The sequence below is a fragment of the Malania oleifera genome, chromosome 1 (genome assembly GCF_029873635.1).
Source record: "Malania oleifera isolate guangnan ecotype guangnan chromosome 1, ASM2987363v1, whole genome shotgun sequence".
NCBI lineage: Eukaryota > Viridiplantae > Streptophyta > Magnoliopsida > Santalales > Ximeniaceae > Malania > Malania oleifera.
This window is the reverse complement of record NC_080417.1, coordinates 53,679,490-53,823,668: the sequence shown is the minus strand read 5'-3', so window position 1 is coordinate 53,823,668 and position 144,179 is coordinate 53,679,490. Positions and strand designations below refer to the sequence as shown.

The 144,179-nt window shown below is 35.3% G+C and overlaps 4 protein-coding genes across 7 annotated transcripts; 3 read left to right on the top strand and 1 right to left on the bottom strand.

Moving 5' to 3' along the window:
* Positions 1–89,079: 89,079 nt before the first annotated feature.
* On the top strand, positions 89,080–97,935 carry LOC131154347 (uncharacterized). The gene is made up of 7 exons (XM_058107053.1): positions 89,080–89,335; positions 89,449–89,581; positions 95,122–95,225; positions 95,327–95,498; positions 95,660–95,800; positions 96,846–96,937; positions 97,055–97,935. The coding sequence occupies exons 1-7, from the start codon at positions 89,241–89,243 to the stop codon at positions 97,683–97,685; spliced, it is 1,368 nt and encodes a 455-aa protein (XP_057963036.1). The 5' UTR covers positions 89,080–89,240; the 3' UTR covers positions 97,686–97,935.
* A 9,666-nt stretch (positions 97,936–107,601) lies between these two features.
* LOC131154319 (lysine histidine transporter-like 8) lies at positions 107,602–112,260 on the top strand. The gene is made up of 5 exons (XM_058107019.1): positions 107,602–108,290; positions 108,889–109,025; positions 109,231–109,658; positions 110,425–110,556; positions 111,488–112,260. The coding sequence occupies exons 1-5, from the start codon at positions 107,854–107,856 to the stop codon at positions 111,971–111,973; spliced, it is 1,620 nt and encodes a 539-aa protein (XP_057963002.1). The 5' UTR covers positions 107,602–107,853; the 3' UTR covers positions 111,974–112,260.
* Positions 112,261–112,318: 58 nt separating this feature from the next.
* On the bottom strand, positions 112,319–130,785 carry LOC131154328 (protein S-acyltransferase 10). 3 transcript variants are annotated; one of them, XM_058107033.1, is made up of 12 exons: positions 130,637–130,785; positions 123,732–123,928; positions 123,398–123,512; positions 121,849–121,923; positions 121,679–121,750; positions 121,328–121,465; positions 120,943–120,976; positions 116,565–116,674; positions 115,871–115,957; positions 114,132–114,215; positions 112,882–112,947; positions 112,319–112,673 (listed from the first exon to the last, which is right to left on the bottom strand). In XM_058107033.1, exons 2-12 carry the CDS (start codon positions 123,796–123,798, stop codon positions 112,499–112,501), a joined length of 1,023 nt encoding a protein of 340 aa, XP_057963016.1. In that variant the 5' UTR covers positions 123,799–123,928; positions 130,637–130,785; the 3' UTR covers positions 112,319–112,498. The 3 variants fall into 3 exon arrangements, with proteins under 3 accessions (XP_057963016.1, XP_057963009.1, XP_057963025.1); XM_058107026.1 differs by lacking the exon at positions 130,637–130,785 and having other exon boundaries at positions 123,732–124,151; XM_058107042.1 differs by lacking the exons at positions 114,132–114,215; positions 130,637–130,785 and having other exon boundaries at positions 123,732–124,097.
* A 502-nt stretch (positions 130,786–131,287) lies between these two features.
* On the top strand, positions 131,288–134,435 carry LOC131154307 (UPF0548 protein At2g17695). Of its 2 annotated transcripts, none has more exons than XM_058106997.1 (6): positions 131,288–131,455; positions 131,533–131,616; positions 131,903–131,994; positions 132,120–132,296; positions 132,385–132,583; positions 134,093–134,435. In XM_058106997.1, exons 3-6 carry the CDS (start codon positions 131,936–131,938, stop codon positions 134,270–134,272), a joined length of 615 nt encoding a protein of 204 aa, XP_057962980.1. In that variant the 5' UTR covers positions 131,288–131,455; positions 131,533–131,616; positions 131,903–131,935; the 3' UTR covers positions 134,273–134,435. The 2 variants fall into 2 exon arrangements, with proteins under 2 accessions (XP_057962980.1, XP_057962988.1); XM_058107005.1 differs by having other exon boundaries at positions 131,295–131,455; positions 131,566–131,616.
* Positions 134,436–144,179: the final 9,744 nt, after the last annotated feature.

Below are 144,179 nucleotides of genomic sequence, written 5' to 3'. Positions count from 1 at the left end.
TGGTATTGGGTTGGCTTACGGCCCGTATTTTAGAGCCCCTAATTGATAAATTGAGGAAAAAGATAGCGGGTTGGGAATTTAAGCTTTTATCTCAAGGGGGCCGCCTAATTTTAATTAAGCATGTATTATCATCAATGGCCATTCATCAATTGGTGGTATTGGACATTCCTACTACTGTCTTCAAAAAGAGAAATTCTATGTTATCGAAATTTTTTTGGAGTGGAGTAAATGACAAAAGGAAAAGGAATTGGTGTTCCTAGTCTAATATATGTAAGCCTGTTTGTGAAGGTGGTTTGGGTGTTAGGGATTTGGAGGAGCTAAAAAAATCATTGCATATGAAGTTTGTGTGGAGATTGTTAACTAAGGATAATATGTGGACTCAATTCTTTAAAGCTAAATATTTGTATAAGAAACACCACTTGAGAGGAATGAAACTAGAGAAAGGAACCAGATTTTGGAGATCGATTGTTCATGTGATTCCTGAAGTTTTAGAGCATGTCCATGTTCGAATTAAAGAAGGGTTGGCTTCTTTCTGGTTTGATCGTTGGTTAGCCTCCGGCCCCCTTTGTGCTAAGGTTCAGGAAATCAGTAACCATAACCCTCAAACTCGAGATTGTTGGGATAGAAATGGGTGGAATGTTGATTTATTAGTGGATCTATTGGGTGAAGACCAGGCTGAGGAAGTAATGGACTATGCTATTTCTTGTAAGGAGGGTCTAGATACAGTAATTTGGGAACCTTCAACAGATGGGAAAGTCACCACGACAAGTGCTTGGGAATTATAAGGGAGCATAAAGAGAAATTCTCAATTGCAAAATGGATCTGGCATCCTATGTTGCCAAAAAGGGTGTCAATTTGTATATGGAAGTCTTGGTTTGCTTGTCTTCCAGTTGATACTCGTATTAAAGAAGTAGGTGTCCAGATGGCCTCTCGATGTGATTGTTGTTCAAATGCCAAGATTGAATCTCTAGACCATGTGTTTTGCACCGGATCTTTTGCTAAAGAGGTATGGAAAAAAGCAATAGTGGCGTTGGGTGTTAGTTGTATGGCAACGAGTACTTGGAAAGACAGAGTTAATGTCTGGTTTAGTTGTGTAAGACGGGCCTCATAGTTAGGCATTTTGGTAGGTCTTATACCTAGTCTCATCATTTGGAGACTCTAGACTCGTCGATGTAGAGTCAGGATGGAATCAATTCATGATTTGGTGACAACTGTGTGGCTTGATATTAAATATTTGCTGATATCCATTTCAGACAAGTTAAATAAATGTGCACCTGCTTCTTGCATGGATATTGCAGTCCTTTGTGCTTTGGATATTCAAGTAAAAAATGTGGGGGTTCGTCTTCCTCGTGTAGTCAGATGGTGTAAACCTGGGATAGGTTGGCTTAAGTTGAATGTGGATGGGAGCTGTAGAGGTAACCCAAGGAATTATGGTGGTGGAGGCGTGATAAGAGATGAAAAAGGTTTATTTAAAGCAATTTTTTCCTCATTATTGGGTTATGGAACAAATAACATGGCTGAATTGAAGACAATTATTTTAGGGATTAATCTGTGCAAAGATCTCGGATTTGATCAAGTGGAGATTGCATGTGACTCTGCTTTGTTGGTTCAGTGGATAAATTCTGGGAAGTGCTCGGTTTGGAACTTATGGGAATTGTGAGAAGAACTTATGCTAGCATTAAGAGGCATACAGTTCAAAGCGGAACATGTTTATAGGGAGGCGAATAAAAGTGCAGATTTCTTTGCCAAACAGGGTGAATCTGGTATTTCTCGATCATATAATTGCCAATATGATCTTCCTCAGCAAGTCAGGGGAATGATTCAATTGGACTTATTGGGTTTTCCTTCTTTGCACTCATGATGTTTTGTGTTATTACACTTTTATTGGTTTAGTTTCTTAGTTTTTTGGTTGCTGGTGTTTGGTTTTTGGTTTGGTTTATGTTGGTTAAGTTAGTTTTAGGGTCTTGGAGTTTGCTTTTGTTGTCCTAAAGTCTCGAAATTGTAACCACGATTTTCCTTCGCCATAAGTGAGGGGTTTTCTAATAAAGTTACGAGGTGCCGCCCTCTTTTACCAAAAAAAAAAGAATAAAGAAAAGAAAATAGCATGAGGCAGTGGATCGACCACTTTTTGCGGTTGATCAACCTATTTTCCCACCATTATTATTTGGCACCCCAAATAAACAATCGACTAGTTTATTTAGGTAGTTGATTGACTCCAAGAAATTTTTAATATTTGTATTGTGTTCTTGAGATTGGCTAGAGAATTTGAGCATATTATGTATCCCAATGCTGTTTCATGTCAAACAACAACATTAGTAGTTGGTGATTGATAGTTAATGATAGTTAATTTTGAATTTGAATTTTCAAAATTCAAATTCTAAGAGACATTTCCCTCCATTTCTCATTTGAGGTCTATAAAAGGATCTCTGGTGAGAAAAATGTAAGCATGTTCACTTAGAGGTAAGGATAGAATTTCTTAATTGTTTTTTGAGGTCAAATTCAAAGTTTGGTTGAAAGAAATAAAGAGAGACAACTACATCTCACTTTTGTTTTGGAGGCATTTGGGTAGTGAGTTTAAAAGAGAGCGTCCTCCATTTAATCTATATAAATATTTTCTTCAACAAGGTCACAGCCTAGTGATTGAGCCATAATATTACAATCTTTTTGCACATTAATTTACATCAATCATAGTTTTGCTCACTAATAATTGATGAAATTAGGTTGTGAAAAGAAAAAATATTTTTAAATTTGGGTCTTGAGAAACAACTATGTTTTCCCTTTATTGTCTATTTTCTTGGAGCTTGAACTGGTTATAAATATTTAGTACTTTTTCTTTTTAAGAAGGGCAACACCTCCATTTATTTATTGATAACCCCTCACTTTTGGCGGAGGAATACCATGGTTACAAGGCAATCAAAGGGAGATAACAAAAGACAACACGTTAAAAACGTCCCAAAGAACAACACCAACATCCATACAAAAACCAGGTTACAAGTCCAAACAAAACAAAACAAAATAGGACCTACAAAACAAATCTCACACAACAAAACAAAACAAAAGATAAACAACATAAAGCATAAGCTAAAACCAAAAGGAAGTCAGCTAAACATACCTCATATAAGCCGTACCCATCTTCTCCAATTTATACAAACCATTACTAACTCCAGGGAGTTGACTGCTATTTGTAAACAAACTATTCCTCCCCATAGCAGCTTGTCGAGCCAAGGCATCTGCCACTTTGTTTCCTTCTCTATACCAATGATTTATCGAAAAATCTACTCCCTCCAATAAACCAATAAGCTACTCCCAAAAATCCCACAAATACCACAAGGAGCACTTCCTAGCTCTTATCCAATTAACTACAATATTCGAATCACATTCAATATCGATATAGGTATGGCCCAACTGTTTGCAAATCTTTATTCCCTCCAACACAGCTCTCAATTAAGCTTCATTATTTGAACAAGAACCAAAATATTTTGAAAAACCAATCACCAAAGAACCTGTATGGTCTCTAAGGATGCGACCACCACTCGCCAGTCCTAGGTTCCCCAGGCTGCTCGCATCCAAATTTAGTTTCAACCTCCCTTGCCTCAATTTTAGCCATCTCATAGTTTGCATAGTTTTAATTCTTTTATTCACAATTTGCACTTCTAGATTTTGCAATACCCAAAAATCAGCATCCTTTAATTGAACCATTTCTATCATGTTCCTACTCAAAACCCCCACCCAATACTTAATGGAGAGCCACACATGATTACTACTCTCTAATTTTTCTCCCATTCTAGCCACACATCTCCTTCTCCATAGCCTCCAAACTACTAAACAAGGAATCAAACCCATCAATGAACCCAGTTGAGAGAACCTGGAAGCCCTATTAAACCACATTTGGACTCTTTCTTTCCGATTTTGTTGCCTAAGGAAAGGAACACCTACCTCCACCAAAACCTTCCTATAAACCTCAGAAGCAAGGTCTCCCTTATTTAACACATGCTCCAAATCTTCTGATTGCCTCATCGCACAACAATTACACGCCGAAACAAGTGAAACCCCCACTCTTCTCACCTTTTCATCAACACTTAGGCACTCAAAAGCAGTCTTCCACATACAGATAGAAATTTTCTTTGGTAACCATTTTTTCCAAACCCACTTAGCCCAATCAAATTTTGGAGCTCTAACTCTGATAACATCCCATGCGGATTTTGTATTAAAACAACCATCCTTTTCCAGGAGCTATAACAGAATGTCCGAAGAATTTCTAAGATTTCCTACCTTTTCCATCACTTCATCCGCTTTACTAAACCCCAGAATCCTCTGTAAATTTTCCACATCCCACGCATTATTGATAACCAAATCTTTTAATTTGATATGAGATTGTGCACCATTTGGACAAAAGGTCTCGAATCTAGAAACTTATCATACCACAATTTTACATCTCCTTCTCTAACCTTCCACTTAGATTTACTTAACAGTTCAGGCATACCCTGTAGAACTTTCCTCCAAAAGGAAGAATCTGATCCATGCGATCTGCAAAGAGCAATATTTCCTCCTTTCACATATTTAGCTTTAAAAACTCTAACCCATAAAGAATTTTGCGTTAATAAAAATTCAAGGAAATTTTGCGTTAAAAAATCTAGTTATATTTTATTTTATTTTCCACAAATTCAGTTTTCCATTTCATTTTTCTCTTCACATTAAAATGACAACAAAATTTACTTCAAGTCCCCAAAAGGTAGTCGTCCAAGTCCAATAGTAGTAGCCCCTTTGCAAGAATTCAGTGAAATTGGAGATCAACTGCCCATGTGCCCCAGACGGTTGGAGGGAATCTCAACTATGGGGAATCGGAGAAACATGTGCCCAGGTCGTTGGGGAGAATCATGGTTAGGAAGAGAAAAGGAAATGGCATAAACAATTTTGGGGACCCTTTTGCTTGTTTGCAAACTGCTCCTAGCCAAACAACAGTGCCCTTCCTCTTGCAGCATCTCTTTCCTTCCATTTCTAAGTTTGCTTTAGATTTGGATTCAAGTTTTAGCAACACCCGAGTCCCTCTTCTATTTGAAGATAGCAACTGCCCTTTTTTATCACAACACACAACTCCACTTCTTGTTCACAGCTTCCCTGGTTCGCAAACAGCAGCTTCCCTAGTTTGCAGATTGCTCCCAAGAGACAGTAGTTTCCCAAGCTTTTTCTATTCGCAGACAGAAGCTTCTATCCTTGTTCGCATACTGCTCCCAGCCAAACAGCAGCACCTGAGGCCCCTTCTTGCATCTTCATCTTTCCATTTTTTGTTTTGTTTTGGTTATGATTTTCCAATATCACTTGAATAGCTTAGATTTCTGTAATTTCATTGTGTTATCTTTAGATTTATGATTGTGGATTCGATTGAGAATTCCACTAGTGAGTTTGTCCCACATCGAAAAAATTGAGTGGATAATGGGTGCTTATATAAATGGTTGGGCTCAAGACCCAATAAGCTTAAGTTTTTGGGTAAAGTTGGTGTTCACTATCAAGCCCATCCATGGGTTCCTCCGGTCCTAACAAGTGGTATCAAAGCCGACGGTTTGTAACTCTGGGTGAGCGACATCGTAAAAAGTCGAGACATGAAGCTAATTCTCTTGACCTGCTAACAGTTCGAGGACCAAGTCTGTGGTCGAGGCCAATAATATAAGGATCATCTAGGCTGCAGATGAATCCAAATAGGCTCAAGACGTGGGAGGTAGGATTGGCTCAGGGGCACGTGGAATGCAATCCAAGGCACGTAAGACACTAGTGGTAAGTCCCACTTGAACAACTATTGGAGATTTGGGCTTACTCCTAAAAGAGAGACGATTTCTGTTCAAGGGGAAGCAGTTGGAACTCACAAGTGAGGGAGAGATTGTTAAGAATTTTACTTGTGAGTTTGCCCCACATTGAAAAAATTGAATGGATGATGGGTGCTTATATATATAGTTGGATCAAAGACTCAATAGGCTTAAACTTTTGGGTCAAGTTGATGTTCACCCATGTGTATCAAGCCACTCATGGGTTCCTTTGGTCCTAATAGATTCTACTAAAATTTGTTTCAAGAACCATTGCTTCATTCTTTTGCATTTGTTCTTTGTTTCAATTTCTGATTTGAGTAATGCTAGGCTCTTTTGAGTCTCAGGAGAATGAAAATTTGCTTGAATCAAGTTGTGCACAACGTGTTTGAAAAAATGCCGCCCCCTTAGAGCATAATCATTATAACTTTCTATTAATTGTTGGCCATAGTTGGATTAGATGATGTTGATGATTTAGATTTAACTCCTTAAGCAAAGATAACCATAATTTATTCAACACACGTCCGTAAATTCCTTCAGCTTATGGAAAAGAGTAATGTTAGTGTCAAGGTGCATTGGAACATAAATTCTAATTTGTTACATAGTTTTTTTCCCATTTGATTTGAGTTCAATAGCACACTGCATTTAAATTTTCTTTGGCTTATTTAGAATTCATTTTGCCACTTCATACAAAAGAAAAAACAAACCAATTTCAGTTATATCCAAGAGCCCATTCTCATTTTGAATAGTATTGTAAGTATTAGTAGGACATAACTCTCCTTTATTTTTTATTGTAGTTAAATTTGGGATTTAAGCAAATTGTTCCTCGAGGAAATGACTTAGGGGCTCCCCTAATACTACTTGATGAAATTCTTATACTTGAAAGTCAGTCTTTAAATGTTTTTTAGAGTGAATCAAGTTTTTAGCGCCGTTGTTGAGTAATGGTTAGCTTAATTCAAAATTTTCTATTATATTTTCTTTTGATTCATTTCTTTAGTTTTCTTTGTTTACTTTTGTAGAGACCCAAAAAATTTTAATTATGAAATTAATGAAGGAAAAAAGTAAAAGAAAGAAAAGAAAGGAGAAAACAAGGAAAATAAATTTTAAAAAGGGAAACTACAAGAGTTCGTTGACGAGTGCCCTGAGCTCATCGACGAACTGCCTTCTTTAATCAGTAGATGAGGACACGTGTCTTGTCGATAAAGAGATACGGAGAGGAGGGTTTTAGAACTTTTAGGCTTGGTGACGAGGTTCATGGGTTCTTTGATGAACTCCTTCCTTTAGTTCATCGACGAGTCCATATGTCTTGTCGACGAAGCCACGTGGCCATCCGTCTTTAAATACGCAAAAATCACATTTTAAGCGAGCAATTTCGTTCCTGTTCTATTTCTCTCTAGAAATTCGATTTTCCTCACTTCTCTCTATGATTTCGGCTCCATTTCTCCACGTTTAAACGATTAGAAGTTACCACAATGATCTTGGGGAGATTCTCTACAACTTAGTCAAAGCAGAATGTTGATTTGAGTATCTTGGGCACCATCCCAAAATCAGGGTAAGTAAGTAATTTTAGGATTTATGTACTTAATTGGAATTTCGGAACCCAAAAAATGTGTTAGATGTTAATATACTGGGGTTTGAGTTGAGTGAACTGGGGTGAATATGGTTTCAGGGTTTGGAGTTTGGAATATCGTAGGCATGATTTAGGGCTTTTAACAGGCTTTGCAGGGAATAGGTAAGGAAATAGATTAAGTCAGGTATTTTCCAAAATTTATTTATGAATTAATGTGTTTTTGGGAATATTGATGTTGAACCGAGAAAATAGATTTTATAGCATGTTATAGTATTATACATAGTAGAACTGACTCGTGTGGCATGAGTATATATTTTAAAACAATAATAGCATGTCAGAATATTTACAGTATTCCACAAAAAAAGCATGATATGACAATAGTCTCTTTTTATAAAATTATAAATCATACATAAATTATATGTTCAGAATATTATGATAATGCAACTAGCGCAGATGCCGTGATATGATAGCCGACTCAGATGCCGTGATATGATAAGCTAGCACAGATGCTGAGATCAGATTCTATATGGCAGTTTATTCAGAAATTATGAACAACCAGCTTTTATTTCAGAAATATGAAAATGTCGTTTATGAACAGAAGTATATTATATGAAATGTATTATATAGTAATAGAACCTGAATGATTACATATATTAGGAGCACAGTACCGTAGCTAGCTAAACAGATCGGTGTAGTAGGATACACACTGAGTGCCGACTCTAGAGGTTGTCGGTGTAGTAGGCTGGGTGGACCAGATTGGGTATAGCCGACAGTGCAACCACACGATTCAGGAAGTGTGGGTCGGTGGCCAATTAGCCCGAAAGTGTAGGCGGTGTAGTAAATACCCACTGTGTTATCGACCTTAGAGGTTGTTGGTGTAGTAGGCTAGATAGGCCAGGTTGGGTGGATGATCGTGCGTAGTTATGTTATGTTTGACTTAACCTGGTAGGCCAGCCAGCGTTAAGTCCAGCCTTTGGGCCACACAACCTGGATCATGAGGGCTGGAGTCATGATACACAGATTTACATCCAGGGTATAAATTTCATTAATACAGATTTAACAGATGATTTTTAAGATATGAAAATTCATTATGATATAGTATGTTTAAAAGTACAAATTTTCATGTGTTATGAGTTACACCTTGAAGATATATTACAATTATATTCTTTGCAGTATATGTTTATAATATAATAAAACTCACATTGCCACACACTGATATTAGTTTATTTCCCTTACTGAGAGGTGCCTCACCCCACCAATCAATACAAATATTTTAGGAAATCCCAACAGACGAGTGGAGCGAGCTCCATGATAGAGGGGTTCGTAGGTACTACCTAGTGCAGGGAAAGCAGTCGGGTTAGTCTTATTATGAATTTTTGGGATATGTATGCGTATATGTAGGAAAAGTGAAACTCTAGTATTGTATATATGTAAAGTGTATTTTGGTTCTGCTGCTTAGGTAATATATATGCATAAACAACTAAATCCCCGGTACTTATAGGTTCAGGTTGACTTTGACTATGTATTATGGTATTAGAGTATTATTAGAGTAATAATATTTTATGTAAAAAAAAAAATGGTTCTAAAGTCAAGGCATTACATTTTGGTATCAAAGCCAAGTTGCCAGGTTATGTAGACTTTAGTGTGCAACGGAAACTATACCAAAGTATAGGAATAGATTAGGAATTTAGAGAGTCAATGCTAGGAAATTAAGATGAGTATTTAGGGTTTTGTTCAGTAATCGAGAAGCAGGATTTTGGTAGTGGTTTCTGTGTTTTTCCTAGGGTCACAATTTCAGGTTAGTTATAGTAAACTATTTTTGGGTCGTGTTTCTTAGTTACTAGACTGAATCTTAAATTGATAATAAGGACGTTAGGTTAATTAAGGATATAAGATGTCAGTTAGATAACTATGTTTGTTATGTTATGCAGATAGGGTCCTCAGACTATGTTTATTTTCTTTTCAAGATGGACCTTGGAGGTAGCAGCACTCACACCAATGGTGAGGATGGTGCAGGCCCATCTGGTGTGGGTGATTATGATTCAAATGCGGTTCTATGTAGTGTAGCTTAGTAGGTTATGGCTGTGATTGTACAGAGCTCTAGGGAGTAGGGAGGACTAGCAATAGACCAAGGCTACACCATAGAATAGTTTGCCAAAATGAATCCTCCAGTGTTTTCAGGAGGAGCTGATCCTGCAATGGCTGAAAACTGGATGCAGGAGATTGAGAAAATACTGACAGTGCTTCATTGCACCAATGAATAGAGAGTTCTATATGCTATATATAAGTTGATAGAAGTGGCTGAGAGATGGTGGACAGTCGTGAAGTTTTTGGAGGAATAGAGACCCGTACCAGTGGCCATGTTATGGAACCAATTCAAGGAGATTTTCTTTGATCGTTATTTTCCTCCCACTATTAAAGAAGCCAAGAAAACGAAATTTTTGAATCTGAGATAAGGGAAATTAACGGTTCAAAAATATGCTGCAAAGTTTATCGAGCTGTCATACTTTGCACCCTACATTGTCCTAGATGAGGTGAAAAATGCGAGAATGTTTGAGAGCGGTTTGAGGCATGACATCCATAGATAGGTGGCAGTCCTAAAGGTGCAGGATGTCTCTGAATTAGTGGATGGGGCCACAGTGGCAGAGGAAAGCAGTCAAATGGATGTAGGGACGTCGAGCCAGAGGAAGAGGCCCACGCCTCCGAGATTTCAAGAAGGGTCTAGCTGAGGTCCTTGGAGAGGAGATAGACATGACAGAGTTCAGAGACATAAGACTGGGAGATGGGAGTTTCAGGGTGAGCATGCATATCTAGCTTGTCCTACATGTGGGAAGAGACACAGAGGAGAATGCTGAGTAGGGAGGAATGTCTACTACCGATGTGGTGGACCGGGTCATGTAGCACGGGACTGTCATATGTAGTATAGTACTAATCCTGCTCCCAAACCATATGGAAGGAATATCCAAGTGCCTAGGGGTGGCGGCCAGTAGAGGAATACAGCTCTGGAGAGAGTTTACGCGTTGACGCCGGGAGATGCTGAGACTGTAGGCAATGTCGTGACATGTATGATTATTGCTTTATCATATAAAACTATTATTTTATTTGACTCGGGTGCCACCCATTCGTTCATATCATTGTGATATTTCAAATCGACTAGAGTTTAGACACAGTTATTAGGTACTAATTTGTCAGTAGCCACACCAACTGGATCCATAGTGAGATGTGGAATGGTACTTAGAAACTATCCAGTGGCCATTCAGGAGAAAATCTTACCAGCCGATCTTGTAGTGTTGGACATGCAAGGATTCGATATGATATTGGGTATGGACTGGCTGACAGCTAACTACACCAGCATTGATTGCTATAAAAAAGAGGTGATTTTCATACCCCTGGGAGAACAAGATTTCAGGTTTGTGGAATAGCGAGTGTGCACCTCGCCACAAATAGTGTCAGCTATTCAGGCTAGGAGGCTACTTCAGAGTGGTTGCCAGGGGTATGTTTCTTATATAAAGGAAATGTTAAAGGAAGAATTGAAACAAGTTGATATTCCAGTAGTCAAAGAATTTCAAGATGTTTTTCCAGAGGAATTACCTAACTTACCACCAGATTAGGAGATTGAATTTGCTGTGGATTTACTTCTAGGAACCACACCGCTATCTAAAGCACCTTATAGACTTGCTCCAATTGAACTGAAAGAATTGAAAGATCAGTTGCAAGAGTTGTTGGATAAAGGATTTATTAAGTCTAGCGTGTTGCCTTGGGGAGCACCAGTCCTATTTGTAAAGAAGAAATATGGGACTATGAGGATGTGCATTGATTATAGAGAGATAAATAAGGTGACGATCAAGAATAAGTACCCTCTTACTAGAATTGATTATTTATTTGATCAATTACGAGGAACCCAGGTCTACTCCAAGATTGATCTTCAGTCGGGATATCACTAAGTGAAAGTTAAAGCAGAGGATATTCTGAAGAGGACATTCAGGACCAGATATGACCAATATGAACTTTTAGTTATGCCATTTGGTATGATTAATGCACCCTCAATGTTTATGGATTTGATGAATCAGGTGTTTCACTAGTACTTGGACCAGTTTGTTGTGGTATTTATTAATGATATATTGGTCTACCCGAAGAGTTCTGAAAAGTATGAAGATCATCTAAGACGAGTATTGCAGGTACTAAGAGAAAATAAGTTATATGCTAAGTTCAAGAAATGTGAATTCTAGCTTAGGCAGGTGACTTTCCTTGGGCATATGATCTCCGGGGATGACACATCAGTAGATCCAAGAAAAATAGAAGCGGTAGTGAATTGGGCAAGACCGATAAATGTTCAGGAGGTCAAGAGTTTGCTTGTTCTAGCAGGATACTACCGGAGTTTTGTGGATAGTTTCTCCTAAATATCTAGTCCATTAATACGGCTCACTAGGAAAAATGTGAAGTTTGAATGGACCGATGAGTGTGAACAAAGTTTCCAAGAGTTGAAACAATGGCTTGTTTTTGCATCGGTGTTATCCATTCCATCAGGAGAGGATGGATTTATTGTATATAGTGATGCATCTCTGAAGGGACTTGGATGTGTGTCGATGTAGCATGAGAAGGTTATTTCTTACACTTCTTGGCAACTTAAGGAGTATGAAAAGAACTACCCTACCCATGATTTAGAGTTCAATGCAGTGGTGTATGCTCTAAAGATTTGGAGGCAATATCTTTATGGTGGGAAATGTGAGATTTTCACTGACCATAAAAGTTTGAAATATTTCTTTACCCGTAAAGAATTCAATATGAGGCAGAGAAGATAGTTGGAGCTCATTAAAGATTACGATTATACTATCAGCACCTACCCGGGGAAAGCAAATGTGGTGGCTAATGCTTTAAGCTGGAAATCAGTGGGCACTATTAGCAAGGGCGATTCAGCATCTGATTCAGATGGATTTGGAGAGGCTCAGTGTGGAGTTCGTAGAAGGTGATTAAGAGGCATTTATTATTAATTTAGTACTACAACCTACACTACATGAAAGGATTAAAGCTGCTCAATGGAATGATTAAGAATTAGAAGAACTGATGGGTAAAGTGTACGACGGATAAGGGGAGGAGTTTAACATTTCAGATGATGGAGCTCTAAGGTTCCGTACCAGGCGATGCATACTTGCAGATGCTAGAATTAAGAGGACTATTATAGAGGAGGCGTACAGATCTCTTTACACAGCACATCCCAAGAGCACTAAGATGTATCGGGACCTCCAGAAATTTTTCTAGTGGAGCGGTATGAAGAGGGAGATAGCTGAGTTTTTGGAACAGTTTTGATGTGCCAATAGGTAAAGGATAAGCACCAAAGACCGGCGGGACAGTTGCAGCCACTCCACATTCCTGAGTGGAAGTGGAATCATATCTCTATGGATTTTGTTACAGGGTTACCGCTGGCGTTGCATGAGGAGAATTCCATTTGGGTGATCGTAGACCGGCTGATGAAAACTGCTCATTTTCTTCCTATTAAAATCAACTATTCCAAGAGTAGGCTAGCGAAATTATATATTCAAGAAATAGTTCGACCTCATGGTGTGTTGGTATCTATAGTATTAGATCGAGACCCACAATTCACCTTTAGATTTTAGAAAAATTTTCAAGAAGCTTTGGGATCTCAGTTATCATTTAGCACAACATTTCATCCTCAAAGGGATGAACAGACAAAGGGGACAATCCAAATACTTAAGGATATGCTACGAGCTTGTGTACTAGATTTTGGGGGTAGTTAGACCCAGTATATGCTGCTGGTTGAATTTGTGTATAACAAAAGCTACCAAGAGAGCATCAGGATGGCACCATACAAGGCATTATATAGTAGGAGGTGGCATTCTACACTATATTGGGATGAAATGGTTGAAAGGCGAGTTTTGGGACCATAATTGGTACAACAAGTGTATGATAAAGTCCAACTTATTAAAGACCAAATCAATGCAGCTTGAAGTTAGTAGAAAAGCTACGCAGATACTCGCCGTCAGAAATTGGAGTTTGATGTGGAAGATCGGGTATTTTTTAAAGTAGCACCGCTAAGAGAAGCTATGAGGTTTGGGAAAAAGGGTAAGCTGAGCCCTAAGTTTGTTGGCCCATTCGAAATACTTGAGAGAGTGGGTTCAGTCGCCTACAGGCTAGCTTTACCTCCAGCTTTATCCAGGATTCATGATGTATTCCTTATTTCCATGCTGAGGAAATATGTCCCTGATCCCCCTCACGTAATTAGTTATAAGGAGTTGGAGCTTAAAGATTCCTTAACATATGAAGAGATATCAGTGCAGATACTGGATAGAAAGGAACAAGAGTATCGCACCAAGAAAATTCCCCTAATGAAAGTATTGTGGAGGAATCATGCAGTGGAGGAGGCCTCATGGGAGTTAGAGGAGGAAATACGACAGAGGTACCCTCATCTATTTGGTGGGGATCAGCGTTAGTTAGAGAAAGGAGGAGAAATGGCTCAGGTAAAGTAAGTAATGTATTGATTTGATTTTATGTAGTGCAGAGTAATGAATGTATAAATTATGTTTTGGTTTATAGAATATAGTGGATTTTGAGAGAATTTTGGTTGGTTATTGTAATCTCTCATAACCATAATTGTAACCACGGTATTCCTCCACCATAAGTGAGGGTAACTAATGAAATAAGTAGCAAATTTTTCCTCAGAGAATCGTGTATAGCATAGATAGTAAATTTCGAGGACGAAATTTTTATAAGAAGGGGAGAATGAAGAGACCCGAAAATTTTAAATCAAGAAATTAACAAAGGAAAAGAGTAAAGAAAAGAAAAGAAAGGATAAAATAAGGAAAAGAAATTTTAAAAAGGGAAACTATAGGGTTTCGTCGATGAGCGCCCTGAGCTTGTTGATGAACTGCCTTCTTTGATCAGTCGATAAGGACACGTGTCTCGTTGACGAAGAGATACAGAGTAGGGTTTCAGAACTTTTAGCTTCAGTAATGAGGTTCATGATTTTGTCGAAAAACTCCCTTCTTTGGTTCGTTGATGAGTCCAAGTGTCTCATCGATGAAGCCACGTGGCCATCCGTTTATAAATATGAAAAAATCACATTTTTGACAAGAAATTTTGTTCCTTTTCTATTTCTCTCTATAGAAATTCAGTTTCCCTCACTTCTCTCTATGATTTTGGCTCTCTTTCTCCCCGTTTTGACGATCAGAAGTTACCACGATGATCCTGGGGAGATTCTTTACAACTTAGCTGGAGCAGAATGTTGATTTGAGTATCTTAGGCACTATCCCAAAATTAAGGTAAGTAATTTTAGGGTTTATGTGCTTATTTGGAATTTTCAAACCTAGAAAATGTGTTTGATATTAATATACTAGGGTTAGAGTTGAGTGAATTAGGGTGAATGTGGTTTCAAGGTTTGGAGTTTGGAACACCGTAGGCATGATTCAAGGCTTTTAACAGGCTTTGTAGGGAACAGGTAAGGAAATAGATTAAGTCAAGTATTTTTGAAAATTTATTTATGAATTAATGTATTTCTTGGAATATTGATGTTAAACAGAGAAAATAGATTTTATAGCATGTTATAGTACTATACAAAGTAGAACTCACTCATGTGGCATGAGTATATATTTTACAGCAATAATAGCATGTCAGAATATTTAAAGTATTCCACAGAACAAGCATGATATGACAATAGTCTATTTTTAGAAAATTATAAATCGTACAGAAATTATATATTCAGAATATTATGATAATATTGCCAGAGCAGATGTCATGATATGATAGTCAGCGCAGATGTCGTGATATGATAGTTGGTGCCGATGCCATGATATGATAAGCCGGCGTAGATGCCGAGATCAAATTCTATATGGAATTTTATTCATAAATTATGAAAAACCACATTTTATTTCAGAAATATGAAAATGCTACTTATGAACAGAAGTATATTATGTGAAATGTACTATATAGTAATAGAACTTGGATGGTTACGTATATTAAGAGCACGGTACTGTAACTAACTAAACAGATCGGTGTAGTAGGATACCCACTGAGTGTCGACCCTAGAGGTTGTCCATGTAGTAGGCTAGGCAGACCAGATTGGGTATAGCTAACAGTGCAACCACACGATTCAGGAAGTGTGGGTCAGAAGGGCGATTAGCCCAAAAGTGTAGGCGGTGTAGTAGGATACCCACTGTGTTACTGACCTTAGTGATTGTCTGTGTAGTAGGCTAGGCAGACCAGGTTGGGTGGGCAATTGTGCATAGTTATGTTATGTTTGACTTAACCTGGTAGGCTAGCGAGTGTTTGAGTCCAGCCTTCAGGCCGCACAACCCGAATCATGAGGGGTGGAGTCATGATACACAAATTTACATCCAAGGTATAAATTCAGTAAATACAGATTTAACAGATAATTTTTAAGATATGGAAATTCATTATGATATATTATGTTTAAAAGTACAGATTTTCATGTGTTATTAGTTACACCTTGAAGATATATTATAATTATATACTAGGGTTTAAGTTAAGTGAATTGGGGTGAATGTGGTTTCAGGGTTTGGAGTTTGGAATGTCGTAGGCATGATTCAAGGCTTTTAATAGACTTTGCAGGGAACATGTAAGGAAATAGATTAAGTTAGGTATTTTTGAAAATTTATTGATGAATTAATGTATTTTTGGGAATATTGATGTTAAACAGAAAAAAATAGATTTTATAGCATGTTATAGTATTATACAGAGTAGAACTCACTCGTGTGGCATAAGTATATATTTTACAGCAATAATAGCATGTTAGAATATTTAAAGTATTCCACAAAACAAGCATGATATGACAATAGTCTATTTTTAGAAAATTATAAATCGTACAAAAATTATATGCTCAGAATATTACGATAATATTGCTGGCGCAGATGTCGTGATATGATAGCCGGCGTAGATGCCATGATATGATAGCTGGCATAGATGTCGTGATATGATAAGTTGGCGTAGATGCCGAGATCAATTCTATATGGCAGTTTATTCATAAATTATGAAAAGCTAAATTTGATTTCAGAATTATGAAAATGCTATTTATGAACAAAAGTATATTATGTGAAATGTCCTATATTGTAACAAAACCCGGATGGTTACGTATATTAAGAGCACGGTACTGTAGCTCGGTATAGTAGGATACCCACTGAGTGCTAACCCTAGAGGTTATCAGTGTAGTAGGCTAGGCGGACCTGATTAGGTATAGCCGACAATGCAACCATAAGATTCAGGAAGTGTGGGTCGGTGGCCGATTAGCCCAGAAGTGTAGGCATGTAGTAGGATATCCACTGTGTTACTGACTTTAGAGGTTGTCGGTGTAGTAGGCTGGGCAAGCCAAGTTGGGTGGGCAATCGTGCATAATTACGTTATGTTTGACTTAACCTGGTAGGCCAGCCAGCGTTAAGTCCAGCATTCAGGCCGCACAATTTGGAGCATGAGGGGTGGAGTCATGATACACAAAATTACATCCAAGGTATAAATTCAGTAAATACAGATTTAAGAGATGGATTTTAAGATATGAAAATTCATTATGATATAGTATGTTTAAAAGTACAGATTTTCATGTGTTACCAGTTACAACTTGAAGATATATTACAATTATATAATTTGCAGTATATGTTTATAATACGATAAAACTCACATTGCCACACACTGATACTAATCTATTTCCCTTATTGAGAGTTGTCTCACCCCAGCATTGCAAATATTTCCAGAAATCCCGACAAACAAGTGGACCGAGCTCCGTGATAAAGGGGTTCGTAAGTACTACCAAGTGCAAGGTAAGTAGTCGGGTCAGTCTTATGATGGATGTTTAGGATATTTATGTGTATATGTAGGAATAGTGAAACTCTGGTATTGTATATATGTAAAGTGTATTTTGGTTTCGCTACTTAGGTAATATGTATGTATAAACAGGTAAATCTCCAATACTTATGGGTCCGAGTTGACTTTGACTATGTATCATGGTATCATAGTATTATTAGACTAATAATATTTTATGTAAAAAAAATGGGTCTAAAATCAGGGTGTTACAACTTTCGTGTCGCACTCATTATGGGTATGATATTCTTGCCTTGTGACTCTTCTTTGTATTTTTCACTTGCTTGTTTTTATTATTATTATTATTATTATTATTATTATTATTATTATTATTATTATTATTATTATTATTATTATTTTCTTTTTTTTCTATTATTGCAATTTTTTTACTTTATATGTTTGGAATCATTTTATATTTTTGGCACTCATGTTTGATATTGTGGGTTAGGGATGACACAAACAGGCTATATCATGTGAATCATAATCCAAGTAGTAGTGTGTCAAGTGTTGAATTGGATTCTAACCTTAATTTTGGTTCTACGACTGATTTAGAAAATCCTTTTTTTGTTAACGTCATGGTTGAACAAGCTCCTACGACACTTAAGGATTGAGGGGAATGGTGTGATCCCAAGAAGAGGGGGGTGATTTGGAATTTAAAAATTTGCGGAATAAAACAAGTTGATTCACCACATCAATATTGCAATTAAAATTTAAAACGTGTATGTAAAATCATTATAACCATGAATGCAAACATACACTTACGGAAGTTAAAGTGCGGAAATTAAATGTGAGAGAGAGAAAGAGAGAGAGAGAGAGGGGACCAATATTTTTATCGAGGTTCGGCGAATCCTGCCTACATCCCCGCCTTAGGCAAACTCCTCAAGGATTTCACTAACCCTGCTCACTTAATCGGGTGGAGTAGAAACCGTTTATATATTCCTTATAGGGTGGAGTCCCCCTATGGTGAAGTGGTGTTTTGAAGCTTACTATGGGAAACATGGGACTTGAGCTGAATTTGTTCAGTGCTTGCAAAATGCTGAGCCATTTTGATGACACAAGTGATCTGAATGTTGTAAAAGTCTTGACACCAACAGAAATTAATTATTCAACTCTTCCTTTCTCCGATGATGAGTTTATTTTTTAGACATCTAAATTTTCACTTAATGAGAAAACTAACCATGCTGATGAAAATTTCCTTGAAGCTTTAAACGGTTGTGCTGATTTTTCTTCACCACTTAAGGTACAAGTTACAAGAAATAAATGGCAGCCCCAGTTTGAGACTCTACCACCATCAGACATACTTAAATCTTTAAAGGAAGAAGTTCCCTAGCTGGAACAGAAACCACTCCCTAAAGATTTAAAATATGTCTTTCTTGGTCTTGAAGAAGGCACTTTCCCTATGGTAATTTCTTTGAAATTAAATCAAATATATGAAGCCCAGTTGTTGGAAGTCTTAAGAAAGCATCGAGGCGCAATTGGATGGACACTGCCAACATCAAGGGTATTGATGCTACTGTTTGTACCCAAAAAATTCATCTCGAGTATGATGCTAAACCAGTTCAAGATGCCTAATGTAGGCTCAGCCCTACTATGAAGTAAGTTGTCAAAAAAGAAGTGCTCAAGCTGCTCGCAGTGGGTGTCATTTACCCCATCTCATACAATAAGTGGGTAAGTCAAACTCAAGTGGTACCAAAAAAGGTTCGACGGTTACCAAAAATGAGAAAAATGAATTAATTCCATCTAGGCTGGTCACTGACTGGAGGATGTGTATTGATTATAGAAAACTTAATTCATCTAATACGAAAGATCATTTTCCTTTACCATTTTTGGAACAAATTTTAGAACGTGTGGCTGGTAATGCATTTTACTGTTTCTTAGATGGATTTTATGGTTATTACCAAATGTCTATAGCACCTGAGGACTAGGAGAAGACCACCATCACCTGTCCTTTTGGCACTTTTGCTTTCACCAAAATGCGTTTTGGTTTATGTAATGCCCTAGTTACTTTCCAAAAATGCATGATGAGTATTTTTTTCTAATATGATTGAGGATATTTGTGAAGTATTTATGGATGATTTCTCTATTTTTTGGAAAATATTTTTAGTGTTATTTACATAATTTGACTTATATTCTATTGAGATGCAAAGAAAAAAATATTTTTCTTAATCGAGAGAAATACCAATTTATGGTCACTCATGGCACTGTTTTAGGTCATATAGTTTCTCCTGAAGGTATAAAGGTCGACAAGGCCAAAATTAAACTAATATCTAAACTCCCTATCCCTAGGATAGTTAAACATATTCATTCTTTTCTTGGCCATGCTGGTTTTTATAAACGATTTATTAAAGGGTTTAGTTCTATTGCAAAACCTATGTACACTCTTTTAAAAAATAATGTTGAATTTGTTTGGTCCAATGAGTGCCAAAAATCTTTTGATACCCTTAAGGAATCGCTTATCGTTGCCCCCATTTTGAGACCCCCATGGTGGGACCTTCCCTTCGAAATCATGGATCTCATTGTGATTAGACTTCATAGGTTCTTTAGCTTACTTAGTATTCATTTCACCACTTCATACAAAATTTAAAAAAAAAAAAAAACCAATTTCGGTTATGCCCAATAGCTCATTCTCATTGTGAATAGTATTGTAAATAGTAGTAGGGTATAACTCTCCGTTATTTTTTATAGTAGTTAAATTTGGGATTTAAGCATACCGTTCCTTGAGGAAATGACTTAAGGGCTCCCCTAATACTATGTGGTGAAACTCTTATACTTGGGAGTTGAAAGTCAAGGTGTAGTCCCAAGAGGGGGGGCTGAATTGGGTTTATAAAATTCTTTTAAGTCTTTTTAACAAATTCACAATCTCCCTTTTTTACTTAGTAACCACACAAGAAAGGTTTTTTATTTTAAGTACTCAAACAAATCACTCACAATCACAAACACAACACCAATCACAAACCAAGTGGCAACCAATCAATCAATCACAATACTTAACCAACTTGTAAGAGCTGCAACACTTTCTTATTTCAACATTTGCCAAATTTTAGTTTATAGCCATGTATGAATGAATTTTTATGTGCTTCTTTTAATTAAGATTTCCGCAAGCGATTAATCAACGTACTTCCTTTAACCAACGTACTTTCTTAAATTAAAAGGTCTTCTCAATCTCAATTTTCAGCAATTGTGCACTTTAAAACACAAATTGTATATGTTGAAATTTAAATAGAACATGGTAGAGAGTAAGACCGAGATTTTTACGAGGTTCGGCTTATCCTCAACCTACATCCTTGCCTTAGGCAAGACCACCTAAGGATTCCTTTAACACATTCCTTTGCAAGTAGAACAAACCATTTACAACCCTTCTTTAGGGTAGAGCCCCCTTCCAAGCAATACCCCATGCTCAGTTACAACAATTCAATGACCTAAACCATCAAAGAAATAAGCAACGAGAAACGATTTTCTTTTGTACAAAGAATGCTTTTAGATAAAGCTGGTTAATACAATTGAAGGCACTAATATACTTCAATAACAAATACCGAAAGAAATTGAATTGAAGCATAATAAAAAATTCACCGGATTTCTTCTCTAGATAAGGATCAACAACTCAGAAGTTTTAGCTTCGAGAATATTGATTAGAGACTCAAAGAAACTCAGCGATTCTCAGCTTGAAAAACTGAGCAAGAGAGCTTTTTGGCTTGAGAACATATTGTCAATGCTTGATGTGATTTTGATTAGTGAAAACATGTATTTATAGGCTCAAAAAGGTTTCATTGTAATTTGTGTGATCCCAAGAGGGGGGTGAATTGGACATTTAAAACTTTTTGGCTAGTTTAAAATATTTCGCCAATTCACCACAGCTCACATCCCATTCAACATATATACGTGCATGTAAAATGAGTTTAACAATAAAAGTGAACATACAAGTGTGCAGTATCTTACTTAAATCAAATGTGTGCTTGCAAATAAATTTGACATTAAATAAACATTCATACATATACTGAAATTAAGGTGCAGGAATTTAAATAAGGTAGAGAGAGTGACACCATATTTATCGAGGTTCGGCTAAACCAGCTTACATCCCTGCCTTGGGCATACCCCCCAAGGATTCCACTATACCTGCTCACTTAACCGGACAAAGCAAAAGCCTTTTACATCCTCTCCTTACGGAGCGAGGAAAACCCCAGCTCAAATACTAGGCGGAGTCGAACTAGTCTCACTTACAGAGCTGAGACTCCCCAGTTCAATTCACAGGTTGAACCCAACCGTTACAATAAAATCATTTCTGTACATGAAAATGCTTCTAAAAATACAAGTAGAGATGTACACAATAAGCTCAATAAAAGTATAAACACCATTTATATGAAATAATGCTCAGGGAAGTAAGGGTGCTTAACTATATTTAAACCTTAATAAAAAGTTTTCTCCAAAAAGGTATTTCAATAAAGATATAGGAGAACATAGGGTTTTTCTTTTTCAATAAATTTTGCACAAATAGAATGTATATGAAAAATGAGTATTATGTTCTCCAACAAAGATTTATGCAAGTTAGAAATACTTGGAGAGTCTAGGAGTTAAGCTCAATAAAATATTTGTGCAATGAATAACTTCTCCCAAAATATATTTATCAAGGAAATAATCCAGGAGAAAACCAAAGCTATACTCTCAAAACGATTTTAAAATAATAAAGAATAAGTGAGAGTAAGCGTGTAAAAATAAATGCCCAACTATAAATATGCTCTCTTCAAGAGTAATTTTGAAATGAAAGAGTGGAAGAGAGTTGGAGAGTTTTGTATAAAAATTTGGCCCCAAAATAATGATTTAAAACAATAAAAACATTTTGGGGGAACTTTGATTAACAATGGATTAGAGAGAAAATTTGAGTTAATCAAAGTTGCTAATCTAAAGTTATGAGGGGGTATTTATAGATTTTCAACAAAACTGACTGTTGAGGGACACGCTCAGTATTTTGGAAAAGCTTAATTAAGTTTTAATGACATTTTAAAGCTTAAAAAAAATTCCAACCAGAGGGCACCGGTCAACTAGGACAAGTTTGGTCGATCGAAGTTCTTAAGGCTCGGTCAACCAGATAGAAATTGAACTGGAAGCTCAGTCAACCGAGCAAGGATCCCAAAGGCGTTTTTTTTTAAATAGCGCTGTTCGGTCGACCAGGAAGATTTGAACTATTAAGTTTGGTCAACCAGGGCATTGGGGCATCTCCTGAGGACCCTCGGTCAACCAGAGCGTTGGATTACGTTTTGGGCTTGGTCGACCAGGTGGTCAAAAAGTTGACTCCAAGGTAGTTCGATCGATCGAGTATAAATGAACTAAGTGAGTTCAGTCGACCGGGTTATGGGCAATATGTTGACTTGGTACGGGTTCATTCGACCAAGAACTTTTGAACGTGAATGGTCGGTCGACCGAGTGTGCACACTTTGTGCATTTCGGTCTTGTTTTAGACAACAAATACCATATTCAAATGACTAACATATATAAGTGTATGGGTGAGTGTCCTAAAGTCATTTCTAGGTCCTTTTGAAGACACCAAAAAAATCTGGTGTCGGTCGACCGTAAACTTCATTTTAGCCCTGATTTTGACCCTAAAGCTATTCCAAAAACTTTGTATGATTTTTGCCTTTTTCAAAAAAGGTTTTTTGTGAGATGTGTTGGTCCCTAGGGTCTATCTATGGTCGTTCTGAGCATTCAAACACATCATGCAGATGCATGCATTATTATAGACCAGATATAAAATTAAATGCATATACAAATTAAAATTAACGTATTCATCTTTTGCTCTTCACTCATCATGGAATACTCCAGAAAAATATGATTTTGTGTTCCTCTAGGTTTCCATGTCCTGTATCTCATATGTGTGCTGAATTATGAACCTATTCAAAAACATTAAATGCACGCATGAGATACTTGTGCTTTGTCAGCATCAAAACAGGGATCGGACTCAAAAAGTCAACAATTTTCCCTTTTTTGATGATGACAAACGCACTAGAGCAAAATGGGTACAGCCTGAAAAGGCTCTCCCTAAGAATATGCATAAAGTAAAATATAAACATTAAAGCTCAAATATATTCACGAAAGCAGACATTTCAAAAGATTATGTATTCAGTTTTAACTTTAAAGCACATGCTCAGACATTTACCCCTATGTTTTCACCCCTCAAGGTATTTGCCCCTATGGTCATAAAAATTTTGCTCAAAAATATTCTCCCCCTTTTGGCATCAGCAAAAAGGGTTAAGTTGAGTAGAAAATAACTTTTCATTTAATACAGACTCAGCAAAGAGAACTCGCCCCATTTAAAATAATTATTATTTTTCTTATAAAAACTCTCTCGCTTTTTGGCATGAGATATGGGCAGAGAGAATCATTCTTATAGTCAAAAATATATATATGGTTGTTAAGCACAGAACAATTTTCATAACTGGTTATTAAGAAATTAAAAAGCATATAATAGACAAGGTCAGACCAGGATTATCCACAAACCATGGCAATTTAAAAATATCATAAGACTCATGAAAGATTTGAGTTCAACACGAACAACATATGATAGAAAGTGTAGGTTTGAGCATAAAAGTGGTCTAACTAGTTCATATGCATTTCATGAACAATCAATGAACCAGTTATGTAGCACCCCTTTAAAAAATTTCATGACACAAGATTTTAACACAGAAAGGCACAAGTAATGAAAGCATTTAAGCACACAAGCAAGAGATAAGATGTATTCCATATAAGTTCAAATCTTGCTTTTGAAAATGTGTATATATATATATATATATATATATATGTATGTATAAAATATATTCAATTAAAATTTTCAATAAACACTGGGGGCTTATGCTTGTTGAAAAAGAAACTTTAATTTAAAACTTAAGCAGGCATTATTTTTCTAGTTTATCATTTAATCACAAATCACAAAGTACCAAAAAAATGCAACCATATAAATCCAAGTATATTAAATAAATTTAAGAATGAGGATCATATGTAAAAACCTAAAACACTGTGGCAAACAAAATATTTTCATTTATTATATTCAATGAAGACATTACAATTAAGCACAAGCCACAATGAACTCAAAAACCAAATCTAAGCTAGAAATGTTGTGAGCACAACAAGATAGAAAAATAATTTCTAGGTGCTCCCCCTATCAATTTGAATGCATGCTTAGATTCTTTTAACTACTTATACTGATATAATTTGTGAAAATTCATTAAAATTCCAAACAGTATAAGTATTAATTTCAGATTTTACTGGATATGTATTAGACGAATAAATTTCACCAATAAAATGTCCCTAAACACACTTGCGCTAAATATCAAGTACTAAGTCATGCATGGTGTTCATGTGTACCCGGAACAATCCATATCAAAAATGTTTAGTAAAGACAGGATATGATGTTCAAGGTATTTAGAAAGGCTTCAGACTCAAAAAGTAGAAACAATAGAAATAATGTGAGTCCATGGGTCAGGTGATTTTTATCCTTTTTCAAGAATGGGGCTTAACCTCCCTCATTAACGTTCAAGAATGGATTTCATTTAAGCACACTCAACACATGTACATCCTTCTAAATATTACTTAGCATGTAGGAAATTATAGGCATTAAGTTCATTTTTCTTAAAAGTGGGCTTAAACTCCCCTTGTATATTTGCATGCATACATACTTGCATTAAGTTCAGGATGATAGTCATTAAAGAGCATTCCTCAAAGATTCATCCTTTCAAAATATTTTCAGCATGCAGCAAATATAGGCATTTAGCAAATACTAACATGACATATTGCATTTTATTTTAACAACATGATAGTCAATCAAGACTATACTCAAAGGTAATGCAATAGGGGATTAAAAGAATGACACAACTCAAAATTCACAATGAGTGTGTGTGAAATGAAAAACTCCCCCTAGGCCATACAATTTTTCATAATTTATTGACCATCATCAAAACATTTGATGATTGATTACAAGGATGATGTTTTACCATTTGGGTCTAGAATGAAAGTGCATAACCCATGAATTGGGCCAAATCGTGTCCATGAACTAATCTCTCCTAGGAAAACATAATGTGTACATGTCTTTAATTTATATAAAGGTTTGGATTTATACATGTACAACTTATTTATCCTAGGAAACAAGTATGAAGATTGTGCATGGTTTTCAGTTTAGCATATATCATTTAAAAAATTCAACATGCACCAGCAGACGGTTCAACATGCACCTATAACGAAGGATGGAAAATAAAATTATTTTATGATTCACTCATCCTTTCAAAAATATTATAGCATGCATTGAATTATTTATCCTAATACATGGTTTCATTTGTGGGAAAAATTCTACCAAAATTTCGGTAGCATTTCGTCTATAAATTGAACATTTCCCATTTTTCTATGTACCTAAAACCTCATAGATTCACACAATTAACAAATAATAATCCATTTTAAGTATGCAAAAACCTATTTCCACTACCAGCATGCAATTCTCATTAACTGCATCTACCATGCAAGAGGCATTCTAGACTAAGCATGCAATCAGGTAGTTCAATTAATATATCAAATAAAATATAAACTATCCATATGATGATATAATCATTAGGCAATCGATGGATAGTGGCATTCAATACAAATAAGTTATCCATCAAATATAATTGAACTTAAATCAAAAGATGGATATAAGAATTTATTTAAAACAAATTATCCATTCATGAGAAACTATTGTCATTTAAATAAGAATGGACATAGGCGTTTAGCTCTTATCAAATCAAATTTAAACAATATCCATCCATCATAGAGTGTATTCATTTAGCACAAATGGATATTTGCATTTAGCTCAACAAAAGTCATCCAATTAGTACAAGCACTAATTTAAGATGTTTATTGGAATTTTAAATTTCCTGCTCCCCCTCACTTATGCAACTAAAGAGTTTTATATTCAATTAAGTATCTAGCATAACTGATATTTTCAAATGGGAGGATGAGCTTATGAATGTGTTTGAATATGATTAAGCATTTAAGCTCCATGATGAGTTTAGGGTAGCATCATATATAATCCTATAATAGATTACCTAAACCTCAATCTGTGTGATGGACAAAACATGCTACATTTAAGATTTTTGAAATTTTAGCAGATATATATAGCATTGCGAATATAATGACATTTTAAAATCAATTTGCCCATTTGAATGGGGTTTTATTTAAACATGCTTTTGACATTTGAATGAAGAATTGATAGTTCTATATAAGCATGCTATAGCCAATATTATCAAGTAACATCAAATCATAATGATGCATATACCTAAGGCCAAATGGATTGGATATTTCACTAAAGTTATCATACTGGCTTGATCTTCCTAAGGTTCATAGTATGATGATAGTGTACATTAAAATTTAGAGTTTAAACAAAAAACACTATTTAAACTTTCAAAACAATATAACCTCTTAAATATTTTATCCTAAAATCTTATGAGTATAAAAAGAGTTCTCTAAAAGTACACCTCATAAGATGGTATGCAATCATCGCAAGATTCACATAGTAATAATAAGCATAAAACAAACAACATGTGAATCAATCATCAAATAAAGTAGAAGGAGAAATATATATACCTTTTCACTTACTCCTTCTTAGATATTTAAGCTCAGATTGTTGTTCATCTCTCTTTTGGTTTCTTATACCTCTTCTGTTTCCCAAAGGGCCTTAGCACTCAAGTGAATAAACTTACAAAAGCATTAGTGACTAAGGCACAGAAAAAAGTATGCATGGCACACACATGATATGCATTAAAACACATGTCATGCAAATTCAATTCATTTTCAAATTTTGGGAAATTTGCAATTTGAAAACATTTTCAATGGGATATAATAAGCACGAAAAACACTTTCCAAATCCTCCAATCATTTGATTTTGCAAAAGCATTTTTGAATTTAACACAATAAAATCTATGCAATAAAACCATGGAGGATTTGCAAAGGAATAACCCTCAAAACAAGGATACACCAAAAAAATGAGTCGTTGCAATCTTTATGCAAATAGCGGTTAAGCTTTTTGCAACCAGGCTCTGATACCAATTGTTGTAATTGGTGTGATCCCAAGAGGGGGGTGAATTAGACATTTAAAACTTTTCATCTAGTTTAAAACATTTCACCAATTCACCACAGCTCATATCTCATTCAACATGTATACATGCATGTAAAATGAGTTTAACAATAAAAGCAAACATACACATGTGCAGTATCTTATTTAAATCAAATGTGTGCATGCAAATAACTTTGACATTAAATAAACAATCATACACATGCTGAAATTAAGGTGCATGAATTTAAATAAGATAGAGAGAGCGACACCATATTTATCGAGGTTCAGCCAAACCAGCCTACATCCCCACCTTGAGCATGCCCCACAAGGATTCCACTATACCTGCTCACTTAACCGGAAGGAGCAAAAGCCTTTTACATCCTCTCCTTACGGGGCGAGGAAAACCCCAACTCAAATACTAGACTCAGTCGAAATAGTCTCACTTATAGGGTTGAGACTCTCCAGTTCAATGCTGGGCTTAAACGAATCGGTCTCATTTACGGGGCTGAGACTCCCCAATTCAATTCATGGGCCGAAACCAACCGTTACAATAAAACCATTCCTGTACATGAAAATGCTTCTAAAAAATACAAGCAGAGATGTACACAATACTCAATAAAAGTATGCACTCCAATGATATGAAATAATGCTCAGGGAAGCAGGGTGCTTAACTATATTTAAACCCTAATAAAAAATTTTCTCCAAAAAGGTATTTCAATAAAGATAAAGCAGAACCAAGGTTTTTCTTTTTCAATGATTTTTGCACAAATAGAATGTATATGAAAAATGAGTATTATATTCTCCAACAAAGATTTATGCAAATTAGAAATACTTGGAGAATCTAGGAGTTAAGCTCAATAAAATATTTGTGCAATGAATAACTTCTCCCAAAATATATTTATCAAGGAAATAATTCGGGAGAAAACCAAAGCTATACTCTCAAAACAATTTTCAAAGAATAAAGAATTAGTGAGAGTAAGCATGTGAAAATAAATACAAAACTATAAATATGCTCTCTTCAAGAGTAATTTTGAAATGAAAGAGTGGAAGAAAGTTAGAGAGTTTTGTATAAAAATTTGGCCCCAAAATAATGATTTAAAACAACAAAAATATTTTGGGGGAACTTTGATTAACAATGAATTAGAAAGAAAATTTGAGTTAATCAAAGTTGCTAATCTGGAGTTATGAGGGGATATTTATAGATTTTCAACAAATCTAACCGTTGAGGGACACGCTCGGTATTTTGGAAAAGTTTAATTAAGTTTTAATGACTTTTTAAAACTTAAAACAAAATTCCAACTCGAGAGCATCGGTCGACTAGGACATGTTCGGTCGACCGAAGTTCTTGAGGTTCGGTCGACTAGGTAGAAATTGAACTGGAAGCTCGATCAACCAAGCAACGGTCCCAAAGGCGATTTTTCTGAATAGCACAGTTTGGTCAACCGAGAAGATTTGAACTATTAAGTTCAGTCAACCAGGGCGTTGGGGCATCTCCCGAGGACCCTCGATCGACCAAAGCATTGGAATACATTTTGGGCTCGGTTGACCAGGTGGTCAAAAAGTTGACTCCAAGGTAGTCCGGTCAATCGAGTATAAATGAACTAAGTGAGTTTGGTCGACTGGGCTATCGTCAATCTGTTGACCTAGTCCGGGTTCGATTGACCAAGAACTTTTGAACGTGAATGATTGGTCGACCGAGTGTGCACACTTTGTGCATTTCGGTCCTGTTTTAGAAAAAAAAAAAAAAAACACCCTATTCAAATGACTAACATATATAAGTGTATAGGTAAGTATCCTAGAGTCATTTCTAGGTCCTTTTGAAGACACCGAAAAAATATGGTGTCGGTTGACTGTAAACTTCCTTTTAGCCCCAATTTTGACCCTAAAGTTATTCCAAAAACTTTGTATTATTTTAATCTTTTTAGAAAAAAAGGTTTTTGATGAGATGTGTTGGTCCTTAGGTTCTATCTATGGTCATTCTGAGCATTCAAACACATCAGGCAGATGCATGCATTATTACAGACTAGAGATATAAAATCAAATGCATATACAAATTAAAATTAACGTCTTCGTCTTTTGCTCTTCAGTCATCTTGGAATACGCCAGAAAAATATGATTTTGTATTCCTCCAGGCTTCCATGTCTTTTATCTCATATGTGTGTTGAATCATGAACCTATTCAAAAACACTAAATGCACACATGAGATACTTATGCTTTGTCAGCATCAAAACAAGGATCGGACTCAAAAAGTCAGTAGGTTTAATTCGTGTTGCCCAAGTGTTGACCTTATAGGTCACACCCGGTTTCGATAATGACAAATACTCAGGTATTTGATGGCTTTCAAGTGTATGTGCAGGTTCATTTTATAAGATCAAGTAATGGCACATGAAAGCAAAGCATAAAGGCCCTAAAGATTCGTTTCATGTTGTAATTCAATTTATGTAATATGGGTCTGTAATAGTAATTAGGATCGGTCTGTAATAATCTCTACATGTCATGCATGCAGGTATTTGTAAATTCAGAAATGCCATAGACTGACTATAGAGATCGAATGACCTTAAGGCACCTTGCCAAGTTTTTGGTGTACTTAGTAAGACCTTAGAAAAGACCCTAGGTCCCATCACTTGCACAAAAAGAAAGTCCCCAATATCACTTATAACATCTGGGAAATCAGTTGAAGTGAAACTATACCTAATAGGCATAAAATGAGAGAGGTCGGGCGACCGAAGCCCAAGAGTTCAGAACTCCTCGGGCGCCCAAACCGCAGGGAAGTCAGTAGGCGCCCAAACCGCAGGGAAGTCAGCGAGTTGACTTGGCTTCAGGCAACCAAACCTTTTTGAATGTATCTTCCTCAAGCACCCGAACCTGTGTCAGAGTGCTTTTCACCAACCCGGGCAATCGAATTGTAAAGTTCAAAATAAGCCCTAGGCGACTGAACAAAAGAGTTAGGGTGACCGAACCTAAAATCGGGCACCTGAAGTCACAAACAAAAGCTACTGACTTTGTTTCAAGCGGTCGAAGCATGACACGAGCGACCAAACTTATTTGAATATCTTTTAAAATTGTGTATGTTTGGGCAAACAAACCACGATTCAACCACGTGAACCTCGACGGGTTAAAATTGTTTTAACTACGGTAAAATCGGGTTAAGTTGGTTTAAGTGTGTTTAAGCATTTTGAATTTTTTCTAATAATTTCCAAAAAGTCCCAAACATTTATAATTTTACCCTTGCCTATAAATATGGGTTCATTTGTGTGGATTAGAGAGAGATTAAGAAAAATCATTAGCCAAAATTCTCTCATACCCAAAATCCCATTTTGCCTATAATACTTCCAAATACTCTCATACCTTCATTCCATTGATTAATCTTAACTTTGTGAGAGTTCTTGCTTGGGTTATTACTTAGTAGTATTGCTCATACTCTCACTACTTTGCATGGTTGATTGGTATTGATTTTGGGGAGTTAAGCAAGGTTTTCCCATAGATTTTATTTGATAAATCTTGTGTTGGGAAAAACCTAGTAGCTTAAAGATCTTTGCATTGTCATTTCAAAGATCCCTATAGCTTGATTTTTTTGTGCAAAATATTTTTAACAAGCTATATTATACTTTTAAGCAACTCTTGAGCATATTACATTGAAGAAAATATTTTGAGTTGTTTTGAATATTTGCAGCATCTTTGAAACCCTGATTATTATTAAAATTTGATATATACTATTTTAAAGAAATAGCTTGATTAGAAAACTCTTGAGTATATTAGCGATCATATCTTGTTGAGTGTGCCTTACACAAAACTACACATCACTGAGCTTACATTTACCTACATTGTTGATGTGAATGTGATTGCGCATATTGGGTACATATCTGTTTTACATGAAAGCATAATCATTGTACCATTTGAGTGAACATATTATCGTATTTCCAGGCGTGGTTTGAGGGGGCGGCAATCTAGTCCGATAAGGATTGTGTAAAGGTTGGGGTCAGCTCTGTGAATTTGACCTAGGGCCTTTTCCGCCCCGCAAGGAGAGTTTGTAAAGGTTAAGGTCAGCCCTGTGCTAATTGACCTGGTTGTATTAAGTGCCGCTCCACCCGTTAAGTAAGCATTAGTGGAATCCTCAGGCTTGTGAGATAGAGGCGAGGATATAGGCATAGTTGGCCGAAACCCAATAACATATCGTGTGTCTGTTTATATTTCTGCACTTTATATTTACTCCACGTGTATGTTATAGTTTGAATGATGCGCAAGATTTAAATTTTGGCATACTATATTTATTTGCACATTTGGGATTGCATAGAAAGACCATAGGTTGTGATATTCTGCTAACATCTGGTTTAACCTAGGAATAAATTTTTAAAATTCCAACTCAACCCCCCCCCCCCCTCTTGGAACACACCAAAGCTATCATTTGGTATCGGAGCCTCGTTGCACTAGACTTAAATGTTTTTGCAAAAAGATCGAAATGACTCAATTTGGTGTATCCCCATTCGGTGTGGGACAGTCACCCACCAGTCCTCCATTATTTTATGGAGTTAACTACAACTCATTGGAAAATCCGAATGAGCATGTTTATAAAATCTATGAACTGGAGGGTCTGGCAGGTGATTGTAAATGGAATTTGTATGCCAGGTAAGGAAAATGATATAAATTTATTGCATGCAAATTCACATGCCATGGACTTATTGTACTGTGCTTTAGATACTGATATTCTTTATGAAATTACGGCATGTCATAGTGCACAGGAAATCTAGGATGAACTAGAAAAGAAGCATGGAGAATCCCAGGAGAAGGAGATCGTAACTCCTATGAATGCTCCAAGCTCAAATGATTAGAAGGAGGTAAATCATGAGCTAGAAATCAACGAGGAGGTATATGATTCTCACTCTAGCCCGTTTGATGATTCTTGTGATGAATGTTGTGATGCGTCATATACTGAGTCATCTGTTGATAATACTGTAAATGGTTCATGTGATGTTTACTATGAAAAATCTTGTGACAAATCATTTGATTGCTCATGTGATGTTTTGGATGAAAATTCATGCACTGATTCATATGATAATCCTTGCATCAAATTGTGTGATGAATCATGTGCTAATTTGATAAATGAAAGCATGCACTCGTATGAAAAGCTAGAAAAAACTTTATTGAAAATGAATAAATTTCTAGCGAAGTTATCTAAGGAGAAATCCATTTTGAAAAAGAAAAATAAAAGCATGACAAAGCAATTAAGAAAAATAAAAGATTATCATGCCATCTTAGAAAAGAGAAAGATTAAGAAGATCTTAAAAATTATCTACTTAGAAAAAGAAATGGATGATTATTCTATAGCTACACTCGAAGTTAAAACTGAAAAGAACAATCATAATAAACCTTTAAGAATTAAAAAGAAAAACATTTTCAAGAAGGGTTCAACCTTTAAATCCAATAGCTATTTTTTTGCCTCATTGAGCAAAAATAAGAGCTATAAGCATAATCTTTCACGTATTTACAAAACCTTCTTACACTGTAAAAGGAAATGGCACATTCTATCTTCATGTCCATCTAGTTGTGCCAGAGGCCTAGATAATAAAATGAATTGGATTATCATGATGGTGAATCTCTTAGGATCTAAGGAAGATCAAATTCCAATAGAAATTGTATAAATATTTTAATCTTCCTTTAGTTCCTAGGTTTAGGGATTTCGATGACTTTCGGCTTAGGAAGTGGTTTGTGCTTAAAATGAAAATTCTTAGTATATGCATTCACTATATACTTTTTTCATACTAAGAAATTGAATAATCTTCACTTCCAAATGGACTAGGCATCATTGTTAGGTAAATATTTCCAAATGCTTAACCCATGATTAAATATAATACTTTAAGTTAAGCCACCGTTGTCCATTGCACAAAATTGAGTGTCAGGGTTCCATCTTATATCATATATCACTATACCCTAAAACTCACTTTTGACTATGAAATTCCTAATAAAATGGTTAGTCATCATTCTAGGCTTAAAGCACTATTGACCATAAAGGACCAACATATATTAAGTTCTTTTCACAAGACATCCTTGAAATCAAAATTAGAGGCAATTCAAAATACAAATCCTCTGATTCTAGTTCTTCTTCTCCATAGGAAAAGCTCTACCACATCATGATCACATCTAGTAAAGATTCATTCTCTCATTGGTTTGTATCCTTACTTCAAAATAGTGATCATATATAAAGGATATTTTCCATTCTCCAAAGAGCATTGTTCAAGAACATTTACATACTCATAAATGCTCTTTGCCTAAGCGGTTGGACATATCCACTTCCATGAAAATATCTTGAATCATGTCCACTTATATTGAATACTCTTCGAACTTAACAAAATTATAACTTAAGAGTATTTAATCTACTTCACACGCATAGCTCTCAAAAAGTTAAGTCATATCCTTTAGAGCTTCATATCCTTTGAAATGAGTTGAATGGGTAAATTAATTGCAGTAGGTCTTAATCTAGATGAAAGCATAAACTTTAAGGAGACCTATGCACATACATTTGAAATTCATAGCCATTCGAACTCATGCCTCTCACACATATTGAAATTCATATCAATAGAGGCAATATTGGCTTAGCTCACTTAAAGAAATATCTATTGTGACTTTTTGGTCCTCTAAGCCTATTCATCCAAAGCCAAGCATATATCATCAAAAATCTTAAAACACTTGGCTAAATGACTAGAAAATGAAAAAGACATAAAATGAGTTAAGTACATAATTCAAAGGGAGCTTTTATTCTTCATATATATAAATTAACATGCTCTCTTGATATCATACCTTTTATGTTCATATGCCTTTATGAAATCAACATTGTAGTCCATTATCCACTGTTGTTTATTGTTCATATTATATCTTGATGGATAGTGATATGTGATTATCTAGTATTGTGAGCTATTATTGAATATATTGTTTGATAATACTGGATTGCATGGAGTACCATCTGCAAGGCTGTTGTAGAAGCTTATATACTTGCATGCTTGTATGGAATGCCAACTGCATTGCTGATGCAGTATGTTGTGTATTGCATGATGGTAGTGGATATAGGTTCTAGCTTGCTCAAACTGAATTATTTTGTATTATAATTGCTTGAATCCATTAGGTTTTGGTGCATGAAAATTTGGGAAATGTTCGATTTACAGACGGCATGCTGCCAAAATTTCAACAAGATTTTTCCTAAACCAAAACCTTGTGTTAAAGATGATTATGATAAAATTAACGTTAAAATATTTTTGAAAGGGAAAGTGAAAAATAATTGAATATTAAACTTCATCCTCACATAATCATCCAATGATTAGGGCAGCTCAGCTCCATTCCTACAGAAATCGCATAAATGACTTATATGCATCACTTCACTTTTTAAAATATTGAGGCTCTTTTGAAAATCCTTGAAGCTCTATGAGTTGATATGAAAAGTTATTGGGTCATGAACTCTAGTGTATGCCTTAACACATATTCTCAGATGCATCTGTAACCTATAGGGATGATACTGGACGCATAGTAAAATGAATAAATCTTAATCCAGTATGCTCCTTTTAAAAGACTTAAATATGATGGCTTATACTGCTTGGCATGCTTAATGAATTAAATCTTTGAGTAGTATAAGTTGTTCATTTTATCAAAGCTAGTCTTCAAATTCATAGGGGGAGACCTTAAGCTAAAATCATAATCTTGTTGTGCTCGCCCATTTTTAAGCTTAGATGTGCTTTAAGTTGTATAGTGGCATGTGCTTAAATGTGTTATTCTTATAGCAAATCATAAATTTGAAATGTGTTGTTAGTGCCACAGTCATTTGAGTTGCCATGTGATCCTTGAGTTAAATTGTTTGACATCTTTAGGATCATTGTGGTTGTGATTTTATGGTTATATTTTAGTATGTGCTTAATGGACAAACCAGAAAACTTGTACTTGCTTGCATTAAATTAAAATCTTATTTTTCCAGCAAGCAACCCCCAATACTTTTTGCAAATATGAAAGGAGATGTATTTTTAATATAAGTATATATATTTTATATATATTTACTATATTAGTGCAAGAAATGCCTTTTTAAATTAAACATGTTTTATTTCTTGCTTGTGTGCTAAAGGCTTTCATGACTTGTGCTATCTATGCTTTAAAATTTTAAGTTATGAAGTTTTTTTTTTTTTTTTCGTTTGTTTAAAAATTTACAAAGGATGTTGCATAACTGGTTCATGGATCTTACATGATAATGCATGCGAAATAGTTAGATCGTTTTTATGCTCAAACCTATTATTAAGTATCATATGTCGTGTGCCTTTTAACTCAAATTTTTCACGGGTCTTATGATATGATTTAAATTGCTATGGTTTGTGGATAATGCTGGTCTACTTACGTTTGTTATGTCATTTAAATCATTTAATTGACCAGTTATTTAGTTTGTGTGCTTAATTGCTAAATCTGTCATTACTTTATACTCCATGAATTCGTTTGTGCTATGAAATGCATAACTATCATATCTATTACATCTTGATAGTTATAATTATGTTTTGAGAATACTGAACTATTTAAGTTAATTGTTGTGGATATATTGTAAATTTAAAACTCAATCAGGTCATTTCTATACAGGTATTTTTGGGAAAATGCTCTATTTTTAAACGACATGCTGCCAAATTTTCTTAAAATTTTCCCAAGCCATATCTTGTATATGAACAATAATTATCACTTATTTGCCTATATATACTTAAATTTTTATCTTGGCCCTTTTTGCTATTGCCAAAAGGGGGAGATGAATAAGAGGCAAAAAATTGTGTCGCAAGACTTAAGGAAAATAGTACTTTTACAACTTCTACATGATGCACGTTGTTAGGGGGAGCCTTCTAAGGATATACCCATTTTTTGCATTATGTATTTGTCATCATCAAAAAGGGGGAGAATGTTGACCTTATAGGTCACACCTGATTTTGATAATGACAAATACTCAGGTATTTGATGGCTTTCAAGTGTATGTGGAGGTTCATTTTAGCATATCAATTAATGGCACATGAATGCAAAGCATTAAGACCCTGAATATTCGTTTCATGTTGTAATTCATTTTATGTAATATGGGTCTGCAATAGTAATTAGGATATAGGTCTGTAATAATCTATGCACGTCATGCATGTAGGTATTTGTAAGCTCAGAAATCCCATAGACTGACCATAGAGACCGAATGACCTCAGGGCACCTTTCAGTCGACCGACACTAGGTTTTTGGCGTACTCAATAAGACCTTAGAAAAGACCCTAGGTCCTAGAACTTGCACAAAAGAATGTCCCTAATATCACTTATAATATCTAGGAAATCTATTGAAGTAAAAATAAACCATAAAATGAGAGAGGTCGGGCGACCGAAGCCCAGGAGTTCAAACTCCTCAGGCGCCCGAACCGCAGGGAAGTCAGCAGGTTGACTTGGTTTCAGGCGACCCAAGCTTTTTGAATGTATCTTCCTCCGGCACCCGAACCCGTATCAGAGTGCTTTTCACCAACCTAGGCTACCAAACTGTACAGTTCAAAATGATCCCCGGGCAACCGAACACAAGAGTTAGGGTGATCGAACCGAGGACCGGGCACCCGAAGTCACTAACAAAGGATACTGACTTTGTTTCGGGCTGCTGAAGTATGACACGGGCGACCAAACTTATTTGAATATCTTTTAAAGTTGTCTCTGTTAGGGCGAACAAACCATGGCTCACCCACCCGAACCACGGTGGTTAAAATTGTTTTAACTGCGGTAAAATCGGGTTAAGTTGGGTTAAGTGCGTTTAAATATTTTGAATCTTTTCTAATAACTCCCAACAAGTTCCAAACGGTTATAATTTTACCCTTGCCTATAAATATGGGTTCATTTGTGTGGATTAAAGAGAGATTAAGGAAAATCATTAGCCAAAATTCTCTCAAACCTAAAATCCCATTGTGCCTATAATACTTCCAAATACTCTCATACCTTCATTCCATTGATTAATCTTAGCTTTGTGAGAGTTCTTGCTTGGGTTATTGCTTAGTAGTATTGCTTATACTCTCATTACTTTGCATGGTTGATTGGTATTGATTTTGGGGAGTTAAGCAAGGTTTTCCCAAAGATTTTATTTGATAAATCTTGTGTTGGGAAAAACCTAGTAGCTTAAGGATCTTTACATTGTCATTGCAAAGATCCCTATAGCTTGATTTTGTTGTGCAAAATATTTTTAACAAGTTATATTATTCTTTCAAGCAACTTTTGACCATATTACATTGAAGAAAATATTTTGAGTTGTTTCAAACATTTGCAGCATCTTTGAAACCCTTATTTTTATTGAGATTTGATATATATTGTTTCAAAGAAATAGCTTGATTAGAAAACACTTGAGCATATTAGCAATCATATCTTGTTGAGTGTGGCTTGCACAAAAATATACATCTTTGAGCTTACATTTACCTACATTGTTGATGTGTATGTGATTGCGCGTATTGGGTACATATCTGTTTTACATGAAAGCATAATCATTGTACCATTTAAGTGAACATATTGTTGTATTTCTTGGCATCTGAGAGGGCGGTAATCTAGCCTGGTAAGGATTGCGTAAAGGTTAGGGTCAGCCCTGTGAATTTGACCTAGGGCCTTCTCCACCCCACAAGGAGAGTTTGTAACCGTTGAGGTCAACCTTGTGCTAATTAACCTGGTTGTATTAGGTACTGCTCCCCCTCATTAAGTGAGCATTGGTGTCATTGGGCTTCAAAGCTAGAGGTGGGGACATAGGCACAGTTGGCCGAACCCCGATAACATATCGTGTGTCTATTTATATTTCCGCACTTTATATTTACCGCACGTGTATGTTATAGTGTGAATGATGCGCATGATTTAAATTTTCGTATACTATATTTATTTGTGCATTTGGGATTGCATAGAAAGATCCTAGGTTGTGATATTTTTCTAACATCTGGTTTAACCTAAGAATAAGTTTTAAAATTCCAATTCACCCCTCCTCTTGGGAATACGCCAAAGCTATCACCAAGTTACTTGGAGTGTTTCCCAAGTTTTTACAAAATTTGGAACACAAGAAACTTAAATTTGAATTTTAAAACTTTTAAAAAATATACACGTTAACAGTGTTTAGGCACCTGAGGTCTCAGGGTCATTCGCCTGAGATTCCTTAAAATTGTGTAATTTTCAACTAAAAACAAGGTCAGGCGCCTGAGGTTACCAGGGTCAATTGCTTGAGCCTACACTGCATCTTCAGAAATTCCTCAGGAAAATCTTCAAGCGCTTGAGGTTATTCTTCTGTCGCCTGAACAGATATAAGTTCTATTTATTCTATTCATTTTTTAAAGATTCTTAGCCATCTTACATTCTCACTTTAAAAAACTTTTTTTCGGGGTTTTTAAAACAAGGTCTCTAAGTCCATGATAACCCCTAATGAGCTTCAAAACATTTCCACATGATATTTAGCATGAAGTACTTACATAATTCATCCTAAAGCCTTAAACACTCCAAGCTTTGAAGTCTTCATATGAGTCTTTGCTTTGAATCCTCTTAGATGTGAGCTTGAGCCAACTTTAGGTTTCCATATGCTTTGAATCATTTTGGTCCATTTGAGCTTTCTTTGGATCACTTTGAAGATGAGTGTAGCTTTATTGTACTTAGTGATCTTGAACTTGAATTTCCTTTGATCTTTTGAACTTTGTCACTCAAACATTCCTGAAACATTATCACTTAAAAAAAACACATGTTAAATCAACATTCATTTGTAATCATCAAAATGAGATTCGAAAGCCATGTTAGGCCAACAATCTCCCCCTTTTTTATGATCACAAATGAGGAGTAAAGATGAGAGAAAAATGATGATTTCAAATATGAATAAGTTCAAAAAAAAAAAACAAGTCACAATCAAGTATATTGCATTCTAGCTCATGTCATCATTCTTTCTTAAGTTCTTATGTTCATTTTTGCTTTTACTCCCCCTTGCTATATGCCAAGATTTATATGCTTTACATATTTACTATATGCTCACTTTTCAAGGTTGCTTTTTTTTTTTCAAGGTTGCTTTCTAAATGAAATTAGAATAGTGTTCCCAAGAGGGGGGGTGAATTGGGTTAATTAAAAATTTTAAATTCTTTTTAACTTCTTACTTGTTTTAGTGCAACAACAAGAATATAAGTCAATCAATCGATTTCTAATCACAACCAAAACACACCACAAAGTACTGAAATTTAAACAATCCAAACAACCACAATATTAAAATCAACCAATCATTCAAGAACTTGATGCTTTCAGTTTTTGGTAGGCGCCATGTGTTTATATGTAAGCCCTGTTTTGATTTTGATATGTAATGTGCTCTCTTAATCAAGATTTCTTTAAATTAACCAACGTACTCCCTTGTGGGTTTCGGCAAACAGTTAATTAAAAACATACTTTCTAAAATTAAAAGTCTTCTTTGAATTTTTACTTAAGCCCTACAATCAACAATATGCATTCAACAAATGAAAATATCGTGCAGAAGGTGAAGAGTAAAGTAGAGAGAAGAACACCACGTTTTTACGAGATTCAGCTTATCCCTAGCCTACGTCCTCGCCTTTGGCAAACTACCAAAGGATTCCACTATATTAGTTCCTTTGTCGGGTGGAACAACACTGTTACAACCACTCCTTACTTAGGCTAGAGCCCGCCTCTCCAAACGATATTCTCTCGTTTGGTCCAATGATCCAAGCACTTGAACTATCAATCTACAAAACGAGATTTGAAACAAGGTGTACAAGAGATGCTCTCAAAAGAGCTGATTAGTTAAAATTCAAAGCTATATACTTCCAAGCAAATCAAATATGAAATTTAGATTGAAGCCCCAAGAGTATGTCACCAAAGGATTCTTTTAATGGATGAAAGAATTTAGAATTGTAGCACAATGCTAGAGATTAGAAGTTAGCAAAGCCTTAGTAGTTTTCGTACAAGTTGAGATTAAAAGAGCCTTTGAGAGTTTGAGAGCAATTTAGAGAGATTGAACGCTATAATTGATTCTTGGTAATTGAATTAATTTATCTTGGGTGTATTTATAGAGGTAGAAAAGTATTTAACTTGATCCCTAAGTTTACTTGGAGTAGTGTCCAAGGTTTGAACAAGTTTGAGCCCCAAGTAATTGATTTTTCAAAAATATGTTCGTTATGAATTTTAAAATGTAGCTTAAGGGTTTCTAGTCAGGGGCCAGTCAATGTATTACATTGATAAATAACACAGGCAGTAGGGCGGCAGTCTCCTGTCACCTAGTGGTCAGGCGTCTGTCACTGAATTTCTCAATTTCAATAAATAGGCAGAAGGGTGATAGCAGCCTGATGAAATCTAGATAGGCTTCTCAAAAAACCTCATCAGGCACCTGTCAAGGTCCAGGCAGTAGCCTGACAACCTTCTGTCTATGTATTTTAAAAGCCTTTAAAGCGACAGCCTACTGACCATGTGCAGTCAAGCGCCTGTCAAGTAGAAAATATGACTTTTAAAATATTTGTTATTCTCTTTCTCTATTTTCTTATCTATTCTTGGAATGTTAATCTATTTTCTTTGAAAAAATATATTCCAAGTTTTAAAATTAAGGTTTATAGGTCTCTTCATTCCTAATGAGCTTCAAAATGAAATTTCATAATTTGAAAATACTTGAAGTACTTACAAACATGTCCTATTAGACTCTCTTCATTTCTTGAACTCTTTTTCAAAAACTTCATCAAGTTGTTGCTTTGAGTTACTGAATTTTTAGTATTGATCACTTGTGTTGATATGAGCTTTCAATGTTCCTGTGATCTTCGAGTCTTTCCATGTTGGTCTCTTGAGCTTTCAGAATTGATCACTTTTGTTCACGAAGTATGCTTTTTTTTCAAATCTGAAATATCACAACTTTGAAGAACATTAGATAACCTTACTTTATTATCATCAAAATCAAGAGTTGTAAGCCTTTGTTAGGACAACAATCTCCCCCTTTTTTATGATGAAAAATAAGGAGAAAAGATAGGTAAGCCTTAAAAGGCTCCCCCTTACAATAAGCATAAATCCTCAAAGGATATATCACATATAAGCATAATTTTAAATACTTCATAATTTCATAATTATCATGCATACTAATCATCATGCATAAATACTTCATCATTTCATAATTATCATGCATACATACTTTATTATTTCATAATTATCGTGCATACTAATCATCATGCATACATACTTCATCATTTCATAATTATCATGCATACTAATCACCATGCATACTCCCTTTTGTGACATAACCATAATATATTCCATAATTCCATAATATACATACCATAGGTCATCATAACCATATTTTTCTTATCCACATACTCCCCCTTTTGACATCAATCAAAAAGGACATAACACAAACATATAAAGAGCAAGTGTTCCATACATCAGCAAAATGTGAACAAAAGTGAAAGTTTTTAAAAGCTACAAAACAACAAGGACAAGCATAATCAAGCATCAGATTCTGAAGTACTATCTTTAGCAACTTCTTTTCCTTTGGAGCCGTTTCCTTGAGAAGTTTCTCCTTCTTCCTCAGTCTCTTTAGCAAAGTCATCACCAGATTTTTCTTTAGATGCGTCATCACTTTTCTCTAATTCTTCATCAGATTTAGCATCGCTAGCAGTTGCAGAACTAACATCCATGGGGGCTGCGCTAGTGATAAGTTGTTCTATCTTTTCAAGACGCTGATCCAGTGATGAGTATTTAGTGTCCATAGTGGAGACTCTTTCTTGAAGTGAAGTGAGACCAGTCCGCATGTCAGAGCTAAAGCTAGAAAAATGCTGGTAGAAGGGAATGAACCATGCAGGCATAGCAGCTTCTTTAGAAGTTAGATTAGGGTCTCCAGGCTCTGATTGGGCATCCAATTTCCTCTATACAACCATCCTTCGGTGTACTTCTTATAACCCATCAATTTTAGTGTGGTTGAGGAGAATAGATCATAATGGGTTCTTTTTACTAGTTTGGAAGATGGTGTGAGGACTTAAAAGTGAGCAAAAACCAAAGAGAGTATTCCTCCATAGGGAAGTACAATTCTATGAGCATCCAACTTCTTGACCATCCATTTAAGCATTAAAATTGTTAAATCTAGCTTCTTTCCCTTGAGTAGGCACCACATTATAAAACAATCCAAGAAGGACATATGATCATATGATCCTACTCTAGGAAGGACATTGTAGGCAATCAGTTTGTGAAGAATTAATGCTTTCAGATTTAGCTGCTTATAAAGTGGAGGATTACCAAAGTAAATACGAGGATCATTCATTACAAGTGGCAAGAACTCTTGTGGAGTGAATCCCTGCTCCATAATCCATTGTTTTTCAATGGAATTGCACTCGAATTCACCACTCTTTATGCATAGAATTTTTCCTAACGAGTGCGGTGTAAGAGTGATGGTATGTCCTAGGAGATCAGTAGAAATACCTACCTCCTTCTTCACCAAGTTTGAATAAAAAATTTTGATCATATCAGGATAATACCCTTTGGCTTGGTGTTTAATAAATTTATCTCATCTTATGTCTTTGAACAAAGCTATGATTTCAGGAAAGTCTGATTCAAAGAAGGGAATATGTAATGACCCGAAAAATACTAATATTTAAATATTAAAGAGAAAGGAAAATGGAAACAGAAACAGAAGAAGGCAGCAGGTTTCGTCGACGAACACAGGGAGTTCGTCGACGAGCATATAAGAGGACCAATACCGAGAGAGGTTTTTGGGATAGTTTGAAATTCGTTGACGAGGGAGGAAGTTCATCGATGAAATTATTGAAGAACTCATTGATGAGGTGACATGTCTCATCAACGAATCCAGCCCTATAAATAGCTGAAACCTGGATTTTTATGAAATTTCAGCATAGGAAACCGCCTTCTCTCTCTCTCTCTCTCTCTCTCTCTCTCTCTCTCTCTCTCTCTCTCTCTCTCTCTCTCTCTCTCTCTCTACGTCCCTTCCTCCTTCTCTCTTTGATTCCAGACCTGTTTCTCACTGGATTGAAGATCTGAGGCTACTAGGACGCTTCTGGTGAAGTTCTCTGCAAGTCTGCCAGAGCTGATCGTTGGAAAAGTTGGTTTGGATTTCGTCCCAATCACAGGGTAAGGCATTTTATTCAGTATTTGTCTTTCCCTCATTTATAAGAAATACAATATATGAAGAAATAATAAATTTTTTTTTTAGGGTGTTGAGTGGAGAGCCCTACGGGTATCGGGTTAGAGTACAGTAGGGGCTTTTCAAAGTTAAGGTAAAGGAAATATACTATGCTAGGAGATTTATTTATGTTATCAGAAATTATATATATATATATATATATATGTATGTATATATGTATGTATACCAGATATTATATAGAATGTGAATTTTCAAAGTATGTGTGGCCTGAGTACATGATGTTGATATGGAGTTTTATGTAGTTTTTCAGTATTTCAAGTTATACAGCTATAGATAGAATTGCAGGTTTTATATAGAAAAAATTTGTATACATATACAGTGTATTTCAGATGATTACATAGAAAGTTTTATATATATATATATATATATATATATCAGTATACAGATATTTATTCAAAACAGTATATTCAGTGTATATAGAAAGTTATGTTTTCCTAAATACCATAACACTTAGATTATACAGAAAGGAAGTACAGACAAATTATATAGCAAGAAAGTACAGATAGATTACACAGTTATAGCATCAGTATGCTACAGATATTACAGTATTTTACAATACAGCAATATAGTGTTATGGTTATTTCAGAAATATAATGAAAATAGTAAAAATAGTATAGTATGTATATATATAGTATCAGATCCCTATGGAAAGATTATAGACAGATACAGTACAGATAAAGAATACAAAGCACGGTACCGTTGCTAGATATAGATAGAGTGCAACCACATATCTCAGATAGTGTGTGAGTACCATCAACCGTGCTCGGAGAGTATGCAACTCCCCAGTTCGCTGGGTTGAGGGGGCTGATTTGATGAGGTAGTAGCTAGTCCCACGCCTAGGAGAGTATGCAGTTCGACCGAGCTGAGGTAGCCATTCCCACGCCTAGGAGAGTATGCAGTTTGGCCAGGCTGAGGTAGTGTAGAGTATACTAACTTACCTGGAGGGCCGACCAGGTTAAGTTTAGCCTACGGGCCGCACAACCCTGTCATAAGGGGTCAAATCATGACATACAGAGTCCCAGGGAAAGAACACAGCTATGTATATGTATACAACTTTACAGCTTTTATTGTATATAGTATGATGTAGCACTATGAATGATAGAAAGTTCAAATGATACAAATGTTTTAAGTTATTATACATGTGTTGTACAGAATTTCCAGATTATACAATTTTAAAATATTATTATTATAATTTTATGACTTGGTCGCCACACACTAGTAATAGCATATTTCTACTTACTGAGCATTGACTCACCCCATTACATTACCATTTTTCAGGTGAGACAGCTGGGCGAGCAGATCAGGCTCGCAGATAGAGAGTATATTGATTACCCTGGTTCAGAGGGTAAGTTTTGTGTAGGGTTTGGGTATTTTTGGGTAGTTGACACTGGAGAGAGAGATGTATTATGTAGCTATGGTTAAAAATACTGAATTTTGGTATTGTATATACATGTATATGTGGTTATGTGATTTATGTTTTTCCGCTGCATAAGGATGCCCATTACATGCAGGTGTTGGAGTAATTTATTATTATAAAAAAAATGGTAAAAATTTTGAGGATGTTACAATTTGGTATCAGAGCCTAGGTTGCTAGGTTCTGTAGACTTTAGAGTGCAGCAAAAAGCAATACCAGAATATAGGGAAAGGATTTAAGGTTTCGTTTTGTGATCTAGATACGAGATTTCATGATTGTTTATGTGTTTTTCCTGGGGTAACGATTCCAGGAAAACCATAGTAAACTGTCGACGAGTCATGTGTTTAGGTTGCAAGATTGGATTGTGGGATAGGATTAAAGGGAAAAGTTGATGTGTAGGAAATAGGATTTTGAAAACGATGTTCTATATGTTTACAGGATGGACCCAGGAGGCAATAGCGCTCATGCCAGCAGGGATGATGGCGCTGGTCCTTCTGGTGCAGTAGGTGGGGATTCAGATTCTGTGCTACGTAGTGTGGCTCAGCAAGTTATGACTAAGATAGCACAGAGTTCTAGAGAGTAGGGAGGTCTATCTCCAGTTCAGGGATGCACCATAGAGAAATTCATGAAGATGAATCTGCCAGCTTATTCTGGAGCGACCAATCCTATAGTTGCTAAGAATTGGATGTAGGAAATAGAGAAGATTCTGACAGTACTTCACTGCACTGATGAGCAGAGGGTCTTATATGCTACATATAGGCTGGCAGGGGAGGCCAAGAGATCGTGGTCAGCCACCAGACTGTTGGAGGAGCAAAGAGTGATACCAGTGCAAATGACCTGGGCCCGATTCAGAGATATGTTCTTTGATAGATATTATTCTTCTTCAGTTAAAGATGCTCGAGTACAGGAGTTTTTGAGTCTATCCCAAGGGTCGTTGATTGTTCAGCAGTACGCTACGAGATTTATTGAGTTATCGTATTTCTGCCCCTATATTGTCCTAGATGAAGCAAAGAAGGCTAGAATGTTTGAGAGAAACTTGAGGCATGATATTTACAGGCAAGTGGCAGTACTGAGGATCCAGGACTTCTCAGAGCTGGTTGTCAGGGCTATTATAGCATAGGAAAGTTTGCCCAGGGATACTGAGATGCAGAGTCAAAGAAAGAGGACTACGCCCTCGAGTTTTCAGGCGGGTCCTAGCCGAGGCCCTTGGAGAGGGGGTAGATTTGGCAGAGGCCAGAGACAGATGGTAGAGCATAGTGGATTTCAGGGTGGACAGCTTCTTGCCATTTTTCCTAGATGCGGACAAAGGCATCCTAGTGAGTCCCGACTGGGGGAAAATGTTTGCTATCGATGCGGAAGGCTTGGTCACATAGCTCGATCGTGTTAGATGCCGTCGAATTATGCACAGCCTCCCAGACCATTTCGAGGTGGATATCAGGCACCACGCGGAAGTCAACAGAGGAACACTGCGCTGACGAGGGTCTACACATTGACACCAGGAGACGCTGAGATGGCTGGAGACTTGGTCACAGGTACTCTTACTGTTCTACCATATAAAATGATTGTTTTGTTTGATATAGGTGCCACCCACTCTTTTATATCGGCAGGATATGTGAAAATAGCTAGAATGGAGACACAACCATTAGATATAGAATTGTCTATGGGTATGCCGATGGGATCTGTGATTAGATACAGGAGGGTACTTTGGAATTTTCCAATAAGTATTTAGGAGAGAGTGCTTTTTGCCGATCTTGTGGTCCTAGATATGCAGGGATTTGATGTAATACTGGGTATCGATTGGTTAGCTATTTATCACGCTAGTATTGATTGCCATAAGAAAGAAGTAATTTTCAGACCCCCCGGGTGAACCAGAATTTAGACTTATGGGTTCACACGTACGTGCCTCGCCACAGCTGGTGTCGGCTATTCAGGTGAGGAAACTGCTACAGGATGGTTGTCAGGGGTATGTCGCATACATAAGATAATTTCCAAAAGAAGCATTGGGACAAGCTGACATACCAGTAGTGAGGGAATTCCTAGATGTATTTCTAGAAGAATTTTCTGGTTTGCCACCAAATCATGAGATTGAGTTTACTATAGACTCGTTACTGGGATCTGCACCAGTATCCAAAGCACCGTACCGTATGGCTCTAGTCAAGTTGAAAGAACTGAAAGATCAACTACAGGAATTACCGGATAAGGGTTTTATCAAGCCCAGTGTGTCACCCTGAGGAGCACCAGTTCTGTTCGTGAAAAAGAAAAATGGAACCATGAGGTTGTGCATCGATTATAGGGAGATAAATAAATTGACAGTCAAGAATAAATTTCCTCTCCCTAAGATCGATGATTTATTTGATCAGGTCCAAGGGACCCAGGTTTATTCTAAAATTGATCTGCGGTCAGGCTACCATCAGGTGAAAGTTAGAGTAGAGGATATTTCGAAGACCACATTTCGTACCAGGTATGGGCATTACGAGTTCTTAGTGATGCCATTTGGGTTGACTAATGCACCAGTAGTATTTATGGATTTGATAAATCGGGTGTTCCATCAGTATTTGGACCAGTTTGTGGTTGTATTTATTGATGATACATTGGTCTACTCGAGGAGTTTTGAGGAGCATGAGCATCATTTGAGACTGGTGTTGCAGATATTAAGGGAAAGAAAATTTTATGCAAAATTCAAGAAATGTGAGTTTTGGTTAAAACAGGTTACTTTTCTCGGCCATGTGATCTCTCAAGAAGGTGTATCAGTTGATCCAAGTAAAATAGAGGCAGTGGTGAGTTGGGAAAGGGTGGGAAATGTTCAGGAAGTCAAAAGTTTTTTGGGATTAGTAGGTTATTACTGACGCTTTGTAGATGGTTTCTCCAGGCTATCAAGTTCATTAACACGACTTACGAGGAAAAATGTAAAATTTGAATGGATTGATAACTATGAGCAGAGTTTTCAAGAGTTAAAGCAGCGGTTAGTTTCAGCTCCAGTACTAGTTATCCCTTCAGGAGAGGATGGGTTTTTAATATACAGTGACGCCTCTTTGAAGGGTCTTGGATGCGTGTTGATGCAGTACGGCAAGGTCATTGCATATGCGTCCAAACAGCTTAAAGAGTATGAGAAGAATTATCTTGTCCATGATTTAGAGCTTGCTGCAGTGGTGTATGCTCTCAAGATTTGGAGGCATTATTTATATGGTGGAAAGTGTGAGATTTTCACGAATCATACGAGTTTAAAATATTTCTTTACCCAGAAAGAGTTGAATATGAGGCAAAGAAGATGGCTAGAGCTTATTAAATACTATGATCGCACGATTAGTTATCACCCAGGAAAAGAAAATGTAGTAGCAGATGCTCTGAGCAGGAAATCAGGGGGACCTGTACTGGCAGCTATGGGGAATCCACATTCAATTTTAGTGGATTTGGAGAAGCTCAGTTTAGAGTTAATAGAGGAGAGTCCGCAGGCAGTCATTTCCAGTCTAGTGGTTCAGCCTACGCTTTACGAGAGGATTAAAGCAGTTCAAAGTGATGATGCAGAGTTGGCAGCAGTGATGGCTAGAGTATGTGATGGTCAGGGTGAGGAGTTCAGCATATCAGATGATGGAGCTCTGTGATTCCGTACTAGGCTATGTGTTCTTGCAGATACCAAGATTAGAAGAACTATACTAGAGGTGGCTCACAGATCCCTATACACAGTTCATCGCAGTGGTACTAAAATGTACAGGGATCTGCGAGAGTATTTATGGTGGAGTGGAATGAAAAGGGAGATAGCCGAATTTGTTCAACAATGCTTGACATGTCAGCAAGTTAAAGTTGAGCACCAGAGGCCAGTAGGACAGTTGCAGCCACTGTTCATTCCAAAATGGAAATTGGACCACGTTTTTATGGATTTTGTTATGAGGTTACCACTAGTGCAGCAGGGGTTGAATGCGATTTGGGTGGTTGTGGATCGTTTGGCGAAGACCACTCATTTTATCCTTATTAAAATCAATTATTCCATGGACAGACTAGAAGAGACATATGTTCAAAAGATAGTTCGTGTCCATGGAGTACCAGTATCCATAGTCTCGGACCGAGATCCTCGGTTTACTTCACAATTCTGGAAAAGTTTTCAGGAGGCTATGGGTATGCAGTTAGCTTTTAGTACTGCTTTTCATCCCCAAACAGATGGTCAAACTGAGAGAACAATTTAGACACTAGAGGATATGCTTCGTGCTTGTGTGCTTGATTTTGGAGGCAGTTGGATTCAATTTATGTTGCTAGTTGAATTTTCTTATAATAACAGCTACTAGGCTAGTATCGGCATGGCTCCATACGAGGCATTGTATGGTAGGAGATGTCGTTCTCCTCTCTTCTGGGACGAGGTAGCCAAAAGACGAGTTTTGGGTCCAGAGATAGCATAGCAAGCTTGTGACAAGGTCCAACTAATTAAAGAAAGAATCAATACAGCACAGAATCGATAGAAAAGCTATGCAGACACTCGTTGCCAAGAGTTAGAATTTGATATGGGAGATCGAGTATTTTTGAAGATAGCTCCTTTAAAAGGAGTTATGAGATTTCGAAAGAAAGGCAAGTTGAGCCCTAGGTATATTGGCCCTTTTGAGATACTTAAAAGAATAGGGTTAGTTGCCTATAGGCTAGCTTTGCCGCCAGCTTTGGATCGAATTCATGACGTGTTTCATGTTGCTATGTTAAGGAAATATGTCCCAGACCCATCCCACATCATTAGCTATGCAGAGATAGAGCTTAAAGATTCATTGGCATATGAAGAAGTATCGGTACAGATTTTGGACAAAAAGGTTCAGCTTTACGCACTAAAAAAATACAGTTAGTAAAAGTTTTGTGGAGGAATCACGCCATGGAGGAAGCTTCTTGGGAACTCGAGGAGAAGATCAGACAAAGATACCCGCAGTTATTCCAAGAGGTATAGAGATAATCAGGTAAAGTATAGTATCTAGATAGTGTTTCTTTTGCAGGTACATGTATTGATTTTAATTAGTAGATAGTTTTTAGTTCTATATGTGTAATTTCCCAAAACATAGTATGTAACCATGGTATTCCTCCGCCATAAGTGAGGGCAAGTAATAAAATAAGTAGACCCTTTTTCCTTTACCGAATGAAGGAGTGTATAGATGGGGCTACAGATAGTAAATTTCGAGGATGAAATTTTATAAGGAGGGGAGAATGTAATGACCCGAAAAATACTGATATTTAAATATTAAAGAGAGAGGAAAATGGAAAATGAAACGGACGGATGCAGCAGGTTTCGTCAATGAACACACGGAGTTCATCGACAAGCACATAATAGGACCTTGTCAACGAAGCTACGCCTCGTCGACGAGAAAATACCGAGAGGGGTTTTTGGGATAGTCTGAAATTCGTCGACGAGGCAGGAAGTTCGTCAACGAAATTATTGAAGGACTCATCAACGAGGTGATGTGTCTCGTCGACAAATCCAGCCCTATAAATAGCTGAAACCCATATTTTTATGAAATTTCAGTGTAGGAAATCCCCTTCTCTCTCTCTCTACGTCCCTCCCTCCTTCTCTCTTCGATTCCGGGCCCATTTCTCGTCAGATCGAAGATCTGAGGCTACCACGACGCTCCTGGAAAAGTTCTCTGCAAGTCTGTCGAAACTGATCATTGGAAAAGTTGGTTTGGATTTCGTCCCAATCTTAGGGTAAGGCATTTCATTCATTATTTGTCTTTCATTCAGTTATAAGAAATACAATATATGAAGAAATACTGATGTTTTGATCTAAGGGATGTGGTTTTCAGGGTGTTGAGTGGAGAGCCCTATGGGTATCGGGTTAGAGTACAGTAGGGGCTTTTTAGAGTTAAGGTAAGGGAAATATGCTATGCTAGGAGATTTATTTATGTTATCAGAAATTATATATATGTGCATGTATACCAGATATTATATAGAATGTGAATTTTCAAAGTATGTGTGGCCTGAGTACATGATGTTGATATGAAGTTTTATGCAGTTTTTTAGTATTTCAAGTTATACAGCTATAAATAGAAATTGCATATTTTATATAGACAGAATTTGTATACATATACAGTGTATTTCAAATGATTACATAGACAGTTATATATATATATATATATATATTAGTATACAAATATTTATTTAAAACAGTATATTCAGTGTATATAGAAAGTTATGTTTTCCTAAATACCATAACACTGAGATTATATAGAAAGGAAGTACAGACAAATTATATAGCAAGAAAGTACAAACAGATTACACGGTTATAGCATCAGTATGTTACAGATATTACAGTATTTACAATACAGCAATATAGTGTTATTGTTATTTCGGAGATATTATGAAAAAAGTAAAAATAGTATAGTATGTATATATATATATATATATATATATATATATATATATATAGTATCAGATCATTATGGAAAGATTATAGACAGATACAATATAGATAAAGAATACAGAGCACAGTACCGTTGCTAGATATAGATAGAGTGCAACCACATATCTCAGATAGTGTGTGAGTACCGTCAACCGTGCTCGAAGAGTATGCAGCTCCCCAGTTCGTTGGGTTGAGGGGGCCGGTTTGATGAGGTAGCAGCCAATCCCGCGCCTAAGAGAGTATGTAGTTTGGCTGCGTTAAGGTAGCCAGTCCAGCGCCTAGGAGAGTATGCAGTTTGGTCGGGCTGAGGTAGTGTAGAGTATAGTGACTTACCTGGAGGGCCGACCAGGTTAAGTTCAGCCTACGAGCCGCACAACCCTATCATGAGGGGTCAAATCATGACATACAAAGTCCCAGGGAAAGAACACAGTTATGTATATGTATACAACTTTACAGCTTTTATTGTATATAGTATGATGTAGCACTATGAATGATAGAAAGTTCAGATGATACAAATGTTTTAAGTTATTATACATGTGTTGTACAGAATTGCCAGATTATACAATTTTTAAATATTATTATTATAATTTTATGACTTGGTCGTCACACACTAATAATAACATATTTCTACTTACTGAGCGTCGACTCACCCCATTACATTACCATTTTTCAGGTGAGATAGCTGGGTGAGCAGATCAGGCTCGCGGATAGAGAGTGTATTGATTACCCTGGTTCAAAGGGTAAGTTTTGTGTAGGGTTTTGGTATTTTTGGGTAGTTGACACTGGAGAGAGAGATGTATTATGTAGCTATGGCTGAAAATACTGAATTCTGGTATTGTATATACATGTATATGTGGTTATGTGATTTATGTTTTTCCGCTGCATAGGGATGCCCATTACATGCAGGTATTGGAGTAATTTATTATTATAACAAAAAAATGGTGAAAAATTTGAGGATGTTACAGAATATCTAGGACTTTACCAAATTTTGGATCAATGGTTGAGATGTGATTTTGATATATTTTGATTTGGCATGAAAGGAGACCAGCCATTTTTTTACTTCATCGTTGCTTGCTGAGTGGGAGGAATAAGCTTTTTATTTTTTTTCTGGTTTTTTTTATTCTTGGCATTTTGAAAACCAAAACCCTAGGTTGAGGAGGATAAGGATTTGATGTGGTGAGGTGGTGAAGGAGTAAGGGACGGATTTGAGAAGGAGAATGGAGAGGTAAAGAAGAAAGAAAGGATTTTTGACAACTATAGAAGAGTTAATAGGCTGCTGGGGTTTAAAAAGTTATGTTATTCGTGTGTTTTAGAACTAAACCACCACGTGACAGATTCCTATCTTTGAATGGTCAAGTGCCTGTTGAGTTATATTTCAATAGGCAGTAGCCTGTCAGGTGTATTGACAAACTCAAGAATTATTTCCTCTTTTTAAACATTATCTCTTAAGAAAGGATGTCTAATGTCAATGTGTTTAGTTCTTAAGTGAGATATTGGATTTTTTGAAATATTTATAGCACTTATATTGTCGCACTTAATTGGAATTGTTTGGTATTCAAGATTGAAGTTTTACAGCTGTTGATTCCTTATAGTGTTTGTGCACAACAACTCCAAACTGCTATGTATTCAGCTTCAGTGGATAATGCTACGGAATTTTGCTTTTTCAAAAACCAAGAGACTAGTGAGTTTCCTAGAAAATGACAAGTACCACTAGTGCTCTTTTTATCTATTTTACATCCAGCATAATCCACATCTCAATAGCTTATCATTTCAAAATCAGTTTCCTTTGGATACCACAAGCCTAGATCAAGGGTTCCTATCAAGTATCTTAGAATTCTTTTGACTACAACTTGATGAGATTCCTTAGGTGCTGATTGAAATCTAGCACACATGCACACACTAAACATGATATCGAGTCTACTAGCTGTTAAATATAGTAAACTACCTATCATTCCTTAATAATGTTTTGTGTCTGTTGGTTTTCCTTTTTCATCTTTATCAAGGCCTGCTGAGGTGCTCATAAGGGTTCTTATGGGTTTGTTTTCTTCCATATCAAAATTTTTCAGCATATCTTTAATATATTTAGTTTGATTTATGAATGTTTTACTTTTGTCTTGTTTTATTTGTAACCCTAGGAAATAATTTAACTCTCCCATCATACTCATTTCATACTCTTTTTGCATATATGTTGCAAAATCTTTACACAGTTCTTCATTTGTAGCACCAAATATGATATCATCAACATAGATTTGAACTATTAACATATCTTTATTTTTGGTCTTAATGAAAAGGGTGTTGTCTACCTTTCCTCTTGAAAAATCATTTTTAAGTAAAAATTTACTTAGTCTCTCATACCAAGCTCTAGGAGCTTGTTTTAAACAATACAACGCTTTAGTTAATCTAAATACATGATCAAGATGTTTTAGGTCTTTAAAACCTGGTGGTTGTTTTACATAAACTTTTCATTTATATACCCATTTAAGAAAGCACTTTTGACATCCATTTGATATAGCTTGAATTCCTTATGGGCTGCATAGGCTAGGAGCATTCTGATTACTTCCATTGTTGCTACGGGGGCAAAGGTTTCATCATAGTCAATACCTTCTTCTTGATTATATCCTTAAGCTGCTAGCCTACCCTTGTTTCTAACAACTATCCTATTTTCATCTTTCTTATTTCTAAAGACCCATTTAGTTCCTATGATTGAATGATCTTTAGGTTTGGGAACTACTCTTTCAAATTGATTAGGTTCTTGTTGCATAGCCATAATCCATGAATCATTATTTAATGCTTCTTCTATATTTTTTGGTTCATCTTGAGATAGGAAAGCATAATGGTTGCATATATTCTTTAATGATGATCTAGTGGTTTCTCTTCTTGAACGTTCTCCAATAATTTGATTTTGAGGATGGTTTCTTATGTATTTCCATTCTTTTGGTAATTCTTGATTTTCTGTGGATTTTTCTTTTGAAGTTTCTTTGTTTTCTTCTTTTTCCTCTTTAATTTCAAGATTTTACACCTTTTGTGAGATATCTTCGTTTTCATCATTTTTTATTTCATTTGCAAAAGGATTTGATTCATCAAAATTACATGGATTGATTCAACGATAGTAAGTGTTCTTTTATTATAGATCCTATAGGCTTTCCTATTTATATAATATCCTAAGAAAATACCTTCATTTGATTTGGCATCAAATTTCCCTAAGTCATCTTTGTTATTTAGAACAAAACATTTACCCCCAAATACATGGAAGTAGGCTATGTTGGGTCTTCTCCCTTACCATAATTCATAAGGTGTCTTGTTTAGACTCAACCTAATAGATACCCTATTTATTACATAACAAGTTGTATTTATGGCTTCAGCCCAAAAATACTTAGGCAAATTGTTTTCATTTAGCATAGTTCTAGCCATTTCTTGAAGGGTTCTATTTTTTCTTTCAACAACTCCATTTTGTTGTGGAGTTCTAGGTGCTGAGAAATTATGGTTTATGTCATGATCATTACAGAATTTTTCGACATTCTTATTTTTGAATTCTTTACCTTGATCACTCCTAAAGTTAGTGACATTATACCCTTTCTCATTTTTAAGTTTCTTGCATAGAGTTATTAACATATCACAAGCTTCATTTTTGTTCGCTAAAAACAATACCCATGTATATCTAGAATAGTCATCAACAATTACAAAAGAATATTGTTTTTCCACCCAAGCTTTGAGTTCTAGTAGGTCCAAATAAGTCTAAGTGTAGGTCCAAATAAGTCTAAGTGTATGAGTTCTAAGGGTCTGCTAGTTGATATGTTTTTTTTTTCTTTTGAAAACTTGTCTTGATTTGTTTTCCTAATTGGTAAGCATCACAAATTTTATCTTTGATAAACATAGTATTTGGTAAGCCTTTCACTAAATTATACTTTGAAATTTTAGATAGAATGTCCATGCTGGTGTGTCTTAATCTTCTATGCCAAAGCCATCTATTTTCATTTAGGGCAGCCAAGCAAGTTACATCTTGAGATATTGGATTATCAAGATTTATGCCATACACATTGTTTGTTCTATGTGTTGTGAATAAAATTTCATTATTCTTAGGGTTTTGTATTATGCATTTGTCTTTCTTGAAGATAATTTCAAACCCTTTATCACTAAGTTGACTAATACTTAAGAGATTATGTTTTAGACCATCTACTAACAACACATCATCAATAGTTAAAGAGGGTTTTTTACCTATTTTACCAATTCCAACAATTTTACCTTTGGCATTATCACTGGAGGTTACGTATCCCCCATATTTTTGAGTTAATGTGGTGAACTTGGTTCTATCTCCGATCATGTGTCCTGAACACCCACTGTCCAAGTACCACTTTTCCTTTGATGGTGTTGTCCTAAAGCATACTTATAATGAAAGATTTAAGATGTTACTTTTGGAATCCAAACTTTCTTAATTTTTTTTAAATCATATCTAGTTCCATTGTTTTCTTTCCACTCATTTTTAACTTTAACATAATTTTTTTAAGAGCGGATGTTGACTATACGAGTCCAATCTGGTTTTGATAATGACAAATCACTTGGTATTTGATATGTGCATTGAGTTTGTGAACAGAAACTATATTAAGTATGCACAGAAGGATAATGAATCATGGAAGCCATAAAGTAAAAATGACATATCTTGGTAAGATCCATGGAACTCAAAGAATACAAGAATCAACATGCAAGTGGCAAAGTTCAAGAATGTCATGGAAATGGGTACTTAGAACTCATGTATTTACATTTTCGTATGATTTAATTTGAGGCTCAAATCATATCTTAGAATGACTTTAGGACTCATGCATTCATGAACATCATTAGGGAACATTCCTAGACTTAGAAATAATGTCAAAACCCTGGAAAATGTTTTTATAAAAGAGCCAAGAAAAAAAGCAAAACAGATTTTTGAACTGGAAAGAAAATATGCAGAAATTGGGAACTTCAGATGACTGAACTTTAAGTTCGGTTGACTGAAGAATTACCTCAGATGTCTGAAGAAAATAAGCTCAGTCGTCTAAAGATTTATCGATGTAAATCAGAAACTGGCAGAAGCACCTCAGATGAGTGAACCTTGACTTCGGTTGTCTGAACTCGACACTTCGGTCGTCTGACCCTGTGTCCAGGTTATTTTTTTGAAGGATAAAAATTACTTCAGTTTTCTGGGCCCTTGATCTCACTCATCTCAACTTCCAAGAAAGATTAAAAATCTAATTTTTTATTAAGCAAACACGCAAGCTATCTTATGATCCAATGGTTGAGATCAATTCTAAAGGTAAGACACTATATATAGTGAATATCTAAACCCTAGTATGCAAGCCAAACGAAAAGAGAAGAGAAGAGAACTTCGGTTTGAAAGAGAATTGAGAAATCTGAGCATATTGATACACGATTGCTTGCACTCTAGCTTATATTCATAGGGCTTAGGCAAATCTACTCCGGAAACCAAAGGGTATTCATTCACACAATGTTATTTCTTATTGGTATTGAGGTTTGGTTAATTCATTTAGCTTTCCAAGAGATTCTCATATCAACATCTATTTTTGAATATCTTCAGAGAAGTTTGATATTGAGTGTTTTCATATTCATATAAAGATTGTTTTTGACAAGTTGAATATTTGAGAAAGTTTATTTGGCTATTGTTTAAAGAGTAATCATTCAAGTGTGTTCAAAGTTAAAGACGTGATATTTTGGTTACTTCTAAACTAGTTGATTAGATATCCTATGAAGTGCATAACTATATATATACATATTGAAGGATAGTTTCTGAAAATCATATATTAAGTGTTTGATCCTTGGTATTCTCATCATAGAGATACGTATATATATGCATTAGGGCAAATACAACCAAAATCACATTGAGATTGAAATCTTGATAGAAATATTGTTTTTGACAAAGTGTGTGTTAAATCTTTGCAATCTTCAAAGCTATTTTTGTATTCAAAGATTTAATCTAAGTTCTACAAAATAGTGATTTATTTAAATATTTTTGGGACATTTGATAAAAAGAATTTTGTGTGTGGAAGCATATCATACATAAACGATTGCATTGTTTCATACATTTTGAGCTTCAAGTTTAATCATATGCTAATGTATTAGGAATTTGAATTGAACTCACTAGCTTTTGTTGGAAGTAATTTTGAGTGTTTTGCATATTCATTGTATTCACAGTTCGAGTTGTGAACCGGGGTTTGAGGAGAGAGTTGTATCTCTTGTAAGCAGCGGAGTAGGAGGGAGTTGTACCTCTTGTAAGCAGTGGATTATAAGGGAAGCTCCTTCCCAATTTAAGGAGCAGTGATTTTAGTGAAATCCTTGAGTGGGTTGCTCAAGGCGAGGACGTAGGCCGAGTTAGCTGAACCTTGTAAAAACTACGTTTGTCTTCTCTCTTCCATTAACTCTTTACTTTCCGCACTGCCTTATATTATTTGCATTGCATGTGGATGTTTAATTACTTTGCACACAATTAATTGGCTAAAAATAACTTATTGATAAAATCAATTTAAGTTAGTTATAAATCCCAAAATTGATTTGGTAAATATACAAATAGAGATTAAGTGGTAAATAGGTTCAAAGAATTTTAAAATACCCAATTCACCCCCCTTCTTGGGATTACACCTTAATCAACATTTGGTATCAAAGCGGGTTTACATAGACTTAGTAGTCAATTTGTAAAAAAATCACATGGCACATATCGGTGTAACTCCATTCGGTGAGGGACACTCATCCACTAGACCACCCATTTTCTGTGGTGTAAATTACACCTATTGGAAACATAGGATGAGGATATAGTGACTAAGGGTAATCATATTCCCATGAAAGTAATTGATAATATTAATGTACCTAAAACTAAAGATGAGTATACAGAGGAAGACTGGAAATCAATACAAATCAATGCTACTACCATGAACTTGATTTTCTGTGCATTAGATGTCAATGATTTTACTAGGGTAATGGCATGTAACTCGACTAAAGAAATTTGGGAAAAGTTAGAGGATACATATAAGGGCACTAAGGAAGTCAAGGATAGTTGGATAGACATGCTCACCAGTGAATATGAAGCATTTAAGATGACTATAGATGAATCTATTCAATCCATGTACACTAGATTCACACACATCATTAACTCTTTAAATGCTCTTGGAAAAACTTACCCTACTTTATGAGTTGATCAAGAAAATGCTCGGGGGATTACCTCCAGTGTGGGAAGCAAAAGCTACGGTAATAGCAGAAGGGAGAAATCTCAAGGAGATGTCGGTGGATGAACTCATTGGATCGCTCATCACCTATGAGCTGGCAATAAATAAGAGAAAGAATGAGCAAAGCAAAGTAAAGAAGGTCACTGCACTTAAGGCATCATCAAGTTACTTAAGTGAAGGAAGTGATTCTGAAACGGATGATGAGATGACCTTGCTTATAAAGAAGTTTGTAAACTCCTTGAAAAAGAATAAGAAGTTCAACAAAAAATTTCAAAACTCTAAATGGGAAAAAGGAGAGTCTAGCATGAAGAAAAAGAAGGAGGATCCACCAACATGCTACAACTGCTGAGAGGTTGGACACATCAAACCTGAGTGTCCTAAACTAGTGAGAGCCTCAAAGAAAAAGAAGAAGGCGCTAAAAGTCGATTGGGATACACACAACACTAGTTGTTCAGAATCTGAAACCAATAACGATGAGGTTGCCAATCTGTGTCTAATGGCACATGATGACCTTGAGGTACAATCATCATTTTCATCATCTTCATATTATTCTAGTGATTCTGAAAATGAAAATGATATGATTTCATATGATGAACTGAAACAAGAATACCTGTACTCTATTAATATGCTTCAGAAGAAAACAAATAAAATTTTTGAGTTGAAAAGTAAAGTCAAAGAACTTGCAAGCTTACTTGAACGTCAAAATGAATCTCATGCATCTTTCATAAGAAATAAAGATTTGAAAATTGAGGAGTTAGAAAAAGATTTGAAAGATAAATCTAAAATTATTTGTAAATTTACTGAGGGACAAAACAATTTTGAAAAGCTCCTAGGATCTCAAAGAAATTCCCTAGAAAAGGAAGGGCTTGGTTTTAATGGGAAAGAAAATCTAAAGAAGAGACATCTTTACATAGGTTATTTTATAAGAGAGTCAAAGTCATATGTTCCAACTAAGAATTATCATAGAAATACTACATGCTTTAAATGTAAAAGGTTGGGCCACGTACAATTCAACTGTCCTTTCAACAATAAAGATGTTAAACTTAAGAAAGTATGGAAGGTAAAAGGAGAATCTAGCACTAACCCCCCTGGACCCAAGAAAATTTGGATACCAAAGCTAGTTGTTTGATTGTGTCTTGCAGATATGTTTAAGATCAGCATTCTCAAAAGATAAATGGTATATGGATAGCGGATGTTCAGGTCATATGACTAGGGATAAAGCAAAGTTCACATCCATCACACCCAAGGATGAAGGATTCGTCACTTTTGGAGACAATGTTAAGGGAAGGATCACAGGTGTAGGTAAAGTTGGTAATATAACTCATCATTAATTATAGATGATGTTTTATTAGTTGAGGTTTAAAGCACAACTTATTAAGCATAAGCCAACTATGTGATAAAGGTTACCAAGTATCTTTTGAACATAACAAGTGCATAGTTGAACACAAAACTAATAATAAGATATTGTTCACTGCTAAACGTCATGAAAATGTATATACCACAAGCTTTGATAACTTAACTTCACATAGTGTGACATGCTTATCTGCTATGAATGAAATAAGTTGGATTTGGCCTAGGAGACTAGGACACGCAAACATGGATTTAATCTCAAAACTTGTTAAGAAAGAATTAGTTAAGGGACTACCTAAGACTAAATTTGTGAAAGATAAAATCTGTGATGGATGCCAACTAGGAAAACAAAAAAGAACAAGATTTAAGAAGAAGAAAGATATCTCCACTACTACACCACTCTAAATACTGCACTTAGACTTATTTGGTGCAAACCCAATCCAGAGTTTAGGAGGAAAATCATATGCCTTTGTCATAGTTGATGATTTTTCAAGATTCATATGAGTATTCTTAGGACACAAAGATGAAGCATGTGAAAAATTCATAAACCTGTGCAAGAAAATCCAAAATAAAAAGGGACATACAATCACTAAAATTACAAGTGATAGGGGCAGAGAATTTAAAAATGCATGGAAGACTATTGTAATTCATTAGGATTTGCCCATAATTTTTTAGCTCCTAGAACACCACAACAGAATGGTGTAGTTGAAAGTAAAAATAGGTCTATTCAAGAAATGGCCAGAACTATGCTTAACGAACATAAATTACCTAAGTACTTCTGGGCGGAGTTAGTGAATACCGCCTGCTATGTGCTGAATAGAGTTATGATTAAACCATCACTTAATAAGACTCCGTATGAGTTATGGAATAGCAATAAACAAAACATATCATATTTTTATGTCTTTGACTGTAAATGTTTTCTGCTTAGAGACAATGAACACCTAGAAAAGTTTGATGTGAAATCTGATGAAGGTATTTTCCTATGGTATGCATTAGATAGTAAAGCCTATAGAGTGTATAACAAACAAACATTGGCGGTTGTAGAATCTATTCATGTTGTGCTCGATGAGTCAAATCCCTTCTCCAAAAGAACTGATGAGGATGAAATTGAATTAAACAAGGAATTTGAAGAACTATCCATTGAGAATGATTCAGAAAAGAAGAATGAACTTAAGGAATCATCCATTGAAATTGATCAAATTGAAAATGAGGTTAATGAATCACCTACAGAATGGAAATATATAAAGAATCATCCCATTGATCAAATAATAGGTGAACCATTACAAGGAGTAGCCACTCGATCCTCTCTTACGAATATGATTAGTCACTTTGCATTTCTATCTCAAGAAAAACCTAGGAATGTGAGTGAAGCTATAGAGGATGAATCATGGGTGTTGTCCATGCAAGAAGAATTAAATCAATTTGAGAGAAACAAAATATGGACATTAGTTCCCGGACCTGAGGATAAGTCAGTCATCAGAACCAAATGGATATATTAGACTAAGAAAGATGAACATGGAGTAGTTGTGAGAAATAAAGCTAGATTAGTAGCTCAAGGATATAACTAGGAAGAAGGTATAGATTTTGAAGAAACCTTTGCACCTATAGCTAGGATGGAAACCAGACGAATGCTTTTAGCATATGCAGCTTTTAAGGATTTCAAGTTGTATCAAATGGATATCAAAAGCGCATTTTTAAATGACTACATAAATGAAGAAGTGTATGTAAAACAACCCCCAGGCTTTGAAAACCATAAGAATCCAGATCATGTGTATAGACTGACAAAAGCCTTGTACGATTTAAAGCAAGCTCCCAGAGCTTGGTATGAAAGGCTGAGTGGTTTTCTATTAGAAAATGGATTTATAAGAGGAAAGATAGATTCAACCCTGTTCATAAAGTCTAAGAAAGATGACATTCTCCTAGTGCAAGTATATGTAGATGACATCATATTTGGCGCTACGAATAAAGAATTGTGCAATGAATTTTCAAATACCATGCAAAATGAATTTGAGATGAGCATAATGGGTGAACTAAATCAATCGAACAAGCAAAACATGGAATATTCATAAATCAACCGAAGTATATTAGAGACCTACTCAAAAAGTTTAATATGGAAGATGGAAAAATAGTAGGTACACCTATGAGTGCTTCATTGAAATTATACAAAGATGAACAAGGTATACCAGTAGATGTCAAGCTATATCGTGGAATGATAGGTAGCCTATTATATCTGACTGCCTATAGATCTAATATAATGTTTAACGTATGTTTGTGTGCAAGATTTCAGTCTGCAACAAAAGAGTTACATTTGTTAGCCGTTAAACGAATACTTAGATACCAATTTCAGTCTGCAACAAAAGAGTTACATTTGTTAGCCGTTAAACGAATACTTAGATACCTAATAAAAATCATGGAAATTGGTTTATGGTATCCTACGTACACATCTTTTGAGATTATCAGCTATTCAGATGTTGATTTTGCGGGTAGCAAAGTGGATAGGAAGAGTACTAATGGTACTTGTCATTTCTTAGGACATTCCTTAGTCTCTTGGTTTTCCAAGAAACAAAATTCAGCAACTCTTTCCACAGCTGAGACTGAATACATTGCAGAAGGTAGTTCTTGTGCTCAAACGCTATACATGAAACAACAACTAAAGGATTTTGTATTAAGTTATGAAACAGTCCCTATAAGATGCAACAATACGAGTGCAATAAACATTTCAAAGAATCTCATATTACATTCATGAACTAAGCACATAGAAATACGACATCACTTTCTTCGTGACCATGTACAAAAAAGGGATGTGACACTTGAGTTTCTATGCATGGATGAAAAAATTGGCATATATATTCACGAAACCACTTGCGGAGAATAGGTTTATTCTAATTAGGCATGACTTAGGCCTGATGCATAGTTGAGAAGTTGCCTAGAATTATTAGATAACATAATTCAGGGGGAGCAATGTCACTTAAGATGTAATCACTTAGTATCAAATCAATCATCTTTTAGTATCATATTAATTCACATCTGGTATCAAATCAATCAACATTTGTTCACAATCGATATAACATTAGTCAACATTTGATATTCTCACACAATCTTTGAAATTTATGCATTAGCAAGGGGGATAGTTGATGTCAAAAAAGGAAGAAGACAATTTTTTTTTCTGTTGGTTGAACAAGCTTCAAATTTTAAGATTTCTAACGAGAGAAAAACATAAGGGTATGTCCACTCATGTCTTACTATTCTACACCTTCTTTCTTTTTTTTTTTTTTATGTCAAAAGGGGGAGAAGAATGAGCAAAAATTGTTATTGATGTTGTGAAAAATGGGGAGATATGCAAGGGGAGAAGGATAATAAGCAAAAATAAAAATTGTTTAAACATCATGAGCATATTTCATATTTCATTTGGATTCAAACTAAACACTTTTTGTATGAACATAAGCATATTTTTATTTATTTAATATTTGATGCATTAATTGAGGGGGAGCCTTATTAGGTGTAACCCATTATATATATACATATATATATATATGTATATATATATATATATATTTTGCTCGTGTATTTGTCATCATCAAAAAGGGGGAGATTGTTGACTCTACGAGTCCAATCCAGTTTTGATAATAACAAATCACTTAGTATTTGATATGTGTGTTGACCTAACTAGGCTTTTCAATCCTGTTTTGATGATAACAAAATGAAGGATGTTTTAACATATGATATTAAGTGATGTGTTTTAGGTAAAAGAACTCTCAAGGTTGATAGGTTGAAGCTCAAGTTAATCAAGTGAAAGCTCCTTAGAATGTTGAAGGCAATGAATGAAAAATGAAGAAGTTTAAAGACAAGGAAACTCAGAGTCAAAATTGAACCTCAAAAGGCTAAAGGAGGCTGAAGAATTTAAGAAGACCATAATTAGAGGAACTGTTGTAAGTACTTCAAAGCCAAATGCTAGTTAGATATGTAAAGCTCTCACAAGTCAAAAGAAACTAAGAAACACCTTGTTAAAAGAGGTTAAAATATGTTTTTCCTTTTTTTCATTTCGAAACTCATTAGGCTAAGAGACTTAGAGACTTTAGTTTAAATCTTGGAACACATTTTTCAAGGTTAAACAAGTTAATATTCCAAGATTAATTAAGCAAAGAAGAGTTTAATTCAATAATTTAATTAAATGAGGAAATTGTTCTTTGGAAAATTTTTGAATTTCAAAATTAGTTCAATAATTTAATTAAATGAGGAAATTGTTCTTTGGAAAAATTTTGAATTTCAAAGTTAATTCAATAATTTAATGCTACCTAATTAAATGAGGAAATTGTTCCTTGGAAAAATTTTGAATTTCAAAATTAATTCAATAATTTAATTAAATGATGAAATTGTTCTTTGAAAAATTTTAAATTTCAAAATTAATTCAATAATTTATTGCTACCTAATTAAATGAGAAAATTGTTATTTGAAATTTTGAATTTCAAAATTATTTCAATAATTTAATGCTACCTAATTTAATGAGGACATTATTCTTTCAAAAAGCCTATAAATACCTCTTTGGGTAATGAAAAAATATGATAGAGAAAACACAAGAAAAGAGAGAAATCAAACAAAATTTAAAATTCAACTTGTGCTGAATTCTCCTAAAGTTCTTCTTTGCTCACATCTTTTGCTCGAGAGGAATTCTACAATTTTGGTGGATCGAAAATATCAAAACTCGGTTCCGGGTTGCAATTCAATTTCTCTTTTAAACGAATGATTGGTGACTTCTAAAAGCTTTAGAACTTCATATATTCTAATTTGCTTTAGTTTTTTTGAAGTACAATTTTCATCTCAATTTATACAACCTGCTCTAAATTTTGAGAGTATTTTTTGTACGCAGAATTTCTATTATATTCTTGTAGATTGTGACGATTTCAAGTTTTCTGGATCGTTGGCTAGGCGAGGGATTATCGCTTAGAGAGGTGTTGTTCTAGCCTTCTAAAGGAGTGTGTAAAGGTATTGTTCCACCCGGTAAAGGAACAGGTTCAGTGAATCCTTTGGTAGTTTTTCCAAAGGCGAGGACGTAGGCTGTGTTGAAGTTGAACCTCGTAAAATCCTGTGTCTCACTCTCTCTTTCCCTTACTCTTTATTTTCAGTATATTTATATTGTGTGGATGGTTTAAATTTGAAATCATATACACTACGTATATTTGGAAATCAAACAAACTTAAAGTTAATTTTGATTTGGGTTGCAGAAATCGAAAGGGAGTACGTTGGTTAAACCATACTTTGCAGAAACCATACAGGAGTACGTTACTTGGTTAAAACACCCAAATAAAATTAACTAATAATTTACTTGAATTCTGAATTTTGGGAAGAGTGTGGATGTGTGGTTGTAAATCATATGAAAGAAGCAAATTTATTTTAACAAGCATATCATTCAACTATAGGGCTTGATTCATATTTATAAGGCATGCATAAACAAACAACCGTCCTAATTTCTTACTACTGTATATCTTAATTTTGGTTTGGTTGTTTGCTTTCAAATTGTGTTTGATTAGTTTGGATAGTGTGGTTGATTGAAAGATTGTTTGGTGATTTAGTTGTTTAAGTGCTTGTGTTGTTGATTGTATAAAAGAAACCAAGTTATTGTGTGTTTGACAAATTAAACAAACAAGTAAAAGAATTGGTTAAACAATAAAAGAAGTTAAGTATTCTTAAAAGGAATTAAAAAGAAAGTTTTTAAATTCCCAATTCACCCCCCTCTTGGGAAGCTATCCTAATTTCAATGTGCATTGAGTTTGTGAATAGGAAGTATATTAAGCATGCACAGAAGGATAACGAGTCGTGGAAGCCATAAAGTAAAGCTGACATATCTTGGCAAAATCCATGGAACTCAAAGAATATGAGAATCAAGATGCAAGCAGCAAAGTTCAAGAACATCATGAGAATGGTTACTTAGAACTCATGTATTTACATTTTTGTATGATTTAATTTGAGGCTCAAATCATATCTTAGAATGACTTTAGAACTAGTGCATTTCATGAACATCATTAAGGAACATTCAAGGACTTAATAATGTCAAAACCCTGGAAAATGATGTTATAAAAGAGCCAAGAAAGAAAGCAAAACAGATTTTTGAACTGGAAAGATAATATGCAAAAATTGGGAACTTCAAATGACTGAACTTTAAGTTCGGATGACTGAAGAATTACCTCATACGTCTGAAAAATAAGCTCATTCGTCTGAAGATTCATTGGTGTAAAACAGAAACTGGTAGAAGCACCTCAAATGACTGAACCTTGACTTCAGTTGTCTGAACTCAATGCTTCGGTCCTTTGACCCTTGACCTCGATCGTCTGACCCTGTGTTCAGGTTTATTTTTCGAAGGATAAAAATGACTACAGTCATCTGGGCCCTTGACCTCAATCGTCTGAACTTGCGGGAAAGATTAAAAATATAATTTTTATTGAGCAAACATGCGAGCTATCTTATGATCCAACGGTTGATATCAATTCTAAGAGTAAGACACTATATATATTGAATATCTAAACCTTAGTATGCAAGCCAAACGAAAAGAAAAGAGAAGAGAACTTCGGTTTAAAAGAGAATTAAGAAATCTGAGCATATTGATACACGATTGCCTGCACTCTAGCTTATATTCATCAAGCTTAGGCAAATCTACTTCGGAAACCAAAGGGGATTCATTCACACAATGTTATTTTTTATTGGTATTGAGGTTTGGTTGATTCATTTAGCTTTCCAAGAGATTCTCATATCAACATCTATTTTTGAATATCTTCAGAGAAGTTTGATATTGAGTGTTTTCAAATTCATATAAAGATTGTTTTTGACAAGTTGAATATTTGAGAAATTTTATTTGGCTACTTTTTAAAGAGCAATCATTCAAGTGTGTTCAAAGTTAAAAGACGTGATATTTTGGTTACTTCTAAACTAGTTGATTAGATATCCTATGAAGTGCATAATTATATCTATATACATATTGAAGGATAGTTCTGAAAATCATATATTAAGTGCTTGATCCTTGGTATTCTCATCATATTGATACATATATATATGCATTAGGGCAAATACTACCAAGATCACATTGAGATTGAAATCTTGAGAGAAATATTGTTTTTTGACAAAGTGTGTCTCAAATCTTTGCAGTCTTCAAAGCTAATTTTGTATTCCAAGATTTAACCTAAGTTCTCCAAAATAGTGATTTATATAAATATTTTTGGGAGATTTGATAAAAGGAATTTTGTGTGTGGAAGCATATCATACATAAACGATTGCATCATTTCATACATTATGAGCTTCAAGTTTAATCATATGTTAATGTATTAGGAATTTGAATTGTACTCACTAGCTTTTATTGGAAGCAATTTTGAGTGTTTTATAGATTCATTATATTCACGGTTTGGGTTGTGAACTAGGGTTTGAGGAGAGAGGTGTATCTCTTGTAAGTAGAGAAGTAGGAGGGAGTTGTACCTCTTGTAAGCAGCGGATTGTAAGGGAAGCTCTGTCCCAATTTAAGTAGCAAGGATTTTAGTTAAATCCTTGAGTGGGTTGCTCAAGGCAAGGATGTAGACCGAGTTGGCTGAACCTCGTAAAAACTGCATTTGTCTTCTCTCTTCCCTTAACTCTTTACTCTCCGCACTACCTTATATTATTTGCATTGCATGTGAATGTTGAATTACTTTGCACACAATTAATTGGGTAAAAAGAACTTATTGATAAAATCAATTTAAGTTAGTTATAAATCCCAAAATTGATTTGGTAAATATACAAATAGGGATTAAGTGGTAAATAGGTTCAAAGAATTTTAAAATACCCAATTCACCCCCCCCCCCCCCTCTTTTGGGATTACACCTTAATCAACGGGGCAGTTAAACATGATATGTCCTTTGTTCTTGCACATGTAGCAAGTGGTATGTTCATGTACATTAGTTGAGGAAGTACTAGCATAGTGTTTAGCTTCTTTCACAAAGTACCCTATGAACAACTTCTTCTTTCTTTTATTTGTTATTCCATTATAACTGATTCCTTCTTTATTTCCATGCATTCTTTGTTGTCCAATCATTTTCTAAAAATTTTCTTTTCCTTTCGTGAAGTTGTAGATAATTTTCTCTTTATCCTCAAGTGTCTTATTAAGGTCAATTATTTCTAAATTCTTCTTACATTGATCATATACTTGTATTTTCACTATTTCTTGTGATATATCATTTATTTTCTCTTTTAGATTTTCAATTTGGGATTGTTTCTCTTTTTTCAATAGATTTAGAAGATTCAAGTTGTTTCATTAGATTTTCATTTTCTTCTTTCAAAATAATATTTCTTTTAGAAACTTTGATAAATCTTTTATGTAGAGCAAACAACTCGACTTGAAGTTCTTTGTAGGAGGGCATGCTATCATTCTTCCGATGAGGAGTAGTAAGAATTTACCTCTTCATCATGTGCCATGAAGCACATGTTAGCCATCTCTTGCTCTCTTGACTCGTGTTCCATTTTGCTTGAACTTGTGTCATCCCATGTTGCCTGTAGGGCTGTTTTCTTTTTCTTCTTCTCCTTCTTGAGTAGAGGGCAGTCCGGCTTGATATGACCTGACTTTTTGCAATGATAACACGTAGGTAGGTCATTTTTGTTTTTGTTTTCTTTCCTACTTGTTTACCCTTTTTTAGATTTTGTTTTACTAAATTTTCTAGGGAACTTTTTGTTTCTTCTATAGAACTTGCCAAGTCTTTTGGTAACAAATGCTAATTCATCTTGATCTAGATCACTTAATTCACTATCGTCATCACTTGATCTTTCATTAGCTGCTTTTAAAGCAATAGATTTCTTGTGCTTAGGTTCAGGATTTCTTTCCTTCAAGGCCATTTCATAAGTAAGTAGTGAACCTATAAGTTCATCTAGTGATGTGGTTTTAAGGTTCCAACCTTCCGTTATTGCTGGGGCCTTTGGTTCCCATATGGGTGGAAGACCTCTAAGTATTTTTTGAATCATCTCATAGGTAGTGTAGGTTTTTCTTAAGGAACTAAGAGAATTGATTATGTGAGTGAACCTTGTATACATACTAGTAATAAATTCATCTGAGTTCATTTTGAAAGCTTCATATTTACTAGTTAGCATATCAGTCCTATTATCTCTAACATCAATTGTTCCTTCATAGGTTACCTTTAACTTATCCCAAATTTCTTTGGATGTTTTTCAAGCCATGACTCTACTGAATTCATTAATATCTAGAGTACAATACAAAGCATTGATAGCACTTGAATTAACTTGTAGCATTTTGTGATCTAAGCCAGTCATGTCCTTTTTCTCCTTAGGGACTTGTTTTCCATCTACTAGTTTGAAGGGTATTAGGTCACCATCCATGACAACCTCCTAAGCTTTCCAATCCATAGTTTGTAGATATATTCTCATACGCTGTTTCCAAAAAGTATAGTTCATTCCACAAAAGATTGGTGGTCGGGTTGAGGATTGACCCTCTCCGAAGGGTGCTATTCCAATGTGTGCCATTTCGATCTTTACATAGCTTCTCGTTAAGATTTACTATAACTAGGCTCTAACACCAATTAAAATTAGAATAGTGTTCCCAAGAGGGGGGGTGAATTGGGTTAATTAAAAAATTTAAATAGTATCACAAGATCAGCTGGTAGCACTTTCCCCTAAATGGCCACTGGAAAATTTTTAAGTACCCTCCTACACCTCACAATAGATCCAGTCGGCGTGGATACCAACACGTCAACATCTAACAATTGTGTTCCTATCCCAGCCACTTTAACATACCTCGGCGATGCAAAAAAAATGGGTGGCACCTGTGTCAAACAAAACAACAACTTTATATGAAAAAACAGTAAGTATACCTGTGACAACGTCTCCAACAGTCTCAGCATCTCCCAGCGTCATGCATAGACTCTCGTAGGTGCAATGTTCCTTTACTGGCCTCCATGAGGCGCCTGATGTCATCCATCCCAACTCGGTCTGGGAGATGGTGCATAGATCGGTGGTCCTCGACATAATCGAGCCATATGACCAGGTCTTTCACATCAGTAACAGACATTCTCACCCAATCGATACTTGCCTAGATGTCTCCGTCCACACCTAGGGTAGGTAGGATAAATTTGCCTTCCCTGATATCCACTATATCCTATCGTCTTCCTCTGACCACCACCAATACAGCCTCCTCTCCATGGACCCCGACTAGACCCAGTCGGAAAATCCGGAGGCGTGGGCCTCTTCTTCTAGCTCGATCCTTCTACATCTCCCTACATCCTCTCCTCTGCTACTGTGGCTCTGTCAACCAGCTCAGAGAAATCCTATATCTTTAATACTGCCACCTATCAGTATATATCTTGCCTCAAATTCCTCTCGAACATCCTAGCCTTATTAGCTTCATCTAGAACGATATAAGGGCAGAAGCATGACAACTCAATGAATCTCTTCGCGTACTGTTGGACCGTCATCGATCCATGGGACGGGCTCAAAAATTTTTGTACTTTAGCCTCTCTGACTGTGGCGGGAAAATATCTATCAAAAAATATCTCCCTAAATCTGCCCCAGGTCATATCCACGAGCATAGGCCTTTGTTCCTCAAACAATTTCATAGCTACCCACCATCTCTCGACCTTTCCTATCAGCTTATATGAGGCATAAAGAACCCGCTGCTCATCGGTGCACTAGAGTACCGTAAGTATTTTCTCGATCTCCTGCATCCAATTCTCAACAGCTACAGGATCAGCTCCTCCTAAAAATGCTTGAGGATTCATCTTTGTGAACTTCTCTATCATGCAACCCTGAACTGTAGATAGACCTCCCTACTCCCTAGAGCTCCGAGCATTCTCAGCCATGACCTTCTGAGCTACGCTACATAAAACAGCATCTGAGTCCCCACCTCCTACACCAAAAGGCCCTGCTCCATCGTCGCCACTAGCATGGGTGCTACTACCTCCTGGATCCATCCTGTAATAACATCAAATTATCCTAAGAATCCAAACCTTATGATACTATTCTATCTAAAATATCCCACACTTCCTATTACTAATTTAAGGTCTAGTCCTATCATATGGAAATAGAAATCGACGATAGTTTACTATGGTTTTCCTGAAATTGTCACCCTAGGAAAATCACAAAAACCATCCCGAAATTCTACCTCCAGACCGCAGAACAAAACCCTAAATTCTCATCCTAATTCCCCAACATCAACTCACTGATATCCTATATCACTCTCCTTAAAATTCTATTCCTATATTCTAATATTATTTTTCACTGTACTCTAGAGTCTGCAGAACCTAGCAACCTAGCTCTGATACCAAACTGTAATGACCCAAAAAATCTATACCATTTTTAAAAAAATAAAAAAAATAAACTACAAAACATAACATTATGTCACTCCTATATAATCTACTATAACATCTCAGGCCCTAAGTGAGCACTGAGGAAACCTGATTATATATTACGCACCTACGCAGTGGAAAAACATTAATTTATCCATCCATATAAAAAATACCAGAATTTTAGTAACTCATACCAACCATACACACATATATACATATCACACCAGTATCATCTACTCAAAAATACTATCTCCTATATACACTTACCCAGCAAATAGGGTAGTGTACTCACCTTCTCTATCTGTGAGCCTGATCCACTCACCTAACTGGATCACCTAAAAAATATTAAATCACTAGGATGAGACAACGCTCGGTAAGAGGAAATATTTTATTACTAGTGTGTGGCAACTGAGTTTTATAAATACTATACTGACAATATCGAAAACTGTAAAAGCTGGTAAAACAATATACAATATAACTTGTATCTATCATAGTTTAAGGTATAACTATATTATCTGAGTTTTCTACTTTTTCATACTCCTAGTATCGTACTATATCTGCTGATATTTTGTAAATCTGTATACATATACATAACTGAGATGTTTACCTTGGAAAACTGTTCATGATTTAACCCCTCATGACAGGGTTGTGCAACCCGTAGGCGGGACTTAATCCTAGTTGGCCTACCAGGTAAGTCAACTGTAACTCTACCAATCCTCAGCCTGACCAAACTATAACCTCTCCTAGGTATGGAACTGGTAACTACCTCGTCAAATTGGCCACCTCAACCTAGTCTTCTGGGGAGTCTGCAATCCCTCCAGGCACGGTTGACGGAAACCTTCCACACACTATATAAGATGTGTGGTTGCACTCTGATCTTGTAATAGCAACGGTACCGTGCTCTGATAACTAAATGTTTACTGAACTGATTCATCAGGGTCTAATACTATATAGTAGTGATATACATAATTATTTTACTATTTCATCATGATTACAAAATAACCATAACACTAAAAGCTAATCCTGAATATACTGTAATATATGTACTGTGTAAACTGTAATACCATAGTGTTATGGAAAATAATCATAACACCAAAAACTGATCTGAAATACTATAGTATCTGAGTTGTATAAAGTGTAATGACATGGTGTTGTGATTTTAGTATTTTGGAAAATCATGGTAATCTACATATGCTGTAAAATATCTATCTGTATAAACATTGTAATTCATACTCTTGTAAAATCTGATAAAACATATTTCTGCATAATAATATAAATCATATCAATTTGAAAATTGGATTGTTTTTGTCCTGTTCTGATAAGGTCTTATAATCATATTTATGCTTAGATACCATAAAACATAATAATCTGGAAACCGCATATTTCATATATTGTTCTAATACTGTCTCATGCCAGACAACTACATAAATAAATATCTCATATACTGCTACTGTATTTTTTGATATACAAATAATTTATGAATTGAATACTAATCTAGAAAATATATAATTTATAAATAAATATTATTACATTTCTAGCATAGCATATTTCCCTTATCTAGCTGGTTGGGAGGCTCGCCTCCAACTATATTCTCACTCTCACAGCATACTATCCGCAAAATCCTGAAATAATGTATATAATCCTATTTTCAATAAATCAACTAAATTTTTTGAACCTTCATACTCGTAATTTTCTAAACTATATTTTACCTGGGCTCCTAGAAGAATATCCACTGGGGTCTTCAGACCATGCTTGCAGGGTCCTAAAACACCCTAATCCTGAAAACATAATACCCTAGTTTTACTCCACAAAGCAACAATATATTCCCATACAACACAAAATCTAAATTTAGATAAGCCTAGTAATATTGAAAAATACTCAAATAATCAACTTACCCTGATTTTAGGATGGTGCCCAAGTTGGCCTAACCAATAATCTACTCCAGTAGATTTGAAGAGAATCTTCCCAGGAGTAGTGTGGTGGCTTTCGATCATTGAACCAACAAAGAACGAAGTCATAATCAAAGAAAGAAGGCGTAGGAGATGAACTTCTAGGGAGAGAAAGGTATTCCACACAAAATTTCTCGTTGAATCCTGAGTTTGGCATATTTATACACCTGGATTCGTCAACGAGACACATCACCTCATCGACGAGGTTAGGATGGGAGTTTGTCCACGAGCTCATTACCTTCATCAACGAACTTCAGACCCAACTTCACCACTCTCGATACATTTTTGTCAAAGAGACACGTGGCGTACAACGAACTAGTGAAAGAATTCGTCGACGAACCTTGCTTTGTCCCCTTTTTGAATTTCTTTTCCTTCCACCTATTTTCTCTCTCTTTATTATTTAATGGTTATAAATTTTCGGGTCTCTACACTTACTAAATGACTAATCCTACGATCTAAGGAAGAATTATTTCAAAGATTATGTAATTTGATTGTGTACCCATTCTTCCTTGGGTCCTAAGGGGTATGTTTTCTTGACTACCCATACCATCTTCCTTTCTTTGCCTCTTTCACCTCTAAAGGGGCAAGTATAATGGATGTAACCTTTCCTTCAACAATATAGGCATGTTTTGTTTGAGAGATTTGACTTGTTAATGCTATTTTTATGAAAATAATTATGACCATAGGATTTAGAAGATGAACTCGAATCCTTTTTGAAAAAGTTATTTCTTTTAGCTCCTAAAGATTTATTTGAGTTATCTTTTTCACTTGTAAATTTGCACAATATTATCTTAGTATAATATTCCAATTTTTTCTCTAAGCTAGTGATTTTTGACATCCTTTTCCTTTTCAAGAGTGGCATGAAATTCTTTTAAATCTTTTAATTCCTTTGCCAAACTTTCATTTTCATTTTTCAAAATCGTGTTCTTTTTAGACATCTTTACTAGAATCTTGTGAACCTTAAATAACTCTTTTTGTAGTTTCTAATAAGAGGGAATGCTTTCATCATAAGATTCATCATATGATTCATCACAGGATTCATTACATGAATCATTAAATGAAGTAGGAGAAGAGACGTGTACTTCTTCATCGTCTAATGCTATCAAGCAACAATCTGCTGCTTCTTGATCACTTGAGTCCAAATCATCCCAAGTGGTAGCCTTCTTCTCTTCGGTTCCTTCATATGTATATTCTAATTCTTCCCAAATTTCCTTTGCGCTTTGACAAGTCATGATTCTATTAAATTTATCAGTATCTAAAGCGCGGTATAATACATTCATGACTCTAAAATTGATTTGCAATAAATCAATGTCATTATCATTCATCTCATCATATAGTTTGGGAATTTCATTATTATTAACGATTTTCATTGGTACACAGTTCCCTTGAAAAATTACTCTCCAAGCTCTCCAATCCATTGTTTGGATGAAAACACTCATTCTTTATTTCCAAGAGGTGCAATTTACACCACAAAAAATTGGAGGCCTTGTGGAGGATTGACCTTCATCAAATGGGGATACACCTAGGTCGGTCATTTGATCTTTATGCAACTACTTGTTAGGTTATGTTGCAACCTAGGTTCTAATACCAATTAAAAGTTGAGTTGTAATTCCAAGAGGGGGGTGAATTGGATATTTTAAAATTTTATGCACGGAAGTTTAATAAATTTTAAAACTGATTTTACATGTTCTCTAACTTCTTAACAACAGTAGTATTCTCAAACGATAATCTTATCAATTTATATATCCTTAAGTTCTAAAGAGCATAATCTAAGATTTAAATATGAAACCAAACTACAAGATATTGACAATACTTACAGCAGATTAATATTGATAAAAATATGCTCAGCTACACAAACGTTTATGCTATAACTTGAATGAGTAATGAACCAATACAATAAAATTCCCAGCAAATAAGTAACAATACTCATAGCAATTTAATCACAATATTCACATATCAAAGTAAATATTCTTTCAAAATAAATGAGATAAGGGAGAGAGTGACGCCCGATTTTTTATAAGGTTCGGTAACCATGCCTACATCCTTGCCTCAAGGTACCCGTTATAAGGATTCACTAATCCCTCTTTCAATAGGTGGAGACACCTCTCTCCTTCAGTAAGAGGAGAAACCTCTCAAGCAAAAACAATCCTCTCTCTTGTCAATAACTCAATCACAGAGTCGTCAGTTTATCACAAACTAATAAAAATGGATTTGTATCAGCCCAAGTGTGCGTCTAAAGGGAGGGTGAATAGATGTTTTTTGCGGATAATAAGTTTTTCTACAAAACAAAAACTTTGGCAAGTTACAAGTGATTGATATCAAAATAAATGACGAAGTAAATAGCATAAGCAAGTAAAGAGATAAGGAAGAGAGAAGCTTAACACAATGATTTTAACGTGGTTCGGCACCTAGCCTACGTCCATACCTTGAGACCAACTCAAGGATTGCAAAATCCACTAATCAATCTCCTTTCAAGACGAAGAAACCTTTACACAAAGGGAACCAATCCCAGCTACTCACCAAGAGCTAAACCAAGGAGCTTACTAAGAACTTCCTTACCAATGGCTCACAAAGAACCTTCAAACATACAACGAATTAAAAGCAAGTAAAGATTACAAATGATGCCCCTTATTGAGCTGATGTTACAAATTGAACCTCACACTACTCTCTTTCAGCAAGTGATGAATAACAAGAACAAAGTGCACGAGAGCTTTGAGAAAAATGAAAACCCAGAATGAATGCTCCAACTAAATTTCTCAACAACCAATATTCAATCAATGTGTTTAATGAATGCCAATGGGTTATATTTATGGCCAAGGAGATGAGCAAGTCGCTAGCTAGCCGTTGGTCATTAATGGAGACAAGACAAAGCAAAAACTAGTCATTTCTCGAACATTTATTACAATATGTCACCGTTAGTTCATCGACGATTGACCTGCTCTCGTCGACGAGTCACTTGGGCTAAGACAACATAAATAGCTACTGGTTTCATTCATCAATGAGCCAAAATATGCTCATCAACGAGTCAGTCACTTCTCGTCGACGAGTCCCTTGTATTCGTCGACTAGTCTCTCGTGTAGATCCTCATGTAAGGCTACTGGATTCTATGGTCGAAGAGTAATATGCACTAGTCAATGAGCCACCTATTTTTCTCACTAAAAAAGCCTCTAAGTAAGGTGGCCTACGCAAGGACAAGTGCCAATGAGTTATATTAAATCTAAAGATGCTTTAGGCTTGTCCAAATGAGGTCTAAATGAGTGTAAGATATCTTGTTTGATAAAACCAAGTTTGAATGCTCGTTTGACATCTTGTGCACTTAGCATGACTCGGTATGCATGTGAAAACATATTTTTATGTCCTATACTAACATGAACAATATGCATATGCATGTCTCATCTCTTATGAAGTATTCTTGCCATCATCACACGCACAAGAGTTACAAGATGATCGTACCTCAGACACAACCCAACATACATGTAAACAAAAACAAGTCTTCATATAAACTCTGGTTGGTTGTGCTTAAGATTTTCAATGAGTATGCTTTGCTTGGGTATTGTTCTGTATACCTAAACTAACTTGAGAAAGTAGATTAGTTAACCTGAGGGTCACTAATGAGTTGTTATCATAAAAACTTACTGGAATGGGAAACCTTAGCCACTAAGGCTAACAATTTGTACAAAGAAAAACTCTCCAACCTGAGTGGATTTGTATACAATAAGCACTATAATACTCTTAAAAGATATTTTCTAAGAAGCTCAAAGAGATAGGCTCAGTTTTTTGGGTTTTGAAAGCTTTGAACTTTGAAAGAATAACACAAAAAATCAATTTCAGCAAGAACGGCGCCTGGCAGGATTTTTCAATGTAAATCAATGTGTTCTCATTACCTTAAAATGATTAGGGTTGGCTATTTATAGTTAGGTTTGAATTATAGCCATTTGTGCATGTTTTGGTAACATTATATTTTAAAATCGAAAAGATTTCTTGCTATTTGTGAAACTTTATCGCGCGCTTTGGTCGACTAAACTTTGTGTTCAGTTGCATGAACTAACACTATCTAAAACTTTAACAATGGCAGTAGCCATTCAGTCGACTGAACTTGTGGTTCAGTCGCCCGAACTCTCTGATGCCAAACCAGTTTGTTCAGACTCTTGTATTTGGTCAACTAAGAATAAGCCTTAGGCACCCAAACATCCTGAAATTAAATATTCTTTATACTTTTTATTCCAAAAAATGATTTTTAACCATTTGAAACAACATTTAGACTTTGTTAAAAAAAAAATTCCAACTCTTTAAAAATGTATCTATGTCTAAGTAATTTACCTAAGAGCTTTATAACAAAAACCAACTAAGAAGTACTTACATGAAACCTAGTTTACAATACACATGATAAACAAACTAGGTTTTCATATCCTTAAGTTTGATCTTCATCCAAGTTTTTCTTCAATAGTCATATTTCATTTATTTTTGTTCTTTATGGCTTTCCAATATTCATATTTAATTATGCTTTTAAAATGTAATATCTATAAATATACTTGATAGCACAATTAGATGCCTTGATTTGTCACTATTAAAATGTGATTAAACCTCATTAGGCCAATAAGAAATACCTTGCAGTTATTGCCTGAAATCATCGATGGTTATACCCCAAACTGTCGATGGTTATACCCCAAATCATCGACGGTTACACCCTAATTCATCGACGGTTTACTCTCCATGGTTGCACCCTACATCTCTCTTTGGGTCCCTCGCTTCATGGTGCTTTCCTCAGTACATATGTTCCACTCAAAATATAAGCCACATCCCCAACAAAAACGGCCAAAAAAGAACAATACATACGTAAGAGGAAACAAAATCACATATGAAACATATATACACATGATATGATGTTGGCCTTACAAGACTTAACATCCTGTTTTGATGCTAACAAACAAGTGAAACTTAACGTATTTGGTTAAGTAATGTCTTTTCAGGACTCAATGATGAATGCAAGGTTAAAGAATTCATGAAAGCTTGTACTTCAAAGAAGGATGATCATAAGAAGCTTAAGGCATGGATTCAAAGATGACATAATAGAGCTTGAAGATAATGAGAACAATGCATATTAAAGTGAACTTGCTAAAAGCCTAAAGTATTTTGAAAGCTTGAAGAAAAGATGGACTCAAAGTAAGGACATACATGAAGACTTCAAGAGTTGAAGGGTTTAAGCTTGAAGAAAAGATGGACTCAAAGTAAGGACATACATGAAGACTTCAAGAGTTTAAGGGTTTAAGAGTCTTAAGGAAGTCTCTATGTAAGTACTTCATGTAATACTCAATATAAATTGAATTGAAGCTCATTAAGAACAAGAAACTTGAATTGAAGCTCATTAAGAACAAGAAAGTAAGAAACCAATTATGAAGACCTTAAAATATGTTTCCTTAAATTAAAATAATAAAAGGTCTCAAATAAGAAGAGGTTTTCAAAGTTAAAATTAGTTTTCTAGAAGCCAGGTGACTGCCCAACTCAACCAGGTGACTGCTAATTTTAAGAATTTAAAATATGGCAAACAGTAGGGTCCCAGGTGACTGCCAGGAACTTGCCAGGTGACTGGTGGTCAAGCCAAGCACCTGCCTGTGCTTTGGCAGGTGACTACCTACCTTTTGAGTTTCAAGATTGAACTATGGCAGGCGACTGACAGATCATGGTAGGCAACTGCCACTCGAACAATGTTTTAAAAATTCCAACGGGCATATTTTTAATTTTGGTTTCTTGAGTACTACTCTTTTCAAGAACTTGGTCCATACTCGAAGAAAACTTGGGGGATAAGGTATTAATTTTTAAACATATATAAATAACCCCTAATACAAGGATTTTATTAACCAAGAAAATTTCTCAGCAATCAAGAATTTTCAAAGTGCTCTAAGTCTCTCTTGTTCACATCTTACTTTTACTACTGAGTTGCTATTGATCCTAACTACGAATTTGTGTCTTCAAAGTCTAAATATTTCAATCCAAAGAAGATAAATTCGGTGATTTAATCCAATCGAGCTTCAATTTCTTTATATTGAATTGCATTGAAAGTATATAGTTTTGAAATTGTACTAATCTGCTCTTTAAGAGAGTATACTTGTACGCAGCTTGTATCTTGTGTTTTATTGTAGATCTTTAATGTTCCAAGGTGTTTGGATCATTGGTTAAGCATGTGGATATCACTTAGAGAGGCGGGCTCTAGCCTAATTGAAGGAGTGACCGAACGAGAGCATATCGTTTGGAGAGGCGGGCTCTAGCCTAATCAAAGGAGTGTTGTGTAACAGTATTGTTCCACCCGACAAAGGAATTGGTTTTAGTGAATCCTTTGGTGGTTTGCCAAAGGCGAGGATGTAGGCTAGGGATAAGCCGAACATCGTAAAAACTCGGCCTCATTCTTTCTTTCCCTTACTCTTTATTTTCAGCACATATAAAACTGCGTGGATGATTCATATTTATTAATCATATAAACAATGTGGATTGGATATTAAATAAACTAAAGATTAATTTGTTTATGGGCTTGCGGAAACTGAAAGGAAGTACGTTGGTTGATCAATAATTTGCAAAAACCATAAGGGAGTACGTTGATTGGTCAATACCTAAAACCTATTAACTAAAGATTTATTTGAAATCTGAATCTTGGAAAGGGTGTTGGATTTTATATTGTACATTATATTGAAGAAGCAAATCCATTAATAACAGGGTTTTATATCAGCAAGCATATATTATCATTATCTACAGGGCTTGGTTCAAATTCATATCCACAGAGCTTATACAAACAAACAACCATCTTAAGTTCTTACATTATTAAAGTGTTGTATACTTTAATCTTGGTTTGGTTGTTTGCTTTCAAATTGTTTGGTTGATTGATTACTTGAATGATTGAATGTTTGTGTGGTTGGGGATTAAATAAAGAAATAAGTTTTTGCTGAAAGTTTGAAAAATCAACAAGAAGTTAAGAATTCCTAAAAAAATTTAAAAGAAAATTTTTAAAACCCAATTCACCCCCCCCCCTCTTGGGACTACACCTTAGTTTTCATATGACATCTAAAAAAAACACACACACACTCACACATACACAAGAAAACACACTAACATACACAAATGTAACTCGACTCTTATATGTCCCTAATGGAGTGTAAAAAATCTTTCAAAGTTGAGCCCCTAACCTTTGGTGCCAACAATTAGAGATTGAAAGTTGAGAAAAGAGGCAAAACAACGAGGACTGGTCAACTAGTCTACCAATCAGCCTATTTCATTTTAAAATTAAAGAGCAAATTTACTACTTTATTTTGATACCTTTAAAAATAAGAAGAAAAGTGAAAAGGATAAAGAGCGGTAGAAGGGTGGTCAACCGCTTGCAAAAAAATTTTGAATTTTTTTTTTTTTTTTTTTTTTTTTTTTTTTTTTTGAAAACATTTTTGTCGTCCCAGTACATGAATAAATATAATTCATATGATTTATGCAAAGGAATTAACTTCACGAAGATCCCATTACTTTATTATTTCTCTATTTTTATTTATTTATAGAAAGAAAAGAAAAAGAAAAATCATGCACAAATGACTTTGGAAAATGGTTTATTTCTTAAGAATCAAACTAGACTTCTCTCTCTTTTGAGAGATAAGCAGCCTACATACCCATTTCTAGGATCAAGTCTATTGTTTATGGTGTGACTCTTATACTTGGAGTTTCATAAACAAGGGAAGGAAGAAGAACATGGAGGGGCTACACAGCAAGCACTTGTCAACAAGTGCCCTGAGCTTGTCGATGAGTAGATACCGAGAGTCATAATTTCTTAGAATTGAAGACTCCTCGACAAGATTATGGACACATCGACGAGTGGTCTTCTTCGTATCGTCGACGAATCCTTGTACTCGTCGACAAGTGTGGCATCATCCGTGAAGAGAAACTCAAATTTTGAATTTGGACGTTATGGTAGTTGGTTATTTGGATGGAAACCACCGAGAAACTTCTATTTATGCATTTCTGAATGTATTTTGTTTATGGAGAACTTTGTAAGACTAGTGTATTGTTGTTCTTCACATTATAGTGAATATTGAGTGTCATTTGCTTTATTCTTATGTGATAAATTGTTGTTTCTCATCCATATTGGTTGTGTGTTGTTGAGGCTTGGTGATTTGTTGTAAGTTTACATCTTCCGCTGAGTGTGTGTGTATCCCATACTCAATTAAAATCACAAAAAATTGGTATTAGAGCGATTGTTGTTATGGCATCAGGATCATCTTCTGCAAGATTTGACGTTGTCAAATTTGATGGAGTTGGAAACTTTGGTTTGTGGTAGAGGAGAGTAAAGGATATCCTTGTGCAACAGGGAATGACTAGGGCTCTACTTGGTGCTCAATCAGTTGGAATGAATGAGGCAACATGGAGAGAATTGGAAGCAAAGTCCGTTTCTACAATACACTTGTGTTTGGCCAATGAAGTTCTCTATCATGTGATGGAGAGAATTCTCCAACGGCTGTGTGGCAAAAGCTTGAAAGCTGGTATATATCTAAATCCTTGTCGAACAAACTTTTTCTTAAGAAAAGATTGTATTGGCTTAAGATGGTTGAGGGTTCGGATTTGAACCAACATATCAACATTTTTAATCAAATTATGAGTGATTTGGGACGTGTTGAAATTGCATTTAAGGAGAAAGATAAAGCATTGATGCTATTAAATTCCTTTCCTACATCTCAAACTTATGAAAATTTGGTTACAACTCTTACATAGGGAAAAGATAATATGAATTTGGAAGAAGTGACAAGTGCATTGCTTGGTTTTCATCAAAGACTGGTGATTAGCAATGAAGCTTCACATGGTGAATGATTTGTTGTAAAAGGTAATCAAGAACATGGGAGACGTAAGTCCCAAGGAAAATCTTGGTTGTAGTCCAGGAAGAAGAAGAAGGACGTGAAATGCTTTAAGTGCGGTGAAATCAGGAACATAAGGTCAGAATGTCCGGAGTGGAAGAAAGGGAATTCTGAAAATTAGCAAGGTTCATCAAAATCTGCGTGTGTAGTGGAAGGAGATTCAAAATACAATGATGGAGATATGTTGTGTATTTCATCGAGTTTGGAGTGCCTCACAGAAGACTTTTGGATTCTAGATACCGAATGCTCTTATCATATGACAGCTAATAGAAAATGGTTTGACACCTACAAGTTAGTCAATACTGGTTGTGTTTTGATGGGAAATAATATTTCATGCAAAATACTTGGTATTAGAGATGTAAAATTAAAAATGTATGATGGTGTTGTAAGAACTATATATGATGTAAGGCATGTGGAGGGTCTAGGAAAGAGTGTTATTTCATTGGGTATTTTAGACTGTAACAATTATAGTTATGAGTCTGAAAAAGGAGAAATGAAGGTGTGTGAAGGCGATTTGATAGTAATGAAAGGAGAAAAGATAGAGGGAAATATCTATGTACTGCAGGGTGTTACAGTTGTAGGTGGAGATGCAGCCATTGAATCTGAATCAGTTACTTCGTGGTATATGCAGTTGAAGTATATGGGTGACTACATATATTCAAATGTTTGGGAATTGATGATGATAGCATCAAATGAGAGACATATGTATTTTTTGAGTTTATCACGAAGGGTCTTGGTGTAATTCATGCAGTGGCTGAGGTGGAGAACTAGACCAGGAGAGAAATCCTTATGTTAGACATAGGGGACTGAGTATGCTGGTTTCGTTCAAGAAGTTTTGTGAGTAGGGCAGGTTATATGCAGCGCTTATAGGGTACTTCTTGGTGAAGTCAATGAGTATGGCACATTTCTCGAGTAATTGATTGCCAAAGGTATCGCTAGATGGGAAAGTTGCAAGTGAACTGTGGGCATGTTTTGTGGTAGACTACTCGGTTGTGAGTGGATGCCCACTGGTGCACTATTCTAGTGATGGAGGATCTAGGCTTGGTTTTTTGTCCAGACACTACCTCTTTCTTTATTCACTAAGAAAGGAGGGTACAAGTTGGGTGATCCTGTGGCAAACAAAGGGGTGATCAAGGACATGGATTTTTATTGATAAAGTCATGGGGCAGCATACTCAGGTAAAGGAAGAGAAATAGAAATGCCAGAAAACTTCGACAGCAGCAATCATATTATTCAGATGGAGTTAGGGACTCAGGGCAGAAATGTGGGGAGTTCTAACTCAGGTTAACAATATCATAGGTTAAATGAGCTTGTGATGTAGGTGGAGCTACAGACTTAGGGCAGAGATCGCATTGGTCATATTGTAGGAAGTTTTAGCTCAAGAGATCCGCAGAATCACGATAAGCTCATGTGCACTATCAGACCACCACTCAAGTGTGTGAAGTGGTGAGGCTTCCAATATGGAAGAGGGTGATAAGATGCTATGGAGTGATATGTTTGTTGTGTATGAATGACATGTTATTAGCTGGAAATGCTTTAACTGAGGCTTTAATTAGTTGGAAACTCTGTTGAAAGGTTTTGGCATGAATGTGTTGGGTACGTCCAAGATGGGTCATGGTTTGTTGATTCACATGGACAAAGTTAAAGGGAGATTGGTATTATCTCAAGGTGGCTTTGTGGACGGAACCGTAGGGAGACTTCATTTGTCGTCTCAAAGGGGTTCTATGGAGAATCATTGTGAAATGTCTACCGCTCGATACCCAAGGACAGGCTGGGACGTTCGGGATATGTCAAAGGTCCTCCATAATTGTGTAAATGGGGTGTTTCAGCAAGCAACAGAGTGGACCGTCAGTTGTGAGATTGGTTGAAGACTATGCAGGGGGCTTTGGCAATATAAGGCTTGCAGCAGCGTTTGTTTACTGTTGTTGGAAGGCTTTGTTAAAAGCCTAGGGTGAAATCTTCTAGTGATGAATCTACAACTGCATCGAGGTTGATGGTAGAAAGCTGCCATCAGTAAGTTCAAGCAGTATTGCGGACTTGGTATTTGTCTCCAAGTGTTAGAAAGGAGGCATAACCCAACTAGGTGATTCAAGTTCAAGGTGGAATAGTTCATATGTTTTTCAATATTCTCCTAAGGGGGAGTATAATCGCCAAGGTGGAGATTGTTGTTTATGGTGTGGCTCTTATACTTTGAGTTTCATAAACAAGGGAAGGAAGAAGAACATGGAGGCGTTGCACAACAGGCACTCATCGACCAGTGCCCAAAGCTCGTCGATGAGTAGATACCGAGAGTCAAAATTTCCCAAAATTGAAGACTCATTGACGAGAGTATGGACACATCAATGAGTGGTCTTCTTCGTATCGTCAACAAATCCTTGTACTTGTCAACGAGTGTCGCCTAGGCCGCAAAGAGAAATTCAAAATTTGAATTTGGACATTATGGTAGTTGTGTATTTGGAGGGAAACCTCCAAGAAACTTCTATTTATGTATTTCTGAATGTATTTTGTTTATAGAGAACTTTGTAAGACTAGTGTATTTTTGTTCTTCACATTATAGTAAATATTGAGTGTCATTTGCTTTATTCTTATGTGATAAACTGTTGTTTCTCATCCATATTAGTTGTGTGTTGTTGAGGCCTGGTGATTTGTTGCAAGTTTACATCTTCCACTGAGTGTGTGTGTATCCTATACTCAATTAAAATCACAGCAAAGTCTACCATAGTTCACAAAAACATTTTTAAGAAAAACATTCTAGTGAAATTTTAAAATTTTATAGAAAAATTAAATTCAAGTTTCTTTTCAAAACATCTAATTTTTAGGAAAACCCTTTGATTTTTTTTATTTCTAAATTATGGATAAATACTTTTGAATCTCTTATTTAAGAAATTTGAAAAAGAACCCCACAAAAAACCTTTGAAAACTCACTAGAAACAACCTTGAAACTCATTTGAAATCTCTAATTTTTAGAAAAATCAAGTTTAACTCCCAATTGAGTTTATGATTTGAAGACTACATCACTTTTGATCGATCACTGTGTTCTATGATCCCTAATCACTTATAATGTTTGGTTCAATGTTGTGTTCTATGATTCTTGATCGCTAGGTGTTATGTCTAACTATTGTGTTAGATCACACTATTTTCATGATTGAAACAAATTATTCTTGCCAATTTATTTCTTGCAATTGCAATGTTATTGTTCCTATTCTATTTCATCCTTATGATATCAATTTTTGTACCATCTATCAAAGTTATTGGGTTTAGTCCATGTCTCCTAACACCAATTGAAAGGGTTGTTATATCTTGGTGGTGGATATTAACAAACCTTCTACACTGATTTGAAGGGGAGAAATCTACCCTAAGGCTAGTGCTATGCATGCCTTTTTTATTTTTCTACATCCAGATTTTAGTTTACCTTTTCCAACTCATATAGTTCAATTGAAGATTATGTTAGTAGTGATTTACTAGTTTCAAGTGTGGCAGCATTACTTGGTTGAGCCAAAGATTATGGTAAGGGGGATAGCTCAGCTACAAGCCACTTCTTTACACAACCTAAGGTATTCCCAAAAAAATTTCAACGGCAAGAGTTCCTAGAAAATTTTTATTTCTTCTTCAAGCACAAGGTGCAAATGACCAAGCAAAAAGTCTGAGCTTGCAGCCCTTTAAATGATTTATGCTTATTCTTGGTATTAATTAGTTATTTGGGTTGCTATGGTTTTTGTAGTTATCTATAGTTATGTCCTATACCATTATGATAAGAGTCCAATCCCAATCTATTCATCTACATTGGTAGATTTTACAATAATGTTCTTCCAAGTGTTTGGTCATATGAAGATTATTAGTGTCATGATCTTGAGATCCTTTTACTTTGGGAAGGAGGATCTCAATTTGCAAGTTATTTTTGATATGGTAATTTTTGTTGTGGAAAAGGTTTGGTATGACAATGTCTCATCTAAAACCTATAGGAAATGTGCAATGTATTTATACAATCCTAAAATAGATTATTAGAATTCTCTAATGAGCTTGATATGAAGGTTTATACTTCATAGAGAGAGAGAGAGAGAGAGAGAGAGAGAGAGAGAGAGAGAGAGAGAGAGAGAGAGAGAGAGAGAGAGAGAGAGAGAGAGAGCATATTTGACATTGTTTTTCAATGTGCGAGTGATTTCTTTCTTCAAAATCATAATCAAAGAATTGAAAGGAAACTGGCATAAACCTTTTTGCTATAATTGAGTAGTTATTCTTATTAAATGATATGAGAGTTGGTGTAAGATTTACCAAATTTTTTTTTTTTTAATTATTTATGGTACAACTCTTTTTTTTTCTCATGAATTATATAACATTGGATAGGTTATTAAAATATTCACATAATAAATTTTTAAGTGCATGTCTTTTTAAGTTCATGATATTTAATACTTATAAATATATATTTTAGATACAAAAATCTAAAATTTATATTTCTTAAATAACAAACATCAAAAGGCATACAAAGTGGAGTTTTTTCTCGTTTTACCTTTATTTTAAAATAAATATAAGTAAAAATACCCTTATTTGGAAAATAGTTCTCACATGACTTATGACGTAATCTCGACGCGTGGTTTTACGAGATTTTTTTAAACAAATTCGTTGGTACCAAGCAACGAGATTTTTATTGGAATTGATTAAAGGGTCAGGACAGTTAAGACGTTGACACGTGGCAAGCAAATCTCGCTGGACCATCAAGCAAGATTTGCCTAAAAATTAGAGCGGAGTATTAGTATTTAATGCAAAAATCCATGTATGCAGTATTGGAAGAAATGTGAGGGAAAGAATGATAATTAGGAGTCCAAACAGAAGAAGGAAAAACAGAAAAAAAATGTAAAGAGACTTGCAAAATGTCTCTATCACATTTGAATCCATTCCTTTATGAGTTTTTACATTTCATTTATGATGTTATGTCCATCTTCAGAGAGAGAGAGAGAGAGAGAGGTATTGTTTGTATAGAATAAAGTCAAACTAGATGGGAAGGGTGTACATTCATGCAAAGAAAGATTCGCAATATCAAGAAAAATACAATACAACGCATGATTTGATATGATATGATAGTAGCCCTCCACCGTTCTTCAAGTCCCCAAGGGGCACCCTCCACGCACCTTTTGTTTTCTTTTTTTCTTATATATATATGATTATATGTTTTAAAAATATTAAATGACACCAACTCGAGCATGAATAATATTTAATAGGTCTCATTTGTTTCATTTACTTAGAGGTGGCAAAAATGAACTAGCAAGTCGAGTTTGAAAGGGTCATAAGTGGGGAGGCGAATGGGGAAATGGTTTTATTATCAAACTGGTTTTAGGATTGAGACAAAGCAAAGTTAGGGTTTTTGACTTTGTTAAAAAAAAAAGTAAGCATTTTCTGTATAACCCCAAAAAAGTTATGTATTACGGATTTTGAATAAATAGGATATTTTTAATTTATGTATTATGGATTTTGAATAAATAGGAAAATTTTAATTTATAAAATTATAAAATTTTTAATTATAAAATAAATCCTGTGTTTATTTATTTTTAAATAAATTTAAAACTACTAATAACAAAATTTTTAAAAAAGTTATGCATTACAAATTTTGAATAAAAAATAACTAATTTTATATAAAATAATAATAATTAAATTTATTAATTATTATAATTTAATTCACATATTTCCATGCATGTAACCATTTTTATTTTAAATTTTGCTATCATTTCTCCGCTCAGCCCACCCGTTTGCATGCATGTAACCCTTTTTAAATTATAATATGTGAAATATATGATTATCATAAAAATAAATAATGTTAAATCACATGAGGCATGTGTCATTACGGCTTCACGTGTCAACAATCAAGTAAATTAGGGGTGGCAGAGCAAGTCGTAACTCGGCGGGTGATCAATGACCCACCCTTTTAAATCAAGTTCGAGTTTAGTTGAAGATGACCCGTTTATAAACGGGCTAGGCGAGTTTGAGTTGACTACCAACCGAATGACCCATTTAATTTGATGTATATGTATATTACATTAAAAAAAATATTAATTAAATAGACGTACTATTTTCTACATTTTATGTTTTTTGTTAAGATATTAATAAATAAATAAAAGTGTCACTTTATTTGAAATTTTTTAAAAAATTAAAAATAAATAAATTATATTTTAAAACATATTCTTAACAGGTACTCATTTATTAAAAGGACGAGTTTAGATTTATATGTTAGTCATCCATTAATAAACGGATCAATTCGAACCCGAATCCGTTTAACGACCCACTTATGACCCGTTCAAACTCGACTTGCTAGTCCATTTTTACCACCCCTAAGTAAATGAAACAAATGATACTCTTTCAATATTGTTCATGTTCGAGTTAGTGTCATTTAATATTTTTAAAACATATAATCATATATATATCAAAAATAAAAATAAAAATAAAAAGGTGTATGAAGGGTGCTCCTTGAGGACTTGAAGAACAGTGGAGGGCTACTATCATATCATATCAAATCATGTGCTGCATTTTTCTTGATATTGCCAATCTTTTTTTGTGTGAATGTATACTCTGTCCACCCAGTTGGCTTTATTCTACCCAAACAATACCTCTCTCTCTCTCTCTCTGAAGAAAAAAAATAATAATAATAATAATAATAATAACAATAATAATAATAATAATAAAAGAATGGATTCAAATGTGATAGAGACATTTTGCAGGTTACTTTGTTTTTTATTTTCTTTCTGACTCCTAATTAATCATTCATTCACTCCAATAATACATACACTAGATTCGCATGCAAACGCCCCGCTCTGATTTTCAGGCAAATCTCGCTGGATGGTCCAATGAGATTTGCTTGCCACGTGTCAATGTCTCAATTGTCCTGACCCTTTAAATTTCACTATTTAATCCAGCGAGATTTGTTTAAATCTTATTAAACCAAACGGCTAGATTACGTTAAAGTCATTTTGAGAAATATTTTTTCAAATAAAATATTATTTAATATATTATTTTAAAATTAAAAAAAAAAAAAAAAGGGATAAAAAGCTGAACTTATGATTAAAATCTCTAGGTAAAAAAGGAAAATCTCTTAACCCATAAAGTAATTTGACATGCGTCGGTCTCAAATGTAAAATGACAAAACCCCCCATTAAACCTTTGACACAACTACGCCCGCATAACGGCTCTTTTTCTGCCTGAAACTAAAAATCGGACCAGGTATATGATCGGCATTTGGGCCCCGACTAATTTGAAAATGAGACCGTGGATTGATGAATTTCCATTACAGCTCAGGTGACCGTTGCACTTTTGAAACAAATACCTGATGACTCCCAAAACCCGTTTTCTTACTCCCCTGGTCTGATACGACCCATGGCAGCAGTGGCTCTGGAAGCAACGAATCGCTGCAAGAAGCTAATGAAGTTCGGACTCTCTATCTTCCGGAAAAGCTTCAACTCCTCCAAATGGTAATTGCATTCTCTTCCATCTCCTTCCTGCAATTTGCGTTTCTCTCAGAAACCCTAGCGATGTCTGCATTTCTTCCTTCCTAATTTTTTTTTTTTTTTTGTTTCAAAAACAGCAAAACGATTGCAAAGATGGCGACGGCGAGAATAAAGTTGCTGAGGAACAAGAGAGAGGTGGTTGTGCGGCAGATGAGGCGAGACGTGGCCTTGCTTCTCCAGTCGGGTCAGGATGCCACTGCTCGGATCCGGGTACCCTGTTCAACTATATTTCCTCTTTTGCCCTTATCCTCCCACCACGCTTTTTATTTTTAGCTATTTCTAATTTTTTGTTTTGCTCTGATCCTTTACTCGAATCACTTGTTTGCCTCAAATATGTATCCTTCTTCAGCTCATTGTAAACTAGATTATTATATGTTTTAAGAAAAAATTCTAAATTGATTCTTTTAGAAATGCATAGAGGCAGTGCCTAGTAGAGGGATTTGTAAATCACATTTTTGTAGTTCTATTTTTAGTTTAAATCTTATGCTTGGAAAAATATACAAAGAAATAGGATTAACCGGATTCACAATTCTAAAAATAAAAATAAAAAGACATTTTGTAGAAAAAATGGTTGTCAGATTTGGTGAGAATATATAAGCATTTGGAAAGAAGTACTGTTATTGCCCTTTGTTTATAATTTTTCATTTAAATACGAACAATTGATTAAAATAAGAAAATATTAGATTCCCTTACACTTCTATTCATTCCAAGTAAACCATATTGGATTTTTAAAATGGAATGAGTTCAATTCTATTACACTTTATTAGCAATAAGGGTGCCACACATGATCAGACCTCAAAAGACAGCTCATCATCAAATATTTTCTGTTACAGCCAGAATCCTCCATAATAATTTTCAGTTAAATACTGAAATATGTTACAAATTATTCCTTCTTGATGTATATAAATACCATGTCTGTATCAAATATTTCATACACCTCTCAATGTTATTTTATTTTCTCTGTTTTTGTCAAGGTATCAAAGCTAGCTAGGACTCACGTCCATCGTTCCAGGTCTTTCAGTCCAAAGCTCATAAAACTTTTCTCCCATGGCTGAAATTCCTGAACACAAACTTCCTCCCCCACAAACTTCAATGCTGTCAAATTAAACCATGAAAATTATCTTTTGTGGAAGGCACAAACCATGCCCTACCTCAGAGGACAGAACTTGTTCACCTATATGTTGATGAGACCATTGTTCCCCCCCCCCCCCCCCCCCAACTGCTTGATGAAAGTTCACAGCAAACAAATTCTGCTTTCTTATCTTGGCAACAACAGGATCAAGCCATCATGAGTGTTCTCATTTCCTCCCTATCCAAAACTTTGATTGCACATGTTCTAGGGGCATCCTCTTCTCGCGAAATATGGGATATCCTCGAAAAATTCTTTGCTGCAAAATCCTAAGCTCGCATTATGCAAGTGCAACTGCAGCTCACAATCCTCAAAAAGGGTTCAGATTCCATTGATGAATATTACCAACAACCAAACTTCTCTAGGATACTCTTGCTATGGCTGGTAAAACTTTATCTTCCGCTGATTTTATCACATTTCTCTTGGCTAGCATGGGCACAGATTATGATTCAGTCATAACTCCATTACTACTCATGTGGAACCTCTCAGTCCTGCTCAAGTCTATAGTCACCTCCTTACTCATGAATCTTGGTTAACCCATCAGCAAAATGGTCTTACAGCATCCCCTGAGTTCTCTGCCAATATCACTCAAAAAACAACCTAGTAACACTCCTTTCCGAGGTTGTGGTTTCTCTTGTGGCAGGGGACTTTTCGGAGGGCATGGTTGAGGAAGAAATGGTGGTCGTTTCCCTTCATCCCCATCCTCCTTTTCCCCTAATCGTCCCACTTTTCAAGCATGTCACAAGCAAGGCCATATAGCCAATGCATGCTACCATTGTTTTGATTACAACTTTCAATCCCCCTCCACCACCCTCCCTCTCAGCAAATTTCACTTTTGTTCCACACCACACTCAAGCTCCTCACCCCCCATTTTACACATGATTTCTCTAACATTTATCTTAATTCATCTAAGTATAAGGGTGAAGAACAAGTCCATGTAGGTGACGGTAATCAGTTCCACCATCCCCTCCACAAATGGAAATTTTCTTCTCTCAAAACTCTATCATGTTCCCTCAATTTCTAAGAATTTAGTTTCTATCAAAAAATTCTGTGAAGATAAATATGTACTTTTTGAATTTCACTCTTCATTTTTCTATGTGAACTATTCCCGCACCAAGAAAGTCCTCCTCCAAGGCCATTCTAAAGATGGCATGTATGCTTTTCCACCAACACATCCATCTCCTCAAGCCAGTATTGGTCAACGTGTCTCTTCCTTCCAATGGCATATTTGGCTAGGCCATCCGTCCATGCAACTAGTTGATAAAATAATCTCTCAAGTTTCTCTTCCTGTCAAGTAATCTTAATCTTCTTCTTGTGGTTTATGCTCCTCGTCTTGCAAAGCTAAACTCCTCTAGCTACCGTATGGTTGATCCTCATCTAGATCTACAGCTTCTCTTCAACTTCTATTTTCAGACGTGTGGGGACTTGCACCAATCTTATCTCGTGCATCGTTTTAGATACTATCTTTCCCTTGTAGATGACTACAGTAGGTTTACCTGGATTTTTCCATTAAAATTTAAATCCGATGTAGTCACGATTTTTCTATCTTTTAAACGTCATGAAGAAACTCTCTTTAATACAAAAAATCGAGCATTACAGTTTGATTGGGGTGGAGGATTTAGATATCTCAACAATGTGTTACAATCTTTCGATATTTTTTCATCGCATTTCTTGTCCCTATGCTCACTCTCAAAATGGTTCGGTAGAAAAAAAACATTGACACATTGTTGAGACTGGACTTGCACTCCTTGCTCATTCTTCCACACTTCATTCTTACTAGTCAGATGCTTTTGTTACTGCTGTTTTTTGATTAACAAACTCCCTACTCCCGTTTTGCATAACAAATCACCATTTGAAGTTATGTTTCATCAAAAACTAGACTAATTGTTTTTAAAAACATTCGGTTGTCAATGCTGACCTAATCTTAGGCTGTATAATAATCACAAAATGAGCTTTAGGTCACTCCCGTGTGTCTTCCTTGGATACAGCTCTACTCACCATGGCTATATGTGCTTTCATGTTCCCATTGCAAGAATGTATGTGCTGTTTGATGAAAATAACTTCCCCTTTTCGTCTTCTAACTCAAGCTCATCTCCTCCCTCTTGGCCCAATTCCTCACACGTTCACTTATCACTGCCCTCTCACACTCACGGGCCTTCACAACATCTTAATTCTCATTCTACTCATCCTAGCTCATCAGCAAATTCTGACATCATTATTCCATCTATCTCCCACTTACCCACTTCAACACCTTATAGTCCTAGCCCAATTACCCTTACATCTCCACCCAACATTGACATATCTGCATCATTTTTAGACCCAAGCCCACTTAATGACTCCTCTAGGGCACACTCTACCTCATCTTCCTCAAAATGGACTTCCCCCCATCAAGCCACCTCCCCCTTCTGTTTATCCCATGCAAACCAAAGCCAAATCCAACAAACATTGTCCCAAAATCAGAATTGATGGCCCCATTTCCTAGCCTCTACCCCGCCCATGCCACTTCCGCTACTGTTCCTGATGAACCCACTTCTATTACTGAAGCTTCAAAATTTCCCGAATGGAGACGCACAATGCAACTCGAATTTGATGCCCTCATGTCCACTAACACATGGTCGTTGGTTCTCCCTAACCCTACTCCGAATATTGTTGGATGTAGATGGATTTTTAAGACCAAGCATCTATTGGATGGTTCCATTGAATGGTAGGAAAGCAAGACTGGTCACCAAGGGCTAGAGTCAACGAAATGTTCAGTCATGTGGTAACGCCAACTTTCATCAGGTTAGTCTTATCCATTGCAATTTCTTCTGGTTGGCCAATTTACCAGTTAGACGTCCAAAATGCTTTTTTGCATGGGACGATTGATGAACATGTGTTTATGACTTAGCCACCTGGGTTTGTACACCCTCAATTTCCTCAGTATGTCTACAAACTCAATCGAGCTTTATATGGCCTTAAACAGGCTCCTCGCTCGCGCCTAGTATGCACGTCTTAGTTCTCGACTGCTAGAATTGGGCTTTGTTGCTTCCAAATCAAACACCTCACTATTTATTTATCGACATCAATCTGTGGTTCTCTATTTCCTAGTCTATGTGGAGGATATCGTACTCACTAGCTAACATCCGAGTGTTTTAGCTCAAATTATTTCGGTTTTAACCACTGATTTTCTTCACTATTTATTTATCAACATCAATCTGTGGTTCTCTATTTCCTAGTCTATGTGGATGATATCGTACTCACTAGCTCACATCCGAGTGTTTTAGCTCAAATTATTTCGGTTTTAAGCGCTGAATTACCTATTAAGGATTTGGGGTCTTTATATTATTTCTTGGACCTTGAATGTCATTTTAATGGTACTGGTCTCATGTTATCTCAACGGAAATGCATTTTGGATTTGCTCAAAAAGACAAATATTTTGAATTGTAAACCCATTAGCAGACCCATGTCACCTTCCACTAAGTTGTCTACTTTTGATTCCACCTCTATGCAAGATCCTTCTTTATATCGAAGTGTAGTGGGCAGTTTTCAAATTTTCAATACTTGCTATTTACCAGACCAGATCTTGCCTTTTCTGTCAACCGGGTTTTTCAATTTATGCATGCCCCATGCTTATCCCATTGGCAAAGTTTTAAGTGTATTTTACGCTACCTAAAGCTTACACTTCACTATGGTCTATTTATCACACCTTCTCCTACTCCATTTCTGGCTGCCTACACCGATGCAGACTGAGCAGGATGCCCAGATGACAGGAAATCCACCTGTGGCTATTGTTTCTTTTATGGCAAGAACTTGGTTTCGTGGAGCTCAAAGAAACAATCCACTATAGCCAGATCTAGTACGGAGGCAAAATATAAGGCCCTTGCCCATGCAACCTATGAATTGTTGTGGTTGCAATCACTTTTGTCTGAGTTGGGAATTTTCTTGTCAAAGCCTCCTACTCTTTACTATGATAACTTGGGGACAACATACCTCTCAATGAATCTTGTGATGTCTCAATGAATCTTGTGATGCATTCCCATACCAAACATGTAGATATTGACTTTCATTTTGTACAAGATCGTATTCAAGCAAAAGCTCTTCAAGTCTCTTTTCTCTCAAGCAATGCCGACATATTTACAAAGCCCTTATCAGTTTCATGGCTCTCAACACTTTGATCGAGCCTCATTGTACTTCCAGACATGCTTGGCTCGCAGGGGCGTATTAGCAATAACAGTGCCACACATGATCAGACCTCAAAGGACAGCTCATCAGCAAATATTTTCTGTTACAGCCAGAATCCTCTTGAATAATTTTCTGTTAAATACTGAAATCTGTTACAAAATATTCCTTTTTGATGTATATAAATACCATGTCTGCAAATATTACATGTATGAGAATGATACAATTCCTCTCAATGTTATTTTATTTTCTCTGTTTTTGTCACACTTCTATCCATTCCAAGTAACAATATTGGATTTTTTAACAGAACCAGTTCAATTCAATTGAATTCTATTTAAATATAACTCCAAGCATGGTGACAATATAGCATGATTAATAGTTAGGGATTAAACTATTTTATGATGCAACCATTAGTTGAAGAAGTATGGATTTAAATTCACCCAGTTTTTTTTGTAAATTGTAGGTTGAACATGTTATCAGAGAGCAGAATGTTATGGCAGCAAATGAGATTATTGAGCTCTTCTGTGAACTTGTCGTCTCAAGACTCTCAATTATTGCAAAGCAAAGGTGTGTGTGTGTGTATACATACACATATATATCTAGAAACATAATAAACAAACATACAAAACAGTTACTTTTGATCTTAGTTCTCTTATGTTGTATTTCAGGGAATGCCCAGCAGATCTGAAAGAAGGGATCTCCAGTTTAATATTTGCAGGACCGAGGTGCTCAGATATTCCGGAACTATTAGCAATTCGGGATCTTTTTGAGAAAAAGTACGGGAAAGATTTTGTATCTGCAGCCACTGATCTAAGACCCAACTGTGGTGTTAATCGCAGAGTAAGTTGTTGTGTTCTCTTTCAGAAATTGATGGAATTTGAATTTGTTCTCTTCCTTTTTTTAATATGAATGGCTTACAATGTCTACTAAAACTTGTGGGTTCTTAATGTAATCTTGCATGTGAACTTTGGATATGAGATAAGTTGTTTCTTCTTATTCAGCTCATTGAGAAGCTCTCAGTTAGAACCCCTACTGGTGAAGTCAAGCTGAAAGTAATGAAAGAAATAGCCAAGGAGTACCAAATCAAGTGGGATACGACAGAAACTGAGATGGAGCTTCTCAAGCCTCCGGAAGAGCTTATAGTGCGCTCCTCCCCCTACCCCTCTTCCTGTACTTATTCATAAGACATTGGTCATTTTATTCTAACAAATGGAATTTTTTTCGCTAATTTGTTCTTACAAAAAAACTCATAGATAACTATGTGGCTAGTGCTGATACCATTTTTGGTTTGTGGAATAGAACAGGGTAGGAATGGAATGATATGAGAATTTGAATGGAGAGCATGAAGAAATCAAGTGATAAATCCGATTCCAGTCCTCCTAATTCTATTTCGTACCCATGCACCTAATGTTTAATCAATATGAAATGTAATGGGCTTGTTGAAATTCACAAATGAGAGGGAGATTGTTGAGAAATTCCACTTTTGGGTTTCTCCCACATGGGGGCTAGATGAAGTCCCTCCCACATGATGATCTCAGTGATCCTAACGCCAAGCATGGTTGCTTAAATTGGGTTTCAAATTGCAGGATCATACAAGGGCTAGATGAAGTCCCTCCCATGATGATCTTGGTGATCCTAATGAACCAAATTATGGCTTGAATGTTAGCACAAATATAAATGAGTTACCTTGATAGTTTTGCTTTTGGTATTTGCCTATATATATCTAAGTGTGCATTGTACCCCTTTTCTTTGTCCTGGAAGCATTTATTTCTTTTTTCATTATAAGCTGGACAGCTGGTTGATCTAGGAATGCAACAATTTGATCACATGATCTCATTGTTAACACTTACTAGATATGTTTATAGCTTTATATAATTTAAATTTATGAGAAAAACATATAAATGCTTTTTCTGTTTCCATTTTATATTTTTAATAGAATCTTACCAATCAATCCAACAATCTGACCCTGCTAACCCTTCCAGCAATACTATGTAGGATTTTAACAACCTTGGTCCCAAGACCTTGTGGCTTAAGCTTTAGGGCCAACTTTGGTGCTTACTCATATATATTTAGCCACTCATGAGGACTCCTCCCTTGCCCAATGCTAACAGAAATGATAAGCTGCACTAATGCATTTGGATTTGCCAGTTGCTACTGTATTTTATAAACCTATTTGCTCTTGTCTAGGAAGGACCACAGGCTTTTGTTAGCGCTGCCAGCATGCCTGTGAAGCCCATATCAGTGCAATCCTCCAGACGAACCGAGCTGGACGCCACCAGGTATTTCTTCTGCCATAATGATATAATTTCATACCTGTAAATATTCTTGAATCTTGACTAAAGTTTTATCCATTTGTTATTTTATGATTTTTTATTCTTCTGGTTATGTTAAACCAGACCATCCTGTGGAGGAGATGTGGTGCAGTTTGAGAATGCAGCTTTGGCTGCTGAAGCAGCTGCAGAATCTGCAAAGAAAGCAATTGCCGCTGCACAAGCTGCTGCATATATGGCTAACAAGCCACCTAATCTGGTTACTCAAGCACCTGCAGTTGATAATAACTCAAATGCTTTCTACAGTTCCATAGCAACCAATTCCTATGGCCTTTCAATGCCTAGTGAACCCCCACTCAGCTCTCGAGATGTCCAATCTGAAACCCCATGGAAATCTGAGTCACAGGATTTTGGCAGGCCTCCTTATTTGAACAATGAGACAAAGGCTGGTGGCAGTATGCATAGGAGACACAGCTACAATTCCCCATATGCACATTCTGACTTAAAGTTTGATGAATCAGACTGTGATGAGAAAAGTGAGATGGAAAAACCAGCAGATGCAATTCATCAACCACCGGACCGGTCTCCACCAGCAGTACCTTCATCTCTTGTTTGCCCGCCAGTGGACAGAACTACAACGGACAACTCTTACTCGCATACTCAGAATCCAGTTTTTCGCGTTCATCCCAAATTACCAGATTATGATTCCCTTGCAGCTCGCTTTGAAGCTCTCAAGTATCGCAATTCACTACCCTGAGGATTCTTATTTTGGCGTTCGTATTTCATGCTTTTTTTGTTCTTGTGGTTGAGAGCATTTATATTTATTTTTCACATTTGTTGTATAAGTGTATATGTAAGTCTATAACACAGAACCTGGGCAATATCTGTCATAATTTCTGCATCTTTTGTTTTTTTGATGCACTTTGTTGCATCTCTTGAAAAGAACATCCTTTAGTTAAGAAATGAACAATCATTTTGCAGTTTGATATCAAATTTTTATTTTATCATATATGGTATTGTCACCATTACTGGACAGCTGACCATTGCTAGTGAATGTTATTTATGTCAAAAATGGAGGTTGGATTTAGCATAGTCTTCTTCATGCTCCTCCCTTTCTTTTCTTCTTCTTTTTTTTTTTTTGAGTGGTTTGACTGCTGTCTTCTGATGACCAATATTTCATATGCTTCCGATGTCACATAGCATTGAAGTCAAAAGCAAATTCCTGAATGCAAAACTTGTATGTATTATTTGTTTGACGGCTTTATTTTTCCCATCTCACCAAATATGCAGTTGTCTGGGATGGAAGTCGATCATGAGACCCCAAGTGCCCTGCCTGTAGTTTTCTTTTGTTCTTCAATAACCATTTTTCAAGGGGAAAAAATCAGGTCTGACAGTTTGAAATGGATGCTTGCGTGATGGGCCGTCAGTGAGAATATAATCCACCAAACTTAATTTCCAATATGTATGCCGAACCTGATAGGGAAAGGAAAATATGCGCAAAAAAAAAAAATAATGCAGAATGATATATTCCGTGAGAATGAAGCATTTTAGTATTAAAATATGTCACAAGAAATTTTTTTTAAATGTTTGACCTAGTCCACGGTGGCTCAAAAATGGGCAGTCAATCCCTTTGCATATTATTTACGAGAAAAAACTTTGACATCTTTAATAAAAAGATATTGACTTCTACTTAAATTTCAAAAATTTCATTGACCTCTCCTAAAATTTTAAAAATAACATAGATATCCCCAAAGGTTTGTCAAAAATATACAAATCTACTCTCAAAAAAGATTTGTCTTTTTACAAAATATAAGGAGAAGTTTTGCATCTTTTTGACAAACTTGAGAAGAGATCTCTAAAATTCTTGAAACTTAGAGGGGGTCCCTGAGATTTTTGAAACCTCAATTTTGTCTTTTTGTTAAATCTCAGGGTAGGTGAGTGCCTTTTATCCTAATATTTATTCACAAGAATGTAATGAAAATTATGAGCAAATAAATGTATGAATAAGAATAGACATTCTTATACTATGATCTCATTTGAAATTTGAAAAATATTAAAGAAAATTTGAAAGAATTCACTTTTTCATATTTTATAACATTGCCTCATTTGGAAATTGAAAAATAAAGAAAAAATTGGAAGAATATATATATTTTTTTTACGTTTATCTTGTTGGGAAAAATAATTATACTTATATATATGAACCAATTCCCTCAAGAAAATCAATGGAGTAATGTAATAAATAAAAATGAGACAAATTTTAACGTGGTTCCCTCAAATATTGAGGTACGTCCACGAGGCATGGCAAACCAAATCCACTATCACCAAAATGTTCATACAAAGTGGATGCAAAAGGCACGAGCCTTACAAATACACAAGAGTGTATAAACAAATATAGCAAGATGGAGATGTCTCACCAAGTACTCTGAATAAAGCTCTAAAAAAGAACCAACCAGCCAAAGTAAAGCACAATGAAATACTAATATGCTATAAATAATTTACAGCTAGAGTCACACGAAGAAGAAGGTAGCAACAGGTTGTTGTACTGGAGAGATGACTGGCGTAAGCGTGGGCTTGCTACAAGCATTGGCTATAGGTGCTGGCTACAGGTGCTAAAGGCTATATGAGTGAAAAATCAAAAATGGAGAAAAATTGAGGGTTGGCCAAACTGCTTGCTGCGTGTGCGCATAATCTTTGATTTTGAATTTCAAAATAGAATCTCCAGATTTTGCACTTACAAGGAAGCTAACAAACATTTGAAAAACAAACCTTTTCAAGGCATTGGGCCCCACAAGAGGGAAACCCAACAAATCTCCCCCTCCCAACTTATCAGGACAACTCCACCAATCCGGCCAAAACTTGACACTTCACATGCTTGTCTTTAGTCAATGCTTTTGTCATCATATCCGAACCATTGTCGTCGGTGTGAATTTTGTCAAGCTGTAATAATTTCTTATTCAACACATCCCGAATTCAATGATATCTCACATCAATATGTTTTGACTTTGAATGGAAGATAGAATTTTTACTCAACCGAATTGCGCTTTGGCTATCACAATAAAGAACGTACCTTTCTTGTTTCATGCCCGAACTCTTTTAAGAATCTCTTCAACCAAAGTAATTCTTCGCAAGCTTCCATAAAGGCAATAAACTCGGCTTCTGTAGTAGATAGAACAACACATTTCTGTAATTTAGATTGCCATGCCACAGGTCCCCCTAAAAAAGTCATCAAATAAATAGAAGTGGATTTTTTAGAATCAACATCAATGGCCATGTCGGCATCCATGAATCTATGGAACGTAGATTTACCATTTCCAAAGCACAAACACACCTTTGAAGTACCTCTAAGGTATCGGAGAATCCATTTTACCGCTAACCAATGCTCCTTTCCCGGATTAGAGAGAAACTGACTAACAACTCCAATGGCGTGAGCTAAATTCGGTCTTGTCCAAAACATTGCATACATTAAGGAACCAACAGCCAAAGCATAAGGAATTTTCTTCATCTCTTCCTTGTCTTTCTCACTTGTAGGACTTTGTTTTGTACTAGGCTTGAAGTGACTGGCAAGTAGGCAACCAACAGATTTTGCTTTTTCCATATTGAACCTCTCAAGCATTTTTTCAATGTAGCTTTCTTGAGACAACCAAATTTTCCATTTTTCATGATCACGAACAATTCTCAATCCAAGAATTTGCTTTTCTGGTCTCAAGTCTTTCATAGCAAAAGACTTGCTCAACTCCAACTTCAACTTGTCAATATTGGAGAAATCCTATCCTATGATAAGCATATCTAAACATAGAGTAAGAGAATAATATAAGTACCCTTCAAAAATTTTTTCATAAACACATAATCATCTAAAGAGGTTTTTTAAGTAACCATGATCAATCATGAAAGAATCAAATTTCTCGTATCATCTCTGTGGTGCTTGCTTCAACCCATACAAACTTTTCTTTAATTTGCACTTGAAATTCTCTTTCCCTTTTTATTTGAAACCTTCCGATTGTTCCATGTCAATTTCATTTTCCAACTCACCATGTAAGAAAGCGGTTTTCACATATAGTTGCTCAACTTCTAAATTCAAGTATGGTGTCATGCCAAGAACAACCTGAATAGATGACATCTTCACAACCAATGAGAATATTTCATCAAAGTCAATTTCTCTTTTCTGACCAAAGCATTTTACCACAAGCCTAGCCTTGTACCAAAGCTTCTTTTCATCATTTTTCAACCTAAACACCCATTTATTTTACAAAGCTTTCTTTTAGGAGAAAGTTTAATCAAATCATAAGTGTGATTGTCAACTATAGACTTCACTTCCTCTTGCATAGCCTCCGTACATTCAACTTTATTTTCATGGTTCATGGCTTCTTGATAGCTTTCGGGCTCCCCTTGATCTGTTAGAATAATATAATCACTTGATGGATATTTAGTTGAAGGTCTTAGTTCTCTAGAAGATCTTCTTAATAGGGCTTGCTCTTGAACTTTTTGCTCCCCCTCATTTTCATCTTCAACATCACTAGGAATTTCATCATTTCCAACATCTTCAAGAGGTGGAAGAACATCTTCCATATTTTCATCATGTGCCAAAGGTGGAGAAGGTGACTCTAAGTCAACAAAATCATTCCCATTAGATTGTGGTTGCTCAACTATGCCAAAATCTTCAATTGTTTATCTTCAAAAAATACAACATCTCGGCTTCTAACAATTTTTTTTTCAACCAGATCCAACAATCTGTATCCAAATTCATCATGCCCATAGTCAAAAAAAATACATTGCATTGTCTTGTCATCAAGTTTGGATCTTTCATCTTTTGGAATGTGAACAAATGCACGACAATCAAACACTTTCAAATGATCATAAGTGACATCCTTACCTTTCCAAATTTTTTCGGGAACTTCACCAAGTAAAGGAGTTGAAGGAGACAAATTAATCAAGTCCACCGCCGTCCTCATTGCTTTCACCCCAAAATGATTTTGGTAACTTCGCATGAGAGAGCATACATATCATTCTCTCCAGTATGGTGCGATTCATTCTTTCGGCAATACCATTTTGTTGAGGGGTTTTCTTGACGGTCTTTTGATGTCTAATTCCTTGGCTATAACAATATGCATCAAATGGACCAATGTACTCTCCACTATTATCCGAGCACACACATTTCACCTTCTTTCCAGTCTCCCTTTCAACTTTAATTTGAAAATGCTTAAACACATCTAAAACTTGATCTTTAGTCTTCAAAGTGTAAGCTCAAAATTTTCTTGAACAATCATTAATAAAAGTGAAAAAATAAAGTGCACTACCATGAGATTTAACTTTCAAAGGACCACATACATCGAAATGTATCAAATCTAGAACTTTAGATTTTTTTAGTAACTAGCTTTGTACGAAAGGAGCTCTATGTTGCTTACCGGCCAAACAATGAACACAAGATTTAAGAGAAGTACCTTTCATTCCGGGTAGAAGCTTCCTTTTGAACAAAAATTGCATTCCTTTTTCACTCATGTGCCCAAGCCACTTATGCCACAAATCGGTGGAAGAGTGACTCTTAATTGCATTCACTATACCATTACCAATTTTACCTTGCTTCATGTACCAGTCTTCTTACCTTTAGCCACCACCAAATTACCTTTTGTGAGCTTCCATTTTCCATCACCAAAATGGTTGTCAAAACCTTCATCATCAAGCTTTCCGGTAGATATCAAATTTAGTTGAATTTTGGGTACATGTCTCACATCTTTGAGCACTAACTTGCATCCCAAATTTGTTTCCAAACAAACATTTCCCATGCCAAAAATTTTTGACAAACCTTCATTTCCCATCCAAACAACTCCATAATTTCCTTTGGAATAAGAAGTGAAAAAATCTTCCTGAGAAGTGACATGGAATGACGCACCAAAATCAATAACCCAATCAGTCTCTTGACTTGTCAAATTAATGCAACTTTCATCACTGACAACCATAAGATCACCATCAGATACAATTGAAGTTGTGTTAGGTTTGGTGTATTCCCAAGAGGGGGGGTGAATTAGAATTTTCAAATTTATCACCTAGGTTAAATAAAATACTCGTATAAAACAACCTAGGGTTGGTCTATATAATTCCAAATGCGCAGATATAAAAGATATGTGGAAATTTAAGTTAAGTGCATCATTCACATAATAATATATGCATGCGGTAAATGTAAAGTGCAGAAATGTAAATAAACACACGATATGTTATCGAGGTTCGGCCAACAGTGCCTACGTCCCCGCCTCAAGTTCGCAAGCTAGAGGATTCCATTAATAGCTCACTTAAGGGTGGAGCGGCACCGTTTACAACCAAGTCAAATTATCACAAGGCTAACCTCAACCTTAACCAGGTCAATTAGCGGGGCTGACCTCAACCTACACGCCTTAACAGGACGACGCACCTAGCTTTCCTAACCTGGTCTAAGCCAATCTGGGACTATTCCAGGGCTAGTCTCCCTCTTCAGGCTCGTGCCTAGAAATACAGCCAAAGTGTATTACAATGAAATGGTACAGTGATTGTGCTTTCAAGTAAAGCAGATATGTACCCAAATTCGCGCAATGATATACACCACAAATATGAAATAATATGTAAGCTCAATGTGGTCTAAGATGTCAACTCTCAAGTAGATTTACTATCGTTCTAATGAGTGCGTGAGAGTGCAAACCTTAATGATCTTTGTATCACAGGATATTCAATCTAAGTGCTCAAACAAAGATATTATCCAAACTTCATATATTTCAATCAACAAGTTTTCTCAATACATATATGTATATGAAGCTCTAGCAATGTATAGATTTGGTTTGCAAAAAGGGATATTCAATCTTTGTACTCAGCAAGAGATATATGGGTTAAGGAATATTGCAACAAAGATTTTATCACACTAGCAAATATCTCATCAAATAGTTTCAAGATAAAACATGGTAGATATTTGAAAATATTTTTGCAACCAAAGTACAAACATAATCTTCTTAAGATGTTGCAATGAAGGTGCAAATCTTAAAAGATCTATCAAAGTCTTCTTAGGATAGACTTATTAACAAAGTCTCCTAAGAACACTTAGGTTTGGCTCTTAATGAAAATAAATCAATCAACTACAAATGGAAGAGCAAACCTATTGAATATAAACACTCAATCGACTTACAGAGGATTTAGGAGATTAAAAACAGGTAAGCTTGAGTGAATGGGGATTGAATATGAGTATTATAGGGTTTTGATTTTTCAAAGAGTTTTCTCTAATCAAGGTGGCTAATCTCTCTTAATCTTTGCAAATGAACTCATATATATAGGCAAGGGAGAAAATATGACCGTTGGGGACCTATAGGGTATTATTAGAAAAGTCTAAAGACGTTTAAGGCATTTTAACCCTGTTTAGAAAAATATTAACCACGGTAAAAATGGGACCAACCCGAGAGGTCCGGTCGACCAGAAGTGGTTCGGTCGACCAGGACTCAAGTAGCTCGGTCGACCGGGGGCATTTTGAACTGAGTGGTTGGTCGACCTGGCAAAAGCGATTTTCAAAAAACACCGAGGTTTGGTCGACCGAGACCTTTTTGAACTACAGTGCTCGGTCGACCAGACCGCGGGGAATTCTCCCAAGACCCTTCGGTCGACCAGGTAGTTGGAGTTCAAATCTGGTTGGTCGACCGGGAGGTCAAAAAGTTGACTCCCAGGAGGTTCGGTCAACCGAGGTCAAATGACCTACAAGGTCTCGGTCGACCGGGTCTAGGTCAAACTGTTGGCCCGGACCGGTTTCGGTCGACCGGGCCAAATTGAACTGAGTTGGCCGGTCGACCGAAAGTGCACCAAGTGTGCATTTCGGTCCCTTCTTGCAACACATAAACCCTATTCAAGTGCCTATTACATACAAGTGCAAAGATGAGTGTCCTAAGGTCACTTGGGGTCCAATTTGAGATCACCGAAAAAGTCCAGTATCGGTCGACCGAAGGTCGACCGAAGGTTCACCCTAAGGTCTTTCTATGGTTCGGTTTGAGCTTGCAAATTAAATCATGTTTGTAATGTGCGTGAGCTTATTACAAACCGAATGCCCTAATTACTATTACAGACCAATATAAATATATTACAAAGAATATGATTTGGTCTTCAAGCTTTTCTTGCTTTGTGCACATCTTGATCTTATCATTTTTGATTCCTGCACAAAACCTCAAACGTTCATTAGATACAATGAGTATTTGTCATAATCAAAACCGGGCGTGACCAATCAGGTCAACAAGTTGTGTCTTCATGCTTTTTCTCAAAATTTTTCTCTTTGTTTTGCTCCTTGAATTCCCTTTTTTTACACTCACGCTTCATATGTCCTTTCTTATGACAATAGTGACACTCAATATCTTTTTTCAAAACTGAGCTGGATTGGCCTCTTGATCTATTATTACGGTGAGAATACCTGTTTTTGCTTCTACCTCTCCCCCGATTTTCTGTCATAAGTGTCTCTAAATGAGAAGAGTCAACTAATTTTCTTCTAATTTCTTCATTCAACAAGCTACTAGTTACTTGGTTCATAGTAACAATTCCATCGGGAACCGAATTACAAACTATCACAACTAAAATCTCTCAACTTTCCGACAAAGAGTTAAGAAGCATTAAGGCTTGAAATTCATCATCAAAAACTATTTTCATAGTAGCAAGCTGATTAATAATATTTTTCATCTCATTCAAATGCTCGGTAATAAAACCACCATCTTTATATTTGAAATTCACCAATTTTCGGAAAAGTAAAGCTTTATTTGTAGCCGACTTTCTATCATAAAGACTCCAATTTTTTTTCCAAAATTCATGTGCCAAAGTTTCGGTAGAAACATGATGAAAAACACTATCATCAATCCATTACCGAATGACACCAACGGTTTTTATATTAAGCCTATTCTACTGACCATCACTCATGTCTTTAGGCTTTCGGCTATCGCCCTCAATAGGCCCATCCATATCTTTGCAAAATAAAAGGTCTTACATTTTTGTTTTCAAAGTTACCCAATTGCTTCCATTGAAGCTAATCATGAGACCAACACTACCATCCATGATTTACACAAATTTAATGCATACAAATAACCTAGCTCTGATACCGCTTGTTGGGAAAAATAATTATATGAATATATATGAACCAATTCCCACAAGTAAATCAATGGAGTAATGCAATAAATAAAAATGAGACACAAAATTTAACGTGATTCCCTAAAATGTTAAGGTACGTCCACGGGGCACGGCAAACTAAATCCACTATCACCAAAATGTTCATACAAAGTGGATACAAAAGGCACGAGCCTTATAAATACACAAGAGTGTATAAACAAATATAACAAGATGGAGATGTCTCACCAAACACTCTGAACAAAGCTCTAAAAAAGAACCAACCAACCAAAGTAGAGCACAATGAAATTCCAATATGTTGTAAATAATCTACAGCCAGAGTCACACGAAGAAGAAAGTAGCAGCAGGTTTCTGTACTGGTGTGGGCTTGCTGCGGGCGCTAAAGGCTATACGAGTGAAAAGCCAAAAAAGGGAGAAAAATTGAGGGCTGGCCGAACTGCTTGCTGCGTGTGTGGAGAAAATTCAAAGTGGAGGGGCAACTGCTGCGCATAATCTTTAATTTTGAATTTCAAAATAGAATTTCCAGATTTTGCTCCTACTGGGAAGCTAACAAACATTTGAAAACAAAACCTTTTCAAGGCATTGGGCCCCATAGGAGGGAAACCCAACAAGGGTCAGCTCTTCACAATATGGGGCTCTAGGCGAATGATTTAATCAAGGACCCTTAATATTTTGTTTAATTTTTATTTTTATTTAAAATTAATTTTTCTAATTTTTTGAGATGCAAAATCACTAATTATGAGAATAAAACATAATAAATAATGTTAATATTATCTAATTAAAAAAAATTTGGAACCCAAAAATTATATTATTATATTAAGAAAAAATTTAGGGGCTCTAGGCGGGCGCCTCAACCGCCTAAAGGCAGAGCCGGCCTTGAACCCAACATATCTATTAAGGAATTTGAGAAAGAATAAAACATATAGAAAAAAAGTAGTTATATTAGAATATATTTTTATTCCTAATCCTATTTAATATCGAGAAAAAAAAAATATAATACAAAATGAATTTACTTCTCCTTCTTTTTTTCTTTCTGCCAATAAAATCTTGACTCAAGATCCAAATGAGCTAATTTGTATTGTCAATTATTTTATGATGACAAACACATCTCCTATTTGCAAGTTATCACATTACTTTTCATACCGTATAAATCGAAGCTGTTAACAAATGTAACCTTATTTCCTTAAAATACAGGATGCATTCTTTAGTTGTTATTTTCTTCTTTTATACGCCAACATAGTAACATGTGACTTGAGTAAATATCGTAATAAACAACAGTAAAAACAACGAATTCAGAAAGACACAAAACATACTCCTTCATTCTTCAGCAGGTTTTTGTTGACCCAAATGTAGGTTAATTTAATAATAATATAAACAAGAATACCAAAAGCAGGGGGCTCTGGTAGTTTGAAAAAAAAAAAAACTGTCCAATATTTATAACATGTGAAAAAGACGCCTGAAAAAGAAGAGCAGCCAAAGTTGCCCGTCAAACTATTAAATTAATCTTTCAAATATTAATTAAGTTTCCCACGTATATATCCATATCTCCCAGACGTTGATTTGAAGCTGTCTGACCAAGAACCTTGCTATTTTCCTTGGATTCCTTTCCTCACTAATTATTACTTATCACCCACTTGTCTGTTCTCAATTTCCCAGAATTGCATCACATTCCCATAAATCCCATGCATTGTTCAACCTTAAACCAGCCAGCCAGCACCACATATAAGAAGAGTACCTACTGCACGGTCAGAAGTCTGTGCATAAAAGCCCACAACACAGAGAACTAGCTAGCTAGCTTCCGCTTTTTGTGAAGGAAGACGATGAGCGAGCAGACGGCCGCGGCGGCAGAGATATGTTCGGCACCGATGACGCCGAGGCCCGGGACGGCGCTGTCAACTCCCCCGGTGTCTTGCCCGCCCTCGCAGTTCCACTCGCCGTCGCTGACCAGATCGCCGCTGCTTCACGCAGAGCATGAAGGAGCAGGAGGAGGAGTAGCCATGGGCAATAAGAAAAGGAGTAGTACTCCTAAGACTCCAAGAACACCGATGAGAATATCTCTAACTCCTCGATTCATAACGCCTCTGGGGAGCCCGATGAGGAAGGCTCTGCGCCTCACGAAGCTGGATCCGCAGGACGCCTGGCTTCCTATAACAGAGTCCAGAAATGGGAACGCCTACTACGCAGCTTTCCACACGCTCTGTTCTGGGATTGGAGTCCAGGCTCTTATCCTTCCTGTGGCCTTCACCATCCTTGGCTGGTAATCATTATTATTTTTATTATTAATAAATTACAAGCAAGAATCCGACTTTAGAATTTCTAACCCCATCTTTATCCTTATCACTTGAACAAATTGGACCAACAGCTGATAATTAATTATAATATACTCAGTTTAATTAATTAACTAAAGCCACCAAATTACGCTTTTTCCAAAAATAGAGTAATGTTTGTTATGCAACTACATATCGCTACATATTCCCAATATAATTTTTTATCATATTAACATCACCTTTAGCTTGCAAAAAGAAATAGAATCGGGATAGAAATAGAGCAAAATCAAATATTAATAAAGAGTGATAAATTTATGAAGTAAAAATTTGAAAATCCATTCTATTTACTAACATTCTAATTTTAATATAAAATTTTTATAGACGCAAATTATTGTTTTTTTTTTTTATGATTTCTTAAAGCATGATTGGCTGTGTATGCATAAACACGGTACGCATTCATAAAAATTAAATTACTGGTACAAATCTGAACAATTCCAACCGGAAGAAACCTAATGGTATTCATGGTCTCTAAATCCAATACAGTTATAATAATTTGATTAAAAATTTGAAATTTGGTTATATATGCAGGACGTGGGGAATAATCACCCTGACCGTAGCATTCGTATGGCAGCTTTACACCTTATGGCTGCTCGTCAATCTTCATGAATCCACCCAAACTGGGATGCGCTACAGCAGATACCTCCAACTCTTCGATGTTACATTCGGTATATAAATGAAATTTTTAGGAATTAATTATTTAATGATTAATGTATATCGTTGAAAGCTTGTATGCTTTCAAGTCTTTTTAATTAGAAGCTAAAGCTGTAAGTCCTAAATTACGACTGTTAATCAATTTGAATTTGTAATTATAAAAGAGTAGAAGAGAAATTGAAGTTAATTAACTGATTAATACAATGATGGGTTATGCAGGTGAGTGGTTAGGGAAGCTGCTGGCTATATTCCCAGTAATGTACCTATCCATCGGCACATGCGTTGCACTGATCATCATCGGGGGCTCAACCTCGAAACTGTTCTACCAGATACTATGCGCTACGACATGCACGGCGGCGCCGCTGACGACGGTTGAATGGTACTTGGTGTTCACGAGCGCCGCGGTGATACTGTCGCAGCTCCCAAATTTGAACTCCATAGCGGGGGTGTCGCTGATAGGGGCGGTGACCGCCGTAGGGTACTGCACCATCATATGGGTGGTGTCGGTGGCGGAGGGCAGGCTGCCCGGCGTTTCCTACGATCCGGTCAGACCCAAGGATGAGATTGGTAGGGTGTTTGGCGTCCTAAACGCGCTTGGGATCGTTGCTTTTGCTTTCAGAGGCCACAATCTTATCCTTGAGATACAGGTACATATATACATGATATGATTTCTTGTTAATTACTTAATTTGCTTCCATATTAATATCTATACACACACACACACACACACACATATATAATTAGTGTAAGTCTTTTAATTAATTAATTCCAAGTAGTTTGGTTTGAATTTTTTATTAAATTTTAATACTCAGGATGATTTTTAATGCAAGAAAAAAAAACTTGCAACAGGAGACATTGACTATTTACTGAGGAGATTCTAGTTTCGCTCAACTCATATTTAGGAGTGACAAAACGGGTTAACGGGTCGGGTTTGGACAAATCATAAATGGGTTGAAATTAAATAGGTTCGGATTGATCCGTTTATTAATGGGTGACTATTATATAAATTCAAACTCACCTGTTTAACAAACGGGTCACCTGTTTTAAAAATATAATTTATTTATTTTAAAAAGTTTTAAACATTTCACATAAAATGACATTTTTTATAAAAAAAAAAATACTTCATCTTATTTTTAAACAAGTGATCCGACCCAAACCTACCTAATCCGTTCAATAAACAAGTCAGGTCCACTTGTATTAAATGCAAACTCAGTTTAAATGGATGGATCATCGATCACCCGTTGAGTTTTGACCTATTTTATCATCCTTACTCATATTATTGTCTTATTTTTATATATTGAATGTTTAAACATACAAAATATGCAAAAGAATGCGAGCATGGTAGAGCAGTCGTGCTTAATTTTACACTAAAAATGAAATATATGCATGAAATGTGTTGGAATGATTGTGCAGGCAACGATGCCATCCAGTGAGAAGCATCCATCGCACGTGCCGATGTGGAGGGGAGTGAAATTTGCTTATCTTATAATTGCCGCATGCTTGTTTCCCCTTGCCATTGGTGGCTATTGGGCTTACGGTCACATGGTACGTCTCTACTACTCTTATCTATTCTTACAATCATTAATCGAAATTAAATTGTTTCCTTCAGACTTTAACTGCCTCCTAAATCAAAATTACCCATATAAGCGTGTGTGCTTTGTAGCCTACAAAGATAATTTAGGAATTTAAAATTTAAATTAGTTTAGTAATTTTTTAAATGTGCACTTACAATATAATTTAGAATTTTAAAATTAATTTCGGTTCGTCTAATTATGCAATATATTTTGAACATATTGTCAAATGATAGTTTATGAAGTTTTTTTATTTTTTTATTTTTGGAAAAATGGTGATTAAAATTTATCTCATTTTCTTTAATTAACAATATAAATTATCAATTTCAACTTTCAAGTCTTCAAATCAAAACAAATTTGAGATTGCAAAATAAAAATTATATAATTTTTTTAAAAAAAAAAACATTACAAAATCATGAAATTCACAAATTTTGAATATAAGTTCAATTAGAGTGAAATTGGATAAATTGTATTGAATTTCATTGGAGTTCATAAAAATCTAAAATTGGATAAATTTTATTGAATTTCATCGGAGTCCATGAAATGTCAAAGTTTTCAACTCCCAAAAACACTAAAACACAAGTATATCTTTAGCTATTTACCATCATTTATTTTTGAAAAATTAGATCATATTTAATCTGCCTTTTTGCTATATTCTTCAAAATTCATTTTATTTTGAGAAATTTATATTTAGAATAAAAATATTCAGATGAAGGTGACTCAAATACACATCTTGTCATAATTATTCAAGCCAATAATTTTTTTCCCACATATTTATATTCATAATTATCCACAACTAATAAAAAAAAAATGCATTCACCATCTCTGAGCACAAAAGAGATAATAGTAATAATAAAAATGTTCATCATCTAAATTATCACCCAATCTACATGTGTAATGGATAGATACCACCAAATGGGATGCTGACGGCTCTGTACACATTCCACTCGCGCGACGTGTCGCGGTTCGTGCTGGGCCTTACCAGCTCCTTCGTCATCATAAACGCCCTAAGCTCCTTTCAAATCTACGGCATGCCGACCTTCGACTTCATCGAGTCCATCTACACCCGCCGGAAGAAGCATCCCTGCCCTTGGTGGCTCCGCCCCATCTTCCGGGCGGTGTTCGGTTACGGCTGCTTCCTTGTGGCGGTGGCCATTCCCTTCCTGGGCAGCCTTGCGGGCCTCATCGGAGGGTTAGCGCTCCCCGTTACATTGGCTTATCCCTGCTTCATGTGGGTCAAGATCAGGAAGCCCAAAATGTACGGTGCAATGTGGTGGCTCAACTGGGGCCTGGGGGTTCTCGGTATGGCCCTTAGCGGTTTGTTGATCGCCGCCGGTACCTACGTCATCATTGATACCGGCGTTGAAGTTAGCTTCTTCGATCCTAAATGAAGTGAATGAGCCTCCCAACATATCGATGAAGTCTTGATTCTTTTAAAAAGAGGAAAAGAAATTGTGTTGGAAACTTTACTTGTTATTAATAGCGGTGATGGCTTCCAAAGTGGGAGGAGCTAGATTGCACCTTAAATTTGGAAAGGGGAAAAAAAATTGAGATGGTTTTTTTTTGCATGTTATTTTTCGGAATTGTATTGGTGTTTGACGTCTTCCTAAGGGGAAGACAAAGCAAGAAACACCCAAAAGAAGCAGGAAGATAAAAGGTCCTTCATTTTATGCAGAAAGCATTGTCGGCTGCAATTTAACATAATGTGGTAAGTTAAATCACTACGGGGCAGGTTCTAGCAAACGAGGAAAACTCATTGTTACATGTATTTCTCATCTCCAAAAATTATGACTTCATAGAGTAATTGCTACAAACACAGGGCTGCTTCTACACTCGATCCTAACCCACAATAAATTTCTAGGGCAAAAAATTGCTAATAAAATTAAATGATACAAGGCAAGGCAAGGCACACAATATCAGCAGCATCGGCAGATCAAAATATCCAAGCATGTGTAGGGTCTTGATTTAGCTTCAATTTCGTATGCCGTAGGCAACGGTTCCATGTTATATATGCTGCTCTGAGCACAGCAGAAGTTGTACAGGTTTCTACGACATCCTTTACTGAAAGGATACACTCTTTCAGGAATTCCTCTGCATTTCAACCCAAAATTACTTGCTTAGTCAAAGTTCCAACCGAGTTCAAATTTGAATATTCACATTAGCATATATTATAATTCCAGCCGTAATAAACAGCTGGATCGCTACCAAAAAAAAAGGTGCAGTTATATATAATTGCACTATATATTTAAAACGCTGAACAAATACCGCAACAGTAGAAGAGCACCATGAATTAACAAACCTCAAATATGGGATGCGCCTCCTTCTGACAAGTTCATAGGTTGTCTGATTCGTCAGGACAAGATAGCTGCAGAAAAAATAATGTCAGCATAACAACAGCTCGGTTTAAATGTGACATTTTTTACCAAGATCCCACCTCGAACTCTTTTCTCTTTTTTTGCTAACCAGCACATCAGAACACCATTCCCTCAACTCAAAACGTTACCAATCATACCAAATCATATTTTCTGTTCATATAAAACATCTTTATCTAGTGTCTGATGCATTATTTTGTTCATAATACATAATATCAACTTGTTATAATGCAAATAAAATTAAGGTCTTCTTTTCCAGAAGATGGTCCAACCAGCTACCAACCCAATTGGTTTTCCTGCCTACGCCAAGAGCACTTGCAGTCAGGATACTAATTCAGGTCAACCCCACCTGCTAAGAGCCTGATTACTTACCTAACAATCCCAACCTAGGCCCGGAGGACTTGTAGTCAGGATACTAATTCATTTTATAATCAGGTCAACCACCATACCATAGCATGCTTCTGTATGTTCACATTTGAGCCTTCAAAGAAGGGGGCAGCTCCATCTGTGCATCCCCTCCTCAGGTCAGGGATTACTATCCTATATCAATTGCCTACCTATTACTAGTGAAATTATTAATTTTTAGCCTATATTAATTAACCCTGTCCCCCACTTCCCTTCACCAGTCCTAAGTCACACCAAGTCCGAATTGCACAATCTTGAGGCTTTCCATAAAAGGCAGAGAAACTAAAACTTGTACCAAATAAAGAGTAAATAACAACTTTTAAGCATTGTCGCATGCACAAACCAAAAGCTTCTGACCTAAGCAAGGTTGTGTTTGGGAGAATTGATTTTGTTAGGCAGATTTATATGAAACACAATCCAATTTTCTATTGCATTTTGTCCAAATCCACACAAATTAAAATCTAAAGTCTAAACTCCAAACTCCCAAACACTAGGTAAGATTACTTGCATGACAAATGTATTGGCATAAAATCATTACACAGAAAAATTTGAGTAAATTAAACAGCATTACAATTGAGTTATTTAACTTGCCTCAAGACCATAGAAACAGGTCACAAAAAACCATCAATGAACCACAAACAAACAACATAAAGATTCACCGTGTTCCACAGTTAAGATAACAGAAGTTGCTAACAACAACACATGTAAAAAAGAAACTTGAAGTAGAAGAGAAAACCATTATTGCAGAAAGCAGACAGACAACAAAATTTACCTGTGGAAAAGCAACAGCAGAAGCAGAAAGATCAGAGAAATTGACAAAGTAATCAGTAGCAATATGAAAATTCCATCAATCCACCTAACAAACATTCCATTCCAAGGTCCCATTTCAGAATCAAAAAAGGATATAAACAATGTCAGAATCAAAAGTTCAAAACTGAACACTGTATAAGCACTGGCATATCACAATTAAAATAGCAAACTAATTTTCTTCACTCTTTTCCTAGGGCAGTTTTGACTCAAGGTGGCATTAAAATTTTTTCAGTTATCCAACCCAAGCTGACTCAAATACATTAGTTTTGGGTAATTTTAATAAGTTATGGAACCATTTTGGTAATGGGACTAAGATACACAATCAGTTTTAGGTAGTTCTTGGGTTTATCCCTTCTGATACCCATTTATACAATTATATGGTTTGGTTATACAACTCTGGTTTTTATTATGCTATATCATTAATGGGCATATGTTCTCTACCACTATGATATAGTGCGTCCTTGAAGTGATTTGGGAATTAATGTTATGGTTCAGACCTCCTGGTAAGAATGCATTATGTAATGGGCCATTTGGTATCACTGTCAAAAATTATAGAAACAAAAACAAGAAACGAAAACTAAAATCCAAAAAACAAAAACTTAAAACCAAAAACTAGCAACCTATTTGGTTAACATTTATAAAACTAACACAAATTAAAAATTTAATTAAAAAATGCTTATTTTCATCTTCAAATCAAATAATATTATAAAAATATGATTAAAATAATAAAATTACAAATAATACATACTAAAAAATATTATAATAAAAATAGAAATTATAATAATTATTTTTACTTAATTGTTATACTCTCAAAATTTGCTTTACAATAAAAATTTTACTAGACATGACAATTAAGAAATAGTAAAAATATTTTATAATTAACATTATTAATATTTTTTAAAATTTATGTATATTTTTATTTTAGTTATATTTAAATTAATATGATCATTAAATTTTAGTTTAAAAGTGCATAAATGAATGATTTAATCCAAAAAAAAAAATATTTCTGCATATTAAACAACTGAAAATTATAAACTCTAGTTTTCAGTTTTTTCACAAACAACTGAAAATCAGCAACAGAAACAGAAAATTAACACAAACAGACGTGTTTTTATAATCAATTTCTTCACTATGTGGAAACAGAAAACATAAGTTATAAAACAGAAAACAACAACGATACCAAATAAGACTTAAGTAATTTAGGAACTTATTTTTCATACCAAAAAAGACAAAAGTTTCAATCTCAAACATGTTTTGATCTTTTCAAATATTAAGAGTCAATTTTTGGTTTCAGACACTAAAATTTTAAATGGGTTTGGATTTGGAACGGCTCTAGGTAGATGATTCATGTTCAGTTTTGGTTTTGGTTTTGGTTTTGACAACTTTCACCGGTATTGACTTGCTGACATCCCTACATTCAAAAGAGCATGCAGGTCACAGGTCCTCATCTATTTCATTGGTGAAGAAAAGGAGGAAAGGAAAAGGGCAAGGGGGGACTTAGACGTGACATTATTCAGGTGCATCAATTTTTTTCAGTGGCATAAGAAATTGGAAATACCCTGCATAATATTAGAAATTGGAAATCCCTGTTTAATATTTTTTTTAAAATTGGGGAAGCTCAGTGCACAAGGCTTGTGTCAAAGGAGTGCGGGTAGGGTATCTGATCTTGCATAATATCAATGATCTAAGAAGATACATTACCAAGCCTTTGATATATTGTTCTTCAAGTACATAATGTACAAGATTCCAGTCCATAGGCACAATGCTGTCTCCTCCAAAATGTACCACCTGGTACACAAACATATAACACAAAGTATACTTAATTATCTTTGAGAAAAGGAAACATTTGAACTGCTTGAAAACAAAAATAAGAAAGTGCAGTAATGTTTGGATGAATCACAGAGTCCCATGATGAATGAAAACACCAATTTCAAGAATGACCTACAATCTGAACAACATCAAACAAAAGTATAATAAAATTCCATTTTAATTATTAATAAATCAAGACCTTTCATTTTTCTGCACACCCATGGCAAAATATTATGCAATTGCTTATCAAACTAATACATACATAAACACTGTTCATGCTTATCAAGCTAATATATTAAAAATGTGATGTCAAAGAATGGGATCCAAATCAAATTCAGATTCAAACAATAAAGAACAAAATTCAAGCCAGATTATTTTACAACATCTTAAACAATCAATTTTATGTTTGTGCACACATTGAAGTTCCATTTCTCAGTAATCAAGTCCACAATCATAAAGCGTAAAGCAAAGCTAATTAATTTTTTTTTCCTATGAATACTCTCTATAGTTCTAAATATAGACTAAATTACTACAACTATTCCATCTATAGAAGGAAATTTATGGTGAATGACACATAGAAGCTCACCAGAATCGACAATGATTACCCTGGCCTATGCATGTTCCAAGCCAAACACAATGATGATCAAATTGGAGAACACATTTGTCACAATCATGACAGTGCTTTGCTCGTGGGGGCTGCAAATATTTCACGTGCATAATTAAAAACAATCAAAACAAAGATCAAACTTGAGCAAGAGATATTCCTTTCGAGTAACCCTAAAGGCAAATTTGATAGTAACTGATAATATCAAAAATTGAATCAATGAAATGGAAATATCAAACATTCTATTGCGACATGAAAAACTAGAAAGCAAGAATAAGCATGAAATGTGAGAGGTGCAATGTGCTGGCTAAAGTTCCTCGAGCGAACAGAAACTTGGCAGTAAACCAAAAGGAGCTTAGGCTGAATGAGCTTTCAAGAGTTTACACAGATAACCATACTGCACATATAAGCATTAAAGCTACAGGAACGAGAGAAACTTTCGAGTGAGCATAAACTCTACTGCTGAAAGTCACAACTAACACAAGCAACAAAACTCAAAAGCCAGTGTTCTCAAATTAGATAGTAACTGAATACTATCAAAAATTGAATCAATGAAATGGAAATATCAAACATTCTATTGTGACATGAAAAACTAGAAAGCAAGAATCAGCATGAAATGTGAGAAGTGCAATGCGCTGGCTAAAGTTCCTCGAGGGAACAGAAACTTGGCAGTAAACCAAAAGGAGCTTAGGCTGAATGATTTCAAGAGTTTACAAAGATAACCATACTGCACCGATAAACATTAAAGCCACAGGAACTAGAGCAACTTTCAGGTGGGCATAAACCCTACTGCTGAAAGTCACAATTAACAAAAACAACAAAATTCAAAAGCCAGTGTTCTGCTTTTCCGACATTCCTGAATGGAAATAAAAAATAAACAATTGAACTTTGTATGGTATCAAACAGGGATGATGACACTCATCAGCCAAAAGGACATACAGCATTCCAATATTCTTTATTCTTTAACAAAGAAAAAAAGAAAAGAATAAGCTATGACAAAAACATTTTAGATTGTTACCACTTTCTATCCTCTTTTTATTAGATGACTGCTTGCTTGCCAACTTAAAAAAAGGCACTTCATTCAAAACAAGAACTGCTCTAAGGGAGGGTTGCATAGCACTCATCTTTCCTTTGCTCTGTAACCTTTATGCACTCAAAGTTTGTTGCCAACACAAGCGCACCTAATCTCCTAGTCAAAATAATAACTTGCACGGAACTGGGGGTAGCATTTACACCGTACCAATCCTGCCGCACCTTGCTAGCCTTTTCATGCAAGTTAGGACTCACTTGTAACAGAATGTGAGTCCCACTAATACTAAACGTGGTACAAGTGGGTGCCACTAATATATAAATGCTAATGTGTTGCAATGGATTGGTGCATTGCAAATCCTACAAGATACCCCTATTCCTTGCAAGTTTTTACTCCTCATTGGTATCTTAAAAACCTAAAAGGGTTAGTCCTAGAACCTATGAGAGGAAAAAGAAGAAGATTCAAAAAAACGTTCAAATTCTAGCTTCGTTTATTAATTCTATGGGAGGTTAGGGATTTTAAGAAGAGGGGTCTGATTAGGGAAGTTTTGATTAGACATTCATATAAAAACAAGGAGTTTCTCTCTTCTCAAGCTTCAGCTGGAGGCATTCTTATTATGTGGGACACTCAATCCATTTCAAGAGTGGATAATACTGTTGGGTTTTTCTCTGTGGGATGAGTTATAAGCTGTTTTTGGGTTTTAATCCCCTAGGCGGATCATAGGTGATAATTTCAGCATTATTTGGTTCCTTGGGAAAATGGGGGTGGAAGGTCTACTTCTAGCCTGCAGAATTTAGATAGGTATATTAGGGATAGTGGGTAGAGAGGTTTCCCTTTGGGTAATGCGCTTCATTCTTGGAATGGGATTCTGTGTAAGACCATAAACTTACCTTCATCACTTTGGCATGTATAAGATTATCACTAAGTTCTAGAGGTTATTCTTGATAAGACTATTTCTAAGGCTCAAAGTGCGTTTGTAGGGCATAGGCAGATCATGGATGCTATTTTGGTTGCTAATGAGGTAATGGAGAATACCCAGAGGAGAAAGGACACGGGGATTGTTTTCAAATAGGATTTTGAAAAAACTTAGGATAGGGTTAGTTAGAATTTCTTGGATAGCATATTTGAGAGAAAGGGGTTTGACAAGAGGTGGCATTCTTGGATGAGGGCTTGCATGTCCAATCTTTTCCTCTGTTATAGTGAATGGTGAACCTAAACCTTGGTTTAGTGTCTTTAGGGACATTAGACAAGGAGATCTGTTCTCCCTTTTCTCTTTATGTTCATTTTTGTCCATAGAATGGTGGATAAGGGATTGATGAAAGGCAGTGGTTGTTTCACACCTTCAATTTGCTAATGATACTATGTTCCTTTTAGATTTTAGGTGATCGCACTTCTTTTTTATATATTCTGAGCTGCCTCCATATCTTTGAGCAGGTCTCTAGGCTTAAAATTAATTTGGTAAGAGTGGTATTGCTGCTATAAGTCTGAGAGCTGGCAAAGTCAGGGAGTTGGCCTTACTTGTGGGGTACTTTGGATTGGCCCTTGTCTTATTTAATGGTCCCTTTGAGTGGTAATCCTAGGTCGTTGGGGTAGTTCTAGGTCGGAGAGCTTTTGGGACCCATTAGAGGAGAGGGTGTCCAAGCATCTAGATGGTTAGAAAGGTGCATTATTTCCTCTCATAGGTCGATTTACACTTATTCACGCATGTCTTGCTAGTATCCCTTTGTATTATTCGTTCATTTTCAGTATTCCTGTGATTCTTGTGGGTATTGCTAGTAACCTCAAGAAAATATAAGGTCTTTGTCTGGGATTGTGAGGAAGAGGGATCATTTGGTTAGTTGGGATGTGGTAAGTAGGTCTAAAATGGAGTGGGGTTTTGGTCTTGGAGATTTGGTGTCTAAAAACACAGTCTATTGGCCAAATAGCTTTGGTGGTTCCCATTAGAGGATTCTCCCTTTGGCGTAGAGCCATTAAAAGTAAGTGCAGATTTCATGTGGATGATTGGGATACTAACTTCGGATCTAGATATTCTTCGAAAAGACCATGGAGTTCTATCTCTCAAGATTTATGCCCCATACTAAGTTTGTTCCAGATGAGAGTTCTCATAGTCGTTTTTGGGAAGATATCTAGGTTGGGGAATGTTGCTTTCTCCACTTCTTTTCATTGTCTTTATCGATTGATTTCGGGGCATAATGCACTTATTTTCTTGTTGTGGATGATCCTATGCCTTCTTGGTAGTTCACTTTTATATATCGTAATGATAGGGAGGAAGAGGAGCTTTCAATCTTTGTTGCTAATGTTGGATAATGTTCGTCTCTCCTTTAGAGAGGATAGTCATTCTTGGTCTTAGGATTCTTCAGGGGCTTATTCTTGGAAATCTTTTCGTGATCTTTTGACCAATGCTAATTTTTCCTTTTCTGCTACATAAAAAAAATTTGGAGGCCACAGTTTCCCCAAAATTTAAGGCTTTTATTTGGTTGGTTGTGCTTAATAGAAAGTCAACCAAAGTTTCCACTCCTACTTGTTGGATAGTAGGAAACCTTTGAAGGCACATCCTCCAAATGTACGCTTTTTATGCTTTAATAGTTTAGAAACAACCTCTCATTTGTTTTTGCACTATGATTTTTCTTGGAAAGTGTGGAATAAGTTTTTTGGTTTACTTGGGGAAAGTTCGATCAGCCCAGCCATGGTGGAGAACATCTCAGCAATTTCCTTTCCTAATTTTGGTAGAAAAAAGGATGTAGCATTAGAGAGATTCGCTTTTTTTGCAGTGCTGTGGGGTCTAGGCAAAAAATTTTGTTGGCATGGGAAAAGATTCTTTACTTGGCTTTGCTTGGTGTGTTCGCTCTAAGGGCTTTAAGGAGTGAGCTTCTCAAATATCCAATGGGATTGGCCGTCTTTGGTTTGATTGGTGTTTTTTCCTTCGTGGTTTTTTCTGGCTTGTTTAGGAGGATTTCTTTATTTCTCCTTTTTTTACACTATTTTTTCTTTAATAAAATCTTTTTCTTTTGCTATACATATATATACACACACACACACACACATATATATATATATATTACACTAGCAAGATAAAAAGTGTTAGCATCAAGATGAGGCTCATTGCCGAGTAAAGTAGAAACGACCACTGACAAAGATATCATGAAGACATGAGCATCCATCATTATAATAGAAGCATGGTAAATATGAAACTTTTCATTATCTCAAGAGAATCATAACAAATTGATAACAGGAATATTGCATAAAGATGCAGTAAATAGGTCAGTCACAGATGTAATTCATGAATTCAGATATTCATTAAAGAAAGATAAAATCAAGAGAAGTTACTACCTGCACAACGTTGCAATAGGTGCAAGTCCAATTTCTGCAAAAGCAAGAAGTAATCACTTACAATCTGAAGTTCTCCAGAAACTTTCAACCACAAGGACTTGAGGTTCTGCAGCCATTGCTAGTTTAAGAAATTTTTGAAAGCTGTGATAAGGATCTTATATGGTTATTTACGATTCTAATGTCATAGATAAACATAAATTGCTTCCAAACCTCGACCTCAAAAATGAATAACCAAATGACCAATTCCTAAAGTACATATCAACATTAAGATCTATACTGTGATTTGCTGATTAAGAATGAATTAATGCATCAATATTCATACACTGAACAATTGCTTAAACACGTACTTCAAGTACAAAAATCAACCTATAAAATAATTTCCTACCTGAGAGATGTTCCAGGATGATACATGTCCAAAACCAACTTCGCCCAAGATGTCACACTGCTTCCCTGAGGAATTCTTCCCAGCTGATTCCCACCCATATTAATTACCACACTTCCATTTTTGCTTGAAGCAGGCTGCCTTGCTTAATCATCATAAAAATAGAGCAAGGCAGTAAACTATGGTACATAATTTTAAAAAAAAAATACTCATATAAACAATATACAAACATTGCACCACAAGTTGATTATAATTTTTTGTGTTTCTTTTCTTCTTTTTTTTTTTGGGGGGGGGGGGGGGGGGTGGGGTTTGTTAAGATTAGCCTAAATTTGATGGCACAAGAACTGGACTCACTTTGAGGTCATTGATGTCTTCCTAAAACTTAAATCTGCCTCATTGACAGCTCTCATTGCATCAAGGACATAGCTAGAATGAGAATAAACACCATTCAGTAATGCTAAATAAAACTTAAAGACAATATTTAGGCTGAACTGTGAGGCAATTACACAAACATTAACATTTACCCAGGGGAAGAACCAGAAGTAAAGAAATATTGAGCCAATGTAGCAAGAAACAACAACAAATACAATGCAGTGTACCTGAAAAAAAAAATTAAAAAGAAAAAAAGATGTTATATTAAGTATTAACAGAATCAGAAAATTGATGAAGTTATTGATGAGTAAAAATTTGATATTTCCGCAGCTTTTGCAATTAATTGGTGTATTCAGTTGGAGCATAATGCCATATTCTTCAAGAGGTCGGCAACTTGTGCTAGCCTGATTCAGATTAGAGTTGTTGTTCTTGCTCCATTGTGGTGTTCTACTCATGGCTTCTTTAGAGGGGTCTCTCTTATTTGAGCTTTCAGAATTAATATCATAGTGTTCACATTTTTTTTTCACTTGGTTCTTTCACTTTTCTTTCATTTGGAGGATGCCTCTTCCTCCTTGTTGCATATCTTTCTTTACAAGCAATAAATTTATTTGTCATAATATATATATATATATATATATATATATATATATCATCCATCGAAGAATCTGTAGATGCAATTTTGATGCCCAGCCACAATAGTCCTTGATAATATCTTTGTGTCTCTTTAAATTGAAATTTTCACTAGCTTATTCTATTATAGAAAACTATAGAATGTCTACATGCTACTAGTGCCAAGGACAAGCCATTGCCTTGTTTACATACCCAAAGACTTTCAGAACAGTTTGAGTAACACATGACATTGTGCCTTAAAATTTAGGGTTTCTGGTTTTAAAAAGCTATGAAACTAAGACATAGTCACAACCTAGAGATTATGGAAAATTTGACTCCCCCCCCCCCCCCTGTCACAATATTTTAAAACATATACCAGTTTATGCCTTGATGGTATGTCTGAACGCATGAAATAGAGAAAACAAATATGTGCTTTGCAAATGGGTTAAAAAGGTCCTATTAATTAAATGGGCTGACGAGCTTTTACTGGATAACCCTTCACCTTTCTATGTAAACCAATGTGTGCTTTACATCCACCAACAACTGCAATTTGGGAGCCACAGAGCACTCCCGTTAGCTTATGTTAGTGTTCATAAAGTGATTTTCTCAAAACCCTTTCTCAGAACCATTTCCTGTTACTCTTGCATCGTTTTAGGACATGTCTCTTTAAAGCAGACTGACTCATTAGGTTTCAATTTTGATAGTCGAACTATTTCAATTTGGTAAACCTAGGGGATGCTTTCCTGATAATCAAATTCAATTCTAAACCAATTCAATCAATCGCATAATGCATATTCATTATGATTAGTGGGTAGCACTTTTTTTTTTCCCTCGCCAGGGACATTAACCTTCCTCTTTATATCACAGAGAAATAAAAATAAATGGTAGTGATGCGGATACGAGATATGAACTATGCTCAGAAAGCTAAGATTAATCAATGTGCTCAAGTAAGCTCCAATACCAATTCTAGGGTTTCTCCTGCTTTCCCAAATTTTAGGACGTCACGTTGACCTCAAAACAAGCTTTACAATGAAATTAAACAAACTTCAATAATGTACAAACCAGAGGGCTTAAATGAAGTGTCTAAAATACCACGGCTCTTTTCTCGTTTTTTCTATCAAATCTCTATCTAACAGAAAGAGAATGCCCACGTAGATCAGATGCAGAACCACCAACGCCACTTTAAGGCCGAACGACGATCTCCGAGCTAAAATCCTCAAACCCAAAAATCAGAATCAGTGCGAAAAACAGACAAAACTTTCGAAAATCAAGTTCAGTTTGTCATGGGAGAAAACAAAAATAAAACACGCACATACATACATTCCCGTCACAACCCCTTTACCGGGGAAAATAAAAGCAAAAAGAAATTTCGAAGTAGGATTTTTTGGAATTTTACTGATGAAAGACACTGAGAGAAGAAACGTACCGGGATCAGAGAGACACGGAAAGAAACCATAGCATCTGTCCATGAAAGGGCCGCATAAACCCACCATCCTCGGCCTCAGGGAAGCATAAAACACAGCAGCATCGAAACAGCAGCGACCAATCGATGGCGAAGAAGAATCTCTCTACCTTCTGCGCATACCTAACAGCTAACAGAGGAAGGGAACAGCTACAGGAATGCTAGAGAGAGAGAGAGAGAGAGTCAGTCGGACCCGATTTAGTGCGCGGTCACACGGCTGGTCTAGCGATCGACACTGGCCAACAGTTAAGGGGGAGTGCGCAGTGCGCACTGGCGCACTGTCTCAGCCGTGATTAATTTTCTTTTTTTGGGTAGGTGTCTCAGCTTTGATTGCCTGATAATCTCTCGTATTTTGCTAACTGCATTCAATTGGATTCTGTGTCTGAATTTCTATTGCCCATTATGAACCGTACTTAAGTTTCTATAAAGTAAAAACCACTTCACTTTATTTATTTTATTATTATTATTATTATTAATCTAACTTATATTAGACACTTTACAATAATTTTAGAAGCATGAGTTGAATTTACCAATTCTATTTTGGGATATACATTTTATTTAACATTTATAATACCATTCATTTATTTTGTTTCTTAAATAAAATAAAATTTTTAGGTCCAAATCTTGTCCTATTCAAAATATAATTTTTAATGTAGATTTATCTAAGATTGAATTTTTTTTTAGAAATACTTCTCTTACATTTAAAAGATAATAATATTTTTATGTATAAAATTATTTACACTAGTTATTTGTACTTTTATATTTAATATGTATATATTACTTTTTTTTGTGTCTAAATAGAGTTTCTTTTTTAAGTTTCAAACTTTAACATATCTAAAATAAATTCTTGTAAATGTAAATTTATAGTAATTTTAGTTGAACTTATTTTCTTTTAAGAAATATTTATATTACTTTTAAAAATAGGGATTTTTTTTGTTATAGAATGATTTACTTTTACTTACTTGTATTAATTTAGTACAGTATATATCTTAATATAGATATCTATATATAATGTTAGTATACTTTATTTTTAAACTAAACAAAAAAATTTTCTTTTTAAGTTCAAACATTAATTTTTATACATTCTAAAGGTAGTTCCATATAATTTTGGTTGAGTTCATAAATTTGCTCTTTAAAGATTATTTGGTCTAAATATTTTTGCCAATAAAAGTATTTACACTACATGTCTATATATCTAGATTTTTTTTAACTAAGGATGCTTTTGCCTATGAATTGTTTTACAAATACATTTTTTAGGACTTTTTAATCTTTCTTTTAAAAAATAAGGATATTTTTATCCATAAATGACTTACACGTAATTTTATATATATCATAGATTATATTTTTGTCTCGTGTTTTGTAGAAAATATTTTTGACAAACTTGTTTGCTAAATATCTCTTGTGCTTAAACTTTTGGAAATCCTTTTTGAGATATTTGATTATTCTCTTGAAAATTTTTGAAACCTTATTTGTGATTGATATATTTATATATATTATTTTAAAGACACTTTATTAAACATACTCTCACACTTTGATTGCATATTGACATTATATTAAGAATAATTTCATATATCTTCACTTAGTTTATATTTCCTATCATATTGAAGTGCATTGGTTATTACTTGTGTGTATCGGTACAAATCTGCTTGTATTAGAAGTATCTTTATCTGTACACAAAATCATATTGATTATCTGTTGTATTCCAGGGGTGGCCTGAGGGAGTGTTGATATAACCCGTAAGGATCGATTGTAAAGGTTGAGATCATCCCTAGTAATTTGACCTGATATTGTAACTGGTGCCACTCCACCCGTTAAGTGAGCATTAGTGGAATCATTAGACTTGCGAGCTGAGACGAGAACGTAGGCAGTATTGGTTGAACCCCGATAACATATTTTGTGTCAGTTTTAAATTTTTGCACTTAAATTTACGCACTTGAATGTTGTTATTTTAATTATTGTGAATGTTTCATAAATACTAAGATTGCTTTAATTGCTTTACATTTTTGCTCAATTTGATTTCTGCTGAATTGGTTAATACTTAGAAAGACCCTAGGTTGGGAAATACTGATTGTGATTTGAATTTGACCTAGGAAAGTTTTAAATTTCCAATTCACCCTCCCTCTTGGGAATACACCAATTCCAACAAGGTTGTCACTGGTTATCAACTTAGGAAGCCAATAGATCTTGTCTCATTAACTCCACAGGTTAAAGTGAGTGAACAAGTCAATGCTTTTGCTAAACACATACATGACTCACACTCTGAAATAAGAATGAAAATTAACATGAGCAATGAGCATTACAAATCTAGGGCTGACACACATTGCAGGTTACAAGAACTTTCAAAGGGTGATATGGTTATGGTCCATATTCGTCCCAAGTGGATTCCTGTAGGAAAGGTAAGAAAGTTGCATGCTAAGAAGATGGATCCCTTCAAAATTTTAAAGAAAATAAGTTCTAATGCTGACATGATTGACATTCTTGTTGATTTTGATGCTATTAATGTTGAGGATATAACCCCATTTCTTGAAGCATCTTCTTTTGTGGAACCCTCTAGTTCTAACCTTGCAGGTGATCCCACTCCGTTCTCCACTTCCCATAAACCTGAAACCCTGAAATTACCTTTACCCATACCCAAGAACCGTGATGAAATAGAAGAAATCTTGGATGATAATACAACGTTCACACAATTAAGTTCATACCAAAATTTCTTGATCAAGTGGAGAGGTAAACCACATTCTAAGCGTAGCTGGATTTTGAAATAAGAACTCCTTCATATTAACCCGAAATTGTACTCCCACTACTTCACCTCTCATTCTTTGGAGAAGAATTCTTTTGGGCCCGGAAGAGATGATGGGGATCAGCAGGCCTTACCCTTTTCCTTCACTGACATAGTGACATGTGGATGGCTTCCAAATGTCCACTTTAGTTCATAACTATTTGTGTAGGAACCCATGGGATTAATGGAAAATTATTAAGTCCCAACATCTTCATTTTTCTGCTGCTGAATTGATGTGCAATTTTCTATATCAAAAAATTCTCATCTTTAAAAAGTTTGAACACAAAAGTTGTGGTAAATTTTGTTAGCTTTCCTTTAATACCAAGATCACCCTATTTATAGTTTTCTAGTAGAAGTTATGCCCCAAATACTGAAGGGTATTCACAACTGAAATTGTCCATCCATTTGCAACTCATAGATTTTCAAGAGAGTCTCAACCAGGGCGTGACTAGGACACCATAAGGTGCGACTAGGTCTCCTACACACTAAAGAATTCCAGAGAACTTAGACCAAGAGTGCGACCAAGAGCCTTGAGAGTGCGACCTAGTCGAAAATACCATCATTTTAGCACTAAAATAAGCAAGTTCGACACCCATGTGGACCTTACAAGCTCTTGTAGACCCCACACGGATTTGGACCCCTCCTTTTGAATTTTATTTAATATGAAATATTGTGAGACAACTTGCTTGCTTGTGCTTCTTAGTAATTTGTGAGTGTGCATTTATTTCTTTGTCTCCCATGCTTGTATGGGAAGTGTGAGTTGTTTAATTGTCTTGTCTCCTTTGTGTTAAGTCTTTATATTCTCCATTGTACGAATTGAAAGTAGTTAAGTCTGAATATTGATATTGAAAGGATTTTCCTTTGTTGAAGCTAGTATAGCTTTGTCCAATTTTAGTTATTAAGTAGCGAGAGGTTACGCGTTCTCTCCAGAGATCAGGTCGTGAGAGACCACTAACTTATCCAACAACTCCATCTCCATATCCTCCCTCCCTCACTCTCACGGCCATCACCAAAGTTACATCCACACGGCCAACACTTTCATATCACCACACCCCCATCATCAATCTTTTGCATTGTTGCGTTCAATTGGTATCTCACAGCTTGCACAAAGGACTCTAGGTGTGATCCCACTGCATGTAGAACAACATCAAGTATCCATAGATTCTCATGGTAACTTCAGTTTCTATTTGAATCCCTTTTATATCTTACAACCACTACTATTACTAAAACCTTAGTTTCAAATTCTGTAATTTCATATTTGATAAACCCTTTGCTTGAAATTCTGAAATTCCAAACTTGAATAGCATGTCTGAATCCTTAGACTTTCAATATTACTACTTGCTAATCTAAATCAATTTACTATTGTGCTAAATATAGAACTTATTTCTTGAAATATTGAAATAACATCTTTACTACATTTTCAACTTGCTTCCTATGTGAAAGAAACAATTGAGAATTATTTTAGAACAGCACCATACACCCTTTCAAAATTCCTCAACATGAGAAATGTCCACTAATTTGTTGTGTTTACGTTTGAGTAAATAAATTCTTAATTTAAAGTATTTCGAATGTATGTGCTTATGAGGGTTGAAATGTAGGACTAGGCCACCCTTCCCCGTCCAACATAAAAAAGAACCTGTTTGAATAATCTTTTGCAAAATCATTGTTGAAAAATACTTTAAATCCTTAGAACATCTTGAAACCCTCATTGAGAAAACCTTCAATTCAAGATTTGAAAATGAATTTTTCAATGGATTCTTTGTAAAACAAAGATTGAAAACAAGTTTTGTACATTTGAAAATCATCTTTTCCATCCTTAAGCCATTTTCATGGGTGATCGTCTTGAAAAATATTTTTACTTTGTAAAAACTTGATAATATTGTGGATTTTTAGAAGGAGAACCATAAACCTAACTTAAAATTCTAGTTGAAAGCTTGGAGAACACTTAAAGCCATATCATGGGTGTATGATTTCAAGGTTTTGTTGAAAGCTTTGAGAAAACCTTTGAATGCTTTGACGATCATGTTTGATTTTTATGGAAAAAGTCACAAAACTCTTACAAATCCATCTTAAGACTCAAACAACTATACTTAGGTAAGTGTAGAAATTCATAAGAAGACCAATTGTGGAGAAAACTACGAAAAAAATGAAAAATGGAAGCTCTTGGCATTTGGCGGTCAACCGCCCACTGAAATGTTTAGAGGGTCGGTTGACTCTGTGTAGCAATAGCTACAATTTTAAAAATGTGCAGGCTCAACATTTCCCATTTAGCTCAATACCTTTCAAGGCTGCTTGCTGGCTTGGAACTCAACAGAAACTTCAGATTCCATCCGAGGTGTGAGCAACTAAAAATTTCCCATTTAGCTTTTGCGGATGATCAGGTAATGTTCTCAAGAGGGGACTCGAACTCTTTGGGGGCTTTGTTAGAGTGCCTTGGTACATTTTTGAAATGTTCAGGGTTGTATGCTAACAATCTAAAATCAAACATTCTTCATGCTGGAGTTCAGGCAGCGGAGCTGGAATATATTAAGAGACTTTCAGAATTTCAGGAAGGGAGTTTTCCATTCAGATAATTAGGCATCCCATTGGCAGCTTCAAAACTGAATAAAATGCATTACACCCCCTTGATTAATAGAGTGACTGAACTTCTCCAAGGGTGGCCATCTCATACAATTTCCTACACATGCTGGAGCTCGGGAATTCTGTTATACAGGGTATCGAATGCTTTTGGTTGGCTATTTTTCCAATCCAAAAATTTGTTCTTGATCATATGATAAGACTGTGTAGAACATTTTTTTGGGGTGGTAGGAAGAAACCCTCGATTGCATGGAAGGAGATGTGTCTACCGAAAAAGGAAGGTGGTTTTGGGATTTTTGACCTAAACTCTTGGAATAAAGCTCTTCTTACCCGAGCCCTATGGAACATACAAAGTAAGAAGGACTCTCTTTGGGCTAAATGGATACATCAAATTTATTTAAAAGATTCAAATCTATGAGATGTAGAGGCTAAACATGATGACTCCCAGCTATGGAAAAAATTAGTTGAACTTGAAAACTACCTTGTACAGGAGAGGGGCAGTGGCTTGGCAGCTGAAAGTTTGTTAAAACAATGGGTAGTGGATGGGCAAATTTCATCATCTTTGGCTTATGAATACTGGAGGAGCAAAGGGAGAGTTGTCCTATGACATAAAGAAGTTTGGAAATGCGGTAGTATCCCAAAACATGCCTTCACATTATAGTTGGGAATCAAAGGGAGGCTGCCTACAAATGATAAAATGATTGGGGATGGCACTAACAAGGAGTGTGTGTTCTGCAACACACAGGTGGAGACAAATGACCATCTATTCTTCACATGTCGCTTTTCAAAAGAGGTTTGGGATCAGATCAAAGCTTGGCTGGACATAACTAGGGAAATGTCCACATTGAAATCTACATTAAAATGGCTATATAAAGAAGTTAGAGGAACTGAGGTCCAACCAACGGCAAAGAAAATATGCTTGGCTGCTATTGTTTATTTGATTTGACACTTCAGAAATAGGAGGAAGTTCGAGGGGAAGATCATCTCAACACAGGAGCTGACTGAAGTGATCCAAAGGTACACATATAGAGCAGTTTTTGATAAATTTAATATGTTTCTTATTTCCTGAATGATTTTAGTTATTTTGAAAGATTGGAACTTTTGTTGATAGTTAGGTAGGCTATATGTCTTAGCCTAATGGTTTGTTTCAGTTATGTTAAGTTGTATGGAATCTTGGGTATGCCTAGAGTAGTTGTAAATATTCAACATTGATTAATACAGTTACCTTTACTGATTAAAAAAAAAAAAAAGTGTAGGCAAGGCAACTGCTTACATGGGCTAGTCAACCACCTACACAGTATTTTTTTTTTGTGCCAATTTTGGCGCTTTTCTCATGCATGAACATACACATTTCAAAGATAAATTAAAATACTATAAAATTTCATATAAAACATCACACAAACATGGAAGTAACAAAGTAGATCACATGCAAATCTTAGAACATGCTCTTAAGGAACAATGCATGTCATACATGAAAATAAACAAAATTTCATTGGAGAAAAGGTTAGACACTAACCTCGAAATGCTTTTTCATTCTATAGATCAAGCAAGGACCTCTCTTTGAAAGATCTCTCCCCAAATTCTCTCCCCAAATTCCCCTTTGCAAACTTAAAGGAATTTAAGTTTCCTTCTTTCTTCTTTCAATCAAAAAATTTTGTCCTGGTTGGAGCTGGACCATAGGGCCGAAATCGCCAGCTTTGTCAAGGTCGTCATGATGAAGATGGAGCTGTTGACAACTGGGCGGTGGAGGTTGGGAATCGCAGGAATATTCCAGCCGCATTGTCGTGCACTTGTTGGCCTCGGTGTTTGGATTAATGACGTGTGCCTTCATGAGCCACACATCATGCATTTAGCTAACCAACATAAGGGCTGGGAAAGCTGAGGAATCGAACTTAGCAAAAAAAAAACGCTACTTGATGTAGTGTTTCATAAAAAATAAAAAGAAATTTTATTTAAAAAACGATTAGACCGTCTAGCAATTTTTGACCGCCACACAACATTTGGTGGTAAGTTTTTCCAAATTAAAAATATTGGACCATCTAACGTATTTATTTAAAAAATACTAAATGGTCTAATGTTTTTTTAGAACAATTCAAATGGGGAAATAAAGTTTTTTGTACTTTTCGTAAATATTTTTAAATAATTTAAAATCAAATCCGGAAAAACTCCGGTAAATTGCTATGCCACCCCTACACTCTCAATTCATCTCTCCACACTCTCTCTCTCTCAAAATCACCGAAGCTCCTGCCTACATGGCTACATCGCGCAACCATAGCTGATCCTTTCTCCCCAAGGAACGGAGATGAGCTTTCTTATTTAGAGCCAGATTTTCGAAGTGATTTCTCTCTCTCTCTCTCTCTCTCTCTCTCTCTCTCTCTCTCTCATGTTTGATGTGGGATTTGTTCTTCCTAGGCGATTTAATCAACTTGAGTTTGCTGTTCTTAGCTTTGAAGAGCTTCAATTCGTTACTTCTTGCTTCTGAAGCCCACGAGCCAGGTACCAAGCTTCATTCTCCCATCCTTTTTCCTCTATTGCATTAATGACATGGAGAAGTTTCAGAATTTCTACTTGAATAATTTTTCTTAGGCTTGATTTCGTTGCAATGAAGAATCCCCTTCTGTTCTTTTACTTCCGTATGTTCTTTCTGACGGTTTGATCCCTTGTATCCATTTATTTCACAGAAATTCATATTGAGTTCATCGAATTCCCTCGAATTAGATTCTTTGTTGATTGTGTTTCGTTCTAATACTTACATTGCTCTCTCTCTCCCCCAATGTTTTAGAAAATAGTCGATATTACCGAGAAAGAAACAAAGATGGTTTTCTTGTGCTGGGTTCGCCCATCATCTCAAGAACAGAAGGCCTGCGTTAACAAGTAAAGGAGACTCATTCTATAATTCTGATTTTTTTTTCTTCTGCTGTCAAGAATTTTAAAATTCTTTTTGTCGTATCTATCTCTCTATCTTGTGCTTATATATATATATATATATATATGGCAAGGTCTGGTGCCTTCAACTATGACGCGAAGTTTAGAGGAGCCAGTGCTAAGTCCATTCGTTCCCTACAAGAAGACAATGAGCTCTCAAAAGATGGTTTCTTAATCAACCACGCCCGGGTTCTACTTGGTACTGGTGTTGAGACTTATGAGAAGGGCAAGGGTGCCCTTCAGGGTTGGAGGTCTGTGTCTGTCTGTTTGCATAGATAGAGGTTAGGAAACAAGCCTTTGAAGGCAGATCCTAATTCTGCTGACTTTGTCAATTTGCAGGCATTTTGGATTGAAATGGACGTTTGTTGATCCAAGCACTCCAATTCAAAGTGGGGCGAAGTTCTGCGTCTGTGTAAAGGAGTTTCTACCATGGATCATGATGCCTCTGCAAGTAGTATACGTAAGAGAAAAGAGAAACACGGAGGAGGTCTCTACTTCTTTTGGTTTTGGCAGTGGCACTCTTCAAGGTCACCTACTGGTTAGTGCCTCTTTGCTATCTGTAATATTCATTTGGTGAATGACGGAGGGGTTTTTTGGGCAATGCTGATGTTGTCATGATTTGAAGTGACGTACCACAACTAAGGAGAGTAGTAGACTTCACCTGTGTATTTGTATGAATACTACAAGGATTGGTACTATAATTAGGAGCATTAAATGCCCTATGTTAATGGCTTTTTTGTTGTGTTTAAAGGAAACAAACACTATGAAAATGCTCAGCTGAAAAACTTTATTTCAGGATTTGTAATATCAGGCCAACCTCTACAATTACAGGTGTAAAAAAAAGAGAAAGGAAAAGAAAAGGAAAGGAAAGAAAAGTTTGTTTTCAGCAACATTTCATGCTTTAGTCGTATGGTAGTGCTGCATGAAAAAAGTTAGCTTTTCATTTAAATGGTTGGTGAAATGGATTTTCAGGATTGTGGTAGGATTATTGGTATTGTGGTATGGGTACCTGATTGGACAATACTCCTTTTGTTTGTGATTTATTGTTAGTCATATGCATGAGCTAATCTAAGGTAACTATTTCTGCCCATCTATTTTATAATTTAGTTGTAATTCTAGGTCGAGTGGTGATGAGGAGCTACATCACAAAAAATGTGTCAATCTGTTTTGAGGAACCACTTTTGTATTGTGCTTGCACGGATCAATGTATTTTTCCACCCTATCATGAACCAAGTAGCTGTATTATCAATTACTAAAAAATTTGCCCATTAGAATCAAAATTAGGTGTTACTCAAAGATCTCATAAGGAATTTATAGCTGCATATATTTTTTTTTGGTAATAAAAATACTGGCATATAGTGAAGTGTTTTCATCTATGGTGTTCACCATGCAAAACAATCATGGTACTGCATTCTTCAAATAATCATGTTATTTCCACAACCATGTTAGATGAGCAAACAGATGCAATTTCTGGTGTAGTTATATTGCTATATTACATATAATACTTGTACATTTGGAAACTAACTAAATTTGATCTTCAAGTTTGTTGATGTGGTAATGTTAGATATCAGTGGGATATAACTGGATTTTAAAAAAAATATGTAGATGGATACCGTGAATCTTTATATTGCCTAATAATAACAAACTGTCAATTTTCTTTGGACTTGGAAGGATTCAAATAGAAGTGCTCTGATTAACAGGTGGATTTGTCCATGTGTTGCATGTTCTTTTTCATTTTTTTTTGGGGGTATTTGAGCGGGTATTCTTATTTCTTACAATACGTATGACCTTGCATAGTTGAGCTGCCATGATGAATTCTTTCAGATGATATTTAATGAACTTGATTAATGTTTCATAGACATGGGCTACTATTATTTCTTTTTCCCTGCATATTCTGACACACAAGCTAATAACCTTGCTGTATGTTACTTATTAGCTTATTATTTTCTGGAAAATTTATAGCTGCCCAATTTTAGATGTAAGGGCATGTCTCAATAATGATTAATCCTCGATGATACTAATGTGTACTCGAATTTGTTGGGAGCAGGCTGGGGAAGAGCGTTTTTCAATCGAGCTGGATGAGAACAATCAAGTCTGGTATGAAATACTCTCTTTCTCAAAGCCTGCCCACTTTCTCTCATTTATTGGGTACCCATATGTACAACTCAGGCAAAAATATTTCGCTCATCAGTCTACCAATTCTGTTCTGAAACATTTGTCTCGTTAATCAGAGGTCCCAGCAGATTAGCAAGGGAAAGTTCTGGTCTTAATATTATGTTTCTTCCCCCACTTTGTCATTTCACAATATTATCTGCAGCATATTTTTCTTATGGTGTATTTGATGTAGAAAATTCAGATAAGTCAGTTTAATTGAGAAAGTTTCACCATAATCTTGAGCATGCTAGAAAATATTACCCACTAACATCATGTTTAGTTTGCGGAATGGAATGAGATAAGAATGAAATTTAAATGGAGAGCATGACAAATCAAGTAATAAATTTAATTCATTTCGTTTGATCCATTCCATTCTTATCCACCAAACATGCAGTAAATGGGTAAAACTCATCCTGGTCTCACATGAATTGGAGAAGGCTAGTAATTGGTGTCGGTAGCCCAAATTCAGGTTTAAAGAGATTACAAGCCACGAAGTAAACCAAGTTAACTTTTTTGCCTGGTGCATGCCGAGTAATCGGTACATTAATCTGCAATTTTGCAGCGAAGGAAACTATGATGTTATAGATTTCTTCATAATGTTTGCTTTTGCTGAGGGCCCAAAGGCTCAAGAACCACGCAGAGCTAATGACTCGACCTGGTCTATGTATTGTTTGTATAGTTAATTAGATCTAGTGCCAGGAATCCTACCCAAAGTGCAAGGAGGCTCAGAAACTGATGTTAAAGCCATGGTTTCAGACAATTTACTGGTGCTGAAAAAAATTACTGTTGCTCATTGCCTTGATTTTTATAATGCGGAGATGTTGGATTTGAATCTGTATTGAATTTGGATAAGATATAATATAAAAATTGTGTTGAAATTTGTCTAAGTCTATCAAAATTCAAATCTAAGGTCTGAAGGAGATACTTTTAAGAGATTTTGTGAAATGTCCATTTTAAAGTAGATGGTTTATGGGTGATGGTTTATTTAAAAATCGGATATAATATCTAAACCTTTAACAGACTCTGGAATGGTTTTTGATTTTGTCAATTCACAGTTTGGCTACAGCTTTGTTGGTTAATGATTCATTTATGTTTGGTTCGGTAAAATAGCTATCTCTTGAAATTAGATGAAATATAACATGAAATTTGGAAAATAGCGGTAATAGCTATTTTTTGTATATTTCTTATTATTTCATTGAATATGGAATAGGAAATGAAATGACATTCCCATGGTTAAATTTGGGAATACTTATTTTTTATCTATTGCTTATTGTGGTTTCATAAAAGTTATTTTAATAATGTAATTTTTTGTGTAACTAATTATTATTATCCTACTCTTAGGGGATTCAAAATTTACTCTAGACTTGTGCAATTGAATATTTTTTATTTTTATGCACAAATTTATCTTTGTTTTAATCTCTCTATACAATGCACAGACTTAAATTTTTAAATTAAAATATAATGATATAATCTTGTATAAAATTGAATGTAGCTTTTACAGTTGAATATATACAAATTTAAAAATAGTTATGGAGTAATATTAATACCATTTAAAAAAATTATTTTACTAAAATAATATTTTTATTACTTATTATTTTAATTTATTATTACATAAATTTATTTGCTAGGGTTACAAGATTTATTAATTTAATCATTAATAGTAATTATAGAAAATATTATCAGCAGTTAAAAAATAAACTTACAAAATTATAAGGAGGCTTTAAACACTAATCAATTAATTTATGAGACAATTTTAAAATGTTCATTGTTGTACTTACAATTTAATAAAGTAGTTCAATTATTGATGCAAAAATTATTAATTTATTGAAAATGAGATAAAGAGAAATACAAAAAAGTTTGGAACTATAAAAATTCAACAGTCTAGTTTTTCAAAAACTAGATGTTGTTAATCATCTTATTATCACATTTTGTTGTAAAGCATGTTTTTATATAGGCAAATAAATTGGAATTTCAAAAGTTAATCACATAATGAACCATTATGTGGGCATACCAAAGGTTATAACCTGTTATCTAGATAGTCATCCACATAAATATACATGTTTTATAATATAATTTTAATTATTATTAGTAATTAAATAAATTATTATTTTAATTATTTTTAGTGGCGAAAAAATTTAAATTACAAATTTATGGAGAGGTTTCAAAATACTAATCGTTTTGTTTATGGGAGGTTTTTTAGAATATCAAATATTCTATTTATTGTTGCATAAATTTATTCTTTTATTAATAGAGTTATAGAATTTTTTAACTCAATTATGTGTTAATTAAATCAATAATTAAGAAAATAAAAATAATAAATTTAAAATTTGAATTACAAAAAAAAATTAATTCAATTACTAGTGATTGCCAAAATTATGAATTCAATTATTAATAAAAATCGTTGATGACATGGTAGCATTTCAATTATCAATTGCATCATTTTTATGCTTATGACGGATCATCATAAAATCAAATTCAATACAAGAAAGTCAAATTTAATCTTGTGTTTCATGTGTGATCATGGAAAAATGAACTAGGCTTACTTCTTAGACTATTATTTTATGACTCGATTTCATGTCGTCAAATGTATATTACGTTTTGCGAATATAAAAAGTAAACTAATAGAAAAAATAAACTGTAGGTTAGAGTTCGGAAATAAAGTTCAGTGTTGTAGATATTAAAAATCATATAGAAATAAAATATTAGAAAAAAGAAACTGTTTCAGATATTATAAATCATTTGGAACTATAGGAGATATCTATTGATGAGACTTTAACATAGAAATTTATAATAGAACAACATTTAAATAAAATTGTATTTACCCTAAGTTCATTAAAACATATATTTAATGAACTAAAAGCAAAATAAAAAAAAATATTTACAGATAAATTAAATACAAAATCCAAATTGATGCATGTTGGACTTTTGTAGAGCCTAGTTACATTAAATTTGGATGATGACCCGACCTTTCTTTAATGAGAGATTTTTATCATAAGGTTTAGTCTATGAGCGCTGTAGCTCGAGCCTTGCCCAAGCCGTACTGGTGGGGGTTCAGGGGCAACGGTCCTGGGCAAAAAATTTTTGGACCCGTTTTGTAGTCCATTCAAAACCCTGTGCGCAGCATATAAAATGATTGTTTTTGAGTGATTAGGGTAAGCGGTCACACTTCGCGAGAGAGCGAGAGGGAGAGCATTGTACCGTCGCACTCTCCGATAATAGTGAAATTCCTGCAACTTCATGGACGTAGGCAAAATTACCGAACCACGTAAATACTGTCTTATGTGTGTGATTGATTTTCTTTTTCTTCGACGTGTATTCTTTCTCTATTTTATTTTTCACAGATTTAGGGAATTTGTTCTTAATTCCCAACAATGCACTGCTATGGTTACTGACTACTCTAACCTCACAATGCCAACTCATTTTAAAGTCATAAAAATGAAACCTACGACTGTGAGAGAGAGAGAGAGAGAAAGAGAGAGAGAGAGAGAGAGAGAGAGAGAGAGAGGGGTACACTGCAAATAAGGCTTTGCAAGACCCAAAGAAAGAAGAAGTTAGCATTAAGAATATTGTAGAGCTACATAATGCATCATTCAATTCCATTCAAAACTGAAAATTTGAGTAAAGAGTTGCAGTGCATGTAAAATGTCTACCAAGACTAAGAACTGGAGTTACCATGTTCAGCAGAAACCCATCATTTTTTTGAGGAAATGTGTCACCATAGTTAGGTCACTTCTTTTGACCAAGAAATTTAAAAATAAATAAATAAATTAGCAATGTAACACCATAAGCATGACACATTTATAAATTGAAGATTCTACAGAGAAAATAAACTTAATACATATTCTCTTTTACATGACAAAGAAAAAAAAGAAAAAAAAGAGGGGTTGCTCTTAAGTAATGCATTTGATAAATCATTCGAGAATTTTTTTTTTCTAGAAAAAAAAATATAAGGAAATCAATTGGGTTATTATAAAAGTTTAGGACAAAGAGGTGATAAGTTGTATTAGGATTTCAAAATAATTGTTGTTGATAGTCATTTTTTACCCAATATAATAACAAAACCTAACTGTATATATGCAAGATTAAGATAAAATTTAAAGAGGAAAATTTGCAACATAAGGCAGCCGATCGACCACTTATTGGATATCGACCAACCCTACTTCGTTTCTAAGGTTTTAGTGCCACCTAAGAGTAGTCGACCAATCCTCTATAGGCGGTCGATCGGCTTGGTGAATTTTTAATTTTTGATTTGTTTTTATTTCATTAGCTAATCAATTTGGGCAAGCTAAGTGTCCTAAAAGTTGGGATATGTTAGGCAATAATTGGGACAGTTTCTAGTTGTTGGTTAGTGATTTTAGTTTAAATTTAAAATTTTAAAATTCAATTTCAAAGGGTTTCCCTTTGTATCTTGGGTGGTCTATAAATAGAACCTTTCTGGAAACTTTTTGGGCATGTTGAATGGGGGTGAGGGAGAGTTTTTGTAGAGAATACAAAAAGGATCAAGTGCTTTTTAAAGGTTAGAGAAAAATTCATTCTTTCTAGGAGTTTGGAATAGAGTTTCATTCATTTGCGCTTCTTCACTTGGGGTTTTTAGGATTATGTGCTTTTGAGAGTATCTACACTTAATCTACACTTGCAACATTTACATAAGGTCAACCCTTTATCCTTCCATTGTGTTTTCAAGTTTTGGTTATGGTTTTTGTATGGGAATCATGTATGTGCTTGTATAAGTTGTTGTTTGTTCTTGTATGAATTTCCATAAATGAATGATGTCATCTAAGATTGTAGAATGAAGTTATGATTTAAATTCATGAAAGAATTATTCAAGTTTGCATAAAAAATTGCATTTTTTTTTTCCCAAAAAGAACATGTAGACAGTTGACCAACCTGAAGGCTTGGTCAACTGGCCCCCTAGGCATTTGAAAAGTAGCCATTGGCTGCAAGTTGGCAGTCGACCGACCTTTGTGGGTGGTCAACTGATCTATCCAAAGGCCAATTATTTGGTCATTTTCTTTGAACTTTCTTGTGGTTTTTTTTTTGTAACGTTTATGTGCCTAAACACTCGCTAGAGTGTATGGTCAAGTCAGGATGTTGATTTTATGATATAGTTTCATAGTTTTCCAATAAAAAATCCAAGAATTCATCTACCAAAGTGTTTTTAAAGGATTTCAAGTGTCTTCAAGTTTTCAAACCAAAATCCTATAGTGAATGTTCATGATGTGGTTTTCGAGCATTCTTTAGAGTCTTCAAGTTTTCCAAAAAAAAGTTTTAAGGCGGGATTTGTAGGTTTTCCACCAAAATTCCACACTTTTCAACTTTAAGGAAGCAAAATGACATTTTCAAAGTAATTATCTTTGAAGTTGCTTGAGGGGGGGTGTGGAAGAATGTTATGTTTTCAAACATGAACTTCACTTCAAATCTCTACTTTGTAGAGTATTCATTGGAAAGTTAGTGTTTTAAAACAATAACAAAGATTTTTCAATCAAAATTTCAAGTGTTTTCAAGTGATTTCAAGTATGTCAAAAGACTCGTCAAAATATTTTTTAAAATAAAATTTGAACATATTTTAATGAACTACAAATGACTTGAATCCTCTTTAGAAGATATGTTGGCATTTTACACATGTAAACTTATTCATAATAACCAAAAACATAAATTTCTTTTTCTTTCCCTCATTTCTTCTTTTTCATTTCTTTTCTTTCTTTTTATGCATAAATATGTATTTATTTTAAAAGGGCATAACGTATAGAGTTCTCATGAGGTTAAATCCTTTGCATAGACTCTACGATATCCTTGTCAAAGTAGGTTTAAGGTTCGAAACAATTTTTGCATAAAGAAACAAAGAGAGGAAGAGTTGTAGTAGGCGGTCAACCAATCTCTGCACACAGTTGACTGACCATTGCTGCAAATTGTCTCCTCATTTTTAAAATGATCATTTTCTTTAAAAATTGGTTTTTAGAATGGGACACACACACACACACACAAGGTAAGTGTTGTAATCATTTTTGGAATGAGTGTTATAGGGTGCTACGACTCTAAATTTTATTTTATGGAAATTAAAAGGAAGATTACCTTCCTTATTCACAATGGTGCTTCTAGACCTAATCTCTTTTAAAAATAGATTTTTCCTTTATTTTACATTTTCAAAACTAAAATGAAGTGGCAGACAACCAATGGTTTAATTGTTTATACATGATTTTTTAAATGTTCACCAGACACGTTGGCAATGAAAATAGACCACCCAATCCTGGACTCCACTGGGGACTTTTGAAAGTAAAGTCGCCTTGGTATGATTATGTGTGTTTGGTTCTATGTTTTTTTTCCTTATATTTGTATGCCTTGCCATGTTTATGCATTTTTTGCACATCATAAGTGCTCCATTTCACTCTTATACACCATTGCATGGGTTCTTTACCCAAACTCCTATCATGTTAGGTTGTAAGAGAAGAAATAAGTAGTGAGGCCTTTGTGGGGCTTTATCTTATGTATGGGTTTCATAAAAACTTAAAAAAAAAAAAATTTCACTCAGTTTGTTTTCCTTGAAGATGATTCGAGAGCCTTTAGATATTACATGATGTTAGAGCTTAACCATGCACTAGAAAATTTTATCCTATACCTTAAGATAAAGGCTTACCCAGTGTTTGTAGGAAAATAATATGTTAAGACACATGAAGTAATAGACATGATCCTTTGGAGTATACTAACATTACATGACATGCATTTGTTCTTACTTGTGTTAGAATTGAATTGCATAGGTATAAAACATGTAGATGAGACAAGGTAGAGTTATAGATGAGACATACCATTTAGAGAGGCAACATGCATTTGAAAATTAAAGGATGCTATTCCATAATATTATCAAAGCACTTTACTAGATAAAATGAAACTTCGGGTAAAGAAACAAGACATTACTAGGGTTTTGAATTGTTGGAATTGTTTGTCGAAGGATGATTCGAGAAAGTGCATAACTAATTATGGTTGCTGCAGGCACATAATTTTATTCAGACTGAATTTAATTAGAGAATAGGAGAGCCTAATTTAAGTTTCTCTCCCCTTTTCTCCAAGTCTTTCATCAAAAATAAAATTTCAAACTTGAACCCTTAATTACATTTTTAGGGCTTGATTGAGCCTTAATAGAGTTAATTAAGGAGTTATTCTAGATAAGGATAAACTCCTATCCTTGGTAGAATTTTCTTTTGTTTCCAAAAACCCCCATTTAAGACAAGAAGGGAGTTTTCTTGCTCTAAAAGGGAATTTTTGGAGGTGGAAGATTAGGGGCAATCTCCATTTTTTCTTTGAAATAAGAAGCTAAGGCTATTTCAAGAGGATACACAAAAAAATTGGTTGGAGTATACCTTCATTCCAAGAGAGACTCCAATAGAGAGGGATTTTTTGAAAGGGGGGGGGGGGGGAGGAGAGAGAGAGAGAGAGAAGATAAGGGAGGAAGGAAAGACTCATTCAAAGGTTGGAGAGGCCAAAACTTCAAGAAAATCAAGGAAAAGTTCTCATTCTTGAACTCCTCGTACATGATTTTGTGAGTTCAAGAGTGCATGAATGGTTAGGGTTGGAATAAGACGAGAATAGGTAGAACGAGTAGAAAAAACACAAAGAATAGGTGGTTGGAGGCCATAGTTGGCCAAAAAGAGAGAGAAGAGAAGAAAGTTAGAAAAAAGGTCATTTTTATGTGCATGAATGAATAACCAAGATAAAAACGGGAGAAAGGAAGTTTGGGGGGTCACAATAAGTGAAAAATCACACAAAGAAAGCATGGGAACATGTTAAATTGTTGTCGGCACCATTATCTTTGACAACGACCAACTAGATAATAATAGTCATGATTTAGAGGTTTTTGGACCATGCTTTTAGTTGGAATAAGGTTTTAGGGACCAAGACTACTCGAACGACAGTGGTCTAGTGCAAAAAAGGGAGTACGAGGAGGGTTCTTGCAACTTTCCAAAGTATGAACGAAGAACATAACGACCTCACATGTATTCCTTGTACATGCATCACGTGCACAACACCTATTCGCTCAAACCAGTTGATTGGTCCGTGTAGATGGTCAACTAGTCCTGTTAATTTTTTGAATCTGATCCCTGTTTTGATTATGACAAACAACAATATCTCACTTGTGTACTTAGTAAATATATAGGTTTATAATTCTGGAAGCACAAGTGAAAGACGCAAAATGGAAGCCATAAATGCACTTCAAGATCGCACCAATCGACGTATTCCATGGGAATCAAGAGAGCAAGCTTGAAGACTTTATTTATTTTTGGGTTGTCATAATTAATTAGGTTTAATTGTGTATGCATCTCATGATTTAATTTGAAGCTCATATTTGACCTTAGACTGACCTTAGGTACTTTATATTTCATGAAAAAATATTTTAAAAATGAGCAAAAATTATTTCAAGTGCAAAAATATTTTTTTGAAATGAAAAACTCCAAGACAAGTTTCTTCAAAAAAAAAAAAAAAAACCCCTTTATGTTTCTTTTTTTGGGTTAATGAGCACTTTTCTTTATCAAACACTCCCTATCTTAAAAAGTGTCCAACATGAAAGAGTTGGTATTTTCTCTTAGCTTTTTGTTAATACTAAGTACGTTAAATTTTAAGCTGTATAGAAAAAGTTATGTCCAAAATACAGAAGGGTGTCCCTAGCAGAAAAATTCCCTTCATGTTTCTTTTGTTTCATTGTTGAGTGATTTTATCAATCAATCACTCCTTATCTTAAAAAGTGTTCAACATGAAAGTTGTGTGATTTTATCTTAGATTTCTATTGATATCAAGAACGTCCAATTTGGAGTTATATAGAAATAGTTATGTTTTAAAAATTGAAGGGCGTTTCAACATGTTGTGTGATTTTATCTTAGATTTCTATTGATATCAGGAACGTCCAATTTGGAGTTATATAGAAATAGTTATGTTTTAAAAACTGAAGGGTGTTTGCGCAGAAAGCGCCCCAATGGCCGAAAAATGACTAGTTTTCAAATTAAATTATATTTTAATACCCCAACAGCCATATAACAGTTAGTTTTGGTTTTTGGCCTATAAATACATGCCTAGACACTTGAAAAAGGTTGGAAAAACTGTTGGGAATCATACTTGAATACCCCTTCATTCTCATTCATTTTTTATACTCCATTTTCGTATGTAGTGCTTGAAGAGCCTCTTGTTCTTGAGATTTCTAATGTCAAATTTATTTGAAGAAATCATTTTCTATATTTCTCCTACTTCTCTTATTTGAAAATATATTTTTGGAGAAAACTCTTTAGATTTTTTAAGAGAGCCTTGAGCAATATATCCACTCATATTTTTCTTGCTTTAGAGGTTTCTCATATTTGAAATTGCAAAGTTCAATCACTTTGAGAAAAATCATGTTCCATACTCTTACTCATTTATTTGAAAAATATTTTGAAAGTGCTCCACATACTCTACCGAGTTTCATTTGAAAATCATTTGAGAGTGCATATTAGGATTTTATTTGTACCAATCAGCTTATTAAAGAAGCGTTTACTTGTATGAAAATTCCGATATCATTTGTATTGGTGGTTCGGATTGTGAACCGTGGAGAGGTAGCTACGCCTTGTGTAAGCAGCGGATTGTAGAGAGGTAGTTACACCTCGTGTAAGCAACGGATTGTAAAGAGAAGTTTCGCCCTGTGAAGAAGCGGATTGTAATGGGAAGCTCCGCCCGATTTTAAGGAGCGGATAGTGGAATCCTTGGGTGGTTTGTCCAAGGCAAGGATGTTGGCGAGATTTGCCGAACCTCGTTAAAAATTTTGTGTTTGCACTTTCTCTTCCCTACCCTATTTAAATTCTACACCCATATGCTTTCATTATTGTGCTTGCTTTTTTTTTTTTACTAAAAGAGGGCTTTACCTCAAATTATTTATTAATAAATCCTCACTTTTGGCGAAGGAAAATTGTGGTTACAAGATAAGTAAAAGGGAGATAAAATAAAATAAAATAAAACCCTCTCAG

What these genes read in the sequence shown, in the direction of transcription:
- LOC131154347 (XM_058107053.1), top strand. Translation starts at nt 89,241, where the DNA reads ATGGCAGCAGTGGCTCTGGAAGCAACGAATCGCTGCAAGAAGCTAATG. An exon ending in ATGCCACTGCTCGGATCCGG is followed by an intron (nt 89,582 to 95,121) that starts GTACCCTGTTCA and finishes TGTAAATTGTAG; the next exon opens with GTTGAACATGTTATCAGAGA. An exon ending in TCAATTATTGCAAAGCAAAG is followed by an intron (nt 95,226 to 95,326) that starts GTGTGTGTGTGT and finishes GTTGTATTTCAG; the next exon opens with GGAATGCCCAGCAGATCTGA.
- LOC131154319 (XM_058107019.1), top strand. Translation starts at nt 107,854, where the DNA reads ATGAGCGAGCAGACGGCCGCGGCGGCAGAGATATGTTCGGCACCGATG. An exon ending in ACTCTTCGATGTTACATTCG is followed by an intron (nt 109,026 to 109,230) that starts GTATATAAATGA and finishes TGGGTTATGCAG; the next exon opens with GTGAGTGGTTAGGGAAGCTG. An exon ending in ATCTTATCCTTGAGATACAG is followed by an intron (nt 109,659 to 110,424) that starts GTACATATATAC and finishes ATGATTGTGCAG; the next exon opens with GCAACGATGCCATCCAGTGA.
- LOC131154328 (XM_058107033.1), bottom strand. Translation starts at nt 123,798, where the DNA reads ATGGTGGGTTTATGCGGCCCTTTCATGGACAGATGCTATGGTTTCTTT. An exon ending in TCCGTGTCTCTCTGATCCCG is followed by an intron (nt 123,513 to 123,731) that starts GTACGTTTCTTC and finishes TGAGGATTTTAG; the next exon opens with CTCGGAGATCGTCGTTCGGC. An exon ending in AAAACGAGAAAAGAGCCGTG is followed by an intron (nt 121,924 to 123,397) that starts GTATTTTAGACA and finishes TTTTTTTTTCAG; the next exon opens with GTACACTGCATTGTATTTGT.
- LOC131154307 (XM_058106997.1), top strand. Translation starts at nt 131,936, where the DNA reads ATGGTTTTCTTGTGCTGGGTTCGCCCATCATCTCAAGAACAGAAGGCC. An exon ending in CAGAAGGCCTGCGTTAACAA is followed by an intron (nt 131,995 to 132,119) that starts GTAAAGGAGACT and finishes ATATATGGCAAG; the next exon opens with GTCTGGTGCCTTCAACTATG. An exon ending in GGTGCCCTTCAGGGTTGGAG is followed by an intron (nt 132,297 to 132,384) that starts GTCTGTGTCTGT and finishes GTCAATTTGCAG; the next exon opens with GCATTTTGGATTGAAATGGA.